The following is a 144,179-nucleotide window of genomic DNA, read 5'->3' as shown; positions in this document are numbered from 1 at the left end:
TCAAGGTACTTTATGTTATCAGTGGCTATTGTGAAGTGTGTTGTTTCCCTAATTTCTTTCTTGTTCCTTTTGTCTTTAGTATACAGGAGGATTTCTGATTTTTTTGTGTTTATTTTTTATCCTGCCACATTGCTGAAGGTGTTTATCAGCTAGAGGAGTTCTCTGGTTGAATTTTTGGGGTCACTTATATATACTATCATATCATCTGCAAATAATGACCCTTTGACCTCTTCCTTTCCAATTTGTATCCCCTTGATCTCTTTTAGTGGTCTTATTGGTCTGGCTAGGACTTAAAGTACTATGTTGAAGAGGTATGGAGAGAGTGGGCAGCCTTGTCTTGTCCCTGATTTCAGTGGGATTGATTAAGTTTCTCTCCACTGAGTTGATGTTGGCTATAGGCTTGCTTTATATTGCCTTTACTATGTTTAGATATGTGCCTTGTATCCCTGATCTCTCCAAGACTTTAAACATGAATGGGTGTTGGACTTTGTCAAATGCTTTTTTCAGCATCTAAGGAAATAATCATGTGGTTTTTCTTCTCCAGTTTGTTTATGTGGTGGATTACATTGATAGATTTCCATAGGTTGAACCACTCTTGCATGCCTGGGATGAAGCCTACTTGGTCATGGTGGATGATATGGTTGATGTGTTCTTGGATTCGGTTTGCAAGTATTTTATTGAGTATTTTTGTGTCAATGTTCATAAGAGAGATCTGTCTGAAGTTCTCTTTTGTTGTTGGGTCTTTGTGTGGTTTAGGTATCAGGGTTAATGTTGCTTCATAGAATGAGTTTGGTAAATTACCTTCTGTTTCTATTTTGTGGAATAATTTGAGGAGAATTGATGTTAGCACTTCTTTGAAGGTTTGGTAGAATTCCATGCTGAAGCCATCTGTCCCAGTGCTTTTTTTTGGATTGGACACTGTTAATGACTGCTTCAATTTCCTTGGGGGATATGGCCTATTCAGTCTTTCTAAATGATCTTGACTTAATGGTGGAAGATGGAATCTATCAAAAAAAGTGTCCATTTCATTTAGATTTCAAAATTTTGTGGCATATAGGCTTTTTTAGTATGACCTAATGATTGTTGTAATTTCCTCAGTGTCTGTAGTTATGTCACCCTTTTCATTTCTGATTTTGCTGATTTGTATAGATTCTCTCTGCTTTTTAGTTAGGGTTTGTCTATCTTGTTGATTTTCTCAAAGAACCAGCTTTTTGTTTCATTGATTCTTTGAATAGTTTTATTTGTTTCTAATTGATTGATTTCAGCCCTAAGTTTGATTTTTTTTCCAGCCAACTGCTCCTTTTGGGTATATCTGCTTTTTTTTTTTTTTTTTCTAGGGTTTTCAGTTGGGCCATTAGGTTGTTTGTATGTGATGTTACAAATTTCTTCTTGCAGGCACTTAGTGCTATAAATTTTCCTCTGAGCACTGCTTTTAACGTGTCCCATAAATTTGGGTATGTTGTGCCTTCATTTTAATTGAATTTTAGAAAGTCTTTACTCTCTTTCTTTATTTCTTTTTTAACGCAGCTGTCATTGAGTAACAAGTTGTACAGTTTCCCTGTGCGTGTGGGCTTTTTGTTATTTCTGTTGTTGTTGAGGTCCAGCTTTAGTCCATGGTGGTCAGATAAAATACAAGGGATTGTTTCAATCTGTTTGTATCTGTTGAGGCTTGCTTTATAACCAAATATATGGTCTATTTTGGAGAAGGTTGCATGAGATGCTGAAAAGAAGGTATACTCTTTTGAGTTTGGATGAAAAGATCTGTAGACATCTATTAGATACATTTGATTTAGGGACTCTGTAAGTGTTTTTATTTCCCTATTTGTTTTCTGTCTAGTTGATCTGTCCCCTGGTGAGAGTGGAGTGTTGAAGTCTTCCACTATTAAGGTATTAGGATCAATGTGTGATTTAAGCTTTAATATTGTTTCATTTATGAATGTAAGGGCTCTTGTATTTGGGGCATAGATATTCAGGTTGTGATGTCCTATGGTGGATCTTTCCTTTGATGAAAATATAGTGGCCCTCCTTATCTTTTTTTATTAACTTGGGTTGAAAGTCTATTTTATTAGATATTAGGATGGCTACTCCAGCTTGTTTTCCGGAACCATTTGCTTGAAAAACATTTTTCTAGCCCTTTACTCTGAGGTAGTGTTTTTCTTTGTTGCATAGGTGTGTTTCTTGGATGCAACAGAATGTTGGATCCTGTTTCCACAACCACTCTGTTAGTCGGTGTCTTTTTATTTGTGAATTGATTCCACTGATGTTGATAGATACTAGTGACTAACAATTGTTTCTTACTTTTGATATGGGGTTGGTGGTGTCACTGAGTTTCATTACTTGTATTCTTTTGTTTTGTTTGTTTGTTTGTTGGTTTTTTGTTGTTGTGGTGGTTATCTATTTCCTCTGTTTCATTAGATGTAGTTGTTTTCTTTGGTTTGGAGTTTCCCTTCTAGTAAGTTCTGTAGAGCTGGGTTACTATGTATATATTGTTTAAATTCGGTTTTTTCATGGAATATTTTGAATTTTCTATGTTGATTGAATGTTTTGCTGGTTATAGTAGTCTGGGTTAGAATATGTGTTCCCTTAAGAACTGTGTGATTTCTGTCCAGGCCCTTCTGTCTTTCATAGTTTCTGTTGAGAAATCTGGTGTGATTCTGATAGGTATATCTTCATATGTTACTTGGCCTTTTTCCCTTGATGCATTTAGAATTTTTTCTTTGTTATGTAGGTTTAATGTTTTGACTATGATGTGACATGAAGAAATTTTTTCTGGTCTAGTCTACTTGGTGTTCTGTAGGCCTCATGTATGTTTATGGAGATATCTTTCTTTAAGTTGGGAAAATTTTCTTCTATAATTTTCTTGAAAATATTCTCCAGACCTTTGCAGACTCCTTCTTCTTCCCCTATGCCAATACTCTAATTCCCTGAGGTGTTGTTTGAAAATTTTTATAGGATACTCCTGGCCCAAAACTCAATTAACTGCCATCCAATCTCCCTAGTGGAAGACTGTTTTGCTCACAATCGATGGCCTATTGGTAATTAATCCCTCCCTATTAGGAGACCTCCTAATAAGACCTCCTAATAAGACCTCCTAATAATATCATTTGTCTTTCTGCATTTTATTTTCTTCACCCAGGATGATATTTCCTGGTTCCATGCATTTTCATGAAAACACCATGATGTCATTTTCTTAGCTAAATAATACTCCATTAGGGTAATATTCCACATTTTCCACAAAGTAGATTGTTATTCCTGTTCTATAGTCTTTGAAATTTGCTGGGACTTTAATCTCTGTATTGAAGGACAAACTTTCAGAATAACAATGATCTTTTAGCCTGGAATTCCTCCATCTTCTTCAACTTACTGGTGATCAGAATTGCAATGTCCCCTGGAAGCCCATATCCTGAAATGAACAGGACTAACAATCTATTTGTGGAAAATGTGGAATATTACCCTAATGAAGTATTGTTTAGCTAAGAAAATGGCATCATGGTATTTTTACGAAAATGGATGGAAACAGGAAATATCATCCTGGGTGAAGAAACTAAAATGCAGAAAGACAAATATGATATATATTCACTTATTAGGAGGTCTCCTAATAGGGAGGATTAATTACCAATAGGCCATCGATTGTGAGCAAAACAGTCTTCCACTAGGGAGATTGGATGGCAGTTAATTGAGTTTTGGGCCAGGAGTAGCCTATAAAAATTTCCAAGCAACACCTCAGGGAATTAGAGTATTGGCATAGGGGAAGAAGAAGGAGTCTGCAAAGGTCTGGAGAATATTCCACATTTTCCACAAATAGATTGTTAGTCCTGTTCAATAGTCTTTGAAATTTGCTGGGACTTTAATCTATATATTGAAGGACAAACTTTCAGGATAACAATGATCTTTTAGCCTTGAATTCCTCCATCTTCTTCAACTTCCGGGCGATCTGAATTGCAATGTCCCCTGGAAGACCATATATTTACATGTGGAGACCCAGTGAGGAAATGTCTGTGAAGTGTTAGGAGGTATGGTCTTGTTAGATAATATAATTCCTTTTGTTTCCCTAATTTCTTTCTCAGCCCTTTTATCTTTTGTATACAGATGGGCTACTGATTTTTGGGGTTAATTTGTATCCAACAACTTCACTGGAGGTGTTTATCATCTGTACGAGTTTCCTGGTAGAATTTTTGGTCACTCAGATATACCAACATGTCGTCTGCAAATATTGATACTTTGACTTCTTCCTTTATGAGTTGTATTATCTTGATCTCCATCATTTGTCTTATTGCTCTAGCAAGGAGATCCAATACTGTTTTGAAGAGAAATGGAGAGAGTGTACAGTCTTGCCTTGTCCCTGATTTCAGTGTGATTTCTATAAGTTTTTCTACATTTAGTTTGATTTTGGCTATTGGCTTGCTTTATATTGCTTTTACTATATTTACTTATGTGTCTTGTTTCCTTGAACTCTAAAAAACTTTAAACAGGAATGTATTTCGGACTTTGTCAAATGCTTTTTCAGAATCTTAAGAGATATCATGTGTTTTTTTTTTCTTTCATTTTTTTAAAATTTGGTTATTCATATTGATGTATTACCTTACATTGAACCACCCCTGCATGCCTGAGATGAAGCCTTCTTGGTCATAATGGATGATATCTTTGATGTATTCTTGTATTCAGTCAAAGACAAAAAGTACCTTGGTATGACCCTACAAAGCAAATTAAAGACTTGTATGTAAAAAATGTCAAGTCTCTGAAGAAAGAATTAGAAGAAGATATCAGAAGATGAAAATATCTCCCATGATCATGGCTTGGCAGGATAAACATTGCAACAATGGCCATCTTACAAAAAGCAATGTACAGATTCAATGCAATTCCTATCAAATTACCAATACAATTCTTTACAGACCTGGAAAGAAAAATTCTCAACTTCATAGGGTAAAATAATAAACTCAAAATTGGTAAAACAACCTCTACCTTAAAAGCTCTTCTGGAGTATTCTCAATTGCTGAGCTCAAGTTGTACTATAGAGCAACCATAATAAAAAATGCATGGTAGGGCATAGAAAGCAAATAGTGGATTGATGCAACTGAAGAGAAGACCCAGAAATAAACCCACACAGTAGTGGACACCTGAGTTTTGAAAAAGATGCCAAAACCACACAATGGAAAAAAGATACCATCTTCAACAAATGGTGCTGGTCTAACTGGATGTCTACAGGTAGAAAAAAGCACAAAACTGAAATCCAAATGGATCAAAGACCTTAACACAAAAACCAGACACATTAAATCGGTTAGAAGAAAAAGTGGGTAAGAGCCTTGAACTAATTGGCATGGAAGACAATTTCCTGAACAGAGCAACAAGAGCACAGGACCTAAGAGCAACAATCAGTAGATAGGACCTCATGGAATTGAGAAGATTCTATAAAATAAAGGACACTGTCATCAAAACAAAACAAACACCTACAGATTGGGAAAGAATCTTCACCAAGCCTCTACATGCCAGTGGAATATTATCCAGATAAAGAACTAAAGAAGTTGAAACACAACAAATAAAGTAATCCAATTAAAAATTGGGGAACAGAGCTAAACAGAGAATTCTCAATAGAAGAATATAAAATGGCAATGGCAGAGAAACACTTAAAGAAATGCTCAACTTCCATAGCTATCAGGGAAATATAAATCAAACTGACACTGAGATTTTACCTTATACCCAGCAGAATGGCCAAGATCAAAATCTGAAGTGACAACATATGCTGGAGGGATTGTGAACAAAGGGGAACCCCCCTCCACTACTGGTATGAATGTAAACTTTTGAAAACACTCTGGCAATCAATCTGGTACTTTCTCAGACAACAAGGAATAGTGCTTCCTCAAGATTCAACCATACCATTCCTAGGCATATATCCAGAAGAGGCTCAAGTCCACAATAAGAACATTTGCTCAACCATGTTTGAAGCAGCTTTATTTGTAATAGCCAGAAACTGGAAATAACACATATGCCACCCCCCCAACTGAAAAAATGGATACCAACATTGTGGTAAATCTACACAATGGAATATTACTCAGCAATAAATAAAAAAAAAATGAAATCATGAAATTTGCAGTTAAATGGTGGGAACTGGAAAGGATCATCTTGAGTGAGCTAATCCCAGAAGCAGAAAGACAGATATGATATAGACTCACTCAAGTAGACATATAATATTGGATAAACCTACTAAAATCTCTATACCTCAAGATAATAATCAAGAAGGAGGACTCTGACTAAAATGCTCAATCACCATCCTGAAAGGCAAAAGGGATAGACATCAGAAGAAGGAGAAAAGAGGGAACAGGTTAGGAGGGCCTCTGAAAGACTCTTTCCTGCAGACTATCAAAGCAGATGCTGGGACTTATGACCAACTGTTGGGTAGAGTGCATGTAATCTAATGAAAGAAGTGGGAAAAAGTAAGATATGGAAAGGCCAGTAGTTCCACAAGGAAAGCAACAGAACCAACCTTTCTGAGCACAGGGGTCTTTTCTGAAACTCATAATTCAATCAAAGTATCATGCATGGAGATAACCTAGAATCCCTGTACAGATGTAGCCCATGGCAGTTCAGTGTCCAAGAGAGTTCCATAGTAATGACAAGAGGGACTGCCTCTGACATGAACTGATTGGCCTGCTCTTTGATCACCTCACCCTGACTAGGGAGTAGCCTTATCAGTCCACAGAGAATGAGGATGACACTACTCCTGATGATATCTGATAGACTAGGATAAGAAGGAAAATCAGAAGGAAGACCTAACCCATCAGTGCACTTGGGGAGAGACATGCATGGAGAAGGCTGAGAGAAGAATTTATTGGGAAAGGACAGGGGGCCATAGGGGGATCCAAAGTGAATAAAGTATAATTAAGAAAAATTAAAATAAAAATATTAAAAATATCTAATTCCTTTTGGAGTTATAAGAGGTGTGCTTTGAGGTTGATATGCCAAACAAAGTAGCCAGAAAGAATGGAGTCTCTGTCTCTCCATCTTTGTCACTTTATGTCTTTGTTTCTGTCAGTCTGGGTCTCTCTATTTCTGAATCTTTCTCTACCTCTTTCTCACTCTGTCTCTTTCTGTCTCTCACTCTCTGCCTGCCACTTGTGATTCAGTATGAAAAGCTTTCATTTCTGCTGAAAGACTACCACAAATGTCTGTTTGCTGACGTGATATTATGGATGGTCTGTAAAAATATAAGCAAGTCCTAATTAAACCTTTTTTTCTCGTGCTTAATGATTTGTCTTGGTCAAAGAGCATTTTTGCAGTAAGTAATTCACTGACTGAGTACATATCTGTGCCTTTAACAAATATGAGTGCAGTCTGTGATAATGGGAAAGTCACTTGTCAAGGACAGGTGAGTTTAATAATGTCCATTTGAAAAAAATATGTGACACTTTTCCTGAACTAAGAGTCTTGGACACAGTAATTGTCATCTCTGGGTTTTCTGTTTTCAGCTGCCCAGATCGAGGCATGTAGGCTCAGCCTTTCTCTCAAGTTTGTTGTCAACTTGGCCCTTTTAACAACTGGCTCCTGAAACTCTCACTGGCTTTTACTGTTTCTTGACATCATACTCCTTCTCAGCTAATAAGCACCTGAGAGAATCTTGAGGTTTCTATGGAGATAAGTATACAAACTTTCCTCAGTGTGCAGTATCTTTGATTTTGTGCACATGTGACTTTTTCTTGTGAAATCCAACAAGCCTTTATCTCATCCCTTTACCCAGATCCCACACCTTTACATCTGTTTACCTCTGTGACAATGTCAGGTGGGCAATGAATCTTTAATGTTTATTTAATTGGATAGCTTCCTAAGAAGAGAAGCATCAAAGTGATGTGGTTAGATTAAGGGGAATATACTGAATAACAAGGTAGTCTCCTACTGTGGTCTTGGATCTCAAATTTCCTAGATTATTACTTTGAACTGAGCAGTTACTTGCATACACACCAAATGTAACTTCACATTCTTTTTTTTTTATTTTTATTTTTTTTATCAGTTACATTTTATTAACTCTGTATCCCAGCCGTGTCCCGATCCCTCATTCCCTCCCAGTCCCTCCCTCCCTCCCTCCCTCATCTCCACCGTGCCCCTTTCCAAGTCCACTGATGGGGGGGACCTCCTCCCCATTCATCTGATCCTGTTTTATCAGGTATCTTCAGGACTGGCTGCAAAGCCCTCCTCTGTGGCCTAACAGGACTGCTCCTCCCTTCGGGGGTGGGGAGGTCAAAGAGCCTGCCATTGAGTTCCTGTTAGAAATAGTCCCTGTTCCCCTCACTTTGGGAAACCAATTGGTTACTGAGCTACCACAGGCTACATCTGAGTGGAGGTTCTAGGGTAACTTCACATTCTTATTGATATAATAGGCTGGCAGGGCCTAGGGTTCCCTGGAGTATTAAGTTTTTAACATCAGGGAAAAGAGAAGGAAACCAGACAATTCGTGGGAATGGTTGAACTGAAACAGAGAAAGATTGTTATATGTAAAAGGAGAGCTGATGGGCAGTAAACTATTTGACAGCTGGTGATGTTCCACATTAGAGTTGTCATCATCTATGTGCTGGCTTGCCTTGGCTGACCTGTCAGGTTAGGCAACTGTGTCCTACTCAGTGGTCAGGGAGAAACCCTCTGGTTCGTGGGGTTTACAGTTAAAACTGGGAATTCAGGACAGAGAAATGGTTCCATGTTATATGCTTAGGACACAGCAGTGGCTGTGTTTCCTGCTGTGGTCCTCAACGCAAACTCTCTAAATGTTGTGTTAGTTTCAGGACTACTTGTTCAGAGGTGCCACCTGAGATCATGGGGTCTTAGGTAGCTGCTTACCACTAGTTCATGGCAAGGATTCTCTGCTCCATAATGAGTTCCTGGAAAGAGTGCCTCACAAAATCTAACACTGCACTTCTTGAGAGGAATCTTTTCTCCATGTTAAAAGTCATTACAAAAGTTAACCTATTATTTTCATTGATTATGTGGGAAATTCATATATACTATTTTTCCATTGCTCCCAGTTTCAAATTCCTTCCCTTGTTTCACAATAAATTTATTTTTCTTTAAAATACATCAATTCAAGTATGTGTTTTTCATCTATTGTATGTGTTTTCATCATGGAAACATGATCAGAGTCTCAGCTCATAGTCTCTTAAAGAAATCTAGTTTCATCCTTACCACACCCTACCACCTCCCAACCCAAGAAGAAGCCTTTAGTGCTGAAGAGCTCTATACTTCATTCCCTTGATGACATGTTTTTATGCATTTATTTATTATGATTTGTTCACATTGTATCCCCTCTGTTCCCCACTCCATCTCCTCCTTCTAGTCCCACCTACCCTCCTTCTTCTACCCCTATGTCCTTTCTCTAGTTCCCTGATGGAGGAGGTCCTCCTTCCCCTTTTATCTGACCCTAGCTTATCATGTCTCATCAAGTCTGACTGTATCATCTTCCTTTGTGGCCTGATTTACAGGGAAATGTTCTCCTTTTGTCTTCAATTGCCTCTACTCATGACATTGTTCCTGCTTCTTCTCCTTCCAGGCCAATTCAGTAGCCTTGTTCTACCCCTATGCCCTTTCTCTTGCTCCCTGATAGTGGAGGTCCTCCTCTTTCTTCTATAGTATCCTAGCTGATCAGTTCTCATCATATCTGGCTATATCTTCTTCTTCCAGTGTGATGCATAGGGTATTGTTCTACTTGTGTCCTCAATTCCCTCTATGTAGGACACTCTTACTGCCTCTTCACCTATAAGCTTCCCAGAGCTCTGAGAGTAGGGAGAATTTCATAGGGAAATCCCATTTAGAGCTGGGTGTTTTAAGGTCTCTCTCTGAAAAATATTGTACTGTGCATCTCTGTATGCAATCCCATTTGATGCAGAAAGCACCATCTCTGTGGAATCAAGAACATGGCACTTATATATCTGTTCAAGGCAGAGAACAACATATTTTAATAAGAAGGGTCTGGGTTGCTTGACAATTTCCATAGGTTGTCCTGGCCCAACAACTCAATTACCTGCCTTCCAATCCCCCTAGTGGAATACTGGTTTTGTAACAATATGTTTTTGTAACAATCTAACACTATTAGGAGACCTCCTAAAAGTGAACACCTACCATATTTTTCTTTCTGCATTTCAGTTGGTTCACCAGGATGATTTTTCGTGGTTCCAATCATTTGTATGAAAATATCAAGATGTCATTTTTTAGTGAAGAATACTCCATTATGGAAATAATCCACATTTTTTCCCAAAGGAGATTGTCAGTCTTGTTGTTTAGACCTTGGAAGTTGCTGGGACTTTAAGCAATGTATTGAATGATGACCTATGAGGATAACTACGATCTTGTAGTCTAGAATCCCTCCATCTTCCTCTACCTCCTGGTGATTTGAAAAGCAATGTCCAGTGGAAGCTCATCTATTTCCAATTTGCCTTGTTAGATAATATGTTTCCTGTTGGAGTTATGTTATAGGATGGTGTGCTTTGAGGTTGATATGCCAATGAAAGTGACGAGACAGAGTAGAATCTGTCTCTTGTTCTCTGTCACTTTATATCTTTTTTCTTTCTGTTCCAGTCTATTTCTGAATATATCTGTCTAGCTCTTTCTCTCTTAATCTCCCTCTCTCTGACTACAGCTTATTTTTCAGTATGAAATGCTCTCAGCTCTGATAAAGGACTACAAGATGTTGACTGCTTTAGGTACATGATATCAGGGATGTTCTCTGTCAAAATATAAGAAAGTTCCCAATTAAATGCTTTTTGTTCAAAGATTTGCCTTGGTCTGGGAGCATTTACCGACAAGCAATTCAGTGACTGAAGACACATCTGTGTATGTAACAAATAATAATGGAATCTGTCATAATGTGAAAGTCACATGTCAAGGATAAGTGACTTTATTAATGAACACTTGAAAACAATATGTGACACTTTTCCTGAACTAAGAGTCTTGGAAACAGGAACTCTCATCTCAGGGTTCTGTGCTTTCAGCTGCCCAGATTGAGGCCTGTGAAGCTGACCACCCTTCTCTCCAGCAGGCTGTCTACTCAGCCCTTTTAATAACTGGCTCTTGAAGCTCTTACTGACTCTTACCTGTTTCATGATATCATTCTCCCTCTCAGCCAATCAACAACTGAGAGAATCTTGAGGTTTCCATAGAGATGAGTAAACAAACTTTCCTCACTGTCCAGTATCTCTGATCATGTGCACATGTGACTTTTTCTTATGAAACCCAACAAGCCTTTATCTATTCCCTTTATCCTGATTCCATACCTTTACTTGTGTTTACCTCTGTGACAATGTTAGGTAGGAAATGAAATTTTAATGTTTAATTTGACTGATTCTTAAATAGGGAACTTCAAAGTGATGTGGGATTAAGAGGAAAGTACCCAATGACAAGGTGGTCTCCTACTGTGTTATTGGATCGAAAACATAATAGATTTTGACTTTGTAACTGAGCAGTTACTCACGTCCATACTAAAAATACCTTCATATTTTATTGATATAATAGGCTGGCAGGGTCTAGGTTTCCTCGTGGTACTCAGTGTTTAAGAGCAGGGAAAATAGGAGGAGACCAGACAATTCCTGGAACTGTTTTGGCTGAAACAGATAAAGATGGTTGAGTGTAAAAGGAGAACTGAGGGCCAATAAACAGATGGTGCTCCCGATAAGTGAATACATCCCATATTTTCCTTCTGCATTTTAGTTACTTCACCCAGGATGATTTTTCCTGATTCCATGCATTTCCTTGAAAATATCATGATGTCATTTTCTTAGCTGAATATTACTCAGTTATGGAAATATTGATATTTTTTCCAAAGGGGATTTTCAGGCATCTTTTTTTTAAGTTTTTGGAAGTTGTTGGGCCTTTAATCATTGCATTGAATGACAAACTTTCAGGATGTCAATGTTCTTTTACTCTAGAAGTCCCTCCATATTCTTCACCTTCTTTGTGGTTTGAATTGCAATGTCCCCTTGAAACCCATCTATTTATAAATGGAGTCCCCAGTGAGGAAATGTCAGGGAAGGGTGAGGAGTTATGGCATTGTTAAATAATATAATTCATTTTGTTTCCCTAATTTCTTTTTCAGCCCTTTTGTCTTTTGTATGAGGGAAGGCTATTGATTTTTTTTAGTTAATTTTGTATCCAGCTACTCTGCTGAGGTTGTTTATCAACTGTGAGATTTCCATGGTAGAATTTTTGGGTTCACTCAGTTAAACTATCATATCATTTGCAAATAGTGATAGTTTGAACTCTTCCTTTCTGATTTCTAGCCACTTGATATCCTTCAATTGTCTTATTGCTCTATCAAGGATTTCCAGAACTATGTTGAAGAGATATGGAGAAAGTGGGCAACCTTGCCTTGTCCCTGATTTCCGAGGGAATGCTTTAAATTTCTGAATTTGGTTTGATGTCATCTATACACTTACTGTTTATTGACTTTAATATATATAAATACGTGCCTTGTATCCCTGATCTCTCCAATACTCTAAACATGAATGAATGTTGGATTTTGTCAAATGATTTTCAGCTTCTAAGGGTTTTATCATTTGTATTTTTCTTTCATTTTTTTTTTAATATTGTGGATCACATTGACGGATTTCTGTATATTGAACCACCCCTGCATATCTGGAATGAAGCCTACTTGGTCATAGTGGATATTTTTGATGTGTTCTCATATTCAGTCAAAGACATAAAGTACCATGGTATGACCCTAACCAAGCAAGTCAAAGATTTGTATGGGAATTTTTTTAAGTCTCTGAAGAAAGAATTAGAAGAAGATATCAGAAGATGGAAAGATCTCCCATTCTCATGACTTGGCAGGCTTGACATTGTAAAAATGGCCATCTTACTAAAAGCAATGTAGAGATTCAATGCAATTCCCAACAAATTACAAACTTAATTCTTGATAGACCTTGAAAAATAATTTCTCATCAATGTATGGAAAAACAAGAAACCCAAAATTGCTAAAATAATCATCCATAATGAAAGATCTTCTGGAGGATTCTCAATCCCTGATCTTAAGCTGTACTATAGAGCAATAGTAATAAAAATTACACGGTACTTGCATAGAAACAGAATGCTGTATCCATAAAACCAAATAGAAGACCCAGAAATAAACCCACACTCTTATGGACATTTGATTTTTGACAAAGATGCAAAAACCATACAATGGAGAAAAGATAGCATCTTCAACAAATTGTGGTTGTCTAAATAGATGTTTACATGTAGAAAAATGCAAATAAAACCATACTTATTAGCATGCACAAAACTAAAATCCAAGTGGATCAAAGACCTCACTGTAAAACCAGACACATTAAATAGGTTAGAAGAAAAAGTGGGGAAGATCCTTGATCTCACTTCCACAGGAGACAACTTCCTGAACAATACACCAACAGCACAGGCTCTAAGAGCAACAATCAGTAAAATGGGACCCAGTGAAACTGAAAAGCTTCTGTAAAGCAAAGGACACTGTCACAAAACAAAAGAAATGCCTACATATTGGGAAAGAATCTCCACTAACCCTCTATGTGACAGAGGGCTATTATCCAGTATATATAAAGAACAAAGAAGTTGAAAAGCAACAAATAAAGTAATCCAATTAAAAAAAATGGGAACAGAGCTAAACAAAGAACTCTCTATAGATGAATACAGAATGGCAGAGAATCTCTTAAAGAAATGCTTAACATAATTAGCCATCAGGGAAATGCAAATCAAAATGACCCTGAGATTTGACCTTACACCCATCAGAATGGCCAAGATCAAAACTCAAGTGACAACACATGCTGGAAAGATTGTGGAAAAATGACAACTCCCCTCCACTGCTGGTTGGAATTTAAACTTGTACAACCACTCTGGAAATCAATCTGGTGCTATCTCAAACAACTAGGAATAGGGCTTCCTCAAGATCCAGCTATACTCCTAGGCACATATCCAAAAGAGTCTCAAGTACACAGTAACGACATTTGCTCAACCATATTTGTAGCATCTTTATTTGTACTAGCCAGAAGCTGGAAAAATCCCAGATGCCCCATGACTGAAGAATGGATACAGAAATTGTGGTACATCTATGAAATAGAATATTACTCAGCAATAATAATAAAAAAATGAACAAACAAGGAAATCATTAAATTTGCAGGTAAATGGTGGGAACTGGAAAAGATCATCCTGAGTGAGCTATCCCAAAAGCAGAAAGACACACACAGTATATACTCACTCATAAAGACATTTTAATTTAGGATAAACCTACTAACATCTGTACAACTAAGGAAACTAATGAACAGAGAGGACTCTGGCTAAAATACTCAATCCCCATCCCGAAAGGCAAGGAGGTTGTACATCAGAAGAAGGAGAAAACAGGAAACAATTTAGGAACCTGCCACAGAGGGCCTCTGAAAGTATCTGCCCTGCAGAGTATCAAAGCAGATGTTGTGACTTAAGGCAAACTGTTGGACAGAGTGCATTGAATAATGAAAGAAGTGGGAAATAGTAAGATCAGGAGAGAACAGGAGCTCAACAATGAGAGCATCAGGACCAAAAAAATCTGAGCACAAGTGTCTTTCCTGAGACTCATACTCCAACCAAGTATTATGGATGGAGATAACCTAGAACCCCTACACTGATGTAGCCCAGGGCAGTTCAGTGCCCAAACGGGTTCCACAGTAATGGGTACAGGGACTGCCTCTGACAAGAACTGATTGGCCTGCTCTTTGATCACCTCATCCTAATGGGGGAGCAGCCTTACAAGGCCATAGAGGAAGACAATTAAGCCATTCCTGATGGGATCTGATCGAATTGGATTAGATATAATTAGAGGAAGTCCTCCCCTATTAGTGGAATTTTGGAGGGGCATGTATGGAGAAGGGGGATGGAAGGTGGGAAAGGGACTAAAGAAATGATGGGTTTATGGAGAGATACAAAGTGAATAAAGTGCAATTGCTAAAAATTAAAATAAAAATACTAAAGAAATATAACTCTTTTTGGAGTTATTTTTGGAGGTTAGGAGGGGGTGCTTGGATATTGGTATGCCAATAAATGAGACCAGAAAGATGGGAGTCTCAGTCTCTTGGTATAGGTCATTTTATATCTTCGTTTCTATTGCTCTTGCTCTCAAAATTTCTGAATCTGTTTCTCTAGCTCTTTTTCTTTGTCTCTCTTCCTCTGTCTGCTTTTTGTGATTCAGTATGAAATGCTTTCAGCTCTGCTGAAGGTCTACAAGAAGTTGACTGCATGGTAATGCAATGTCAGGGATGTTCTCTGTCAAAATATAAGAAAGGTCCCAATTAAATGCTTTTTGTCCATAGAGCTGCCTTGGTCATGGAGCATTTTTCCAGTAAGCAATTCAGTCACTGAAGACATATCTGTGCATTTAACAATTAATAATGGAATCTGTGATAATATAAAAGTCACATGTCAAGGATACATAATTTTATGAAGGAACACTGGAAAGAAATATGTGACACTTTTCATGAACTAAGAGTCTTGGAAATAGGAACTCCCATTCCTGGGTTGTTTGATTTCAGCTTGTCATATTGAGGCATGTAGAGCTGCTCAGCCTTTCTCTCAAGCAGGCTCTCCACTTGGCCCTTTTAATAACTGGCTCTTGAAACTCTTACTGGCTCTTACCTGTTTTATGAAATCATTCTCCCTCTCAGCCAATCAGCAACTAAGAGAATGTAGAGGTTTCCATGGAGATGAGTAAACAAACTTTCCTCAGTGTGCAGTATCTCTGATCCTGTGCACAAGTGACTTTTTCTTATCTTATCCCTTTCTCCATATCCCACCCCTTTACTCCTGTTTCCCTCTGTTAAAATGTCATATAGGAAATGAAACTTTAATGTTTATTTAATTGGTGAGCTTTCTAAGTAGGGAAGCTTCTAAATGATGTGGTATTTAAGGGAATGTATGAAATGACAAGGTGTTCTCCTACTGTGGTCTTGTATCTGAAATTTCCTAGGTTGTGACTTTGAACTGAGCAAATGCTCATGTACTCACTAAATGTACCTTCAGATTCTTATTGATACAATAGGCTGGCAGGGTCGAGGGTTTTTGGTGTATTTAGTCTTTAAGAGCAGAGAATAGAGAAGGAAACCAGACAATTCCCTTGATTTGCTTTCAATGAAACACAGAAAGATCAGTGTATGTAAAATTAGGAACAAGGGGCAATATGCTCTTTGACATCTGGTGGTGTTCAAAACTACTGTTGCCAACTCTTTGTGAGCAGAGGTGCCTTGGCTGATGTGGCTGGAACAGCAGCTGTGTTCTCCTCCATGGTCAATGAGAAATTCTCCTGGTCCTGGGGTTTACAGTTAAAACTGGGACATCAGGGCAGCAAAAAGGGGCAGTGTATTATGCCTACTTTCACAAGAGGAACTGTGTTTCCTGCTGTAGTCCTTAACACAAACACTCTAAATGTAGTGTTAGTGCCGGGACTGCTTGTTCACAGATGCCAACTGAGCTCATAGGGTCTGAGGTGGCTGGGTAACCAGTAGTTCATGGTTTGGATTCTCTACTAAATAATGAGTTTCTGGAAAACATGCCTTCCAAATTCAAACTCTGACATATTTAGCGGAATATTTTCTCCATTTTAAAAGTCATTTAAATTTGAAAATTTGTCAACATATTATTTTTATTGATTATGTGGGTATATAATATAACCTACATTACAATCCTTTTCCATTGCTCCCAGGTGAAAATTCCTAACAATGTGTCACACTAAAAATTTGTTTTTCTGTAAATTACCCCAATTGAAGAATGTGTGGTTCATATACTCATTGTAATTTGATCAGATTCTCAGTGATAAGTCCCTTAAAGAAAAGTGAGTTCATCCTTAGCACACCCTGGCACCACTGCTAAGAATAAGCCATCAGTCCTGAAGTGCTCTATACTTCATCACCTTATTCACAGATTTTCTTATGTATTTATTTATTATGATGTGTTCATTTTGTATGCCCTCTGCTGCCCTTTCCCTCTTTCCCTTCTCGTTCACTTAGCCTTCTCCTTCTTCCCCTATGCCCTTTCTCTAGTTTGCTGATAGAGGAGGTCCTCCTCACCCTTCTGAAATTAGCTTATCAGGTATCCCTATTGCTTTATCATCTTCCTCTGTGGCCTGATTCTCAGGACATTGTTCTCCTTGTGTCCTCAAACACCTCTACTATGACACTCTTTTTGCCTCCTCTCCTGCAGTCTTCCCAGAGATCTGAGGTGAGGGAGAATTTCATAGGGAAATCCCATTCAGTGCTTGGTGTTTTAAGGTCTCTCTCTGCATAGTATCACACTGTCGGTCTATGTATGCAATCCTATTTGATGCATAAGGAATCATCTCTGTGGATCCAAGAACATGGCACTTATCTTGAGGGCACAGAGCAACATTTTTAATAACAATAGTCTGGGTGCTAGAAAATTACTGTAGGATGCACTTGCTCAACAAATCAATTAATTGTCACCCAATAATCCTAGTGGAAGACTAGTTTGGTCATAATACATTTACTATTATTATTATTAATATAATAGGCTGGCAGAGTCTAGGGTCACTGGTGTATATCTTACTTCACTGTTTCCAATTAGCAGTAAATAAGGAGGATTTGCACATGCCAAAAACAGTAGTATACTTGATTGATTTACCAAAGCTACTTGCATTCCCAGAGAGAATGCCTATATATCCCAAGGCAGCCTCTAATTTCCATACAGAGGTTTGCTAAATTTTATTTGAAGTCCTCCAAAATGCAGCACTAACAGCTTTTTTTTTGCAAAAACAAAGGAATTTTGACTGCCTTTATCCGAAGCCAGAACAGTCCAGTCCACAACTCTAAATGCAGGGCTATGTTGCCAGGAGTAAATGGTGGGTGTTTCTCCAATGCATCTTGTCCAAGGAACAATAAGTTGAGGAAAAGCACATTGATCCCAATTCTCACGGAGTGGGTAACTGGTTGGAGATGTAAGACTGTCATTCTTAACCCCATTAGGAAGGGACAATAATGTCACTCCAATGTTCCACTTTCCCTGCTTGCAAGGGGAGGCTTGAGCTGCCAAGTTTAGAGTAGTCAGAATTCCAACCTATTACCTGGAGAGGGGAGACCGGTAAGTTGTCCTGATGAATATTCTTCTCTGGTAAATAAAGAGGATGACCTCTTCCTATTCCTGAAGAGTTACAAGTCTGTATTACTTGTGTTCCTTCGAAAGCAGGAAAACCCAGCAACCAAGTATTGTTGACATTAACAAGGACTTCCGGATAATCCCAGGAAACCTTAGGTAGTAGCATTGAATTAGGAACATACACCCAATAAACTGTCATCTTGACCGAAGTAGTGTTCATTGACATCATTATCATTGCCAGGAGAAAACTCCTCATCCACTTGTGCACTAGATGTTCCTTTAGCCATTGAGATGCATCAGTTTCCTGTGGAAAAACACAGACATAACCTTGTCCCCATATGAGTACAGGGACAGGTCCATGCCATTGATTTGTTAAACGATCCCTCCATTTCACTCTAGCAAAAATTTTCATAGTTTTCTGTATGCCAAAATCTATATGCTTCAGATTTATCATGTTTATCCAAATTTTGAAAATTCAGAATGAAATGTACATGTACATGTTTAAGATGATTCTTAACTGTCCAAGGGAGTAGCTCACTCTTCTTTGTTTTTTTTTTTTTTTTTTTTTTTGCAAATAAACCTTAATTGTTTAGAGGGCATGCTCTGCCTTGTCCCTTGAGGATTATAAGGTAATTTAGGTGTATGAGAAACTTCAAACTGTTGACAAAATCTTTTAAAATATTTGCTAGTATATCATGTTCCATTGTCAGTTTTAAATTGCTTAGGAACTCCTAGAACATTAAAAGCCTGTAGACAATGAGCAATAACATTCTTTATGGCATTTCCTGGTTGAGGAGTGGTAAAATAAATCCAGAATATGTATATATGCAATCATGTTCACATTTTCTGTGTTTAAATTCAGGAACATGAGTAATATCCATTTGCAAAATCTGATTTAGATCAAGTCATTTAGGATTGACTCCCAAATGAGGAAGATGCTGAAATTGAGGACAAGTACTGCAAGCCTTTATACTACAGGCCTGTTCCTTGGTCAATCCATATTTAAGTCTCAAGGTTTGACTAATAAGTTGATGCATATTTTGGGCATCCTGGGCTCTTTTTAACTGTGAACAATAAACTTTGGTGACTTTTTGTGCCAATGCATTTCCTTTAGACAACTCTCCTGGTAAATTAGAATGAGCCATCAAATGTTTTATAAAAAAGGAAAATTTTCTTTTTTTTATAACATATTTTGTAAAAATAAAATTCCAGCAGGAGATGTCTGAAATTGACATGCATTCTCTAACCTAGGCAAAGACTGAGCTACATTTTCACTATCTGTAAAAATGTTCAAAGACTGCTTATTAAAACTATGAAACACAGCAATAGAGCAGATAACTCTGCTATTTGTACAGATGTGTTAGACACTTGTAAAGATATTGTTTATCTTTTATAAGCATAGGCAGCAGCACCAGATAATGAACCATCAGTAAATACCGTTAAAGTATCAACAATTAGGCTAACTTTTGTTTTAAATGGAAAAATATTAGGTTGCACCTATAAAAACTGAATTAATTCTTTTTTTGTCTCAACAGGTTGGACTCTGTAAAAATAAGCATACATGTGTCAAAATGCCACATTTCTCAGATCTCTGACAAGTCTGAAGGCCAGCATATTTGAGTTATTCTTTCTCTACTTTTATCATCTGCTCTAAACTTCATCCTATAAAACAGGATGTTATAATCGCAATTTTGCCATATTTTTCAAATGTATGCTTTAGAATCAAATTTTAAATAGATCTATATAGGCAAACATTATATTTATAACTTTAGATTTAACCTTTAAAAAAAAACCTCTATAAAGAGACTAGGTAAAACTCGATCTGGTACTCATAATATTTAGAGTAACTTTAATTCTGCACTTTTTAAATAAAAATCAAAGCAAAACTTTTAAATAAACATAATTTGTGAAGGGAGTAGCAAATCTATGAACCCTATCATATTGTATTAAAACTTAACAACAGAAACTTAAACAAAAGTTTTAATTAATATTAAACAGAGAACTAAACTTAACCTGTATGCCTCAGCAAAAATGGACTATTCTGGCCATACCAAATGCATAGGCCAGATAGAAACAGCATTAAGTCATTTATTTAGGTGCTGGCAGCCAGGCATATATTTTATATAATGGTTAACAATGATATGAATATAACCCTGCATAACCCTAGGCTAACATGGAAGTATAGTCCTTTTTTTTTCCTGTAAAAGAGCATATTCAAACATTTTGCATTGAAGAATCTCCACCCTTTTTAAATGAAGAACAAAATATTTTATAGTTTTTGTGACAAGATATATTGTAATAACCGCAGTTTTTGTTTAATTGGTTTAAACAGCTTGGCTTGGTTTTACTTTGTAAACCTAATAAAAGAAAGACTAAGGTTTTTTTATTTCCCCCAAAGGGTTGAGAAACTTTTTTCAGTTTTTCTTAGACCACCCAAGGGTTATTATTTTAATATACCTGATAACTTTTAAAATGTTTTATAGAATTTAACTCTGATGGTCCAGGACCAAACTCAGAGGTATTGATTCAAATTATCTCATATCTAAAAATATCCAAGTTTACAGATAAACATACTGAGAGAGAGAGAGAGAGAGAGAGAGAGAGAGAGATACATAAATAACATAGAAATCTGGCATTGTCACCTTAGAGTAATAAGAATACCCAAATACCAGCTCTATATTAGCCCCTACCAGACACAAGTCTCCCAGATTCCAAAAGGATTGGACCCCCTCATGGGTCCTCTCCACACACATTGATTCCAGAAGGAGCAGAGCCCCCACAGACCTCTCCACAGCTTCTAAATGGAGAGTGGGCTCCAGCAGCCCTCTTCTCACACAAAATAGGGTCGCAGCAACCCTTTCTCCTGGTTCCAAAAGGAGCAGAACCTTTATGGGTCTCTTCCATGTGAATTGGAGTATCCTCCAGATTCCCTCCACCAGAATGGAAACTCTCCACATTTCCTAGACCTTGCAAGCCAACCAAAATCAGAAACCAATACAGAATCAGGAAGACAAAACAAACAAACAAACAAAAAACAGAGACCAAGAAAAACAAACAATAAAACAACCAGGGTACCTTCTTCTTAAACATTTAAATATTTTTTTAAATTGTTTTTGTAATATTAAAACAAAGCATCCTCTTTAGGAGTAAAAATCATGAAGCCCATTTATAATTTTAAATTCAAAACCAGACTTTAAAATTTAACAGTGCAAACAATCCAATATTATTATTATTTATTACTATTATTATTATCATTATTATATTATGTAATTTCAATTTCTCTAATTCCCTTAATAACTATACTTGTTCCTTTTCTAATTTCACTTTCTCTCAGAGAGCAGTAATATCCTCCTGCAGTGGTACCATATCTCCTGCACATGTTGCAGTGAATGAAACAGGGTCAGAGGGTGTGGGAGGTCAGTCTGAATTATGAGACTTGGCAGTTTCTTCCTCTGACTCCGTTTCATCCTCACTATCTAGTTCCTAAATTTTTTTCTGCTCTCAAATTACACAAATCTGTTTGATCTCCTTTATGAAAATTTGAAATAACCTTAGAAGTACATATTTTTTTTCTGCCTGTTTCACTGCTCTACTTTCCCCAAGCATCTCTTTAGCTTGTGAGTATCCTTTTCCAAAGTATCCAGATTGATGGCACCTTCAACTAGGATCAGAGGCAAACTTCATTTACAGACTACAGAGAATAAGGGCGTTTCTCCCAATTACTCCCTTTTATTGGCATTGACTTTAAAGTCCTCATTAACATCTCCCTGCTATTTCTCTGCCTCATGATTTGCCTGCCTGCCTACATTGTCTTCCTCCCTGTGATGGGCAGTCTTCAAGAATCACTTTTTTCTTAGGCATCTGGAGCTCCGAAAACCAGTGTTTCTCAAGTTGCCCCTCATTTTAGAGGTCCCTTATGCAGGTGCCACCTGTCCATTCCTGAGGACAGATATGAAGAATGTAGACAAGACATATATCTGATCAAGTTTAAGTTTACTGAATGTGCAAACAACACTTATATAGCAAAGGGTACAAGAAAAAAAAATTCACAGTAGCAACACATCTGTGCCACCTGGCAAGGCATCCAGGAATTCACTCAAGGTTACACAAAATTTGCTCTCTGGTTCTCATGGTTGCAGGGAGCTTGAAATTTACTTCTCAGGGTCACAACACACCACTTGCAGAGGCCACTAAGCACAGTCTCTGAGACATGGATCTTAGATAAGACCCACATCTAGCAAGGCCATGAGGCACAATTACAATTACCAGACTCTTTCATAAACCAGACAATTCCTGGGACTGGTTTGGGTGAAACAGAAAATCTGTGAGTGTAAATGAAGAAATGAGGGGAAATAAACTATTTGCTGCTGGTTCTGTTCCACACTAGTGTTTCCAACCCTCTATGAGCAGGGTTGACTTGCCTGACCTGCCTGGGCACCTATGTCCTTCTCAGTGGTCAGTGAGGAACCATCCTCTTCCCGGTATTTACATTTAAAACTGGGCATTCAGGACAGTGATATGGGTCAGTGTTATATGCCTAGGATACAAAAGCAGCTGTGTTTCCTGCGATGGTCCTCCAGACAAACCATCTAAATGTAGTGATAGTGACAGGACTACTTGTTCAAAGGTGCCACACAAGGTCCTGTGGTCTGAGGTAGCTGGATAACCACTAGTTCCAGTTCCTAGAAAGCATGCCTTACAAAGTCAAACTCTGCCCTCCCTTAGCAGAATCTTTTCTCCATGTTAAAAGTCATTGTGAAAGTTGTCAACATATTATTTTTATTTATTATCTGGGAATTTCACATAATATACAATACACTCCTTTTCCATTGTTCCCATGTTCAAATTTCTACCTATCTGTCACAGTAAATTTATTTTTCTTTAAAAATACATCAGATCAAGTATGTGTTGTTCATATACTCATCAGAACATGATCAGAATCTCAGTGACAACTTCCTTAAAGAAAACTGAATTCATCCTTGTCACACCCTGGTACCATGCCCAAGAAGAAGCCATCAGTACTGCTGAGCTGTATAATTCATGCCCTTGATCACATTTTTTCTTCTGTATTTATTTATTACATTTTGTTCACATTGTATCCTCTCTGCTACTCCCTTCCACTTCTCCTTAAAGTTCTACCCACCCTCTTTCTTCTACTCCTTTGCCCCTTTCTCTAGTTCTCTGATAGGGGAAGGCCTATTTCCCCTTCTATCTGTCCCTGGCTTATCACGTCTCATCAAAAATGGCTGCATTATTTTCTTCTGTTTCCTGATTCTGAGTGCATTGCTCCCCTTGTGTACTCAATTTCCTCTACTTATGATAGTCTTTCTATATCCTATCCTGAATGTTTCCAAGAGCTCTGAGAAGAGGGAGAATTTCATTAGAAATTTCCATTTAAGGCTGGGTGTTTTAAGGTCTCTCTCTGCATAATATGGGAATTTGGGTCTCTGTATGCAATCCTATTTGATTCACAAGGAAGCATCTCTGTGGATCTAAGAACATGTCCCTGATCTATCAGTTAAGGGCAGAGAGCAACATATTATAATAACAACAGTCTGGGTTGCTTTAAAATTTCTGTAGGATGCCCTGGCATGAACACAATTAACTGCCACTCAATCACCCTAGTGAAGACAGTTTTGGTCAAAATAGATGGCCTATTGGAACTTTATCTGCCCATATTAGGAGACCTCAAAATAAGTGAATATACCATATTTGTCTTTCTGCATTTTATTTACTTCACCCATCATGATTTTTCCTGGTTCCATCCATTTGCCTGGAAATATCTTGTCATTTTCTTAGTTCAAGAATACTCTGCTGTGTAAATATTCCACATTATCCCCAAAGAAGATTGTCACTCCTGTTCTTTAGTCCTTGGAAGTTGCTGGAACTTTAATCATTGTATGGAATGACAAACTATCAGGATAACTATGATCGTTTAGCCTAGAAGTCCCTCCATCTTCTTCCACTTCCTGATGATTTGAATTGCAATGTCCATGTGAAACTCACCTGCTTACATTTTGAGTCTAATTTGAGGAAATATCTGGGAAGTTTTAGGAGGTATGGCCTTGTTATATAATATAATTTCTATTGGAGTTATATTATAGGAGTGTGTGCTTCGAGTTTGATATGCCATGAAATTGACCAGACATAATAGAGTCTCAGTCTCTCAGACTCTGTCACTTTATATCTTTGATTCTGTTTGTCGGTCCTTCTGTTTCTTAATCTGTCTCTCTAGATCTTTCTCTTTCTGTCTCTGTCAGTCTCTCTCTATCTTCATTGTTGATTATGATTCAGAACTAAAAGATATCAGTTCTGCTAAAGGACTACAACAAGATGACTGCATGCAGATGTGACATTCGGGATGGTCTCTGTAAAAATATAAGCAAGGTCCCAATTAAATGCTTTTTTTTCTAAGAGTTGTCTTGGTCAGGGAACATTTTCCCAATAAGTAATTCACTGACTGAGGATATATCTATGCATTTAACAAATAATAATGGAATCTTGACAATATGAAAGTCACATGTCAAGGACAGTGACTTTATTAATGACCACTTAAAATAAATATGTGACACTTTTCCAGAATTAAGAGTCTTGGGTTGTGCTTTCAGGTGCCCAGATTGAGGCATGTAGGGCTGCTCAACCTTTCTCTCAAGCACTTTGCCGTTTTAATATCTGGCTCCTGAAAATCTTACTGGCTTCCAATTGTTTCATTACATCATTCTCCCTCTAAGCCAATCAACAATTGAGAGACTCTTGAGGTTTCTATGGAGATGAGTAAACAAACTTTCCTCATTGTACAGTATCTCTGATGATGTTCACATGTGACTTTTTCTTTTGAAACACAACAAGCCTTTATGTCATTCCTTTATCCAGATCCCACACTATTCTTCCTGTTTACCTCTCTGACTATATCAGGTAGGAAATGAAACTTTAATGTTTATTGAATTGAACAACTTCCTAATTAGGGAAGCTTCAAAGTAATGTGGGATAAGGGGATTGTACTGAATGACAAGGTTGTCCACTAATGTGTTCCTGGATTTGATATCTCCTACGTTGTGACTTTGAACTAAGCATTTATTGGCATACTCACTAAATGTACCTTCACATTCTTATTGATTTAATAGGATGTCATGTTCTAGGTTTCCCTGGGACTGGTTTGGCTGAAACAGAGAATTCTTTGAGTTTAAAAGGAGAACTGAGGGGCAATAAAGGATTTGACAGCACTAGGGTTGCCAACCCTCTTTGAGAAGGCTTGCCTTGGCTGACTTGGATGGATGGGCAGCTGTATCATACTAAGTGAACAGTTAGAAAGATTCCTGGTCCTGGGTTTTACAGTTAAAACTGGGCCATCATGAAGGAGAAATGGGTCAGTGTTATATGCCTAGGATACAAGAGGAGCTGTGTTACCTGATGTGGTCCTCCAGACAAACCCTATAAACATAGTGTTAGTGCCAGGACTACTTGTTCAGAGGTGCCACCTGAGCTCTTTGGGTCACAGGTAGCTGGGAAAACACTAGTTCAAGGCTAGATTCTCTGCTACATACTGAGTTCCTGGAAAGCATGCCTTACAAAGTCAAACTCTCCTCTTCTTTAATAGAATCTTTTTTCCATGTTAAAAGTCATTGTAAGAATTGTCAACATATAATTTTTATTGATTACGTGCAAATTTCAAATTACATATATTACACTCCTTTTCCATTTCTCCCAGGTTCAAATTTCTACCTATGTGTCATACTAAAATATTTTTCTATATAATACATTGATGTTGTGATGTTAATATACTCATTGGAATGTGATCAGAGTCTCATTGCTATGTCACTTAAAGAAAACTGAGTTCATCATTGTCGCACTCTAGAACCACCCCCAAGAGAAGCCACCTATCCTGAGGAGCTCTTTACTTCAACACCTTGATCACAGCTTTTCTTATATATTTATTGATTATGTTTTTTTTTTCAGTTTTTATCCCCACTGCTGCCTCCTTCTTCCTCTCACCCACCCTACTTCTTCTATCCCAATGTCATTTTTCTTGTTCCCTGACAGAGTAGGTCCTCCTCACCTTTCTATCTGACCCTAGTTAATCAGTTCTCTTTAAGGTTGGATACATCATCTTCCTCTGTGGCATGACTTTCAGGGCATTGTTCTCCTTGTATCCTAAATTCCCTCTACTTATGACACTCTTCCTGCATCCTCTCCTGCAGACTTCACAGAGAACTGAGGGAAGGTAGGATTTCACAGTAAAATTCCATTCACTGTTGGGTGTTTTAAGGCTTCTCTCTGCATCTGACAGTGGGTCTGTGTTTGCAAGCCCACTTGATGTCAAAGAAAGTATCTGTGTGGATCCAAGAATATAGCATGGATCTATTAGTTGAGGGCAGAAAGCCACATATTTTAATTGGACAGCCTACTAAATAGGAAAGCTTCAAAGTGATGTGGGATTAAGGGTAATGTACCAAATGACAAGGTGATCTCCTACTGTGCTCTTGGATCTAAAATTTCCTAGGTTGTGACTTTGAACTGAGCAGTTACTGGCATACTGACTAAATGCACCTTCAGATTCTTGTTCATGTAATAGGCTGGCAGGGTCTAGGGTTCCCTGGAGTATTGAGTCCTTAAAATCAGAGAAAAGAATTTGTAACCTGATAATCCTGTGGGCTAGTAGAAGAGGGTCCACCTGAAAGAGGGAGTGTAAATGGGAGTACAGAGATGCAAAGAATGGAGACAAGACAGATTCCTGTTCAAGTCTCGGTTTACTGAACATGCAAAGAACACTCAAAAAGCAAAGTGTAGAAGAAAAAAAAATTTCACAGTAGCAACACCTCTATACCACCTGGCAAGGCATCCAGGAATTGACTCAAGGTTACACAAAGTTTACTGTCTGGTTCCCAAGGTTTTAGGGCCCTTGCTATTTACTTCTCAGGCTCAGAACACCCTCCTTGCAGAGACTTCTAAGGACATTCTATGAGACACGGAACTTAGATAAGACCTGCATCAGCCCTAGCCAGGAGGCAGAATTCCAACTACCAGATTCCTTCAGTTCTCCTTTCTTTGTTTTATGGAGAGCCTGTCTTAAGTTGGAAAAATATTCATTTTTCCTTTCTTGTCATCTAGGTCTAGGATGTGAGCCTCTGTCTTAGGTTGGAAAAAAAAAAAAACACAATTTTATTTACAAGTCATTGACTTATCTCCATGTCAAATGGAATTGTTAGGATTTTTTTTTTTTTTTTTTTTTGTAAACTATACATGGAACTTTTTTTTTTTCAATGCAGTTTATTCAGGAACATTGAACAATCCTCGGACCCCGGGGAAAGCCAGCCCACAGCTTAAATAGCCTCTGGGTAGCCAACCCAGGCGTGCCACGGGGGCAATGCAGATAGGTCCACATACATGGAAGCAAGCCAGATCCTCGGCCTTAGCCAAATGTGGAGTTGTTAATTTAAATTTCATGAAACTTTACCTGCATGCATTGAAGTTGTTGAAGAAGAAACTGTAATAGTATTGTGATATTGTTATAGCAATGTGATGTCAAAATTCCATTTTGATGTCATACCAAAATCATGTCATAAGAACATTAACATGCCATACAATTGTGCTGTCATAATAGCCCTGTGATGTCATACCTTTGCTGAACTCCTCCAAGACACAGTAAGTAAGTCCTAAATAGTTCCTCCTTCACTTACATGTCTGCTACATATTCTGAGCCAGAGGGCTAAAGATGATGCTCCAATGTTACTGAGTGACTGTTGAGACTAAAAATTGTTTCTGACATTTTTTTTTGGAAGCTGCTAACATGCACTTCCTATTTACTCTAGAAACTAATTTTATTCCTTCTCAAGTCTCTAATGGAATTGAAGACCAAATAGTTATAGTGTCACAAAAAAAGCTTAAGTTGTTTGGAAGTTAACAAAGGCTTTCATATGGGTAATACCAATGAGGATAAAAGTTAATTTAGGTATAGAACTCTAAACTTGTCAAGATAGAGAGGATAATTGCATACTTTCTCCTAAGTTGCTAAATACACATGGACTAGACATTGCACATGTAGATTTTACTTATTAATTTTAATAATTTCATAATCATTATTGTATTGAAATAAAAGGAGCCTTTTACTGGACTTAAAGGGGAAAATGTTGGTATAATGTTCTTTTGAACAACCTTACCCTTGTTCATTCAAATGTTGATTTATCCCACCCCCAATCTCAGGTTTCAATGCAGATATTGCATTGTGATACTTATTCTATGCATCTTGTCTCAACTTTGTGTAAACAGGTCAAAAAAAAGCAACTAGCCACAATGATTGAGCAAGGAGAGGACAGGAGGCAGAGGACAGGAAAGAGGGTGGAGCCAGAGCACAGGAAATGAGAGGGAGGAATAAAGGGGAAGGGCAGAGAGCTAGGAGAGCTGAGCTGAGGGGGGGAACTAGGAACTATGTGGAGAATGAACCAGACCTAAGATTTCACAAAAAAGGAAGTTAAACGGGTAAAATCTAAATGTTAAGAAAATATGAGGGATTAGAAGTTTAGGCAGGAGTAACTATTCACCACCATTGTGTTCTAGATTAGCTAAATATAACCAAAATCTGTGTGGTGATTGGGTTATACACCTCTATAGGATTAATAGGAGCTTTACCAGAAAATATATCAAATCTAAATATTGACACAACAGAGATGTCATACCATTGTGATGTCAAAATAGCATTATTATGTCATAATAGCAATGTGATATCATAAGACCATTGTGAAGTCATAATGACATTGTGATGTCATAATAACTGTGTGATGTCATAAAAGCATTGTAATGTCATAATAGCATTGTGAAGTCATAATAACACTGAAATGTTATTACATCATTGTGAAATCATATAATACCATAGGGATGTGATATCTCTATGATATCATCATAGCATTCTGATGTCATGATACCATTGTGATGTCAAATCATTGTTAAGGCATAATAGTATTGTGATGTCATAATAGCATTGTGATGTCATAATACCACTGTTATGACATTATAGATTTGGGATGTCATATCATTGTAATGTCGAAATATAATGGAGATGTCGTAATGCCATTGTGATGTCTAATACCATTGTGATGTCATATCATTGTGATGTCCTAATACCATTGTGATGTCATACCATTATGAAGTCATAATAGCGTTGTGACATCATAATGTCAGTGTGAAATCAAAATACCATTTTTATGTCATAATACCGTTATGAAGTTATAATAGTGTTGTGACATCATAATATCAGTGTGAAATCAAAATACCATTCTTATGTCATAATACCATTGTCATCATAGCATTGTGATTACATAATACCTCTATGATGTCATAATACCATTGTGATTTTATAATATTATTGTGAATTCATAATACCATTGTGATGTCATAATAGCGCCATACCATTGTCATATCATTTAAAGATTGTGAGGTCATATGAGCATTGTGAAATCATAATATTGCGAAATAATAATATCTTTGTATGTCATACCACTGTGATGTCATTATATCATTGTGATGTCTTAATAGCATGGAGATGTCATATGAACAATGTGATGTCATGTTAGCTATTGTGATGTCAAAGTTCCATTGTGATGTCAAACTGCAATCATAATAGCATTGTGATTTCATAATAAAATTGTGATGTCATAATAGCTTTGTAATATCATCATATCATTGTGATGTCCTCATGCATTGGAAAGCAATACCATTGTGAAGTCATAATAGAATTGTGACATATTGATAACATTGTGATATCATATCATTGTTTTCTTGATAACATTGAGATGTCATATCATTGTGATGTTATAATAGCCTTGTGATATTATAATAGCATTGTGAAGTCAATACAGTTGTGATATCATCATTGCATTGTGATGCTGGCATAGCATTGGGTATCATAATATAAATTTGATGTCATTGCATTGTAATGTCATGACAGATGTAATAACAGAATAGTTAGGGCATAATACCCTCTTGAGGTCATAATAGCATTGTGAGGTAATAAAAACATTATGATGTCATAATATCTTTGTGATGTCATAATATCATTGTGATGTCAAAATTTTAGTGTGATACATACACTAATCATGTCATAATAGCATTTTGATGTCATCATAACATTGTGATATCATATTAACATTATGAAATCATAATACCATTAAGATGACAGAACACCATTAAGATGTTATAAAGAAATTGTGATGTCAAAAAATTATGATATCATAATATAATTGAGATGTCATAAAAGTATTATAACATCATATCATTTGGTTTCCATGATACTGGTGGTATGTCAAACACACTCCTGTTTATCTCTGTGACAATATCAGGTAGGAAAATAATACTTTCATGTTTATTTAATTGAAAAACTTCCTACGTAGGGAAGCTTCAAAGTGAGGTGGGTTTAAGTGAATGTACAAAATGACAAGGTGGTCTCCAACTTTGGTCTTGGATCTGAAATATCCTTGGTTGTGACATTGAACTGAGCAGTACTCACATACTCACTAAATGTACCTTCATATTCTTATTGATATAATAAGCTGGCAGGGTTTAGGTTTCCCTGACTAGGGTATTGAGTCTTTAAGAGCAGGAAAAAGAGAAGCAAGCCAGAAAATTACTGAGAATTCTTAGCTGAAACAGATAGAGATCAGTGTATACAAATGCAGAATTAAGGGGCAATAAACTCTTTGACAGCTTGTGATATTCCACACTATTTTTGCCAAACCTTTATGAGCATGGTTGCCTTGGCTGACCTGACTGGATCAGCAGCTATGTCCTATTCAGTGGTCAGTGAGGAACCATCTTTGTCTTGAGGTTTACAATTAAAACTGTTCTTTCAGGACAAAGAAAAGGGTCCCTGTTAATATGCCTAGAACACAAAAGCAACTCTGTTTCTTGTTGTGGTCTTCCAGACAAACCCTCTAAATGTAGTATTAAGTGCCATGACTGCTTGTTCAGAGGTGTCACCTGAGCTGGTGAACCTGAGGTAGCTGGGTAAGCACTTGTTCATGGCTATATATGAAATTCTGGAAAGCATGCCTTACAAAGGCAAACTCTGCACCATGAGAGGAATCTGTTCTCCATGTTAAAAGTCCTTATAAAAGTTGTTAATCTATTGTTTTTATTGTTTATATGGGAAGATTCAAATAATATACTAGTTTTCCAGGCTCCCAGGTTCAGTTCCCTTCCCATGTGTCAGAGTATAAAAAAAAAGAAAAAATCATTAAAATACATTAATTCAAGTATGCGTTTTTCATCTACTCATTGGAACATGATCAGAGTATCAGAGCAAACTCCCTTAAAGAAACCTGAGTTCATCCTTGCCACATGCTGAGACCACCCCCAAGGAGAAGACATTAGTCCTGAAGTGCTTTATACTTCATCCCCTTGATCACAGTTTTTCTTATGTATTTATTACAATTTGTTCACTTTGTATCCCCTTTCCTACCTCTGGATGGTGTGCTTTTAGCTGCTCAGATTGCAGCATGTAGGGTTGCTCAGCCTTTCTCTCAAGCACACTGTCCACTGGCCCTTTTAATAACGGGCTCCTGAAACTCTCATTGGCTTTCACCCATTTCATGACATCATTCTCCCTCTAATCCATTCATTACCTGAGATAATATTGAGGTTTCCATGGAAAAGAGTAAACAAACTTTCCTTATTGTACAGTATCTCTGATCCTGTGCCCAAATGACTTGTTCTTGCAAAACTCAACAAGACTTTATCTCATCTATTTATTCAGATCCCACAGTTTTACTCTTGTATACCTCTGTGAAAATGTTAGGTAGGAAATGAAACTTTAATGTTTATTTAATTTTATAGCTTCCTAAGTAGGGAAGCTCCAAAGTTATGTGGAATTAAGTGGAATGTACCGAATGAAGAGGTGGTCTCCTACTGTGGTCTTGGATCTGAAATATCCTTGGTTGTGACTTTGAACAGTGCACTTACATACTCACTAAATGTACCTTCACATTTTTATTGATATAATAGGCTGACAGGGACCAGGGTTGCCTGGAGTACTGAGTCTTTAAGGGAAAGAAAATGAGAAGGAAACCAGATAATTCCTGGGATGGCTTTGATTGAAACAGTGAGTGATCTGTGAATGTAAAAGGAGAACTAAGAGGCAATAAACTCTTTGATAGTTGGTACTGTTCCACACAAGTTTTGTCATCCCTCTATGAGCAGGCTTTCCTTAGCAGACTGGGCTGGATTGATAGCTGTTTCCTAATGTGTGGTCAGTCAGGAACCCTCCTTGTCTTGGGGTTTACAGTTAGAACTTGGCCTTCAGGACAGAGAAAATGGTCCATGTTAACGCCTAGGATACAAGAGCATCTGTGTCCTCCAGACAAACTCTCTAAAAGCACTGTTAGTACAAGGACTGCTGATTCATAGGTCCTACCTGAGCTCATGATGTCTGAGGTAGCTGGGTAATGACTAGTTCATGGCCAGGATTCTCTGCTACATAATGAGTTCCTGGAAAGCATACCTTAGTAAGAAAAATACTGCCCTGCATTACCAGAATCTTATTGCCATGTTCAAAGTAGTAAAAGTTGTCAACATATTATTTTTATTGATTATGTAATTTCATATAATATGCATTACACTCTTTTTCTATTGTTCCCATGTTCAAATTCCTATCCATGTGTCACACTAAAAATTTAGTATCTTTAAAATCATCAATTTTAGTATGTGTTGTTCATTTACTCATTGGAACATGATCAGTGTATCAGTGCCAAGTCCCTTAAAGAAAACTAAGTTCATCCTTGCTCTTCCCTGTCACCACCCACAAGAAGACATCAATCCTGTATATATCATCTCCTTGATCACAGTTTTTCTTATGTATTTAAGTATTACAATTTGTTCACTTTGTATCCCCTCTGCTGCCCACTTTTCACCTTCCAATACCATCCACCCTCTTTCTTCTACCACTATGCCCTTTCTCTAGTTCCCAGATGGGGAGGTCCTCTTTCCATTTCTAATTGACCCTAGCTTATCAAGTCTCATCAAGTCTGAATGCATCATCTTTCTCTGTGGCCTGATTTTCAGGGAATTGTCCTCCTTTTATCATCAATTCCACTACTCTTCCCAGAGCTCCGAGGGGAGGGAGATTTTCATAGGAAAATCCCATTTAGAGCTGAGTGTTGTAAGGTCTCTTTTGATTTGGAAGGAACCATCTTTGTGGATGCAAGAACATGGCACTGATCTATCAGTTGAGGGCAGAGAACAACATATTTTAATAACAACACCATGGATTGCTTAAAAGTTTCAATAGGATGCCCTGACCCCACAACTCAATTAACTGTCACCCAATCTCCTTAGTGGTAGACTGATTTTGAAAAGCAACAAATCAAGTAATCCAATTAAAAAAATGAGAAACAGAGTTAAACAAAATTCTTAATATAGGAATATTGAATGGCAGAGAAATATTGAAAGAAATGTTCTACATCTTTAGCCATCAGAGAAATGCAAATCAAAACGATCCTGAGATTTCAACTTACATCCATCAGAAAGGCCAAGATCAAAAACTCAAGTGACACCATATGCTGGAGAGATTGTGGAGGAAAGGGAACAATCCTTCACTGCTGGTAGGAAAGTAAACTTGTACAATGACTCTGGAAATCAATCAGGTGCATTGTCATACAACTTGGAATAGTGTTTCCTCAAGATTCACCTATCCACTTCTAGGCAAATGCTGATTTCTACCCCCCACTCTCTGGTTTCAATCCAGATAATGCATTATGATACTCATTCTAAGCATCCTGTCTCAACTTCTTTTAAACTTCCAAATAAAGCAACTAGACACAATGTTGTGCTGGGAGGAGCCAAAGGACAGGATAGAGGGGAGGAACTAGAGTGAAGGAAATGAGTGGGAGGAGCTAGAGGGCAGGAAATAAGTGGGTGGAAAAGGGGCTAGAGGAGAGCTGGGAGATGGACCTGGAAGAGAGATCTTGGAGGACGAGAAGTATGAACCAGACCCAAGATTTCACAAAAAACAAGTATAATGTGGGAAATCTAAATGTTAGGAAATTATTAGGGCTTGGAGGTTTAGGATGAAGTAACTATTGCCCAGTATTGTGTTCTAGCTTAACTAAATAAGCCCAGTCTTTGTGTGGTGATTTGGGTACACAGCTGTATAGGACTAACAACAGCATTACTAAAAGATAATGATTAGTAAATATTAATAACCACTTACAACAAATGGCACCCAACTAATCTAAGTATCCATATCCTTTAATTCATACTTAAGCATAATTTGGAGGGAGAAATAAGCTTTCAGTGATACAACCCAAACTTAAAACCTAAAAACCCCCAGGTCAATTAGGGTCTTTTTAAGAGAGATTCTTAAACATGCCTTGGAGTAAAGGGCATTCTACTGTGGGCTCCCCTCAGACTTAACATATCAAAACTAACTGCCACTACAGAATAACAGGATGGAAGAAACAATAAAACAGACTTCTTGGAGCTTGACTGATAATTGATTCTATGGTTTAAAGAGTGAAAAAAGGAAAGCCTAAAAGTTGTGACTATGCTTACATTGATAGTCCTTAATTTCACTTTAATCATTGCATTAGCTTTTTATGTCTTCTGGAAGGCAAAGGCTTTAGAAAACATACTAGAAATATATAAAAGGAAAAAAAAATGAGGGTTGGAAACAGGACATAAAACAGGAGATACAAAAACTTAAAGAATGGAATAAACAACAGGAAATAGGGCAGAGGTTTTTGAAAAGATATTGGAACAGCACAAAGAACAACTAGAACAATATAAAGAAAAAATTAAAAGTTGGAAGAGAGGCATAAAACAAGATATTCAAGAAATTATTTAACAAAACAAACAGGGAGATAGGCATGAAATATGGGTGCAGACCTTAAGAGAAGAGTTTAGAATACTAAGTAAAGAAAATAGTCAGGTAGAGGCAAAAGACAAAAATAAAGCCAACAAAAGGTGGTTAAAAAACAAATGTTGGCTTATGCAGTCAGTATAGAGCAGAGACCAGCAGAAGATGATCATCCACTGTATTATCAAGAAGCTGAATGGCGTCCTGTGGAAGTGCTAGATCTGAGGAAATTTAAGGAAAGAGTCACTAATTTTGGAATGCATTCACCATTTGGAAAAAAAATGCTGACTTTCTGGTCAATCAAAAGTAGAGTAATCCCCAAGGACTGGTAGGATATGGCAAAGGCAATATTAGAACCTAGGCCATATTTACAATGGCTTTCATGGTGGAGAGAAGAAGCTAGAGACATAGCACACAAAAAATAGAGCCAGAGGTGTTGGTGTTTCTAAGGAACAGCTGCTTGGTGATGGGCAGTATGCTGACACAAAGATGCAAGCTGTATATAATGAAGAAACCTTAGCATTATGTTGCCTAGCAGCCATAAATGCCTGGGACAAGGTTGAAATATTAGGAAAAAGGCTTGAGTCATTTTTCCAGGTCATACAAGGTCCAAATGAAACATTTATTTACTTTTTGCATAGATTGACTTGTGCTGTGGATAGAAGTATATCAGATCCACTAGCTAGAAAAGCACTAATATAATCTTTAGCTTTTGAAAATGCTAATACTGAATGCAAAGAGGCAATAAGGCCATTAAGAGCAAGATCTGCTCAAATAGACAAATGGATTAGAGATACAATTGACATCAGACCTCATTAGCCCAATTTGACCTTGATAGGAGAAGCTACCCCAAAAGAGCATGGGAAATGTTGTAATTGTGATGGGCGAGATTACTACAAAAGAAATTACCAGGAAAACCAAAATAATTCAAGAAGGGAGCCTATGCTTCCTAGAATATGCAGAAGATGTGGCTAGGGTTGCCATTGGCCTAATGAATGTAGAGCAGTCACAGATAAATGGGGTAATCCTTTATCAAAAATAAATGCCTGAGGGAACGTCTTGCAGACCCCCAGACAGGACAGGGATACTCCTCCACAAAAAATTAAACACCACTGCTCTGGGAATAAACATTAAAATCTTGGACAGCAAGGCCAAAGCAGATTCTATGGATAAATTAAAAAAAAAAAAAAAAAAAAAAAAAAAAAAAAAAAACAGGAAGAGAACAATAAACAAATATATTGGCAAACCTCCATAAATGATCAAAGGCCAAAATTAAGATAATTTTAATAGTAATGAAATTGAAGGCATGGTAGATACTGGGGCTGATGTCACAATTATTACTCCTAAATTCTGGCCCCCAAATTGGCCACTTCAAGAGATGGATATGCAATTCCAAGGGATTGGAACTTTATCTAAAGTGAAACAATGTGTTAGATGGCTTAAATGTATAGGACCAGAAGGTCAAATAGGAAAACTAAGACCATACATGGCAGAAATAGCCATAACCTTATGGGGAAGAGATGTGTTACAACAGTGGAAGATCCAGATTAACATCCCCCCAACTTCTGAGACAAGCCACAAGCCAAAAAAATCAGGTAGTACTCCTGATAAAGAAGCTAAAATTATTTAAGAAAAAATCATCAAAAACAGTTACAGACTGTCCAGACTGACCATAAATAAAACACAGCAGAAGCATCTTTTCAACTTCCTGTTGGGAAGCTAGTGCTAATAAAATTCCCATAACATTAACACTAAGGTGGTTTGCAAACCAACATAATTGGATTGAACAATGGTCTATGAGTAAAGAAAAATTACTGGTACTAGAACAGCTAGTCCTGGAACAGCTAGAGGCTCAACATATAGAAGAGTCCAATAGCCCTTGGAATTCTGCAGTATTTGTCATCAAAAAGAAATCTGGCAAATGGAGGATGTTAACAGATCTAAGAGAAATGAACAAATTTATTCAACCAATGGGATCGTTACAATCTGGAATCCCATTGCCTTCCTTGTTACCTAAAGAACGGCCTATTATAGTGATTGTTTTAAAGGATTGCTTTTTCACAATTCCTTTACATGAACATGATAGGGAAAATTTGCTTTCTCAGAACCCACTTTGAATAGAAGCTGTCCTATAAAGACATACCACTAGAGGGTCTTACCACAGGGGATGTTAAACAGTCCTACTTTGTGCCAATATTTTGTACAACAACCTTTGGAGGTAAATCGTAAGCAGATTCCTCAATCCATAATTTACCAGTATATGGATGATATCTTATTAGCAGATTCAGATACAAAAACATTAGAAAATATTTTTGAAGAAATAAATACAACTTTGCCTTATTGGGGATCACTGATTGCTCCTGAAACAAATACAAAGAGGAGATTCTATTAGCTACCTAGGATACAAAATAGGTCTACAGAAAATTTGACCACAAAAAGTTCAAATTAGAAAAAAACAGTTAAGAACTCTTAATGATTTTCAAACATTGCTGGGAGATATTAACTGGCTATGGCCTACCCTTGGTTTAGCTACTCAAGAGCTAAGTAAGCCAAGTCTTACAGGGTGATAAGGTCTTAAATAGTCCAAGAACATTATCAACTGAAGCTGAAAAAGAATTGGCTCTGGTAGAAATAAAATTACAAGATGCGTGTATAGACGGTGTTGATACAAAGGGGGCCTGTATTTTGGTTATTTTGCCCTCTACTCTCTTGGTCATTCTCCTACTTTGGTTATTCTCCCTCAGGAATTCTTATGCAGAGGGAGGACTGTACTTTAGAATGAATATTTTTGGCACACAAACAAAATTAAAAAAAAAAAACTAAAATACTAAAATAATATATAGAAAAGGTTTCTGAATTGATACTGAAAGGAAAAGTGAGACTTGGTCAACTGGCTGGAATAGATCCAGCTGAAATTGTGGTGCCCTTTACCAATGCTGAGATTGTGTCATTATGGGCAGACAACGAATATTGGCAAAGAGCTTATTGTGAATTTTTGTGAGAAATCAAGAACAGATACCCAAAAAGCAAGCGACTTCAGTTTATAAAAAGAACCAATTGGATTCTCCCACATATAGTAAAAGGAACTCAAATGGCTGGTGCTCCCACATTTTATATGGATGCCAATAAATCAAAAAGGGAAGGTTATAATTCAGAATATCTGAGTAAAGTCATGGAGAGTCTATGATTCAATTAAAAATCAGAATTATATGCAATTCTCTTCGTGTTAACAGATTTTCCCAAATTTCTTAATGTATTCACTGACTCTCAATATGCAGAAAGAGTTGTTCTGCATGTAGAAACTGCTGATCTAATTCAGGATTATTGAGACTTAACTGCTGTTCCTTCAATTACAACAAGTAATCAGAAATAGAAACAATCTGTTGTATATAACACATGTCAGATCTCATACAGGCTTACCAGTATGAGATACAGCACAAGGCAAGGATGAAATTTATCAACTATTGATAGGAAGCATGATAGATGCCTCAGAATTTCATTAAAAAAAAGAGAGAGTTTTCTAGCACTGGGCAATAAGCCAAAGAACTTGTAAAAAAATGCCCCACTTGTTCTTTACATAATCAAACTCCACTACCTGAAGGAAGTAACCCTAAAGGTAACTGAAGAAATGAAATTTGGACATGCTTTATTTTACAGAGTTTGGTAAACTGAAATATGTGCACCATACTATAGACACATATTTAGGGTTTCAATGGGCAGCAGCATTAAGCTCTGAAAAGGCTGATTCAGTTATTATGCATTTATTAGAAGTGATGGTAATTATGGGCATACCTAAACAAATTAAGACTGATAATGCTACAACATATGTGTCTAATAAAATGGAAGGATATTTTACATATTATGAGGTAAAGCATGTAACAGGTATAACTCACAATCCTACTGGTCAAGCAGTCATTGAAAGTTCCAATCATACTTTAAGGCACACACTTAACAAACAAAGAGGGGTATTAAAAGCCCCCAGAGATAGATTACATAATGCTTTATTGGCCTTAAATTTCTTAAATGTTAATGGACAACAAACCACAGTTGCAGAGAGACACTGGGATATAGGAAATACGGCTGAGTTATTTCAGCATATATATTTCAAAGATACCCTAACTTCAAAATGGAGAGTGGGTAATGTGTTATGCTGGGCAAAATATTTGCTTATGGTCATGCAGGAGAAGAGAAATTATGGGTTCCTTCAAAACTAATACAAATCAGAAGTGACAGAGAAAGACCACCAGAAGACCTTAGCCAGTAAAAAGAAGAGAGAAATTAAGATCAAACAGAACAGGTAACATAAGTTGATAATCCCTTTACCTGGAAATACCTCTGAAACTGACTGAGACATAAAAAAATTTCTCCAGCCTGAACTCTATCAATACTTAGCCAATAAACCCTTGGCCATAATATCCTCAAAATGTATTATGCTAATCTTTTAATTGCATAGATAACATTGGCTTACAGTTTAGTTTTATCCTGCACATCTCATACATTTATAATTTTAGAACTCTATAATGCTTGTGTGAAATTATTTGTTTGCAGAACAAGAGCAGGACACCAGAGATGCTGGATCAAACCTAACATAATAATTATTCAGCATGCTGAGACATTGACACATCTGTTCCAGCATTTTACATGTTCCTGCATTCGGCTTGTTCCTGCCTCAACTGCTTCAATTGCTGTTTTCTCATTAATGCCTGCTCCCAAAAGAACTTTGAAGAAAGCACTAATTTTAATTGGTCCAGCATTTTAGAATGTTCCAAAGAAGAGTTTTATTAAGGCTGAAATTTTCCAACACTCTAAGACTGGGCTATAAATGTTATTGCTTGCTTAATTATCCATTTTTATTTGGACTCCCTACAGGATTTTTACATGTCCAAACTGTCAGCTAGAAGAAATCCAAAAGAATGGTGTCCAATTTTCCTTAAAGGGGGTTGGGTATGTTTTTGGTTGTTTGCTATGGCTATGAAATTTTATTATCATTGATAGATGTTTATTATTAGTGGTATTATTCAAAGTGAAGCAAGGATAATACAGGGATAATTTATAGAAATACAAAAAAGATAGATTATTGAATCTACTCAACTTAACATTTTATTTGTTATTCCCAAATAAGGTTAATTTTAACTCTGGTATAGGATTTTGCATATTGTTGCAAAAATAAGTATTTTTGATACATTGGTATAATCTTTACCATATTGATAGAAAGTCAAGGTTACTTTCAATACTTTTAAACTACTATTAAAAGGTGGTTAGGATATCAGATATGTAAGTTAATTGCTAGTTATTGAACTTATAGTCATGTCAGACACTAGTCTAATTTATCACATTAGTATACATCCTAAGTTTAACAGATAGATATGATTTTGTATATAAATTGATTACATGAAGATAGGAAGTCTTCAAAAACTTCAGAGACCTACAGAATATGGCATTTAAAATCTTATTATTATTTTAAGATTTTTTTTTGACAATGAGACAAGTCATTTTCTGGCATCACCGTGCCTACAGAAAAGAAGATAATGAGCATTGAAGGACCTCCATATGGAGATGGCTTCAAATGCAGCAAACAATCCACTCAGGTAAAAAAAAAAAAAAAAAAAAAAACATATATGCCCCCACTTCAAAACAGACAAATTCTGCCAAAAGTGGGCAAAGTTAAATGCAGGATGAGTAGACTGCCAAACTCTTCCAAGACATGGTAAGCAAGTGTGAAATATATGTCTGTCAAATATTCTGAGCCAGAAGGCTGAAGATGATGCTCCAACATTATAAAGAGTTATGGATGATTGTTCAGGCATTAATCTGTTTCTGTCACTTTTTTTTTGGAAGCTGCTAACATGCACTTCCTATTTACTCAAGTAATTTTCTTCCTTCTCAATTCTCTGATGGAATTGAAGACCAAAGAGTTACAGTGCCACTTTTAAACTTAAGTTGTTTAAAAGTTAATAAATCTTTTCATATAGGTAATACCAAAAAGGATAAAAATTAATTTAAGTATAGACCTTTTAACTTATCAAGATATATAGGATGATCAGATACTTTCTCCGAAGTTGCTAAATACACATGCACTATACATTGCACATGTAGATTTTATCATACATTTCTCATAATTTCATAGTTATTATTGTATTGAAAGAAAAGGAGCCTTTTTTAAAGGGGAAAATGTTGGTATAATGTTCTTTTAAAACATATACACCTTTCCCTCGTTTTTTTCAAATGCTGATTTCTACCCCCCACCTCTCTGGATATTACATTTTGATACTTACTCTAAGTATCCTCTCTCAACTTGGTGTAAACTTCCAAATAAAGCAACTATTCACAATGTTGTGCTGGGAGGAGCCAAAAGATAGGAAAGAGGGGAGGAGCTAGAGGGCAGGATATCAGTGGGAGGAGCTAGAGGGCAGGAAATGAATGGGTGGAGAAAGGGGAAGAGGAGAGATTGGGAGAGAGATCTTGGAGGAAGAGGAGCATGAACCAGACCTAAGATTTCACAAAAAGCAGGTATAATGTGGGAAATCTAAATGTTAGGAAACTATTAGGGATTGGATGTTCAGGAGGGAGTAATTATTGCCCAGCATTGTGTTCTAGGTTAACTAAAAAAACGCAGTCACTGAGTAGTGATTTGGGTATACACATATATAGCATTACTAAAAGATAAAATATTAGTAAATATTAATTATCACTTACAAAACACAGGGTTGAAATCAATTAGAAACAAATAAAACAATTCAAAGAATTAATGAAACCTAGAGCTGTTTCTTTGAGAAAATCAACAAGATAGACAAACACTTAGCCAAACTAACTAAAAGGCAAAGAGACACTATCAACATCATCAAAATCAGAAATGAATAGAGGGACATAAGTATAGAGACTGAGGAAATCCAAATAATTATTAGGATTTACTTCAAAAGTCTACATGCCACAAAATTTGAAAATCTAAATGAAATGGATAATTTTCTTGATTGATTCCACTTATGAAAGCTGAATCAAGACCAGGTAAATCAATTAAGTTGTCCTATAACCCCTAAAGTAATACAAGCAGTCATCAAAAGTCTCCCATTGAAAAAAAGCCCAAGACCAAATGGTGTCAATACCTTCAGGCATTCAAAGTAGAGCTAACTCCATTTCTCTTCAAACTATTTCACAAAATAGAAACAGAAGGAACACTACCAAGCTCATTCTATGAAGCCACAGTCACATTGTTACGCAAACTTCACAAAGATCCAACAATGAAAGAGAATTTCAGGCCAATCTCTCTCATGAACATTGATGCAAAATACTCAACAAAATAACCAGTAAACCGAATACAAGAACACATCAAAGATATCATCCACTATGACCAAGTAGGCTTCATCCCAGGCATGCAGGGGTGGTGCAGTATACAGAAATTCATCAATGTCATCTACCATATTAACAAACTGAAAGAAAAAATATCCACATGATAATCTCCTTATATGCTGAAAAATCATTTGACAAAATCCAACATCCATTTATGTTTAAAGTATTGGAGAGATCAGGGATACAAGGCACATATCTAAACATAGTAAAGGCAATATACAGCAAGCCTATAGCCAACATCAAACTAAATGGAGAGAAACTTAAAGCATTCCCACTGAAATCAGGGACAAGGCAAGGCTGCCAACTCTCCATATCTCTTCAACATAGGTCTAGAAGTCCATGGTAAAGCAATAAGACAATTGAAGGAGATCAAGGGGATACAAATCAGAAAGGAAGAAGTCAAAGTAACACTATTTGCATATAATACGATAGTATACATGAGTGACACCAAAAATTCTACCAGGGAACTTCTACAGCTGATAAACACCTTCAGCAAAGAGGCCAGATACAAAATTAACAAAAAAAAAGTACCTTTTTGTATACAAAAAACAAAAGCACTGAGAAAGAAATTAGGGAAACAACACACATCACAAAAGCCACAAAAGAAATATAGTACCATAGTGTAACCCTAACCAAGCAAGTCAAAGATGGAAAGATCTCCCATGCTCATGGTAAGGCAGGAGTAACATAGTAAAAATCGTCATCTTACCAAAAGCAATCTACAGATTCAATGCAATTCCCATCAAATTACCAACAAAATTCTTTACAGACCTTGGAAGAAAAATTCTCAACTTCATATGGAAAAACAAGAGATCCAGAATTGCTAAATCCATCCTCTACAATAAAGGATCTTCTGGAGGTATCTCCATCCCTGATCTCAACTGTATTATTGAGCAACAGTAATGAAAGCTGCATGGTACTGGCAGAGAAACAGAATGGTAGATCAATGGAAACAAATAGATGACCCAGACAGTCACCTGTATTTTGACAAAGATGCCAAAACCAAACAATGGAAAAAAAGATAGCACCTTCAACAAATGGTACTGGTCTAACTGGATGTCTACCTGTAGAAAAATGCAAATAGATTCATCCTTATCACCCTGCACAAATCTAAAGTCCAAGTGGATCAAAGACCTTAACATAAAACCAGATACATGAAAATAAGTTAGAAAAAAAAGTGGAGAAGAGACTTGAACATTTTGGCAAAGAAGAAAACTTCATGAATATGGGACCTCATGAAATTGAAATGTTTTTGTAAAGCAAAGGGCACTGTCATCAAAATCAAACGAATTCCTACAGATTGGGAAAGACTTCACCAACTCTCTATGTGACAGAGGGCTATTATCTCAAATATTTAAAGAACTAACAAAGTTGAAAAGCAACAAATCAAATAATCCCATTAAAAAATTGGGAACACAGCTAAACAGAGAATTCTTGAAAGAGGAATATCAAATGGCAGAGAAGCATTTAAAGAAATGCTCAAGTTTTTTTAGGGAAATGCCAATCAAAACGACCTTAAGATTTCACGTTACCCCCATTAGAATGGCCAAGATCAATACCTGAAGTGACAATACATGCTCCATAGGTTGTGGAAAAGGGGAACCCTCCTCCATTGCTGTTGTGAATGTAACCTTGTACAGCTGCTGGTGGGAATGTAAACTTGTATAACCACTCTGGAAATCAATCTGGTGCTTTAATAGACAACTAGGAGTAGTGCTTCCTCAAGATCCAGTTCTACCACTCCCAGGCATATATCCAAACAAGAATCAAGTAAATATTAGGAAATTTGCTCAACCATATTTGTAGCAGCTCTAATTGTAATAGCCTGAACCTGGAAACAGATGGCCCCCAACTGAAGACAGGATACAGAAATTGTGGTACATCTACACAATGGAATTACTCAGCAATAAAGAACAAGGAAATAATGAAATTTGCTTGTCAATGGTGGGACATGGAAGTGTGCTATTCCAGAAGCAGAAGGACTCAATGTATATATTCACTCATATAGACATATAATATAGGATAAACCTACTAAAATCTGTACATCTAAAGAAACTAATCAAGAGGGAGGATTCTGGATAAAATGCTCAGTCCCCATCCTGAAAGCCAAAGGGGATGGGCATGAGAAGAAGTGGAAAACAGGAAACATGTTAGGAGCCTGCCATAGAGGGCCTCTGAAATGCTCTGCCCTGCAGAGTTTCAAAGCAGATGCTGAGACTTATGGCCAACTGTTGGGCAGAATGCATGGAATCTAATGAAGTGGGAAAAAGTAAGGTATCGAGAGGCCAGGAGCTCCACAATAAGATCAACAGTAACAAAAATATCTGAGCACAAGTGTCTTTCCTGAGACTCATACTCCAACCAGTATGGAGATAAATAGAACCCCTGAACAGATGTAGCCCATGGCAGTTCAGTGTCCAAGAGGGTTCCACAGTAATGGGTACAGGACCTCCCTCTTCCATGAACTATTTGGCTTGCTCTTTGAAAACCACACCCTGATGGGGGATCAGCCTTAAGAGGGCAGAGAGAAAGACAGTGCAGGCATACCTGATGAGATCTGATAGACTAGGATTTGAAGGAAGGAGAGGAAGCCCTGCCCTATCAGTGGATTTGGGGAAGGACATGAGTGGTGGAATGGTCAGATTGGAGGTGAAGATAGAGGGGTTTATGGTTGGATAAAAAGCTAATAATGTGTAATTAATAAGAATTAAAATGAAAAAAGTTAAAAAATATAATTCATTTAGGTGTTATATTATAGGAGGGGTATGTTTGGAGGCTGATATGGCAATAAAAATGACCAGACAGAATGGAGTCTCTGTCTCTATGTTTAGGTTAGTTTTATATCTTTGTTCCTGTTGGTCTCAGTCTCTCTATTTCTGAATCTATTTCTATAGTTCTTTCTCTCTGTGTGTGCCCCTTTGTAACCATCTCTTTGCCTGCCACTTGTGTTTCAGTATGAGAAGCTCTCAGTTGTGCTGAAGAACTACAAAAAGATGACTGCTTGCCAACATGACATCCTGGATTGTCTCTGTAAAAATATAAACCCTTTTCAAAGATTTGCCTTGGTCAGGGAGTGTTTTCCCAGTAAGTAATTCACTGACTGAGGACATATCTGTCAAATTAAAAAATAATAATGGAATCTGTGATAATGTGAAACTATCATGTCAAGGACATGTAACATTATTAATGACCACTTGAAAGAAAGACATGACACTTTTCTTGAACTAAGAGTCTTGGACACAGGAATTTACATCTCTGGTTTGTGTGCTTTCAGCTGCCCAGATTGAGGCATGTAGGGCTACTCAGCCTTTCTTGCTAGCACGCTATCCACTTGGACCTTTCAATAACTGGCTTTTGAAACTTTTGCTGTCTTTAATATGTTTCATAAAATCATTCTCCTTCCCAGCTAATCAGCACCTGTGAGAATCTTGAAGCTTTCATGGAGATGAGTAAACAAACTTTTCGCACTGTCCAGTACCACTGATCCTATGGGCATGTGACATTTTCTTGTGAAAGCCAACAAGCCTTTATCTCATCCCTTTATCCAGATCTCACACCTTTACTCCTGTTTACCTGTGTAACAATGTCAGGTAGGAAATGAAACTTTACTGCTTATTAAATTGGACACCTTCCTAAGTAGGTAAGCTCCACAGTGATGTGGGATTAACAAGAATGTATCAAATGACAATGTGCTCACCTACTGTGTTCTTAGATCTGAAATTTCCTAGGTTGTGACTTTGAACTGAGCATTTACTGGCATACTCACTAAATGTACCTTCACATTCTTATTGATAAAATGGACAGGCTGGGCGTAGGGCTCCCTGGGGTATTGAGTCTTTAGAGAAGGGAAAAGAGAAGCAAACCAGAAAATTCCTGGGACTGGTTTGGCTGAAATAGAGAAAGGTCTATGAAAAAAGAAGAACTAAAGGGCAATAAAGGATTTGACAACTAGTGCTGTTCCACTCTAGGGTTGCCAAACCTCTATGAGCAGTGTGGCCTTGTCTGACCTAGCTGGATAGGCAGCTGTGTTGGACTCACGGTCCATGAGCAATTCTCCTTGTCTTTGGTTACAGTTCAATCTAGTACTTCAAGACAGAGAAATATGCCCATGTTATATGCCTAGTACATAAGAGCAGCTGCATTTCCTCCTGTTTTACTCCAGACAATCCCTCTAAACATATTGTTAGTGCCAGTACTGCTTTTTCAGAGTAACCACTAGTTCATGGCTAGGATGCTCTACTACATAATGAGTTCCTGCAAAGCATGCTTTACAATGTCAAACTCTGCTCTCCTTTAGCTGAATCTTTTTTCCACATTAAAAGTCAGTGTAAAAGTTATCAACATAGTATTTTTATTGATTATGTGGAAATTTCATGTATTATACATTACACTCCTTTTCTACTGCTCCCAGGTTCAAATTCATAACCATGTGTCACACTGATATTTTTTCTTTAAAATACATCAATTGAAGTATGTGTTGTTCATATACTCATTGAAACATGATCAGAGTCTCAGTGCAAATCCCTTAAAGAAAACTGAGTTCATCCTAGCTGCACATTGTAACCACCATCAAGAAAAAGCCATGAGTCCTAAAGAGCTCTATACTTTATCCCCTTGATCACAGCTTTTCTTATATATTTATTTATAACATATTGCACAAGTTGTATCCCCTCATCTCCCCCCTCACCTTCTCCTTGCAGTCTCACTCACCCTCCTTTTTCTACCTCTATGAACTTTTTTTTTTTTTACTTTTATGCTCTCTAGTTCCCTGAGAGAGCATGTCCCCTTGTCCTTCCATCTGAACCTAGCTTACAAGTCTCATGAAGGCTGGCTGAATCAGCTTCCTCTGCAGTCTGATTCTCAGGACATTTTTTTACATGTGTCCACAATTCCCTCTACTTATGCCACTTTTCCCTGCCTCCTCTCCTTCAGGCTTCCCTGAGCTCTGAGAGGAGTGAGAATTTCATAGGGAAATTCCATTTAGAGCTTGGTGTTTTAAGGTATTTCTGTGCATAATATCAGATTGTGGGTCTCTATATGCAATCACTTTTGATGTAGAAAGAAGAATCTCTGTGGATCTAAGAAAATGGCACTGATCTATCAGTTAAAATCTGAGAGCAACATATTCTAATAACAACATCCTGGGTTGCTTGAAAATTTCTGTAAGATGCCCTGGCCCAACAGTTCAATTCACTGCCACCCAATCCCCCTAGTAGAAGACTGGTTTGGTCACAATTAGATGGCCTATTGAAGCTTTATCCCCCACTATTAGGAGACCTCCTAATAAGTGAATACAAACCATATTTTTCTTTCTGAATTTTAATTACTTGACCCAGGATGATTTTTCCTGGTTTCATCTATTAGCCTTAGAATTTCATGATATCATTTTCTTAGATAAATAATACTCCATTATGGAAATATTCCACATTTTCCCAAATGGAGATTGTCAGTCCTGTTCTTTAAAATTTGGAATTTGCTAGGACTTTAATCATTGTATTGAATGACAAACTATCAGGATAACTAGTCTTTTAGCCTAGTAACCCCTCCATCTTCTTCCAATTCCTGTTGATTTGAATTGTTATATCCCCTTGAAGCTCATCCTACATGTTGCATCCCCAGAGAGGAAATGTCTGTGAAGTGTTAGGAGGTATGGATTTATTAGATAATATAATTATTATTGGAGTTATATTATAGGAGGGTGGGCTTTGAGGTTGATATGCCAATGAATGTGAGCAGACAGAATGGGTTTCTTTCTTTCAGTCTCTGTCAGTTCATATATTTGTTTCTATTTCTGAATCTGTCTCTCTAACTCTTTCTCATTCTGTCTCTCTCATTTTCCCTTTCTCTGCCTGCTGCTTGTGGATCAAAGCTCTCAGTTCTACTGAAGGACTATAACAAGTTGTCTGCTTGCTGATGTGACATCCTGAATAGTCTCTGTAGAAATATAAGCAAGGTCTCACTTAATTGCTTTTTGTTAAAGAATTGCCTTGTTCAGGGAGCATTTTCCCAGTAAGTAATTCGCTGAGTAAGGATATATCTGTGAATTTAAGAAATAATATTGGAATCTGTGATAATATGAAAGTCAAATGTCAAGGACACGTGAGTTTATTAGTGACCATTTGAAAGATATGTGTGACACTTTTCCTGAACTAAGATTTTGGACACAGAAACTGTCATCTCTTGGTTGTGTGCTTACAGCTGCCCAGATTGAAGCATGTAGGGGTGCTCAGCCTTTCCCTCAAGCAGGCTGTTTACTTGGCCCTTTTAATAACTGGCTCTGGAGACTCTTACTGGCTTTCAACTGTTTCATGGCATCATCCTCCCTCTCATCCAATCATCACCTAATCATTGTAATATCAAAATAGCATTCAGATGTCATGATGAATTTTCATGATCTCATTTGATGTCATAATACAACTGTCGTCATAGCATTGAAATATAATAATATTATTGGGAAGTCAGAATACTATTTTGATGTCATAACAATTGATGTCATAATAAATTAGAGATGTAATAATACCTTTGGGATGTCATACCACTGTGTTGTCATAATTATATCATTGGAATGTAATGACAGCACTGTTAAGTCATAATACTATTGTGATAGCAAAAAAGCATTGCAATGTTATAATACCATTTGGAGGTCATAAAGGATTATGATGATAAAATAACATTGTGATGTCATTATACCATTGTGATGTCATAAGTCCATTGTGAAATTATACAATATATCATCATTGCATTTTGATTTCATAAGAATGGTGATATCATAAAAGCATTGTGATGTGAAAATACCATTGTGATGTCATAACAGCATAGTATTGTAATGTCATACTATTGTAATGTCATAATACCATTGTGATATAAGGATATCATTGGGATGTTTAAATCATTATGATGATATAATAGTATTGTGATGTCATAATGCCACTATGAAGTCAAAATTCCTTTGTGATGTCACACCATAATGATGTCATAATAGAATTGTGATGTCAATACAAAAGTGATATAATAACAATAATTTGATGTCATAATTACATTGTTCTGCAATGTTATTATTGTGATATTATAATATCATTGTGATATACCATATGAGGTCATAATAAAATTGTAATATCATAATAACATATTGAGGGAATTAGCCCAGTGTGGTGTCATAATGGCATTGTAATGTCAAAATTCCATTGTGATGTCATGATATCAATATGATGTATTAATAGCTTCTTCAGGTCATAGCTGCATTGTGATGACATCCTAGCATTGTGATGTCATCCTAGCTTTGTGATGTCATAGACCATTGTGATGTCATAACACACATAGTGTGAGGACTGCTTGTTCAGAGGTGCCACCTGAGTTTATGGAGTCTCAGATAGCTGGGTAACTACTAGTTCGTGACTAGGATTGTCTGCTACATAATGAGTCCCAGAAAGCATGCCTTACTAAAAAGTCAAACTCTGCCCTCCTTTAGCAGAATCTTTTCTCCATGTTAAAAGTCATTGTGAAAATTTTCAACTTATTATTTTTATTGCTTATGTGGGAATTTCATATAATATACATTACACTCCTTTTCCATTACTCCCAGGTTCAAATTTCTACCCATGAGTCACACTATTTTTTCTTTAAAATACATCAATTGAAGTATGTGTTGTTCATATACTCATTGAAACCTGATCAGAGTCCCTTATAGAAAATTGAGTACATCCTTGCTGAACCCTGACACCATCCCCAGAATAAGCATCAGTCTTGAAGAACTCTCTACTATATCCACTTGATCACAGTTTTCTAATATGTTTATTTATTACAGTTTGTTCACTTTATATCCCCTCTGTAATCCCCTCCCTCTTCTCCTTCCAGTCCCACCCATCCAACTTCTTCTAACCATATTCCCTTCTCTAGTTCCCTTATAGGGGAGTTCATCCTCCTCCTTCTATCTAAACCTAGTTTAACAGGTCTCATCAAATCTGTCTCCATCATCTTCCTCTAAGGCCTGATTCTCAGGGCATTTTTCTCCTTGTGTCATCAGTTACCTCTAATTGTGGCATTCTTCCTGCCGCCTCTCCTGCAGCCTTCTCAGAGCTCTGGGAGGAGGGAAAATTTCATAGGAAAATCTCATTTAGAGCTGGGTATTCAAGGTCACTCTCTGCATATATCAGATGTGGGTCTTTGTATGCAATACCATTTGATGGAGAAGGAAGCATCTCTGTGGATCTAAGAACATGGCACTCATCTCTCAGTTGAGGGCAGAGATCAACATGTTTTAATAACAACAGCCTGGTTTCCTTGAAAATTTTCAATAGGATGACCTGGCCCAACAACTCAATTACCTGCTACTTAATACTCCTAGTGGAAGACTGTTTTTTTCACAATAAATGGCCTATTGGAACTTTATCCCCCACTATTAGGAGATCTCCTAATAAGTGAATACATACCATATTTGTCCTTCAGCATTTTAATTACTTAACCCAGGATGATTTTTCCTGGTTCCATCCATTTGCCTAAAAATATCATGATGACATTTTCTTAGTTGAATAATAATCCATTATGGAAATATTCTGCATTATTCCCAAGGATATTGTCAGTCCTGTTCTCTAGAGCTAGGAAGTTGATGGTATATTAATCATTGTATTGAATGACAAACTATTAGGATAACTATGTTCTTTTAGCCTAGATTTCCTTCCATCTTTTTCCACTTCCTGGTGATTTGAATTGCAATGTCCCCTAGAACCACTTTATTTACATGTGGAGTCCCAGTGAGAAAATATATTGTATTGGTTAGAAGTTATGGCCCTGTCAGACAATATAATTCTTAATGGATTCATATTACAGGAGCCTGTGCTTTAAGGTTGATATGACCAGACATAACTTAGTCTGTCACATGGTCTCTGTCACTTTTTATCTAAGTTTTTGTCAGTCTAGTTCTCTCTATTTCTGAATCTGACGCTCTAGCTTTTCCTCTCTCTAGCTCCCTCTCTCTGCCTGCCACATGTGGTTCCATATGAAAAGCTCTCAGTTGTGCAAGAGGAGTACAGCGTGTTGACTGCTTGCTGATGTGACAACCTGGATGGTCTTTGTAAAAATATAAGCATTGTCTTAATTAAACACTGTTTGTTCAAATTGTTGCCTTGGTCAGGAAGCATTTTAACAGTAAGTAATTCACTGACTTTGGACATATCTGTGCATTTAACAAATAATAATGGAATCTGTCATAAAGTTATACTCATATGTCAAGTACACATGACTTTATTAATGAATACTTGAAAGAAATATGTGACACTTTTCCTGAACTAATAGTCTTGCATACAGGAACTGTCATCTCTGGGTTGTGTGCTTTCAGCTGTCCAGATTGAGGCATGTAGGGATGTCCAGCCTTTCCTCCTGAAACTCTTACTGGCTTTCACTTCTCTCATAACATCATTTTGCCTCTCAGTCAATCAGCACCTTAGAGAATCTTGAGATTTCCATGGACATGAGTATACAAACTTATCCTGTGCACACATGACTTTTCTTGTGAAACCCAACAAGCTTTTATCTCATCCCTATATCCACACCCAACACATTTAATCCTGTTTATTTCTGTGACAATGTCACAAGAAATGACATTCCAAGGAATGTGGGATTAAGGATAATGTTCTGAAAGACAAGTTGGTCTCCTATTGTGGTAGTCGATCTGAAATTTCCTAGGTTGTTACTTTGAACTAGGCAGTTACTCACATATTCAATAAATGTACATTCACATTATAATTGATATAATAGGCTGGCAAGGTGTAGGGTTCCCTGGATTATTGAGCCTTTAAGAGCAGGGAAATGAGAAGAAACAAGACAATTCCTGGGACTGGTTTGGCTGAAACAGATTAGTGAGTGTAAAAGGAGAACTGTGGGGCAATAAACTATTTGACAGCTGGTGCTATTCTACACTAGTGTTGGCAACCCTTGATGAGCAGGGTTGCCTTGGCTGACTAGGCTGTATCAGTAGCTGTGTCCTACTCAGTGGACATTGAGGAACCACTTCTGATCCTGGGGTTTAAATTTCAAAATGGGCCTTCAGGACAGAGAAATGGGACAATTTTATATGTCTAGTACACAAGAGCTGCTGTGTTCCTCCAGACAAACCTTCTAAAGGTAGTGTTAGTGCCAGAACTGCTTGTTCAGAGATCATGGGGTCTGAGGTAATTGGGTAACCACTAGTTCAAGTCTGTGAGTCTCTGCTATCCAGTGATTTCCTGGAAAGCATATCTTACAAAATCATACTCTGCCCTCCATTAGCAGAATCTTTTTTCCAGGTTAAAAGCCATTGTAAAAGTTGTCAACGTCATATTTTTTGATTATGTGTTAATTTCATAAAACATACATTACACTACTTTTCCATTGCTCCCTGGTTCAAATTCCTACTCATGTTTCACACTAATTTTTTTTTCTTTAAAACACATGTATTAAAGTATGTGTTGTTCATGTACTCATTAGACCAAGATCTGTGTCCCAGGCCAAGTCACTTAAATAAAACTGAGGTCATCCTTGCCACCCCCTGGCTCTACCCCCAAGAATTAGCCATCCATCCTGAAGACCTCTATACTTCATCATCGTGATCACAGTTTTTTTATGTATTTTTTTATTATGATGTGTTCAATTTGTATCTCCTCTGCTACCCCTGTCCTTTTTCTTCCAGTCCCAACCACCCTCCTTCTTCTTCCCCTATACCCTTTCTCTAGGGCATATGGGAAGAAGAAGAAGAAAAAGAAGGAGGAGAAAAAGAAAGAGAAGAAGAAAAAAGAAGAAGAAGGAGAAGACCTGATAGATGAGGTTCTCCTTCCCCTTCTATCTGACCCTATCTTATCAAGTCTCATCATGGCTGGCTGCATCAGCTTGTTTTGTGGCCTGATTCTCAAGGCATTGTTCTCCTTCTGTCCTCAATTCCCTCTACTTATGACATTCTTCCTGCTTCCCCTCTGCAGGCTTCCCAGAGCTCTGAGGGGAGAAATAATTTCATAGGGAAATCCCATTTAAAGCTGGGTGTTTCAAGTTCTCTCTTTGCATAATAACAGATTGTGGGTGTCTGTATGCAATCCCACTAGATGCACAAAGAAGCATCTCTGTAGATATAAGAACATGGCACTGATCTATCAGTTGAGGGCAGAGAGAAGCATATTTTAATAAAAATAGCCTGAGCTGCATGAAAATTTCTACAGGATTCCCTGGCCCAACAGTACAATTCACTGCCATCCTATACCACTAGTAGAAGACTGGTTTGGTTGCAATAGATGGTCTATTGGAACTTTATCCCCCACAATTAGGAGAACTCAAAATAAGTGGAAACATACCATATTTGTCTTTCCGCATTTTAGTTACTTCACCAGGATGATTTTTCGTGGTTCCACATATTTGCCTAAAAATATCATGATTTCATTTTCTTAGATGAATCATATTCCTTCATGGAAATATTCCACATTTTCTCCAAAGAATATTGTCAGTCCTGTTCTTTAGTACTCGCAAGTTGCTGGGATGTTAATCATTGTATTGAATGACAAGCTATCATGATAACTATGTTCTTTTAGCCTAGAAATCCCTCCATGTTTTTCCACATCCTGGTGATTTGTATTGCAATGTCCCTTTGAAGCTCTTTTATTTACATGTTGAGTCACCAGTGAGGAAATGTCTGGTAAGTGTTAGGAGGTATGGCCTTTTTAGATAATATAATTCCTATTTGAGTTATATAAGGGTGTGCTTTGAGGTTTTTATGCCAATTAAAGTGACCAGATTGAATGGAGTCTGTGTTTCTCTCTCTCTGTCACTTTATTTCTTTGTTTCTGTAGATCTTGGTATCTCTATTTCTGAATGTGTACCTCTAGTTCTTTCTCTTTCTGTCTCTTTCAGTCTCCCTCTTTTTGCCTTCCACTTGTGGTTCAGTTTGAAAATCTCTCAGTTCTGCTGAAAGGACTACAACAAGCTGATTGCTTGCTGATGTGACATCATGGATAGTCTCTGTAAAAACATAAGTAAGGTCCCAGTTTACCTCTTTTTTCAAAGAGTTGCCTTGTCAGGGAGTGTTTTCCGAGTAAGTAATTCACTGACTGAGGACGTATCTGTGCTTCTAACAAATAGTAAAGGAATCTATGATAATATGAGACTCACATGTCAAGGATAAGTAACTTTATTAATGACCACTTGAAAGAAATATGTGACAATTTAACTGAATGATGAGTTTTGGACACAGGAAATGTCATCTCTGGGTTGTATGCTTTCAGCTGCCTAGATTGAGGCATGTAGGACTGCTCAACCTTTCCATCAAGCAGGCTCTCCACTTGACCCTTTTATTAACTGGCTCCAGAGACTCTTTCTGGCTTTCACATGTTTCATGACAACATTCTTCCTTTAGCCAAACAACACCTAACCATTGTTATGTCATATTATCATTGTGATGTCATACCACAATCATATCATAAAAGAATTGTGCTGTCGTAATAGCATTGTGATGTAATGAAGAATTTTGATGTCACATTGCCATTGTGATATCAATATATAATTGTCATCATAGCATTTTGATGTGATAATAGCATTGTGATATAAGAGCCTTGTAATGTCATAATAGCATTGTGAAGTTATAACACCATTGTGATATCATATTAGCATTCTGATGTCATCATAGCATTGATATATTCTGAAATGATTTTAAAGCCATAACTTTGTGAAGTTGTAATAACATTGTACTGTCATAATTCCATTGTGATGTTATAACACAATCCTGTTTTTAGAGCATTGTGATGTCATCATAAGATTTTGTTGTCACAATAACATTATAATATCATAACAGCATTTTGATGACAAAATTCCATTGTTATGTCATACCACAACCATGTCATAATACCACTGAGATGTCATAATAGCATGGTAATGTCATAATACTATTGTGTAATAATAATACCATAATAGCATTATAAAGTCATAATAGCTTTGTTATGTCATAATAGCATTGTGAAGTCATAACAAAATTGTGATGTGGTAAGAGCATTGTGACCATTTTAATGTCATCATCATATTGTGATGTCATTATACCATTGTGATGTTATAACAGTCATTGTGATGTCATATCATTGTGAAGTCATCAGAGCATTATGATGTCATAACACTAGCATTGCATTGACATAGTATATTGTGAATTAATAACTCCAGTGTGATAGCATAATCACATTGTGGTGTCTACATACCATTTTGATGTCATAATAGCATTGTGAAATCATAGTATGATTGAGATGTCATAACATTGTGATGTCATTACAAAATTGTGATATCCTAATTCTAGTTTGCTCTCATAATAACATTGTGATGTCATAATAGAATTGTGTCATTATAACAACATTTTTATATCATAATAACATTTTATGTTCATAATAACATTATTATGTCATATTAGCATTGTGATGTCATAAAAGCCTTTTCATTTCATAATAGCAATGTTATATCATAATAGCATTATTATGTCAAAAATGCCTATGTGATGTCATAATAGCATTCTGTATTCAGGTCATTGTGATGTCACAATGGCATTAATATATTATAATAGCATTGTGAAGCCAAAATAGCATTGTGATGTCATAATAGCATTTTTATGTCATAATAGCCTTGTGATATCATAATGAATTTTTATGTCATAACACCATTTTGATGACATAATACAATTTTTGTGGCACATCACTGATATGTCACACGATGGCTTTGTTATAATAGCTTCGTGCAGTCATAGTAGTATTTAGATGTCATACCATTGTGATGTCATAATACCATATTGAGGTCATAATTACTTTGTGATGTCATAATAGTACTGTGATAGCATAATACTATTATGATGTCATAATGCCATTTTGCGGGCATAATAGCATTTTGATGTTATAATAGTCTTGTGATACCAAAGTCCTTTATGAAGGCGAAATAGCATTGTGATTTCATATCATTGTTATGTCTTGTGATTTCATATCATTGTTATGTCATGAATAGCATTGAGATATCATCATAGAATTGTGATGTCATAATAGCCTTGCTATGTCTTAAACCATTGTGATATTATAATACACTTTTGAGGTCATAATGCCATTGTGATGTCATAATATCATTTTGTCAAAATAGCATTGTGATATCTAATAGAATTTTGAAGTCATAAGAACATTTTGATGTCATATCACTGTGATGTCATTATTCCTTTGTGATTTCATACCAAAATCATGTCATGATAGCAGTGTAATCTCATAGTAGCATTGGGATGTCATGATGAATTTTGATGTCATGATGTCATTGTGACATCATAATAGCATTGTGAAATCTTAATATTGTGAATTCATACCGTTGTGAAGTCATAATAGCATTTTGATGTCAAACTTGTATTATGATGTCATACTACAAATATCCTGTAATACTAGTGTGATGTTATAATAGCATTGTGATGTGAAAAGAGCAGTGTAAAGACATAATAGCATTGTGAGGCCATAAAAGCATTGAGATGTCATACCATTGAGATGTCATAAAAGCATTGTAATGATAAAATAACATGAGATGTCATAATAGCTTTATGATGACATTATAACATTGTGATGTCATAGTACCATTGTATTGTCATATCATCATGATGTCATAATAGCATTTAGATGTCATACCATTGTGATGTCATAATACCCTTTTGAAGTCATAATACCATGTGGTGTCACATAATACTATCGTGATATCATAATAACATTTTGAGGTCATAATAACATTTTGATGTCATCATAAAATTGAGATATAATATCTTTGTAAAGTCATATGTTGGTGAAGTCATAACAGTCAAAATATCATTGTAACGTCATAATTCCATTGCAATTTTATGACACACTCATTTCATAATAGCATTGTGAATTTATAAAACAATAAAACAATTGTGATATCATAATAGCATTGTGGTAAAGTAATAGCATTGTGATGTCAGACCGCAATCTTGTAATAGCTTTGTGAAGTTGTACTAGTTTTGGGATGTATTGATGAATTTGAGGTCATGATGCCATTGTGGTGTCATCATAATATTATGAACTCATAACACCATTGTGATGTCATACTACCATTGTGTTGTCATAATAACATTTTGCAGTCATAATAGCATTTTGATATAATAGCATTGTGATGTCAAAATACCTTTGTGATGTCACACTACAATCATGCCATAATAGCATTGTGATGTCATAATTGAATTTGGATGTCATTATGATTTTGATGTCATGATGCCATTATGATGTCATAATAGCAATGTGATATACTAATATCATTGTGAAGTCATACCTTTGTGAATTCGTACTAGCATTTTAATGTCAAACTTACATTGTGAAATCATAACAAAATCATATCCTAATAGCACTGTGATGTCATTATAACATTGTTATGTCATAATAGTTTGTGATGTCATCATATCATTGTTATGTGAAAATTCCATTGTGATGTGATAATACAATCATGGTATAATTGCATGTGATGTAAAAGCATTGGGATTTCATGATGACTTTTGATGTCAAAATGCTTTTGTGATGTCTTAATAGTATTGTGATGTCATAATAGCATTGTGATGTCATCATAACATTGAGATGTCCTAATATTTTAAAATCATACTTCATAGCGTTGTGAAGTAATAAAAGCATTATTATTATTTTATATTCCTTATTAATTACACTTTATTCACTTTGTATAGCACCTGTGGTTCCCACTCTCCTCCCATCACACTCCTTCCCTTCCTCACCTCTCACTTCTTTTGTAATATTCCTTGCACTCTGCCCAAAGGTTGGCCGTAAGTTTCAGCATTCTGCTTTGATAGTCTGCAGGGCAGAGTCTTTCAGAGGTCTTCTGTGTCAGGCCAGTGACTTGTTCTCTCTTCCCTCCTTCTTCTGATGTCCACCCCATAATAGCATTATAATGTCATAAATCCAAGATACTCTAGGGAGTCCTAAATAGTTTCTCCTTCACATATATGTCTGTAACATATTCTGAACCAGAAGGCTGAAGATGGTGCTCCAATGTTACAAAGAGTTATGGGTGACTGTTCCAGCATGTTCCAGCAACAAATTGTTTCTGTCAGTTTTTTTTTTTTTTTTGGAAGCTGCTAACATGCACTTTCTATTTACTCTAGTAACTAATTTTATTCTTTCTCAAGTCTCTGATGCCACAATTAAGTGTGAGTTGTTTAAAAGTTAAAAAATGCTTTCATATAGATAATACCAATAAGAATAATAGTTAATTTAGGTATAGGAATCTAAACTTCTCAAGATAGATAAGATAATCAGATACTTTCTCCTAAGTTGCTAAATACACATGGACTGGACATTACACATGATTTTACGTAAGAGTTTTCATAATTTCATAATTATTATTTTATTGAAATAAAAAGAACCTTTTATTGGACTTAAAGGGGGACAATTGGTAAAATATTCTCTTGAAATGTATACACCTTATAAGCCCTTATTCATTCAAATGCTGATTTCTATCCCCCTCTCTGATTTCAATCTGGATATTGCATTGTAATATTTATTCTATGCACCCTGTCTCAACTTTGTGTAAACAGGCCAAGATAAAGCAACTAGACACAATGTTGAGCAAGGAGAGGGGAGGAGCCAGAGTGCAGAAAATGAGTGGGAGGAAAAACGGGCAAGGGCAGAGCTAGGAAAGCAGGGCTGGGAGGGGAACTACGAACTATGTGGAGAATGAACCAGACTCAAGATTTCATATAAAAAAAGCAAGTAAAATGGGTAAAATCTAAATGTTAAGAAAATATGAGGGCTGGGAGGTCATAACTATTGGCCAGCATTGTGTTCTAGGTATACTAAATAAAACCAGAATCTCTGTGGTGATTTGGTTATACAGCTCTATAGGATTAACAGTACCTTTACCAGAAGATATATCAATAGTAAATATTAATTGACACATACAACAGTGATGTCATACCATTGTGATGAAATAATAGCATTGTTATGTCATAATATTGTGATGTCATAATACTATGTGAAGTCATAAAACCATTGTATATCAGAAAATTTTGTGAGGTCATAAAAGCTTTATGATGTCATAATAGCAATGAGATGTCATGACACCATTGTGAAATCATAATACCATTGGTATGAGATACCACTGTGATGTCATAATAGCATAGTGATATCATAATACCATTGCAAAGTCATCAGGTTATGAAGTCATAATAGCATTGTGATGTTATAACAGCATTAGTATAATATAATAATACCATTGGGATGTCATGACACTATTTTGATGTCATCGTAGCATTGTAATATCTTAACTCTTATGATGTCATAATACATTTGTGATGTCATAATAGCATTATGCTATCATCATAGCATTGTGATGTCACATCATTGTGATGTCCTAAAAATATTGTGAAGTCATACCATTGTGAAGTCATAATTTTAACATCATAATAACACTGTAAAGTCATATCATTGTGTTTTCATAATAGCATTGAGATGTCATACAATTGTGATATCATCATAGCATTGTGATCTTATAATCATCATTGCATTGTGATATGGACATTGTGATGTCATACACAATCATGCTGACAAAACACCATCGTGATGTCATATCACTGAGATATCATAAGAGCGTTTAGATGTCATAAATGTGTGATGTCATAATAGCATAGAGATGTCATACCATTGTGATGTAATAATACCATTGTCATATAATAACAGCATTGTGACATCATAATAACTCTGTGAAGTCAAAATTCCATTGTGATGTCAAATGACAAACATATAGTAATAATATTGTGATATCAGAATAGCAATGCGATGTCATGATAAATTTTGATGTCAAGATACCTTTGTGTTGTCATAATACAATTTTCTGATCACAAGTTCATTTTAATGTGATGTCTTAGCAGCATTATGATGTTATAATACCATTGTGATAAGAACATTGTAATGTCATAGTACCAATGTGATGTCATATTATGGTGATGACATAATAGCATTTAGATGTCATACAATTGTGATTTCTTAACACTTCTAATTTTTTTCTTTTATTTAAATTCTTTATTAATTACACATTATTCACTTTGTTTCCCCCTGTGGTTCCCTCCCTCCTCCCATCCCAATCCCTCCCTTCCTCCACCCTCTGCATGAATGTCCCTCACCAAGTGCACTGATAGGTGAGGTCTTCTGTTCTTCCATCTAACTCTAGTCAATTAAGTCTCATCAGGAGTAGCAGAATTGTCTTCTTCTGTGGCCTGGTAATGTTGCTTCCCCTTTAGGTGGAGGTAATTATACATCAAGCCAATCAGTTCATCTCAGAGACAGTCCCTGTTGCTATTACAATGGAACCCAACTTGGATACGGAATTGCCATGGGCAGGGGTCTTAGATTATTTCCATGCATAATCCTTGCTTGGAGTATCAGTCTCAGGAAAGACCCCTGTGCTCAGGATTTTTGGTTCTGCTGCTTTCCTTGCGCAGTTCCTGTCCTCTCCAGATCTTACTGTGTCTCACTTCTTTCCTAAGATTCCATGAACTCTGCCGAAAGTTTGGCCATAAGTCTCATCATCTGCATTGATATTCTGCAGGGGTCCTTTGTGTCAGGCTCCTGACTTATTTGATGTTTTCTCCTTGTTCTGATGTCTATCATCTTTGCCTTTCTGGATAGAAGAGATATAATGTGTCTGGTTTTATGTTGAGGTCTTTGATCCATTTGGATTTTAGGTTTGTGCGGGATGATAAGTATGGATCTATTTGCATTTTTCTACATGTAGACATTCAGTTAGACCAGTACCATGTGTTGAAGATGCTGTCTTTTTTCCATTGAATGGTGGTGGCATCTTTGTCAAAAATCAGGTGTGAATAAGTGTGTGGATTAATGTCAGGGTGTTTTCTTCAATTCCATTGATCCATCAAGTCTATTTCTATGGCAGTACCATACAGTTTTTAGTATTGTTGCTCTATAGTACAGCCTAAGATCAGGGATGGAAATACCTCCTGAAAATCTTTTACTGTAGAGAATTGTTTTAGCAATTCTGTATTTCTTGTTTTTTTTACGAAGTTGTGAATTTTTCTTTCAAGGTCTGTAAAAAATTGTGTTGGTAATTTGATGGGAATTACATTACGAAGTTGTGAATTTTTCTTTCAAGGTCTGTAAAAAATTGTGTTGGTAATTTGATGGGAATTACATTGAATCTGTAGATTGTTTTTGGTAAGGTGGCCATTTTTACTATGTTAATCCAGCCAAGCCATGAGAATGGGAGATTTTTTTTTTCATACAAGTCTTTGACTGGCTTGGTTAAGTTCACACCAAGTTCTTTATATTCTTTATATTCTTCAGGTTCTTTATGTCCTTTTTGGCTATTGTGAAGGGTGTTTTCCTTATTTCCTTCTCAGTCCTTTTGTCTTTTTTATACAGGAGGGTACTGATTTATTTGAGTTAATTTTTTATCCAGCCTCTTTGCTGAAAGAGTTCCCTGCTTGATTTTTTTGGGTCACTAATCTATACTGTCATATCATCTGAAAATAGTGATAATTTGAATTCTTCCTTCTCAATTTGTATATACTTGATCTCCTTCAATTGTCTTATTGCTATAGCAAGGACTTCCAGCACTATGTTGAAGAGACATAGAGAGAGTGGGCAGCCTTGCCTTGTCCCTGATTTTAGTGGGAATGATTTAAGTTTCTCTCCTTTGAGTTTGATATTGGCCATAGGCTTGCTGTATGTTGCCATTCCTATGTTCTCGTATGTGCCATGTATCCCTGATATCTCCAAGATTTTAAACATGAATGGATGTTGGATTTTGTCAAATGCCTTTTCAGCATCTAAGGAGATGATCATGTGCTTTTTCTCCTTCAGTTTCTTTATATGGTAGATCACATTGATGGATTTCCATATATTGAACCACCCCTGAATGCCTGGGATAAAGCCTACTCGGTCATAGTGGATGATATCTTTGATGTGTTCTTGGATTCAGTTTGCAAGTATTTTATTGAGTATTTTTGCATTGATGATCGTGAGGGAGATTGGCTTGAAATTCTGTTTCTTTTTTGGGTCTTTGTGAGGTTTAGCTACCAAGGAGACTGTGGTTTCATAGAATAAGTTTGGTAGTGTTCCTTCCATTTCTATTTTGTGGAATTGTTTGAAGAGTATTCGTGTTAGCTCTTCTTTGGAAGTGTGGTAGAATTCTGTCCTATAACCATCTGGTCCTAGGCCTTTTTTGCATGGGAGACTTGATGACCAGTTCTATTTCCCAATGAGATATAGGACTATTTATTTTGTTTACATGTTCTTGATTCAGCTTTGGCATGTATAATCAGTCAAGAAAATTGTCCATTTTGTTTAGATTTTCAAATTTTGTGGCATATAGACTTTGGAAATAAGACCTAATTATTGATTGGATTTCTTCAGTGTCTGTGGTTATGTCCCCCTTTTTCTTTCTGTTTTTGTTGATTTGGATAGTTTATCTCTGCCTTTTAGTTAGTTTGGCTAAGGATTTGTCTATCTGTTGATTTTCTCAAAGAACCAGCTCTTCTTTTACTTGTTTCTAATTGATTGATTTCAGCCCTGAGTTTGATTATTTCCAGCTGTCTACTGCTCTTTGGTGTGTCTGCTTGGTTTTTTGTTGTTGTTGTTGTTTGTTTTGTTTTGTTTTTTTTGGGGGGGGGCTTTTATGCGAGCCATTAAGTTGCTTGCATGAGTTGTTTCAAATTTTTTTTTGAAGGCACTTAGTGCTATGAACTTTTCTCTTAGTACTGCTTTCATTGTGTACCATAAGTTTGGGTATGTTGTGCCTTCATTTTCATTGAATTAAAAAACTCTTTAATTTCTTTCTTTCTTTATGCTCTGACCTACCTGTCATTTAGTAGCAAGTTGTTCAGTTTCCATGTGTGTGTAGGACTTTTGCTATTTTTGTCATTGGGGTCCAGCTTTAGTCATGGTGATCAGATAGGATACAAGGGATTATTTCAATCTTCTTGTATCTGTTGAGTCTTACCTTGTGTCCAACTATATGGTCTATTTTATAGAAGGTTGCATGAGGTCCTGAGAAGAATGTGAATTCTTTTGTGTTTGGGGAAAGGTTCTGTAGATGTCTGTGAGGTCCATTTGGTTCATGACCTCTGTCAAATTTATTGTTTCTTTGTTTAATTTCTGTTTTGTTGACTGGTCCTTTGTTGAGAGTGGTGTGTGAAGTCTCTCAGTATTAATGTGTGTGGGTCTATGTGTGGTTTAAATTTTATTAATTTTTTTTTAAAATATGGGTACCCTTGAATTTGGGGCATCGATCTTCAGGATTGTGATATCTTCCTGGTGGATTTTTCCCTTGATGAGTATGAAGTGTCCTTCTCTATCTCTTTTTATTAATTTTCATTGAAAATCTATTTTATTAGAAATTATAATGGCTACTTGTGCTTGCTTCTTGGGTCCATTTGCTTGGAAAACCCTCTTGAAGCCCATCTTAGGTAATGTCTATATTTTTATTTAGTTGTCTTTCTTGTAGGTTGAGTCTTGTTTATGTATCCATTCTGTTAGTCTGTGTCTTTTTATTGGAGAATTGAGTCCATTGATGTTGAGGGAGATTAATGTTCAGTGGTTGATAGATTCTTTGATGTTGATGTTGGCTATGGTAGTGTGCTTGTGTGTTTGGCTACTTTTTGTTTTGAGGTAGTGAGGTTATTTATTTCCTTTGTTTTCTTGAAAGTAGTTAGTTTTCTTATGTTCTATTTTTCCTTCTAGTGTCTTCTGTAATGCTGGATTTGTGTGTAGGTATTGTTGAAATTTGTCATTGAATATCTTGTTTTCTCCGTCTATGAGGACTGAGAGTTTTGCTGGGTACAGTAGCCTAGGCTGACATCTCTCTTCTTTTAGGGTCTGCATGATATCCATCAAGGCTCTTCAGGTTTTTGTAGTTTCTGTTGTGTATTCAGATGTGATTCTGATGGGTTTGTCATTATATATTACTTGCCTTTTTCCCCTTGCAGCTTTTAGTATTTTTTCTTTGTTCTGTTTACTTACTTTTTTGATTATTATGTGATGGGAGGATTTTCATTTCTGGTCTAATTTATTAGGTGTTCTGTAGGCCTCTTGGATTTTTATAGGCCTCCCTTTAAGTTGGGGAAATTTTCATCAATGATTTTTTTGAAAATATTTTCTGGGCCTTGGAGGAGGGAATCTTCTTTTTCCTCTATTACTATTATTCTTAGGTGTTTGTCTTTTTATGTTTTCTTGGATTTCTTGGATGGTTTGTGTCAGGAATTTTTTTTAGATTTATTATTTTCTTTGATGGATATATCGATTTCTTCCATTGTATCTTCCATACCTGAGATACTTTCTTCCATCTCTTGTATTCTTTTAGTTATGCTTACCTCTGTAGTTCATGTTTTCTTTCCTTGTTCTCTCTCTCCATGATTTCCTGCACTTGTGTTTTCTTTAATTTTTCCCATTCTATCTTCTCATTTTGAACTCTTTTTTTGACTTCCTTCACATCTCAGAGTATATTTTCCTTCACTTTCTTCAGCAGTTTTTTGGAACATTCCTCTGTTTCTTTTATTTCTTACAGTGATTTAATCATTTCCTCTCTGAATGCCACAAACTATTTGGCTGCATCTTCCTGTGTTTCTTTACGGATGACCATAATCTGTTTTATCATATCTTCCCCTAATTTTTCACACATTTTATTTGCTTCCTTTATTAACCTCTTCATAAGCATAGATGAAAGGTCATCTTCTTGAATTTCACTCCTGTTAGGTTTTCCAGGGCTATTTGCTCCTGGATAACTGGGTTCTGGGGATACCATATTATTTTGCCTTTTGTTTATTTGTGTTTTTTCACTGGCCTCTACCCATCTCTCTTTCTCAAGTATTTTCTGTAATTTCTGTTGGTGCCTGATGTGTCTTGGGTTGGGGAGAATCCACTTGGCAGGGTTCTGATGTTCTCCTTTGATTTTTGGGTATGGTCAACTGAATGGTTGTTCTCAGGAATTGTCACAGTTCACTTCAGGTGTATGGACATGTGTGGTAACTGTGGTGTTCATAGAGAGAGAAGGCTCTCCTCTCATCAGGAGAGGTCCTGGTGTTTGCTGCCCTACTGCTGGGTTTTTTGTTTAGAATTTAGTGAACAGCTCTTGCTGCTCTTAAGTTGTAATCTTTGCCTTCAGCCCTCTTGAAGATTCAGGGATTCCTACAGTTTTGTCAATTTAGCTAGAGATAACTGGTTGATCCTTGGAGCAGTATCTGAGTGCTGTTGTAATGGCTCTCTGGCTTTTGTAGGTTTGAGGATTAATCACATAATACAATTGTGATGTCACAATAGCTTTGTGAAGTTATGAGTGACCTAGGGCTACTCAATAATGGTGGGTGAGCATGAGGTCATGTCTGCTGTAGAAGGCTAGAGCCTCGAATCTGCACGAATGCAGAAAGTCTTTTGGAGCTGGATGTCCTTACTGTTGGACACCCAACCCAATATAATTCTGATGTCAAAATGCCATTGTGATGTCATAATAGCATTTTCAGGTCATAATGCCATTGATATTGCCTCAACCAGAAGAACTTCAATGGGTTCCTAAAGAGGGGGATGGAAGGAATGAAGGGTAGGGAGAACAAGAAATGCAAGAAATGGAGACTAAGTCTGTTTTTCTGACCAAAGCCTCATTTATTAGAAATTTTTACCCAACTTATATAGGGAGAAGGTAGGAAAGAGGAAAGACTAAATAACTGCTGCAGGAGATAGGAAGAATGCATTCATGGGTTGAATATTGCACCTGCAAGGTACCACAAGGATGTTTTCTTAAGATATCTCACAGATGCTCAAAAACTAACAGATGGATATCCTCACAAATCTATCACCCATGATTTAGGGTCCTAGGTACTGTTTCACTAAATAGCTTTAGGTCTTCACTAAATGACCTTTGCTCACTCTTTGGCTTTGATTTCAGTAAATAGCTTTGTCTCCACTAAATAGCTTTGGCTCACTAATTGACTTTGTTTTAGTAAATAGCCTTGGCTCCTGGCATGATATGTTAAAAACACCATTGTGATGTCATATCACAATCATCTTGTAATAGCATTATAATGTCATAATAGAATTATGATATCATAATAGCATTGTGATGTCATCATCATGATATAATTATAACATTATGATGTCATAGTATTATTGTGATGTCATAATGAAATTTTGATGTCACAATAGCTTTGTGAAGTCATAAAAATTTGGTGAGGCCACATTTTCCAAGTGAGGACCTATCTGTGCATTTAAAAATAAAAATAGAATCTGTGATAATATAAAACTCACATGTCAAGGATACTTGACTTTATAATGACCACTTGAAAGAAATATGTGACACATTTCCTGAACTTGGACACAGTAACTATCATCTCTCTGTTGAGTGCTTTCATCTCTCCAGATTGACTCCTGTAGGGCTGCTAAGCCTTTCTCTCAAGAGTCGTTCCACTTTGCCTCATTAATGACTGGCTTTTGAAATTCTTATTAGCTTTCACCTGTTTCTTGACATCATTCTCACTCTCAGCCAATCAGCACCTGAGAGAATTTTTGAGGATTCCATGGAGATGAGTAAACAAACTTTCCTCAGTGTCCTGTATCTTTGATACTGTGTACATGTGACGTTTTCTTGTGAAAACCAAAAAGCCTTTATCTCATTCCTTTATCCAGATCCCACACCTTTATTCCTGTTAACTTCTGTGACAAGGTCTGGTAGGAAATAAAACTTTAATGTTTATTGAATTGGACAGCTTCATGACATCATTCTCCCTCTCAGTCAATCAGTACCTAAGCATTGTGATATCAGAATAGCATTGCAATATCATGATGAATTTTGATATCATGATGTCTTTGTTATGTCATAATAGCATTGTAATTACATAATAGTATTGTGATGTCATAATACCATTTGAGGTCATAATTGCATTGTGATGTCATAATACCACCGTGATGTCATAATAGCATTGGGATGTAATCATAACACACACGTTGCAGTCATAATAGCATTGTGATGGCATAATACCATTGTCATGTCCCCAAACTATTGTGATATCACCATAGCATTGTGAACTCATAACACCATTGTTATGTCAACACCATTGATATGTCATATCATTGTGATGTCATAATAAATTTAGATATCATACCATTGTGATGTAACAATAGCTTTGTCATGTTATAAAAGAATTGTGGTGCCATAATACCTTGTAATGTCAAAATTCCACTGTGATGTTGTACCACAATCATTTTGTAATAGCATTTTGATGTCATAGTATCATTGTGATGTTTTAATAACTGTGTGAAATCATAATATTTGTGAAATTATAATTCAGATGCCATAACCTTGTGATGTCATATCAAAATACCTTTGTGATATCCTAATAGCCTTGTGGATTCATATCATTGAGATATCATAAAAGTATTGAGATATCATAATAACATTGTAAACTTATAATAGCATTGTGATGTCATAATACAATTGTGATGTTATAATATCATTGTGAATTAATAACATCAATGTGATATCATAACACCATTGTGATTTCATATCATTGTGCTGTCATAATGACATTTTGATTTTATAATAGCACTATGATGTTACAATTCCATTGTGCTGTCACATCAGAATCATGTCATAATATATTGTGATGTCATAGTAGCATTGTGATGTCATGATGAATTTTGGTGTCATCATGGAATTTGGATTTCATGATGCATTTTTGATGTTATAATAGCATTGTGAAGTCATAATAGTATATTTAAATCAAAATTTTATTATACTACAATCATGTTGTAATAGCACTCTGATTTAGCATGTTGATGTCATAATGCCATTGTGAAGTCATAATGCCATGGTTAGGTCATAATAACATTGTGATGTCATAACATTTTGATGTCATGATAGCATTGTGTTATCATAACAGAATTGTGATGTTCTAATAGCATTTTGATGTCATGATATCATTGTGTTGTCAAAATTCTATTGTGATTTCATACCACAGTCATGTCATAATACCATTGTAATTTCATAATAGAAAAGTAATTCTTAACAGCTTTGTGATGTCTTAATGGCAGTGTGTTGTCACAATAGCATTGTGGTTTTATAGCATTGTAATGTCCTAATACCATTGTGAACTCATACCTATATGAAGTCATATTAACATTGTGATGTCTTAGTATCTTTATGATATCATTGCAGACTGTGAAAGCAGATACTGAGCCTGATAGCCAACTGACAGGCAGAGTGAATGGAATTTTTTGTAAGAAGTGGGAAATAGTAAGAGCTGGAGCAGACAGGAACTCCACAAGGAGAGCAACAGAACAAGAAAATTTGAACACAGGGAACTTCCCAGAGACTCATACTCCAACCAAGGACTATTCATGGAGATAATCTAGAACCCTGACAATGCAGCCACTTCTGATGAGAACTGATAGACTATGATCAGAAAGAAGGAGAGGAGGACCTCTGCAATCAGTGGACATGGGGAGGGGCATGCATGCAGAAAGGGAGGGAGGGTGAGACTGGGAGGGGAGAAGGGAGGGGCATATGGGGGATACAAAATGAATAAAGTGTAATTAATAAAAGTTAAAAAATAGTTAAAGTAAAAAAAATACCATTGTGATGACATAACAGCATTTTCAGGTCATAATGCCATTAATATGACAAAATGCCATTGTGATGTCATACCACAATCATATTTAATAGCATTATAATGTTATAATAGAATTGTGAAATCATAATAGCATTGTGATGTCATAGTACCGTTTTGATATCGTAATACCAATGTGATGTCACAATAACATTGTTATGTCCTATCATTGTGATGTCATAAAATCATTGTGATGTCATAACATTTTGATGTCAAAATAATATTGATGTGACATACTACGGTGATGCCATTATAGCATTTTGATATCAGAACACCACTGTGATATTATACCATTATGATGTCAAAACAGCATTGTGATGTCATAATACCATTGTGATAAGATAATAATCATGTTATCTCAGGATACCATTTTGATGTCATAATTGCATTGTTATTTTATATAATTATTATGATATTATAATTCCACTGTGATATCATAATATGTGATGTCATAAAAGCATATATCCTACTAGCATTGTGAAGTCATAATACAGCTGAGATGTCATGACACCATTGAGATGACATATCACAATTAAGATTCCATAAAAGATTGTGAAGTCTTAATTCAATGGTGATATCTTAATTTAACTGAGATGGCATAATAGCATTGTGATGTAATATCATTTGTGATGCCATACCATTGTGATGTCGTTATATCATTGTGATGTCATAATAGTGTTTTTTCAGGTCATAATGCCATTATGATATCAAAATTCCATTGTGATGTCACTCCAAAATCATATTGTATTAGCATTGTCATGTAATAATACAATTGTGATGTCATAGCATCATTGTGATTTCAAAATTTCATTGTGATAAAATAATAGCATTTTTATGTTACATTGAAATTGTGATACAATCTAAGGTCATAATAAAATTGCGATTTCATAATACCATTGGGATATCATGACACTACTGATATGTCATGACATCATTTTGATGGCATGATACCATTGAGATGTCATAATAAAATTGTAATACAATACAATTGTGATGTCACAATAACATTGTGATGTTATAGCTATGTGATGTCATAATAGCATATTGAGGTCATAAACCCATTGTGATGCAATAATAGCTTTGTGATGTCATCATAGAATTGTTATTTGTCATTACATTGTTGATATAATATTGTTTTTAATTGTATACACCTTACCCTTGTATATTCAAATGCTGATTTCTACCCCCCAATCTCTGGTTTCAATCTGGATATTGTATTGTGATTCTTATTCTAATCAAAGGGCTCAACTATATGTAAACAGAACAGAATAAAGCAACTAGCTATAATTTTGAGTACTAGGAGGGGACAGAGGGAAGGAAATGAGTAGGAGGAGCTAGAGTGCAGAAAGTGAGTGGGAGGAGAGAGGGCAAGGGAGCAGAACTTGGAGAGCAGAGCTGGAGGAGAGATCTTGGAATAGTGTGGAGAGAATATACCAGACCTAGGACTTTACACAAAGCAGTATAATGGGTAAAATCTAAATGATAGGAAACTATGAGGGCTTGAAAGTTTAGGAGGGCATAACTATTGATCAGCATTGTGTTCTAAGTTAACTAAATAAACCCAGTCTCTGTGTGGTGATTTGATTATACAGCTTTTAAGGTTTAACAGCAAGCATTTATAAAAGAAAAACCAATAGTAAATAGTAATCATCAACAACAACTTACCATTGTGAAGCATTATACCATTGTGATGTCATAACATCATTGCGATGTGATATCATTGTGAAGATAAAATAGCATTGTGTTGTCATGATAGCACTGTGATGTCATCAAAGCATTATGATGTTATAATAGCATTGTTATGTCATCATACCATTGGAATGTCATAATACCATTGCTATGTAATGATACCATTGTTATGTCAAAATACCATGGTGATGTCATAATACCATTGGAAAGTCATCATAGAATTGTGATGTAATACTATTGTGACATCATTATACCATTGTGATATATCATTGTGATGGCATAAAAGCATCATAATGATATAATTGTATTTTGAGGACATAATGACACTGTGAAGTAAAAATTCCATGTGATATCATACCACAATGATGTCATAAAAGGATTGTGATGTAATATTATTATATAATAACAATAACATGATGTCATGATAGCATTGTGATGTCAAAATTCCATTGTTGTGTTATATTATTGTGATGTTATAATTCCAATGTGATATACAATATGAGATCATAATAGCATTGTGAGATCATCATAGCATTGTGATATCATTGTGCTATCATAATGATATAATTGTGATGTCAAAATTTTATTCTTCTGTCACACAAGGTGATTTTATTAATGACTTCTTGAAATAAATGTGTGACACTTTTCCTGAAATAAGAGTCTTGGACAGGAACTGTCATCTCTGTGTTGTGTGCTATCAATTGCCCAGATGGTGGTATGTAGGTCTGTTCAGGCTTTCTCTCAAGCAAGCTGTGTCCTACAAAGTGGTCAGTGAGGAATCCTCCTTGTCCTGGGGATTAAAGTAATACCTGGACCTTCAGGACAGAGAAATGGGTACCTGCTATATGCCTAAGACACAAAAAAACAGCTCTGTTTCCTTCAGTGGAGCTCCAGACAATCCCTCTACATTTAGTGTTAGTGCCAGGACTGCTTCTTCAGCAGAAACTTTTCTCCACTTTCACAGTCATTGTATAAGTTGAAGATTGCTCCTCTTCCTGGGGTTTAACAGTTAAAACCCATAATTCTGGACAGAGAAATGGACCTTTGTTATACACCTAGGACACAAAATTAGCTTTGTTTCATGTTATAATTCTCCAGACAAAACTTCTAAATGTAGTGTTAGTGCCAGGACTGCTTGTTCAGAGGTGCCACCTGAGCTCATATGGTCTGAGATAGCTGGTAACCACTAGGTCATGGCAAGTATTCTGTGCTACATAATGAGTTCCTGGAAAGCATGCCTTACAAAGTCAAAATCTGCCCTCTTTTTCTCCATGTTAAAAGTCATTCTAAAATTGGTCAACATATCAGTTTTATTGATTATGTGGGAATATCATATAATATACATTACACTCCTTTTCCGTTGTCCCCAGGTTCAAATTCCTACCCATATGTCACACTAAATTCTTTTTTTTCATTAATACATCAATTGAAGTATGTGTTGTTCACATATTCAAAGAAAACTGAGTCCATCATTGTCGCACACTGGCACCACAGCCAAGAAGAAGCCATCAGTCCTGAAGAACTCTATACTTCATCATCTTCTTCACTGATTTTCTTATGCATTTACTATGATTTGGTCACTTTGTATCTCCTCTATTGCCCCCTCCCTCTTCTTCTTCCAGTCCCACCCACCCTCCTCTTTCCACCCTTATACCCTTTTTCTAGTTACCTAATAGGGGAGATCCTCCCCCCTCTCCTATCTGACCCTAGCTTATCAAATTCTCATCAAGGAGGGCTGCATACTCTTCATCTGTGGTGTGATTCTCTATTTGTGTCCTCAATTCCCTCTATTTATGAAACTCTTTGTTCCTGCTCTTCTGCAGTCTTCTCAGAGCTCGGATGGGGAGGGAGAATTTCATAAGGAAATCCCATTTAGAGATGGGTGTATTAAGGTCTCTAACTGCATATTATCAGACTGTGGGTCTCTATTTGCAATCCCATTTGATGCACAAGGAAGCATGTCTTCGGGTAAAAGGAAATGGAACTGATCTACAGGTTAAGGCACTGAGCAATATATTTTAATAACAAGATCCTGTGTTGTTTGAAAATTTTCATAGGATGCCCTGGCCCAACAACTCAATTAACTGCCACCCGGTCCCCCTAGTGAAAAACTGGTTTGTTCACAATAGACATCCTAGTGGACCCTTATCTCCCACTATTAGGAGACCCCTTAAAACGTGAATACATACCATACTTGTCTTTCTGCATTTTAGTAACTTCACCCAGGATGATTTTTCCTAGTTCTTCCATTTACCTGAATATATCATGATGTCATTTTCTTAGCTGAATAATACTCCCTACCTTAGGGAAATATTCCACATTTTCCCTGGAGGATATTGTCAATCCTGTTCTTTAGTTCGTGGAAGTTGAAGGGAATTTAATAATTGTATTGAATGCCAAACTTTCAGGATTATTTTAGTCTAGAAGTTTCTCCATCTTTTCTACTTCCGGTGATTTGAATTGCAGTGTCCCCTCAAAGCCCATCTATTTACATGTAGAGTCCATTGTGAGGAAATGTCTGGTCAGGTTTAGGAGGTATGGCCTTGTTAGATAATATAATTCCTTTTGTACCTCTAATTTCTTTCTCAACCCTTTAATCCTTTGTATACAAGATAACTACTGATTTTTTTTTAATTAATTTTGTACCCAGACATCTTGCTGAAGGGGTTTATCAGCTGTAGGAGTTCCCTGGTAGAATATTTGGAGTCACACAGGTATCATATCAGCTGCAAACAGTGATACTTTGACTTCTTCTTTTCTAATTTGTATCCCCTTGATCTCCATCAATTGTCTTCTTGCTCTAGCAAGGACTTTCAGAACTATGTTGAAGATATATGGAGAGAGTGTGCAGCCTTGCCTTGTCCATGATTTCTGTTGGATCATTTTAAGTTTCTCTCTTGTTTAGTTTGATGTTGGCTATAGGATTTCTTTATATTGGCCTTATTATGTTTAGATATGTACCTTGTATCCCTGATCTCTCCAATACTTTAAACATGAGTTGAATTTTCTCAAATTCTTGTTCATCATTTATGATGATTATCATGTGTTTTCTTTTTCTTTTATTTTTTAAATATGGTGGATCACATTGTTAGATTTCTGTATATTGAACTATCCCTGCATACCTGGGATGAAGCCTACTTGGTCATAGTGGATGATATCTTTGATGTGTTGTTGTATTCATTCAAAGATATAAAGTACCTTGGTATGGTCCTAACCAAGCAAGTAAAAGAATTGTATGAAAAAAATTTAAAAACTATGGAGAAAGAAATAGAAGAAGAAATCAGAAATTGGAAAGAGCTCCCATTCTCATGGCTTGGCACTATTAACATTGTAAAAATGGCCATCTTACCAAAAGCAATGCACAGATTCAATGCAATTCCCATCAAATTACCAACACAATTCTTTACAGGTGTTTAAAGAAAAATTCTCAACTTCATATGGAATAACAAGGAACCCAGAATTGCTAAAACAATCCTATGCAATAAAAGATATTCTGGAGGTATCTCTATCCCTGATCTCAAGCTGTACTATAGAGCAACAGTAATAAAAACTGCATAGTACTGGCATAGAAACAGAAGGGTGGATCAATGGAACTGAATAGAGACCCAGAAACAAACCCACAAACATTTAGACACCTCAGTTTAGGCAAAAAAGTTAAAACCATTCATTGAAAAAAAAGATAGCATTCAACAAATGGTGCTGTTCTAACTGAATGTCTAAATGTAGAAAAATGCAAATAGATCCATACTTATCACCCTGCACAAAACTAAACTCCAAGTGGATCAAAGACTTCAACATGAAACCAGACACATTAAATCAGTTAGAAGAAAAATTGGGGAAGAGCCTTGAACTTGTTGGCACAGGAGACAACTTCCTGAATAAAACACCAACTGCACAGGCTTTAAGAACAACATTTAGTAAACTGAAACTCATGAACGTGAAGAGCTTCTGTAAAGCAAAGAATACTGTCATCAAAACAAAACGAATAACCACAGTTTGGGAAAAAATCATTACCAACCCTCGATGCAATAGAAGGCTGATATCCAGTATATATAAAGAATGAAAGTAGTTGAAAAGAAGCAAATCAAGTAATCCACTTAAAATTGGGGAACAGAGCTAAACATGGAATTCCTCAAACAGGAATATCAAATGGCAGAGAAACACTTAAAGAAATGCTCAATGTCATTAGCAATCAGAAAATGCAAATCAGACTCTGAGATTTTACCTTACACCCATCAGAGAGGCCAAGATCAAAACCTGAAGTGACAACACATGCTAGAGAGCTTGTGGAGAAAGGAGAACCCCCCTCTGATGCTAGTTTGAATGTAAATTTGTACTACTAATTGTGGGAATATAAACTTGTACAACCGCTCTGGAAATCAATCTAGTGCTTTCTCAGAAAACTCTGAATAGCATTAACTAAAGATACAGCTATTCCACTCCTAGGCATATATCCAAAAGTGGCTCAAATACACAATAAGGACCTTTGCTCAACCATGTTTGTTGCTCCTTTATTCTTAATAGAGAGAACCTGGGAACAACCCAATTGCCCCACCCCCAACTAAAAAATGTATACAGAATTTGTGCTACATATACAAAATGGAATATTACTCAGCAATAAGAAAAGAAAATCATGATATTTGCAGGTCAATGGTGGGAACTGGAAAAGATCATGCTGAGTGAGCTCTTCCAGAAGCAGAAAGACACTCATGGTATATACTCACTTACAGATATATAATATAAGATAAACCTGCTAAAATCTGTACACCAAAAGAAACTCTTCAAGAAGGAGGACTCTGGCTAAAATTCTCAATTTCAAAAGAGAAAGAGGATGGTCTTCCAAAAAAGGAAAAACCAGGGAACAAGTTAGAAACCTGCCTCAGAAGGCCTCTTAAAGGCTGTGTGCCCTGCAGACTATGAAAGCAGATGCTGAGACTTATGGCCAACTGTTGAGAAGAGTACATTGAATCTTATGAAAGAAGTATAAAATAGTAAGATCTAGACAGGACAGGAGCTCCCCAAGGAGAGTAGAAAATTTGAAGACAGGGGTCTTTCCAGAGACTCACATTCCAACCAAGTATCATGCATGGAGATAACCTAGAACCCCTGCACAGATGTAGCTCCTTGAAATTCAGTGTCCAAGTGGGTTGCATAGTAATAGGAACAGGGACTGCCTCTGACATAAACTGTTTGGCCTACTCTTTGATCACCTTACCCTAATGGGTGAGAAGCCTTACCAGGCCAGAGAGGAAAACAATGTAGCTATACCTAATGAGATCTGATAGACTAGCATCAGAAGGAAGGAGAAGAAGTACTCTCCTTTCAGTGGACTTGTGAAGGGCATATGCGGAGAAGGGGAGAGAAGGTGAATAGGGAGAGGAGGAGGGGAATTTTAATGGGGGAAACAAAGTGATAAAAGAATAATTAAAAATTAAAATTAAAAATACTAAAAAAAATATAATTCCTTTTGTAGTTATATTATAGGAGGTGTGCTTTGAGGTTGAGATACCAATGAATGTGACCAGACAGAATAGAGTCTCTTAATCTGTCACTTTATATATTTGTTTCTGTTGCTCTCTGTCTCTCTATTTCTGAATCTGTCTCTCTAACTCTCTCTCTCTGCCTGCCTCTTATGATTCAGTATGAAAAGCTCTTAGTTCTGCTGAAGGACTATAAGATAACTGCTTGCTGACATGGCATCCTAGATGGTCTCTGTAAAAATATAAGCTATGGCCCAATTGAACACTTTATGTTCAAAGATTTGCCTTTGTCAAGGAGCATTTTCACAGTAAGTAATTCACTAACTGAGGACTTATCTGTGCATTTAACAAATAATAATGGAATCTGTGATAACGTGAAAGTCACCTGACTTTATTAATTACCACTGAAAGACATATGTGACAGTTTCACTGAACTATAACGTGTGGGACACAGGAACTGTCATCTCTGGGTTATGTGCTTTGAGCTGCCAGAATGAGTGAGGCATGAGAGCTGCTGAGCCTTTCTTTCAAGCATGCTGTCCACTTGGCCCTTTTAATAACTGGCTTCTGAAACTTACTGTCAACTGTTTCGGGACATCATTCTCCCAATCAGCACCTGAGAAAATTTTGAGTTTTCCATGGAGATGAGTAAACAAACTTTCCTCAGTTTCCAGTATCTCTGATCCTGTGCTCATGTAAATTTTTCTTGTGAAACCCAACAAGCCTTTATCTCATCCCTTTATCCAGATCCCACAACTTTACTCCTGTTTAACTATGAGAAAATGGAAGTAGGTAATGAAACTTTAATCTTACTTTATTTAATTGGACAGCTTCTTAAGTAGGGAAGCTTCAAAGTGATGTGGTATTAAGGGGGAATGCACTGAATGACAAGGTATTGAATCTAATTTCCTTGGTAGTGACTTTGAACTGAGCATTTACTGTTGTAGTCACTAAATGGACCTTCATGTTCTTATTGTTATAATAGGCTGGCAGGGTTTAGGGTTTCCTAGGGTAACAATTCTTTAAGAGCAGGGAAAAGAGAAAGAAACCAAATAATTCCTAGGACTGGTTTGGCTGAAACAGAGAAAGATCATTGTCCATAAATGAACTGAAGGACAAAATATTAATGACAGCACATACTATTCCACAATAGTGTTGGCAAATTTCTATGAGCAGGGTTGCCTTGGCTGTGCTGGCTGGATGGGCAGCACTGGCATACTCAGTGATCATTGAATAAGTTTCCTGATTCTGAGAGTTACAGTTAAAACTGGGCCATCAGGACAGAGAAATGGGTTGGTGTTATGCTTAGAATACAAGTGCAGCTAAGTCACCAGCTGTGGTTCTCCAGACAAACCCTCTAAATAGAGTCTTCATGCCTGGACTGCTTGTTCACAGGTGCCACCTGAGCTCCTGAGATCTGAGGTAGCTGGATAACCACTAGTTCATGGCTAGTATTTTCTGCTACATAATGAGTTCCTGGACACATTCCTTAGAAAGACAAACACTGCCCTCCTTTAGCGAAATATTTTCTCCATGTTAAAATTTGTTGTAAAATTTATCAATGTATAATTTTTTTATTATTATTTTTAATATTAGTTACATTTTGTTAACTTTGTATCCTTCCTGTATCCATTTTTCTCCCAAACCCACCCTCCCTCCATCATCTCCTCCCTGCCCCTTTCCAAGTCCACTGTTAGGGGAGAACCTTCCCCTCTTCATCTGATACTGGTTTATCAGATATCTTCAGGACTAGCTGCAAAGTCCTCCTCTGTGGCCTAGCACGGCTGCTTCTACCTCAAGCATAGGGGGAGGTCAAACTGTCTGCCATTGAGTTCATGTCAGAAACAGTCCCTCTTCCCCTTATTACGGTACCCACTTGAAAACTGAGCTACCAAGGGCTACATCTGAGCAGAGGTTCTAGGTTATATCCATACATGGTCCTTGGTTGGAGAAACAGCCTCTTATAATAACCCTGTGCTCAGATATATTTGGTCCTTGTTGAGCTCCTGTCCTATCCAGTTCATATTAACTCCCCCTGCACTCTGCCAAAGATTTAGTTGTGTGTCTTAATATCTGCTTTGATACACTGCCATATAGAGTCATTCAGAGACCCTCTGTGGTAGGCTCCTGTCCAATATCCATGTTTTCTGCTACATCCAATAGCCATTCACTTTGTCTTTCTAAGTGAGGATCGATCATCTTACCCTGGGTCCCCTTTCTTGTTTATCTTCTTTGGGTGTATAGATTTCAGTATGTTTATCCTATCTTATAGGTCTATATAAGTGAATATATACCATGTGTGTCTTTCTGCTTTTGGAATACCTCACTCAGGATGATTGTATGTGGGTTGTTTGTATCTTCTGCCTGTTACAAATAAAGCTGCTGCAAACATGGTTGAGCAAATGTCCTTGTTTTGTCCTTGAGTATATTTTGGATATGCCTAGGAGTGGTTAGCTGGATCTTGAGGAAGCATTATTCCTAATTGTCTGAGAATCTCCAGATTGATTTACAAAGTAGTTGAACAAGTTTGCATTCAAACCAGCAATAGAAGAGGGTTCCCCTTTCTCCACAACTTTTCCAGCATGTGTTGTCACTTGAGTTTTTTATCTTAGCCATTCTGGTGGGTGTTAGGTGAAACTCAGGGTTATTTTCATTTTCATTTCCCTGATGGCTTATGATATTAAGCATTTTTAAAGTATTTCTCTGCGGTTCTGTATTTTCTACTGTGAATTCTCTGTTTATTTCTGTACCTCATTTTAAATCAGAATGCTTGTTTTGCTGCTACTTTTTAACTTCTTTAGTTCTTTATATGTTCTGGATATCATCTTATGTCTCATATAAGGTTCGTGAAGATCCTTTCCCAGTCTGTAGGCTGTCATTTTGTTTTGATGACTATGAACTATGCTTTACAGAAGCTTTTCTCTTTCATCATGTCCCCTTTACTGATTGTTGCTTTTAGACCCTGTGCTGTTGTTGTTCTATTCAGGAAGTTGTTTCCTTTGCCAATGAGTTCCAACATCATACCCAGTTTTGTTTTGTTTTGTTTTGTTTTTCCTAATCAATTCAGTGTATCTCTTTTTATGTTGAGTTCTTTGATCCACTTGGACTTTAGTTTTGTGTAGGCTGATAAGTATGGATCTATTTTCGTTTTTCTACATGTAGACATCCAGTTGTCCAGCACCATTTGTTGAAGATGCTGTCTTTTTTCCCCTGAATGGTTTTGGCTTCTTTGTAAAAAATCAAGTATCCACAGTTATGTGGGTTTATTTATGGGTCTTCTATTCAGTCCTGTTCCATTTCTATGTGAGTACCATGCACTTTTTATTACTATTACTCAATAGTACACCTTGAGATCAGGGATAGAGATGCCTCCAGATGATATGTTATTGTACAGGATCATTTTGGAAAATCTGGGTTTTTTTTTTTTTTTTGTTTCTCCATATGACATTGATAATTGTTCTCTCAAGGTCTATGAAGAATTGTGTTGGTATTTTGATGGGAATTGCACTAAATCTGTAGATTGCTTTTGGCAGAATAGCCATTTTCACTATTTTAGTACTACCGATCCATGAGCATGGGAGATCTTTCCATCTTCTTATATATTCTTCAATTTCTTTCTTCAGAGACTTGAACAATATCTACACAGTAATCTAGCTCTACAGAAGTTACTAGAAGGGAAACTCTGATCCAAAGGAAACAACTACATCTAAGGAAACAGAGGATAACTGTTTTTTGTAAAAATAAAATAAAAGGATAACTACAGAACAACAACAACAAAAATCCTGCAAAAGAATACAAGCAATGAAATACCACAACACCACCAACCCCACATCAAACAAAGTAACATTTGTTGGTCACTAGTATCTATAAACATGAATGGATTCAACTCCCCAATAAAAAGAAACAGACTAACAGAATGGTTTCAGAAGCAAGAACCAGCATTCTGTTGCATCCAAGAAACACACCTATGCAACAAAGATAAACACTACCTCAGAGTAAATGGTTGGAAAAATGTTTCTCAAGCAAATGGATCCAGAAAACAATCTGGATTAGCTATCCTACTATCTGATTAAATAGACTTTCAACCAAAATTAATCACAGAAGATAAGGAGGGGCACTACATTCTCATCAAAGGTAAACTCCACCAAGAGGACATCACAATGTTGAATGTCTATGCCCCAAATACAGGAGCACATACATTCATAAATAAAACATTATTAAAGCTTAAATCACACATTGACCCTAATACCTTAATAGTGGGAGACTTCAGCACCCCACTCTCAACAAGGGACAGATCAACTAGAGAGAAACCAAATGGGGAAATAAAGAAACATTCAGAGTCCCTAAATCATATGGACCTAATAGACATCTATATATCTATTCGCCCAAACTCAAAAGACTATGCCTTCTTTTCAGCATCTCATGGAAACTTCTCCAAAATAGACCATGTATTTGGTTACAAAGCAGGCCTCAACAGATAAAAGAAGATTGAAATAATCCCTTGTATTCTATCTGACCACCATGGACTAAACTGGAACTCAACATCAATGTAAATGACAATAAGCCTACACAAACATGTCAGCTGAACAACTTGCTACTCAATGACAGCTGAGTTAAGGAAGAAATAAAAAAGAAATTAAAGACTTTCTAGAATTCAATGAAAATGAAGTCATAACATATGCAGATTAATGGGATACATTGAAAACTGTGCTCAGAGAAAAATTCATAGCACTAAGTGCCTTCAAGAAGAAATTTGTAACATCATATACAAGCAATTTAAAGGACCAACTGAAAACCCTAGTAAAGAAGGAGCAGATACACCCAAGAGGAGGAGGTGGCTGGAAATAATCAAACTCAGAGCTGAAATTAATCAATTAGAAACAAATGAAATGATTCAAAGAATCAATGAAACAAAAAGCTACTTCTTTGAGAAAATCAACAAAATAGACAAATCCTTAGCCAAAGTAATTAAAAAGCAGAGAGAATCTATCCTAATCCGCAAAATCAGAAATGAAAAGGGTGACATAACTACAGACACTGACAAATCTCAAACAATCAAGGTCATACTACAAAAATCTATATGATACAAAATTTGAAAATGAAAAATGAAAAATTTTCTTGATATATTCCATCTACCAACATTAAGTCAAGATCAGGTTGAAACAGAATAGCTCTATCTCCCCCAAGAAAATTGAAGCACTCATTAACAGTCTCCCCTCCCAAAACAACAAAAACAAAAACAAAACATAGCAACAAACAAACAAACAAAAACAAAAACAAACAAACAAAAAACATGGGCCAGATGATTTTAGCACAGAATTCTAGCAGGCCTTCAAACAAATGCTAACACCAATAATCCTAAAAACTTTTCCACAAAATAGAAACAGAAGGAACATTACCAAACTCATTCTATGAAGCCACAATCACCTTGGTAACTCAACCACACAAAGCCCAAACAAAAAAAGAGATCTTCAGACCTATCTCTTTTATGAACATTAGTACAAAATTACTCAATAAAATACTGGCAAATGAAATCCAAGAACATATAAAAGATATCATCCAACTTGACCAAGTAGGCTTCATCCCAGGGATGCAAGGGTGGTTCAATATATGGAAATCCATCAAAATAATCCACCACAAAAACTGAAGGAGAAAAACCTCATGATCATCTTAGATGCCTAAAAAGCATTTGACAAAGTCCAACACCCACTCATGTTTAAAGTCTTGGAGAGATCAGGAATACAAGGCAAACACCTAAACATAGTAAAGGCAATATACAGCAAGCCTATAGCCAACATCAAACACAATGGAGAGAAACTAAAACCAATCCCACTGACATCAGGGACAAGGCAAGGCTGCCCACTCTCTCCATATCTCTTCAAAATAGTACTTGAAATCCTAGCTAGAGCATTAAGAAAACTAAAGGAGTTCAATGGAATAAGAATTGGAATGGAGGTGGTCAAGTTTTCACTATTTGCAGATGATATCATAGTCTACATGAGCGACCCCAAAAATTCAACCAGCTAACACCTTCAGCTGATAATCACCTTCGTCAAAGTGGCTGGATACAAAATCAACTCTAAAAAATCAGAAGCCCTCCTGTATACCAAAGACAAAAAGGCTGAGAAAGAAATTAGTGAAACAACACCTTTCACAATATCCACTTATAAAATAAAGTACGTTGGAGTGACTCGCACCAAAAAGTGAAAGACCTGTATGAAAAAGAAACTATTATTTCTATTGATTATGTTGGAATTTCATATGACATATATTATATTCTTTTAACATTGCTTCCAGATCCAAGTTCCTATGTGTCACACTAATATTTTTTTCTTTGAAATACATCAATAGAAGTAAGTGTTGTTTATATACTCATTGAAACATTATCAGAATATCAGTGCCAAGTTCCTTAAAGAAAAGTGAGTTCATCCTTGTCCCACACTGGCACTTCCCACAAGAAGAAGCCATCAGTTCTGAAGAACTCTATACTTCATCACCTTCTTCACAGATTTTCTCATGTATTTATTTATTACGAATTGTTCACTTTGTAACCTACTGGTGCCCTTTCCCTCTTCTTCCAGTCTGACCCACCCTACTCCTCTGATCCGTTTTTCTAGTTCCCTGATAGGGGAGGTCGTCCTCAGCTTCTATGTGAACCTATCATTAAGGCTGGCTGAATCATCTTCTGTGTCCTGATTCTCAGGGCATTGTTCTCCTTGTGTCATCAATTCCCTCTACCTTTGATATTTTTCCTTCCTTCCTTCTTTCCTGAAGGCTTCTTAGCACTCTGAAGGGAGGTAAAATTTCATGGAGAAATACCATTTAGAGCCGGGTGTTTTATAGTCTCCCTGTGCATAATATCAGACTGTGGGTATGAAATCCCACTTGATGCAGGAGGATGCATTTCTGTGGATTGAAGAACATGGCGCTGATTTATTAGTTGAGGGCAGAGAGCAACATATCTTAATTACAACAGCCTGGGTTGCTTCACAATTTCCATAGGATGCCCTGGCCCAAGAACTCAATTAATAGCCATCCAATCCCCCTAGTAGAAGACTGGTTTGGTGACAATACATGGCTTTTTGGAACTTAATTCCCAACTATTAGGAGACCTTCTAATGAAAAGATACCATATTTGTCTTTGTCATTTTAGTTACTACACTCAGGAGGATTTTTCCTGGTTCCATCCATTTGCCAAAAATATGTTTTCTTAGCTGAATAATACTGTTAAGGAAACATTGCGATGTCAAAATTCGAATGTGATATGATAACAATAATGTGATGTCATGATAGTATTGTAATGTCAAAATTGCATTGTTATTTTATATTATTATTGTGATGTTATAATTCCATTGTGATATTTTACCATATGATGTCATAATAGCATTGTGATGTCCTCATCACAATATAATATTGATGTGATATCAAAATTCCATTCTGCTGTTATATCAGGCGATTTTATTAATGAACTCTTGAAAGAAATGTGTGACACTATTCCTGAAATAAAGTGTCTTAAACAGGAACTGTCATCTCTAAGTTGTGTGCTGTCAACTGCCTAGATGGAGGCATGTAGGGTTACTGAGCTTTTCTCTCAAACAAGCTATGTCCTACACAGTGGTAAGTGAGGAACCCTCCTGGTCCTGGGGTTTACAGTTATACCTGGGCCTTCAAGACAGAGAAATGAGTACCTGCTTTATGTCTATGGCACAAGAGCATCCAGTTTTCTTCAGTGGTGCTCCAGACAAACCCTCTAAACTTAATGTTAGTGCCAGGACTGCATGTTCAGTGGAATCTTTTCTACATTTTCACAGTCATTGCATAAGTGGTCAACATATTATTTTTACTGATTATGTGGGAATTTCATATAATATACAATATACTCCTTTTCCATTGCTCCAAGGTTAAAATTCCTACACATGTGTCACACTAAAAATATATGTATATATATGTCTTTAAAATGCACCTATTGAAGTATGTGTCATTCATCTACTCATTGGAACATGATCAGAGTCTCAGGCCAAGTCCCTTAAAGAAAACTGAGTTCATCCTTGCCCCACACCCAGAAGAAGAAGCCATCAGTCCTGAGAAGGTCTATACTTCATCAATTTGTTCACAGTTTTCTTATGTATTTATTTATTATGATGAGTTAACTTTGTATACCATCTATAGTACCCTACATCTTCTCTTTCTAGTCCTACCCACCATCCTTCTTCTACCCATTTGCCATTCTCCAATTAGTAAGATATGTGTAGTCTCCTCCCCTTTCTATCTGACCCTAGCTTATAACGTCTAATCAAGGCTAGCTTCAAAAATTTGTCCTGTGGCCTGATTTTCAGAGCATTTTTTCCTTGTGTCCTCAATTCACTCTACTTATGACAGTCTTCCTGCCTCCTTTCCTACAGGCTTCCCAGAATTCTGAGTGAAGGGAGAATTTCATAGGAAAATCTCATTTCAAGCTGGGTATTTTGAGGTCTCTCTGTGCATATTGGACTGTGGGTCTCTGTATGCAATCCAAATTGAAGCAGAAGTAAGCATCTCTGTGGATGCAAGAGCATGAAATTGATCTATCAGTTGTGGGCAGAGAGCAACATATCTTAATAACAATAGCTGGGTTAGCTTGAAATTTTCCATAGGATGCCCTTCCCCCACAACTCAACTAATTGTCAATCAATTTCCCTAGTTTAAGATTGGTTTGTTCACAATATTGGAACTTTATCCACCACTATTGGAGATCTCTTAATAAATGAATACATACCATATTTGTCTTTCTGCATTTTAGTTACTTCAACCACAACGATTTTTCCTGGTTTCATTCATTTGCTTGAAAATAACATGATCTCATTTCCTTAGCTGAATAATACTCTGTTAGGAAAATATTCCATATTTTCACCAAAGGAGATTGTCAGTCCTGTTCTTTATAACTTGGAAGTTACTGGGATTTTTATCATTGTAAAGAAAGACAAACTATGTTCTTTTAGCCTACAAGTCCCTCCATCTACTTCCACTTCCTGGTGATTTGAATTGCAATGTCCCCTTGAAGCTTATCTATTTACCTGTTTAATCCCCACTGAGGAAAATCTGGGAAGGTTTAAAAGATATGGACATGTTAGATAATATAATTCATATTGGAGTTATATTATGGGAGGGTGTGCTTTGAGGTTGATATACCAACGAAAGTGAGGAGACCTGTCTCTTGGTCTCTGTCAATATTTATATTTGTTTCTTTTGCTCTTGTTCTCTATATTTCTGAATATGTCTCTCTAGCTCTTTCTCTCTGTCTCTCTCAGTCTTCCTCTCTCTGCTTGCTGCTTGTTGCTCAGTATGAAAAGCTCTCAGTTTTGTTCAAGGCTACAACAAGATGACTGCTTTCTGATGGGACATCAGAGATGGTTTTTGTAAAAATATAAACAAGGACCCAATTAAACACTATTTGATCAAAGAATTGCCTTGGTAATGCAGCATTTTCACAGTAAGTAATTCAATTACTGAGGACACATCTGTGCATTTAACAATGAATAATGGAATCTGTGATAATGTGAAACTCACATGTCAAGGAAGCTTGACTTTACTATTGACCAGTTGAAAGAAATATGTGAAACTTTTCCCCAACTAGGAATCTTGGACAAAGGAACTCTCATTTCTAAGTTGTGTGCTTTCAGCTCCCCAGATTGAGGCATGTAGGGCTGCTCAACCTTTCTCTCAGTCATGATTTCCACTTAAACATTTTAATAACTGGCTCCTGAAATTCTTATTGGCTTTCACCTGTTTCATGACATTATTCTGCTTCTCAGCCAGTCAGCACCTGAGAGAATCTTGAGGTTTCCATAAAGATTAGTAAACAAACTTTCCTCATTGTCCACTATCTCAATTCTGTGCACAAGTAAATTTTTTCTTGCAAAACCCAACAAGCCTTTATCTCATCCCTTTATCTTAATCTCACACGTTTGCTCCTGTTTACCTCTGTAACAATGTCAGTTAGAAAATAAAACTTTATTTATTTATTTATTTATTTATTTACTTATTTCAATGCAGTTTATTCAGGAACCTTGAACAATCATCTGACCCTGGGGAAAGCCAGCCCACAGCTTAAATAGCCTCTGGGTAGCCAACCCCAGCATGCCACGTGGGCAATGCAGATAGGTCCACATACATGGAAGCAAGCCAGATCCTCAGCCTTAGCCAAATGTGGAATTGTTCGTGACAGAGAGCACTCACCATTGGGAAGGTAGAAGGCGGAAACCAGCTCCATCTTTAAGGCACAGCATTCCGCAGCTCTCTAGAGTTCCCCTTTTTGTTTTAGACGCCTCAGGCAAGAGTAGAGGTCTGATCTCTGATATTAGAAATAAATTGGGACTTTGTACTGATGTTCATTTAGGTGTCATCCACCCAAAGAGCATCAGACCCATATGATACTTTTTTCTCAGAGGCAGGACCTGGGGCATCAACCCGCATGCAATCAGACATGCTCTTCTCTGGGTCCAAAGCAGCTGACCCTGAGTGCAGTGCTTAGCCTCTCATTCTGAGCATAACATTTTAGCTCTTTATGGTAGCCAACCATGCTTGGGGAGACTGTCCTGCTTCAATGGCTGTAAAGGCCTGAATGGTCATGGCTGCATTACACTGTTGTGAGACTCTAATCTTGCAAATATACCACAGGCAAACCAAGGAGACCAACACCAGAAACTTTAAGGTTTATTGAATTGGACATCTTCCTAAGTAGGGAAGTTTCAAACTGATGTGGGATTAAGGTTTATGTACTGAATGACAAGGTGATCTTCTACTGTGGTCTTGGATCAGAAAGTTCCTAAGTTGTGACTTTGAACTGATCAGTTACTTGCATATTCACTAACTGTACCTTCACATTCTTATGATAAATAAGAACAGTGGAAAGAGACTGAAACCAGAAAATTTCTGGGACTTCTTTGGCTGAAACAGTAAAAAATCAATGTGTATGTAAAAGGAGAACTGAGGGTCAATTCACTATTTTACAGCTGGTTCTTTTTCACACTTTTATTGCCAACCTTCTTTCACCTGGGTTGCCTTGGCTCATCTGGCTGGATTGGCAGCTGTGTCCTACTCACTGGTCAGTGAGGAACCCTCCTTAATTTGGGTTTACAGTTAAAACTAAGCCTTCACGACAGTAAAATGGGTCCATGATCTATGCCTAGTACATAGAAGCAGCTGTGTTTCCTACAGTGGTACTCCAGAGAAACCCTCTGCGTGTAATATTAGTGCCAGGACTGCTTGTTCAGAGGTGCCACCTGAGTTCAAGTGGTCTGAAGTAGCTAGTTAAACGCTAGTTCATTTCTAGGATACTCTGCTCCATAATGAGTTCCTGAAAAGCATACCTTACAAAGGCAAACTCTGCCCTCCTTAGTGGGATCTTTTCTACATGTGAAAAATCATTGTAAAAGTTATCAACATATTACTTTTATTGAATATATTGGAATGCTCTTCCATTGCACCCATGTGTCAAACTAAATTCTTTTTTTCTTTAAAGCCATCAATTGAAGTATGAGTTGTTCATATACTTGTTAGAACAGGATCAGATTCTCAGTGCCAAGTTCCTTAAAGAAACCTGAGTTCATCCTTGACACATCCTGGCAACACCCCCAAGAAGAAGCCTATCCTAAAGACCTCTATACTTCATCACCTTGATCACAGTTTTTCTTCTGTATTTATTTATTACAATTTGTTCACTTGGTATCTTCTCTTCTGCCCCCTCCCTTTTCACCTTCCAGTTCCATCCACTCTCTTTCTTCTATGCCTATGGCTTTTCCCTACTTCACTGGAGGTGCAGTCCTCCTCCTCCTTCTGTCTGAGCGTAGCTTATCTTGTCTCATCAAGGCTGACTATATCATGTTCCCCTCAGCCTGATTCTCAGGGCTTTGTTCTCCTTGTGTCCTGAATTCCCTCTACTTATGGCACTCTTCCTGCCTCCTCTCCTGTTGGCTTCCCAGAGCTCTCAGGGAAGGGAGAATTTCATAGGAAAATCCTATTTAGAGCTGGGTGTTTTAAGGTCTCTCTCTGCATAATATCAGACTATGGTTATCTGTATACAATCCCATGTGATGCAGAAGGAAGCAGCTTTTTGGATCCAAGAACATGGCACTAATATATCAGCTGTGGGCAGAAAACAATATATTTTAATAACAAGAGCCTGACACAAAAACTCAATTAACACAATTTCCTTGTGGAAAACTATCTGGGTCAGAATAGATGGCCTATTGGAACATTATCCCACACTATTAGGAGACTTCCTAATAAGTGATCACATACTATATTTGTCTTTCTGCATTTTAGTTACTTCACCCAGGATGATTTTTTCTGGTTCCATCGATTTGCCTGAAAATATCATGATGTCTTTTTCTCAGCTGAACAATAATCCATTATGGAAATATTCCAAAGTTTTTTCCCAAAGGAGATTGTCAATCTTGTTCTTTAGTCGTTGGAAGGTGCTGGGACTTTATTCATTGTATTGATGACAAAATATGATGATAAATCTGTTCTTATTGCCTTAAGTTCTCTCCATTTTTTTCTACTTTCTGGTGATTTGAATGGCAATGTCTCTAGTGATATAAATTGAAATGTGCACTTGAAGCTCATCTATTTACATGTTGAGTCTCCAGTGAGGAAATGTCTGGAAAGGGGTAGGAGGTATGGCCTTGTTAGATAATGTGATTCCTATTGGAGTTATATTATAGGAGGGTGTGCTTTGAGGTTGATATGCCAATGATAGTAACAAGACATAATTGAGTCTCTGTCTCTCTGTCTCTGTCCCTTTATATCTTTGTTTCTGTCTGTCAATATTCTCTGTATTTCTGAATCTGTCTCTCTAGCTCTTACTCACTCTATCATTCTCTGTTCCCCTCTCTCTTCCTGGGACATGTGATTGAATATGAAAACCTCTCAGTTATGCTGAAGGACAACAACTTGATGACTGCTTGCTGACATGGCCTTGGATGGTCTCTGTAAAAATATAATTAAGGCCCTAATTAAATAAATGCTTTTTGTTCAAAGATTTGCCTTGGTCAAGGAGCGTTTTCACAACAAGGAATTCAATGACTGAGGATATATCTGTACATTTAACAAATAATAGTGGACTCTGTGATGATGTGAAAGTCATATGAATTTATTAATGACCACTTGTGTCCTGTCCAGTGAGAGTACAATGGTTCCTAATGGGGAGGGGTTGTTGAAAAGAATGATATGGGACAGAGACGTGAAGAAGGAGGCCGATTCTGTTTGTCTGATCAAAACCTCATTTATTAGAAAATTTTACCCAACTTATATAGGGAGAAGGCAGGAAAGGAGGAATGCTAAATTACTACTGCAGCAGATAGCAAGAGTGCTATCATGGCTTGAATATTGCATAAGATACCATAAAGATGTTTTTTTAAGATATCTCATGGATGTTTTAAGACTAACAAATGGATGTCCTCACAAATCTATCACCCATGACCTAGGCTCCTTGATAACTCCTTTACTAATTGGCTTTAGGTTTCTATCAAATGACTTTTGCTTACTATTAGGCTTTAGCTTCCATAAACAGCTTTGTCTTCACTAAATAGCTTTGGCTCACTATGTGGCCTTGGCTTCAGTATACAGCTTTGGCTCCCAGGATCTCCTCCATTCTTAAACAATTTAAGAGGCTAGCAAGTAGGTTTTGAACATGAGGTCTTTTGAAAACGGTGGGCATTAACCAGAGGGGGTAAGTAGTGACCTTATCCTCCCAAGGCATTTTTCAGACTTTTTGGGTACCTTTTGGGGAAGAAAGGAAGACCCCATCAATTCTTGAGGGCATCCCCAGCAGTTTGTGGTTAGGGTATCTATGCAATCTATGCATAGATCTACGAAAATTTATGCAATCAAGCTTGCTTCTCAGGGAATGCAGAAGCGGGCAATTGGGTCCTCTACCTGTGGTACCTCATCCTGCACCCCAGTGGAGCTCATTATACATCAGGCAAGCATTCATCTGAGTTTCACTCTGTTCCCATGAAAGCCAAATGCAAGCAGTCAAGACCCATGTCATGGACATTTAGCAGTCTTCCTTGGGTTCAGCTAAGCCTCTGTCAGCCAAATCAAGTCTGTGATAATGAACTTGCATGTGTTTAGATGCCAGGGAGTCATTTTGCTGTTTTACAAAGTTAGTAAGTCTTTTAATGGCCCATGGGCAGAAAGATATGAAGAGAAGAAAACCCACCATGGGTCCCACAATTGAATGAAGGAGGGTGGTGAGCCAGGGAGAGGTTGAAAACCAATTATGAAACAACTCTACTCTTGTTCTCTCTGTCTCTTTCTTTCTTCTAGGCCTTCCTTTACCTTAGCCATGGTGCCCCTAACAATCCCAGTATAATCTGTGTAAAAGTAGCACAAAGTCCCCCTTGCTGGAGGAAAAGCAAGTCTAGCTCTCCTCAATTTTGTAGGACAACTTCAGACAGTGAGACAAGCGATTTCTCCAAGTTGGTGATGCCAATCTCCAATCTCTCAACATCCTTGCCAATTGTCCAGCAAAGGTCAGAGTAATGCTTATTGGAGAGAACTAGAAAGGTTATGCCTGCCCAGCACCCACATCTCAGAGGGCAAGGAGAACAGTTAGTGTAACTGCTGTTAGGGCCTTTCTTTTTGTTCTAAGCAATTCATGGTCATTAACAGGTTCCCAAAACTGGGAAAAATCTTCCCCAGAATAATAAATCAAGCATGTAATTAATTGAACAAGGACACAGAATGTGGTAAAATTGCTTTTGAGGTTAGGGGAGTATATATAGGAGATAAGACCATCACTTCATATCCACCAGCTATTATTGACTCTGAGGATATAATTGGGAAGGTAGCTTGATGGTGTCATGTTTTCATTACAAAGATGTCTGTATTTCTGAGGAATACTATTGACTATGCATAACCCAAGTTGAGAAACAGAAGTCAGAGTCAATCTAGCCTCAGCTTATTGTGACCATCTGCATTTAGAATGGTCAGAGGAGTAGACTATTTCCTCAGTGACAACAATACCTTCATAAAAAGGAGGGGCAGAATCATAACAAAGCCAGCAGGACTCAGTAATCTCAGGGCATGTATGATTCAAGGCTAAGTAGGTATCATTAACAAGGTCCAAAATAATATGGTGTGTATTAATCCCATCTTCAATTAAAGAGGTGATAGGCTTATCAGCAAAGGAAGGAGTTGGGGAGGCACGGACATTTTTCTTAGGCTCTGTCTGTGTAGGAAAATCATTTTTCCTGGATTCTATCTGTGTTGGTGGGGCAAGGACAGGATTGGGTCCAATAGCTCTGGGTGGAATAGCTGATTCTTTCCTTAGCGTGAGGTAAATGATAACTCCTGGACCATTCTTGGCCCACTGCAGTATATGGATAGGCCCCAAGTGAGGCCTGAATGTGAGGGAACTGGTTTTTGTTTTCCTTTAGAAGTAAAAGATAGCTTTAAGATGGGGAGCTGGAGCTGTTGCCAGCTTGAGGACATCTTAGCCCATAACAAGTATTTGTCAAATAATAATGTGATTTCCAGGAGTAATTATCAATCTTAGATGTAACAGTTATCACAATGTAATCATCACTATTAAGGTGTCCCCAGCTTCCTGTGGCAATTACAGCTGAGGTTTCACATTCCCAGGAGGTGCAGTAAAAGTCTCCAGCACCTCCATATCCCTTTATCCTCTTATAACCTGGGCAGGCATAAAGTCCAATTGCCAGTTCCCATTGTTCACAGGTGAAGAGTGTCTCAGGGGTATGGGGCAAGAAAGGACATGTCTGGGTACCACTCAGTATCAGAAGTGACTTGTGATTGTATATAATATACCTCACCATATTCTCTGGATCTTACCATGTATATTTATAGGGTTGGTGGACATTGTTCTTCTGGTCTGTAATCACCTTCTGGCATTGCATCATCACTTAAAGGAATATTATCCAAAGTGATATTATTTGTAAAGAAAAGAGAAGGATCTCAGGGGTTCTCACCAGCCCGGATGTCAGGAGTACATGGTTTGTCTCTTGGTGGTTCTTTTTTTTTTCTGATGAGGGGCCATCTATTTGTTGTACCAGCCTTTCTGGCAGCCATCTGCCTGCCCCCCCCCTTGGTGTCAAACAGGAAAACTGTTCCTCAACTCTAGATAATGACTGGGTCTGGGCCATTCCATTTGGGTGTGAGTCACCTGTCACTCAGAATTTCAATTAAGGGCAGTGTGAAGGGAACAAACAGGCCATATTGTGCTACTAGATTTTTCATTTCTTTTATATATCTAAATCCAAGGGGGTAATGCTGCTGTTCATATATTCCAAATCCGTGCCCATCTGAGATGGCAGAAATTTCCTTTTTGGTCTGGTTAATTCAAAATTCAGCTCCCACAGTTTTTTAAGAAGTTTTAAATGCTTTCTTTTCTTTTGGAGCAGTTCTCTGAGGGATTTGACCTTCTGACAGAGTTTAGTTTTAACGTGCTGAACATCATTATCGAAGTCAGAATCAAAAGTGTAAAGCTGGCAAGAAGAAAGGAGGAGCTTTAATACATGGAACAGCAGCTGAAGCTGTGAAAGATGCTAAGGGTTGTCAGTCTCGATTACAGGAATTGGCTTTCTCCACAAGGGAAATGGCCTTTTCAGGGAAAGGTGTGTCATTAGGACCATCCCATGTCTGAGAGTACAGGGCTTTGTAAGGAAGGATTAAAGGAAGTGGGTGTCAGGGTGAACTAGGACTGGAGCCTCCAGTTCCAGCATAGGTATGGAGATAGAGTCACAGACAGAAGTAGCTCAGGAGAGTTGGGGAATTGCAGCCTTGTCCTCACCTATTTCAAGGGATTTGGGACCTCATTTATTAGAAATTTTTACCCAACTTATATAGTGAGAAGGCAGGGAAGGGAAAAGGGTGAATTGCTGCTGCAGGAGATAGCAAGAGTGCTTTCATGGCTTGAATATTGCACCTGCAATATATTGTAAGGATGTTTTCTTAAGATATCTCACGGATGTTCTAAAACTAACAGACAGATGTCCTCACAAATCTATCACTCATGACCTAGAGTCCTAGATAACTCTTTCACTAATTGGCTTTGGTTTTCTACCAAATGACATTTGCTCACTATTTACTTTGGCTTCAGTAAATAGCTTTGGTTCTCAGCACACTTGAAAGAAATATGTGACACTTTTCCTGAACTAAGACTATTGGACACAGAAACTGTCACATTTGGATTGTGTGCTTTCAGCTACCCAGTTTGAGACATGTAGGGCTGCTCAGCCTTTCTCTCAGGCAGGCTGTCAACTTTGCACTTTTAATACCTGGTTCCTGAAACACTTACAGACTTTAACCTGTTTCATGACATTGTTTTCCCTCTCAGCCAATTAGCACCTGAGAGAATCCTGACGTTTCCATGGAGATGAATAAGCAAACTTTCCTCAGCATTTTGTTTCTCTGATGCTGTGCACATGTGACTTTTTCTTGTGAAACCCAACAAGCCTTTATCTCATTCCTTTATCCAGATACCACATCTTTACTACTGTGTACCTCTGTGACAATCTCAGGTAGTCCGTGAGACTTTAATCTTACTTTATTTAATTGGACAGCTTCCTAGTAGGGAATGATGTAGAATTAAGGAGAATTACTGAATGACAAGGTGGTCTCCTACTGTGGTACTGAATCAGAAATTTCCAACATTGTGACTTTGAACTGAGCTGTCACCCGTGTACTCACAAAATGTACCTTCACATTTTTATTGTTTTATATAGGCTGGCAAGGTCTAGGTTTCCTTGGGTATTGAGCTTTAAAAGCAGGGAAAAGAAAAGGAAACCAGATAATTCCTTGGACTGGTTTGGCTGAAACAGAGGAAGACAAGTGTCTGTAAACAGATAACTGAAGGACAAGATATTATATGACAGCTGATGTTATTCCACACTACTGTTGTCCACCCTCTATGAGCAGGGTTGCCTTGGCTGACCTGGCTGGATCGGCAGCTGTATCCTACTCAGTGATCATTGAACAAGTGCCCTGGTCATAAAGTTTACAGTGAAAATGGGGCCATCAGGACAGAGAAATGGGTTGGTGTTATATATCTAGTATGCAAGAGCAGCTGTAGTCCTCTAGAGCAAAATTCTAAGTGTAGTGTTAATGTTCAGAGGTTCCACCTAAGCTCACAGGGTCTGACATAGATGGGTATCCACTTGTTCATGGCAAGGATTCTCTGTTACATAATGAGTTTCTGGAAAGCATGCCTTACAAAGTCAAACTCTGATCTCCTTAATGGGATCTTTTTTTTCATGTTAAAAGTCATTGTAAATGTTGTCAACATACTGTGATAGACCAAAAGATTAAAAGTTAGCAGCTATTATTATGGCCTGTACTAGGTAGGGTGGAGAAGTCTTGTAATGCCCAATGGGAAGAACCACCTTACTGAATTCTTTCCCCACCCACTAGAGATACAGTTGACAGGAAACTGGCCCATTCCTTTAGGGAGGGACGGCAGGTCATTAATGGTCTGGGAATCTTCCTATAGCCAAACAATTCAAAATGTAGCATTTTGACCAATAGATGTTTGCCAGGCAGGAAGCGCCCCTACCTTGGGCATGCTGGGATGGACCAGAATATCAAATCACCCAACTCACCTGAGCACAGGGCTCTTGGCTCCCACCTCTTCGATGATGGGGGTGTGGGCCCAAGCTTCAGCTTGTAATTTGTAATAAAAGAACCTTGTGTATTTACAGCAAAGTCTGTTTATTCCTGGTCTCTTGGGGTTCTTAAATTGGACAGAACATTTTGGGGGGCCGTAAAGGTCTAAATGTCTCTATGCAATGTCTGTGTGTGCAGTACTTTCTGTTCTCTATTCTGAAAATTCCTAGGAGAGTGGGTATTATTATCTGGGTAGCAAGACATGATCAATGTGGATACACTGGTGGGCACAGCTGCCGAAGTTTAGAGGGATACCTCTGGCTTCATCAATATTTTGGTGGGTAATCTGTCTAGTCTGTTTTGGTTCTTTTGTGTGTGTGTGTGTGTGTGTGTGTGTGTGTGTGTGTGTGTGTCTGTTTGTAAGTGAAATTGTTAGATCTTTGCCAGACACCCTTCCAATATGGTGTTGCACAGTAACCTTGTCCAACATGGTGGAGCATAGTGACCTTGTACTCCTGGCTATGGAAAGTCTGGGGCAGGGCATAGTCACCCAGACACACTGTAAGCTCCAGAAAGTCTGCTCTCACAGGCCTAGCCTGCTTGGTCCAAGTAAATACCACTTGATATCTCCCGGGGCAACAGCCCACTCTTCCTGTCTCCTGAGGCAGCAGGCCCCATGCCTCCTGCACTCACTGGGGTATAGCAGCAGGAGGAATCAGTATGTTTGGCTAGCCTCAGAAGAGTCAGTTTTGGTCCCAGGAAATTTGGCCAGCTGGTGAGTGTTTTTTGTCTCAATGACTCTGTGCAGTATTTGCTTGTGTCTACTTTCTGTTTTCTGTTCTGAAGGCCTCGTGGTGTTTGTAGGAGTGGTGGGATATGATTGAGTAGACACACTTGAGAGTTACAACTGTGGGACTCAAGAGGAAATGTACTTGTGTCTGGGGTGGATGACTAATCCCACCATCAGTTTTAGTTGGAGTAAGAACAGTTTTGTCTGTTTAAATCTATGTATGGCCATCATGTCTGTCTTTGACTAATTTTATGCTCTGTGGGTCATCATTAATCTGATCAAAAATAATTTGGGTATGTTTAAATATTAAATTCAAATTTGTTTAAAATATATATGTGTGCCTATGTGTTTATGGCAACAATGATGGATAACTCTTCCATCTTGAAATCGCCTAGTAGAATATAATGTTACCTGTGACCATCATCTTGGTAGTCACATGATATTGGTTTAAAATAAAAGGGGAGAACCTTAGTCAAATAATTTTCATTTCCTTCTAGACTAAAAGAATGAGTTATTTTAAATTAGTATGGGTTTTAAAAATTAAAATGTTTGCACTGCTTTTAAAATCTGGTTTTGATCTTTAAAACTATGGTTATGCTTTGTGAATTCTCTCCTACAAAAGGGGTAGTTTATTTTAATATTGCAAAAACAGGTTTTGAAAAAAAATTTAAGACTATAAAAAATTTAAAGTTTATCAGGGATTTTAGACAAAGTTTGAAACAGATTCTCCATACTTTTGGGGGGAAACAAAAAACTTTGGTGTTTATTTTATTACTTTTACTAAATGAAACCAAGCCATATGATTTGAGCTAATTGAAAAAAAAATATTGCAGTTTTTTAGAATGTATCTTGTGGAGAGCTGTTTGTTTGTTAAGCTGCTTTGTTTATCAAAAAAAAAAAAAAAAAAAAAAAAAACATGTTTCTGCCATGGTCTTCACCTTGAGACAGAAAAGAGTAAGTTTCACCAAGTTCCTTAAAACTTGTTCTAAGTCCTTAGAGTTTGTTTACGAAAAATTGGACCACCTTGTCTGCTACAGGGAAGTAATTAAAAAGAAAAAAAAAAGGATTTGGCATTTTCAGACCTTTTTTGTATTAATATAACTTGTTTTTGCTTTGTGTATTAAAAATCATAGGCTCCAGCAGGATCATGTCAAGATGGAAAGGATTTTGATGACTTTTTATGTTGACTGAAAAGCAAGGATGAGCGCAAGAGATATTTAAAAAGAAAAATAGCTTGTTGCCTGATCGGGATATGGCAGTGGCTAGGGTGCAGCTTAGCTGAAGGGGAGAGGACCTGCAATGTGGAAATTGCTGAGTGAAGGGGCTGATCAACCCAGAACAGAGTTATCTAGACTTCCAAGAAGAGAGAGACTAACCATGATCTGAGTCCATCTACAATCAGGTCATGGCAGACTCCTCTGGGAGGAGACCCCCTGAGAGGTGATCCCCAGGCACTTCCCCCGCATCCAATACCCTACTCCCTCTTTGGAGGAAGCAGGAGTCGTCCAGCAGAATCTGCCACAGACCACACTGTCTATACCCCAGCCCCAGCAAGAGCTGTAGCTCCCAACAACAACAACAACAATAAAAAACAAACCTGAGATCAGGGCTGAGAAAACCTAATCCTTTTGGGCACTCCCCCAAGAATGAGAACACTACCCTGTCCAGGCAGAGCTGAAGGATAGAGAAGTGCACAGCAGCTCCAAAGTGCCCAAACCCCAGTGCTGCTGATTGCTCCTAGCAAACAAACTTCAGCTCGGGATCTGGGACTGTGGTCATTCAACACATCCTGAGCCTCTCCCAGGTCCAGCACAATAAGGTCTAGCGCCAAGTCCTAGTACCGGCGGCCCCCGGCCCCTGTCAAAGAAACCCCAGCTCAGGATAGGGGACTGAGAAGTCCCAAGTCCTCCTGCCACTCCCCTGAGAGTGCCACCATAAGCTTGCACTAGCAGAGGGGAAGGACAGAGAGGCAGCCTGCCAAAGGACACAGCACCCCCTCTCCAACTCACCCAGTGGCCCCTGGCAGAGAAACCTGAGTTCTGGATCTGAGGACACTCAAACCTACCTGGTACTCTCCAGGAATTGGCAGACATAGGTTCTAGCTCCAGGCTGCTTCTGGCAGAGAGATCTGGGCTCAGGAACTGGGGTTGAGGATACTCAATCCAACTCGTTCCCATGCTACCCTGGGACCAGCCAACATAACCCTTCCCTGGTGGGAGGGAAGGACAGAGAGGCCACACACAGGGAAGGTGGACAATGAGTCCTGCTGCCACAGTGCCACAGAGCTGTTAGCCTACCTGTGTATTTTCCACAGCAGGACCAAATCTGAGAGTACAGAGCAAGGGGCACTCCTGTGCTTTTCAACTGGTATGCAAGGGAGGGAGTGAGCCTTCTAGGGAGAGTTTGCCCCAGACCAAGGGACTCTCTACACAAACAAACAGATGAAATTCATGCCACCCACACCCCTAGTGTGGGCATTATAGGGATTCTAGGAATAGTGACTGCAATGCTGAAGCCTCTGCCTTGTGGGTCCACCAGTGTAATACAGGAAAACAATCCCTGGATCCCAGACAGAACTGCATACTAGTTTGGCCTGGAGGCCACTGCAATAGTCAGAGAATCTGCACATGCACACTGTGCCCGCTAAAAAATAGTGCCAGAGTCACATTCCTTACTTAGGTAAAACTGAAACCACAACACACGCCCCCAAACCAGTGAACTTCTCTCATCTTCCTGAAAAAAACAGTCCAGAAAACAGGAAGAGATAATCATAGCCTGATCTACAAACTAGAGGAGTAAACAGTGAGTGTTATAAACAACAACATGGCTAGAGTCCATAAAAACACACCCAACAAAAATCAGGAAAAATGACCTCACCAGCAGCCCCACAATACAATGGACACTTCAAATCAATAGATACACAAGAAAACAACTTCAAAAGTATGTTTTTCCAGTTATTAGAGGCCCATAAAGATGAAATGAACAAAGGCCTCAGAGAAATATCCAAAGAAATCTAGATGAACAAAGAAGAAATAAATAAAGCTCTCAGAGAAACGACCAAGAAAATTGAGGCAAACAAAGAGGAACTGAACAAAGCTCTCAAAGGAATGTCCACAAAAATGAAGGCAAATAAAGAAGAAATAAACAAATCTCATAGAAATAGAGGCAAATACAGCCAAAGAAGTAGAGGCACAATTAGTGATATATAGAGAGGAAACAGACAAACATATATATATATATATATATATATATATATATATATATATATATATAGAATCTGGCATTGAAAATCAGGTCCCCACATTCAAAGAGATGAAGGAAATGGTGCAAGACATAAAAACAGAATTAGAATCAATAGAGAAAACAGAAATATAGAAAAACCTGGAGATGGAGAACATAGAGAAAAGATCAGGAACTACAAAGGTAAGCATCACCAACAGAATACAAGAGAAGGAAGAAAGAACCTCAGGAGCTGAAATTACACTTGCAAAAATTGACACAGCTCTCAAAGAAAAAATAAAATCAGAAAAGTTCCAAACACAAAACATCCAAGAAATCAAGGACATCATGAAAAGACAAAATCTAAGATTAATAGGAGTAGAAGAAAAATAAGACATCAGGCTCAAAGGTCCGGTAAATATTTTTAAGAAAATTATAGAGAAAAATTTTCCCAACTTAAAGAAAGAGATGTCCATATACATACAAGACGCCTACAGAACACCAAGTAGACTAGACCAGAAAAGAAATTCTTCATGTCAAATCATAGTCAAAACAATGAACCTACAGATCAACAACAACAAAAAATTCTAAAAGCATCAAGGGAAAAACGCCAAGTATTATGTGAAGGTAGACCTATCAGAATCATTCCAGATTTCTCAACAGAAACTATGACAGCCAGAAGAATCTGGACACAAACTTTCATGCAGTCCTGAAGGAAGCACAGATTCCAACCCAGACTACTATACCCAGCAAAACTTTCAATAGAGATAAACGGAAAATTCAAAATATTCCATGACAAAACCAAATTTAAACAATATCTACACACTAACCCAGCTCTACAGAAGTTACTAAAACAAAAACTCCAAACCAAAGAAAACAACTACATCTAAACAAACAAGGAAATAGATAAATACACAACAAAAAAACAAAAGAATACAAGCAATGAAACTCAGTGACACCACCAATGCCACATCAAAAGTATGTAACAATTTTTGGTCACTAGTGTCTATCAACATCAACGGAATCAACTCCACAATAAACAGATACAGCATAACAGAATGATAGTGGAAACAGGATCTAACATTTTGTTGCATCCAAGAAACACACTTATGCAACAAAGATAAACACTACCTCAGAGTAAAGGGTTGGAAAAAAGTTTTTCAAGCAAATGGTTCCAGAAAACAAGCTGGAGTAGCCATCCTAATATCTAATAAAATAGACTTTCAACCCAAGTTAATAAAAAAAGATACGGAGGGACACTATTTTCTCATCAAAGGAAAAATCCATCAAGGAGACATCACAATTCTGAATATCTACCCCCAAATACAAGAGCACCCACATTTGTAAATGAAACAATATTAAAGCTTAAATCACAGAATGATCCTAATACCTTAATAGTGGGAGACTTCAACACTCCACTCTCACCAAGGGACAGATGAACTAGACAGAAAAAAATTAGGGAAATAAAAGCACTTACAGAATCACTAAATCAAATGGACCTAACAGACATCTATAGATCTTTTCATGCAAACCCAAAGAGTATACCTTCTTTTCAGCACCACATGGAACCTTCTCCAAAATAGACCATATAGCTGGTTATAAAGCAAACCTCAACAGATACAAAAAAATTGAAATAATCTCTTATATTCTATCTGACTAACATGGACTAAAGCTGGACCTCAACAAAAATAACAAAAAGCCGAAACACACATGGAAACTGAACAATTTGCTACTCAATGATAGCTGGGTTAAGAAAGAAATAAAGAAAGAAATTAAAGACTTCCTAGAATTCAATGAAAAGGAAGGCACAACATACCAAAATTTATGGGACACATTAAAAGCAGTGCTCAGAGGAAAATTTGTAAAACTAAGTGCCTTCAAGAAGAAATTTGTAACATCACATACAAGCATCTTAATGGCCAACTGAAATCCTTAGGGAAAAAAAATCAGATACACCCTAGAGGAGCAGATGGCTGGAAATAATCAAACTCAGGGCTGAAATCAATTAGAAACAAATAAATCTATTCAAAGAATCAATGAAACAAAAAGCTGGTTCTTCAAGAAAATCAACAAGATAGAGAAAGCCTTAGCCAAACTAACTAAAAAGCAAAGAGAATATATCCAAAACAGCAAAATCAGAAATTAAAAGGGTGGCATAACTGAAAACACTGAAGAAATTCAAGCAATCATTATGTCATATGCCTATATTCCACAAAATTTGAAAATCTAAATGAAATGGACACTTTTCTTGATTGATTCGATCTTCCAGTATTAAGTCAAGATCAGGTAGAAAGACTGAATAGCCCTATATACCCCAAGGAAATTGAAGCAGTCATTAGCAGTCTCCCATCAAAAAAAAAAAAAAAAAAAAAAAAAAAAACAAACAAAGAAACAAACCCTTGGGCCAGATAGTTTCAGCGCATAATTCTACCAGACCTTCAAAGAAGTGCTAACACCAATTCTCCTCATACTATTCCACAAAATAGAAACAGAAAGAACATTACCAAACTCATTCTATGAATTGACAGTCACCATGATACCTAAAACACAAGACCCAACCAAAAAAAAGAACTCAGACCTATCTCTCTTATGAACATTGACACAAAAACACTCAATAAAATACTTGCAAACTGAATCCAAGACCACATCAAAGATATCATCCACCATGACCAAGTAGGCTTTATCCCAGGCATGCAAGGGTGGTTCAACATATGAAAATCCATCAATGTAATCCACCACATAAACAAACTGAATGAGAAAAAACACATGATCCTTAGATGCTGAAAAAGCATTTGAAAAAGTCCAACACCCATTCTTGTTTAAAGTCTTGGAGAGATCAGAAATACAAGGCACATACTTAAACATAGCAAAGGCAATATACAGCAAGCCTATAGCCAACATCAAACTCAACAGAGAGAAACTTTAATCAATCCCACTGAAATCAGGGACAAGACAAGGCTGCCCTCTCTCTCCATATCTTTTAACATAGTACTTGAAGTTCTAGTCAGAGCAATAAGACAACTAAAGGAGATCAAGGGGATGCAATGGGAAAGGGAGAGGTCAAAGTGTCAGTATTTGCAGATGATAAGATAGTATACATGAGAGACCCCAAAAATTCAAACAGTGAACTCCTTCAGCTGATAAACACTTTCAGTAAAGTGGCAGGATATAAAATCAACTAAAAAAAAATCAGAAACCCTCCTCTATATCAAAGACAAAGGGCCGAGAAAGAAATTAGGGAAACAACACCCTTCACAATAGCCACTAATAACATAAACATAAAGTACCTTGGGGTGACACTAACCAAGCAAGTGAAAGACCTGTTTGAGAAAAACTTCAAGTCTCTGAAGAAAGAAATTGAAGAAGATATCAGAAGAGGGAAAGATTTCCCATGCTCATGGATTGGTAGGATTAACTTTGTGAAAATGTCTATCCTGCAAAAAGCAATCTACAGATTCAACAAAATTCCCATCAAAATACCAACTCAATTGTTTACAGACCTTGAAAAAAAAGATTCTCAGCTTTATATGGAAAAACAAAAAAAATGCAGAATCTCCAAAACAATACTGTACAACAACAGATCATCTCGAGGTATCTCCATACCTGATCTCAAGCTGTAGTACAGAGCAATAGTAAAAAAAAAATAATAATAATAAAAAAATAAAAAAATGGAGGATCAATTGAACCGAATAGAAGACCCAAAAATAGACCCACAAGCCTATGAATACTCGATTTTTTTACAAAGAAGCCAAAACCATTCATTGGAAAAAAGACAGCATCTTCAATAAATGGCTCTTGTCCAAGTGGATGTCTACATGTAGAAAAATGAAAATGTATCCATATTTATCACCCTACACAAAACTAAAGTCCACGTGGATCAAAGACCTCAATGTAAAACCAGATACTCTAAATCTGTTAGAAGAAAAAGTGGGGAACATCCTAGAACTCATTGGCAAAGGAGACAATTTCCTGAACAGAACACCAACAGCACAGGCTCTAAGAGCAACAATCATTAAATGAGACCTTACAAAACTGAAAAGCTTCTGCTGGGGACTGGAGAATATCATCCTGAGTGAACTATTCCAGAAGCAGAATGACACACATGGTATATACTCACTAACAGACAAAATTTGAAATCTGTACACCTAAAGAAACTAATCAAGAGGGAGGACTCTGGCTAAAATGCTCAATCCCCATATATTGCTTGGCATTTTTTCCTTGATGCTTTTAGAATTTTTTTCTTTGTTCTGTAGGTTCATTGTTTTGACTATGATTTGACATGAAGAATTTCTTTTCTGATTTTTCTGAGTTGATTTTGTATCCTGCGACTTTACTGAAAGTGTTTATCAGCTAAAGGAGTTCTCTGGTTGAATTTTTGGCAAAGAGAATGGACATCAAAAGAAGGAGAAAACAGGGATAAGTTAGGAGCCTGCCACATTTGGCCTCTGAAAGGCTCTGCCCTGCTGACTATCAAAAAAAAAACAACAACAACAACAACAACCAAAAACAAAAAAACAAAAACAAAAACAAAAAGAAACAAACATACAAAACAAAACAGACAGCTCCTTGACTCCATATGATTACAGGGTCTGGCCCATGCCATTGATTTGTTAAAGGATTTCTCCATCTTACTTTAGCAAAAGATTTTTGGCTTTCGCATACCAGAAAAATATCTGTTGCAGATTTACCCTGCTTATCCAAAATTAAAAAAAAAAGTAGGTATCCAGGGGAGTGACTCCCCCTTCTTTGTTTTTTGCAAGTAAATCTTAATTGTTTGGTAGCACACTCTAGCATGCCTTGTGTTTGAGGATTGCAAGTTTTTTAAGTTATATGAGAAACTTGAAACTGTTGACTAATCTTTTAAAAGATTTGTTAGTATATCCTGCTCCATTGTCAGTTTTAAATTATTTAGGAACTCGTAGAATATTAAAAACCTGTAGACAATGAGCAATAACATTTTTTGCAGTTTCTCCTGGTTGAGAAGTACAAAAATAAATCAAGAATGGGTATCAATACAAATATGTACATATTTTAATTTTTCAATTTAGGAATATGAGTAATATTTGCCAAATATTTGCCAAATCTGATTGGGAACCTTTTAGGACTGACTCCCAAATGACAAACAGGCTGAAATTAAAACAAGTGCTGCAAGCCTCGACTATAGTATGTGCCTGTTTCTTAGTCAACCCATATTTAAGTCTCAAGGTTTGACTATTAAGATGATGCATGTAATGGGCATCCTGGGCTCTTTAACTGTGAACAAAACACTTTGGTGGTTTTATCTCCCAATGCATTTTATTTAGACAGGGGTCCTGGCAAAGTAGAATGAGCCCTCAAATGTCCTATCAAGATTTTGTATCAAGTTTTCAATTCATAAAAATAAAACTCCAGCAGGGAAAATATCTGGATTTGACCAGCAGTCTCTAACCAAGGCAAAGACAGAGCTACATATGCACTCTCTGTAAAAATGTTCAAAGACTACTTATTAAAACTTTGAAACACAGCCAATATTGTAGATAACTCTGCTATTTGTGCAGATGTGCTAGACACTTGAAAATACATTGTTTTTCTTTTATAAGCATAGGCAGAAACACCAGATCACACTATAGATGGTTGTGAGTCACCATGTGGTTGCTGGGGGTTGAACTCAGGACTTTTAGAAAAAGAGCCAGTGCTCTTAATTTGTGAGCCATCTCTTCATCGTCTCTTGGGCTCTCTTCACAGCTTCTAGATGGACAGCAGACTCCAGCAGCTCTCTTTTCACACACTATAGGATCCCAGCGACTCTCCTGTTCCCAAATTCGGGGAGCTTTTAAGGACCCTTTCCCCAGGAAATGGAGCATCTTTCCAAATTTCCTTGACCAGATTGGAAGCTCTCCAAGTTTTCTAGACCTCGTGAGCTAACCAAAACCAGAAACCAAAACAGACAACTGGCACAAAAAAAAAAAAAAAAAAAAAAAGACAAAGACAAAAACAACTGTGGTCTGTGGTACCTGCTTTTTAAACATTTAAATATATATGTAGTGCATAACCATGATTTAAAAAGTCAGAACTATACTTAAAACTCAGAATTTATTATCAGTGACACAATTTAATCTTTAAAACTAGATGTGGCTCCATCCCTCTGGTTTCTGTCCCAGAGCTGACTGAAGCTGACACTGACTGAAGCCAGTGGGAGGGCCAGGGAAAACTGCCAATCCACTCAGCAGCCCTGCTCAGCTCTGCAGCTGGCAGAGGCAGGTCTTAGGCTGATTCTGAGGGTGTGAGCATTTTCAACTGCCCAGTTCTCCCCAAGGCATCCAAACCTGGCTTGGGAGTGTGAAGGACTGTAGTGTCCCTGTTCCTCCTGCTTACCAAGCTACGGCTCTGCTCCATGCCTTCTGCCTGGGCCCACCTGGGGCCTTTTTGTTTCTCTTGGGCAGGAGGGTCCTCTATGCCAGAATCAAAGTGTAAGGCTGGTGCACAAAAAGGAGGAGCTTTAATACAAGGAGGCAGTAAACAAGGGGCAACTGCTGAAGCCTGGAAAGATGGGAGGGTTTGCCATTTTAGGTTACTGTACCTGGCTTTCTCCTCAAGAGAAGTGGCCTTTTCAGTGAAAGGCTACTCATTAGGACCATCCTGTGTCTGCAAGTGGAGGGCTGTAAGGGAGGGGTATAGAGAATGGGCTGCAGGCTGAACTAGAACTAGAGTCTCTGGTTCAGGCATAGGTGTGGAGATAGAATCAACAGAGGCATCTCAGAGAGTTGGGGAAGTGCAGTCTCATCCCTACCTAATTCAAGGGCTTTGAGTCTGCCTCCAGAATTGTTTTTGAGGAACTTTTTTGAGTTTTAAAAACTACCTCAACCAAGTCAGTTTGGGAATGTCTGACCTGAAGAATATCATTAATCAATTTCTAATAGGAAAATGCCTGGACAGTCACCTTTTGTGGACCACAAGATTCATAAAATTCTGTAAGACAATTTCCAACTCTCTGCCAGCATCTTATATCAATGGTGCCTTCTTGTGGAAACCAGGGGCAAATATTAGTAGTAAAAACAAAGAAGCTAACTAAATCCTTTTTCTTAACCCTTATTCCTCGAATCTTGAATGACTCCTTGAGCCCTGTAAGAATAAGTCATGCTTACGCAATTCTTGTCCCATAATTTGTTGTTCTGACTTACCCCTCAGATCAAACACACAGACAGGCAGCTCTGTGGAGATCTCTTATGCTCTAGTTTTTTAGTTTCCTGGTGGAAATGCTGAATCCTATGTATTTTTGTGGGCCACTGACGAACGATGTTCCATCCAGTCTTCTGTACCTACAGGCCCTGTTGGATGCCAGAAATGTTCCAACCCAAGGGACTTCAATGGGTCCCTAAAAAGGGGGTGGAAAGAATGAGGTAGAACAAGAGACACAAGAAATGAAGGCCAACTCTGTTTGTGGGATCAACACCTCATTTATTAGAAATTTTAACCCAACATATATAGGAAGAAGGCAGGAAAAGGGGGAAGGTTAATTACTGTTGCAGGGGATAGGAAGAGTACTTTCATGGGTTGAATATTGCACCTGGAAGATCCCATAAGGATGTTTTCTTAAAATATCTCACGGATGCTCTAAAACTAACAGATGGTTGTCCTCACAAATCTATTAACCATGATTTAGGTAACTCTTTCACTAAATACCTTAGGTCTCCACTAAATGAGCTTTGCTCACAATTTGACTTTGTCTCTAGTAAATAGTTTTGTCTCCCAGCACACAATCCCATTTAAACACTGTGTTCAAAGATTTGCCTTTGACAGGGAGCATTTTCCCACTAAGTAATTCACTGACTGAGGACATATCTATGCATTTAACAAATACTAATGGAATTTGTGATAATGTGAAACTCATATGTCAAGTGCACGTGACTTTATTAAATATTACATTAAAGAAATATGTGATAGCCATCCTCAACTAAGAGTCTTGGACAAAAGAACTGAGATCTCTGGGTTGTGTGCTTTCAGCAGCCCAGACTGAGGCATGTAGGGCTGCTCAGGCTTTATCTTAAGCAGGCTGTCCACTTGGTTCTTTTAATAACTGGCTTTGAGATGTCCTAATATCATTTTAAAGTCAAACTGTTGTGAAGTCATAATTCCATTGTAATGTTATAAAAGAATTATGTCATAACAGCATTGTGATGTTATCATAATATTGTGAAGTCATAATAGAACTGTGATGTCATAAGAGCACTGTAACTTGATAAAAGCATTGTAAGTCATAACACCACTGTGATACATGATAGCATTATAATAACATTATATCAATGTGATGTTATAATACCCTTGTTATGTAATAATACCATTGTGATGTCATCATAGCATTGTGAACTAATAACACCATTATGATGTCATATCATTAGGATGCCATAATAGCATTCAGATGTCAAACCGTTGTGATGTCATCATAGCATTGTGATGTCATAATGCCATTTGTTTTCATAATAGCTTTGTGATGTCATTATACCATTATGACGGTATAACAGCATGGTGATTTTACAATAGCATTGTAATGTCAGAAAAGCATTGTGAAGTCATAACACTATGGTAATAGCACAAAAGCCGAGGAGGGGCAAGATGGCGGCGCCGGGAGGACTCTCATTCTGAGCAACAGCAGCAGGATCAGCACAGTGACCAGTAATCAGAACTCATGACCATAAAACACAGTCATTGTGTTCCCCAGGTGAGAGGATACCCCACGGTGGGGGATTCAATCAGCTTTTAACTCACCAGGCTAAACAGCAGAAGAGATCCCAGTTCCGCCAGATTCTTGGCTGCAGGCCGACAGCCCCAGCCCCAGCCCAGAGCCACAAGCCAGTGTCTCTGGTCATGGTCCCAGACTGAACAGTGCACACCACACTATCAGAGACTGGAATTTTCAGTTGAGAGATAACCCCAGGGTACAGGAAAAGATTGGGACCATCCTTAGGTCACCCAGACATCTCCTGGAAAAGACTCAGTTTCCACGGGCACCCCAGGACCCAGCCCGGAGCCAGAGCCGGGGACCCAGGCTCCACACAGAGCCCTGCCTGCCTGCGCACCTGATTCACCGCCTGAGATAGAACTGTGGGCACCAGGGCACCAGCGAATGAGTTTCACTGTCCTGTGCAAACACACAGGGAGGGAAACACCTGGTCTGATCTCAGAGCACTGAGCCTACACCCCCAGCCTGAAAAGGTCTCCGGAAAATTACCCAGCTTAGGGCTCCCGAAGGCCGCAAAGGCAGACGCAGGCAGTCTCTGCGTACCAGACAGCTGGCTGAGACTGAGCCGCCATCACTAAGCTATGCTCCACGCACAGGCAGTTTCTGCAGCCAGCCAGCTGGCTGACACTGAACAGTGTGCACCAGGGCAAAAATGACACTGGGAGTCCCTGTCTCCAGAGAATCCACAGGGAAGGAAGGAAACTGTACTGACTTAAATCACCCAATCCTTCCCTAGAAAAAGTCTAGCAGACCAGTGGGGCCAAGGCGCGATCACTCAGCTGTGCTCCAGACACAGGCACAAACAGTTGCTGCGCACCTGATGTCCAACTGGGTCAAAACAGCTGATCATTAAATTTACAACAAGAAACCCAGAAACAGGGCAGCTGCCCTCAGGACTTCCCTGGGTGAGAAGAGAACCCTCTCGACTAACAAAGACCACAGTTACCACTCAGGTCTATATCCCTGAGGTGAGCAACTCCTGAAAAAACACCAGCCATCTAGGGACTATACACAAAAAGCTGAGAAGACATTCTTCAGGAAAAACCAGCTTTCTGCAAAGGGGATTCTCTCCACCACAGGATCCCCAGGAACCACCAGAAAATAACCCCAAACACCTAAGACAGCACAATGGGTAGAGGCCAGCGTAAAAGCTCAAGCAACAGAAGACAGAGCAATATGGCATCTCCAGAACCCAGTTACCCAGGGGCAAGTAGCCCTGGACACCCCAGCATAACTGAAATCCAAGAAGATGACCTAACAACTATGCTCATGAAGATGATAACAGAGGAAACAAATAAGATACGTAAAGACATAGAGGAAGATAAACTCAAACAGAATATTGCCATCTGTAAAGAAATAGAGGAAGCTGCAGCCAAACAGTTTATGGCCTTTAGAAAGGAAATGCTTAAAGCACTGAATGAAATAAAAGAAACAGAGTTGAAGGAACTAAAAGAAAAACAGGAAAGTACAATCAGACAGGTGAAGGAAGTAAACAAAACAACTCAAGACTTGAAGATAGAATTGGAAAAATTAAAGAAAGCACAAATGGAAGAAATAATGGAAAGGAAGAATCTAGGGAAGAAAACAGGGTCTACAGAGGTAAACATAGCCAACAGACCACAAGAGATGGAAGAAAGAATCTCAGGTGTAGAAGATACAATGGAAGAAATAGATGCATCTGTCAAAGAAAATGTTAAATCCGAAAAATTCCTGACACAGACCATCCAAGAAATGCAAGACAATATGAAAAGACAAAACCTAAGAATACTAGGTATAGAGGAAAATGAAGACTCCCTTCTCCAAGGCCCAGAAAATATTTTCAACAAAATCACTGAAGAAAATTTCCCCAAGCTAAAGGAGAGGCCAATTAGAATACATGAGGCCTACAGAATACCCAACAAATTTGACCAGAAAAGAAAATCCTCCCGCCACATAATAATCAAAACAGTAAGTATAGAGAACAAAGAAAAAATACTAAAAGCTGCAAGGGAAAAAGGCCAAGTAACATATAATGGCAAACCCATTAGAATCACACCTGACTTTTCAACAGAGACTATGAAAGCCAGAAGGGCCTGGACGATATCATGCAGACCCTAAGAGAAAACAGATGTCAGCCCAGGTTACTATATCCCGCAAAACTTTCAGTCCTCATAGATGGAGAAAACAAGATATTCAAAGACATATACAAATTTCAACAATACCTACAAACAAATCCAGCATTACAGAAGACACTAGAAGGGAAAATACAACCCAGGAAACCTAGCTACATTCAAGGAAACACAGGAAATAAAAAACCTCACTTCAGTAAAACAAAAAGCAACCAAGCACACATCCTGATGACCACAGCCAATATCAAAATTAAGGGATCTAACAGCCACTGGTCATTAATCTCTCTCAACATCAATGGACTCAACTCTCCAATAAAAAGACACAGATTAACAGAATGGATACATAAACTAAACCCAGCAATCTGTTGCATACAAGAAACACACCTAAGACACAAAGACAGACATTACCTGAGGGTAAAGGGTTGGAAGAAAACTTTCAAAGCAAATGGACCCAAGAAGCAAGCAGGAGTAGCCATTCTAATATCTGATAAAATAGACTTTCCACCAAAATTAATCAAAAGAGATGGGGAAGGACACTTCATACTCATCAAGGGAAAATTCCACCAGGAAGACATCACAACCCATCTATGCCCCAAATACAAGGGCACACACATTTGTGAAAGAAACATTGATAAAATTTAAAGCACATATAGATCCCCACACATTAATAGTGGGAGACTTCAACACCCAACTCTCAACAAAGGACAGGTCAACAAAACAGAAATTAAACAAAGAAACAATGTCTCTGACAGAGGTCATGAATCAAATGGACCTAACAGACATTTATAGAACTTTACAACCAAACACAAAAGAATTTACATTCTTCTTGGCTTCTCATGGAAACTTTTCCAAAATTGACCATATAGTGGGTCACAAAGCAAGCCTCAACAGATACAAGAAGATTAAAATAATCCCTTGTATCTTGTCTGATCACCATGGAATAAAGCTGGACCTCAACAATAACAGAAATAGCAAAAAGCCGACACACACTTGGAAACTGAACAACTTGTTACTAAGTGACAGCTGGGTCAGGGAAGAAATAAAGAAAGAAATTAAAGTCTTTCTAGAAATCAATGAAAATGAAGACACAACACACCAAGAAGGAGTAGACGGTTGGAAATAATCAAACTCAGGGCTAAAATCAATCAATTGAAAATAAATAAAACAATTCAAAGAATCAATGAAACCAAGAGCTGGTTCGTTGAGAAAATCAACAAGATCGACAAACCCTTAGCCAAGCTAACTAAAAGGCAGAGAGACACCACCCAAATCAGCAAAATCAGAAATGAAAAGAGGGATATAACTACAGACACTGAGGAAATCTAAACAATCATTAGGACTTCTTTCAAAAGTCTATATGCCACAAAATTTGAAAATCTAAATGAAATGGACAATTTTCTTGATCGATTTGACTTACCAAAGCTTAATCAGGACCAGGTAAATCAACTAAGTAGACCTATATCCCCCAAAGAGATAGAAGTGGTCATCAAAAGTCTCCCATCCAAAAAAAGCCCAGGACCAGATGGCTTCAGCACAGAATTCTACCAGACCTTCAAAGAAGAGCTAAAACCAAGTCTCTTCAAACTATTCCACAAAGTAGAAACAGAAGGAATATTACCAAACTCATTCTATGAAGCCACAGTCACCTTGGTACCTAAACCTCACAAAGACTCAACAAAGAAAGAGAATTTCAGGCCAATCTCCCTTATGAACACTGATGCAAAAATACTTAATAAAATACTTGCAAACCGAATCCAAGAACACATCAAAGATATCATTCACTATGACCAAGTAGGCTTCATCCCAGGTAAGCAGGGGTGCTTCAATATACAGAAATCCATCAATGTCATCCAACATATTAACAAACTGAAAGAAAAAAAACCACATGATAATCTCCCTAGATGCTGAAAAACCATTTGTCAAAATCCAACATCCATTCATGTTTAAAGTATTGGAGAGATCAGGGATACAGGCACATATCTAAACATAGTGAAGGCAATATACAGCAAGCCTATAGCCAACATCAAACAGAATGGAGAGAAACTTAAAGCAATCCCACTAAAATCAGGGACAACACAAGGCTGCCCACTCACTCCATATCTCTTCAACATAGTGCTGGAAGTCCTTGCTAGAGCAATAAGACAGTTGAAGGAGATCAAGGGGATACAAATTGGAAAGGAAGAAGTCAAATTATCACTATTTGCAGATGATATGATAGTACACGTGAGTGAATCCAAAAACTTTACCAGGGAACTCCTACAGCTGATAAACACCTTCAGCAAAGTGGCCGGATACAAAATTAACTCAAAAAAATCAGTAGCCCTCCTGTATATAAAAGACAAAAGTGCTGAGAAAGAAATTAGGGAAACAACACCCTTCACAATAGCCACAAATGACATAAGGTACCTCGGAGTAACCCTAACCAAGGAAGTCAAAGACTTGTATGAAAAAAAAAATCAAATCTCTGAAGAAAGAATTAGAAGAAGATATGAGAAGATGGAAAGATCTCCCATGCTCATGGCTTGGCAAGATTAACATAGTAAAAATGGCCATCTTACCAAAAGTAATCTACAGATTCAACGCAATGCCCATCAAATTACTAACACAATTCTTTACAGACCTGGAAAGAAAAATTCTCAATTTCATATGGAATAACAAGAAACCCAGAATTGCTAAAACAATCCTCTACAATAAAAGATCTTCTGAAGGTATCTCCATCCCTGATCTTAAGCTGTACTATAGAGCAACAGTTTTAAAAACTGCATGGTACTGGCATAGAAACAGAATGGTGGATCAATGGAACCGAACAGAGGACCCAGAAATAAACCCACATGTGAACAGACACCTGATCTTTGACAAAGATGCCAAAACCATTCAATGGAAAAAAGATAGCATCTTCAACAAATGGTGCTGGTCCAACTGGATGTCTACATGTAGAAAAATGAAAATAGATCCATACTTATCACCCTGCACAAAACTGAAGTTCAAGTGGATCAAAGACCTCAACATAAAACCAGACACATTAAATCGGCTTGAAAAAAAGTGGAAAATGCCCTAGAACTCATTGGTACAGGAGAAAACTTCCTGAACAGAACACCTACAGCACAGGCTCTAAGAGCAACAATCAATAAATGGGACCTCATGAAACTGAAGAGCTTCTGCAAAGCAAAGGACACCATCATCAAAACAAAGCGACTGCCTACAGATTGGGAAAGAATCTTCACCAAACCTTTATCTGACAGAGGACTCATATCCAGTATATATAAAGAACCTAGGAAGCGGAAAATCAGCAAACCAAGTAATCCACTTAAAAAATGGGGAACAGAGCTAAACAGAGAATTCTCTATAGAGGAATACCGAATGGCAGAGAAGCACTTAAAGAAATGCTCAACCTCATTAGCCATTAGAGAAATGCAAATCAAAACACCCCTGAGATTTCACCTTACACCCATGAGAATAGCCAAGATTAAAAACTCAAGTGACAACACATGCTGGAGAGGTTGTGGAGAAAGGGGAACTCTTCTCCACTGCTGATGGGAATGTAAACTTGTACAACCACTTTGGAAATCAATCTGGCACTTTTCTCAGACAATTAGGAATAGCACTTCCTCAAAATCCAGCCATACCACTCCTGGGCATATATCCAAAAGAGGCTCAAGTACACAAAAAGGACATTTGCTCAACCATGTTTGTAGCTGCTTTATTTGTAATAGCCAGAAGCTGGAAACAACCCAGATGCCCCTCAACTGAAGAATGGATGCATAAATTGTGGTACATCTACACAATGGAATATTACTGAACAATGAAAAATAAGGAAATCATGAAATTTGCAGCAAAATGGTGGGATCTGGAAAGGATCATCCTTAGTGATTTGTCCCAGAAGCAAAAAGACACACATGGTATATACTCACTTATATAGACATACAACATAGGACAAACCTACTAAAACCTGTGCATCTAAAGAAACTAAGCAAGAGAGAGGACCCTAACTAAAATGTCCAATCCCCATCTGGAAAGGCAAAGAGGATGGACATCAGAAGAAGAAGAAAACAGGAAACAACCTAGGAACCTACCACCGAGGGCCTCTGAAACCTCTGCCCTGCAGACTATCAATGCAGATGCTGAGCCTGATGGGCAACTGTTGGGCAGAGTGAATGGAATTTTATGTAAGAACTGGGAAATAGGAAGAGCTGGAGAGGACAGGGTCTCCACAAGGAGAGCAACAGAACAAGAAAATTTGAACACAGGGAACTTCCCAGAGACTCATACTCCAACCAAGGACTATTCATAGAGATAACCCAGAACCCCTGCACAGATGTAGCCCAGGGCAGTTCAGAGTCCAATTGGGCTACATAGTAATGTGAAGAGGGACTGCCTCTGACATAATCTGATTGGCCTGCTCTTTGATCACCTCCCCCTGGGGGGAGCAGCCTTACCAGGCCATAATTGAGGACAATGCAGCCACTTTTGATGTGAACTGATAGACTAAGATCAGAAAGAAGAAGAGAACCTCCCGTATCAGTGGACTTGGGGAGTGACATGCATGAAGAGGGAGGAGAGAGGGTGGGATTTAGAGGGGATGAGGGAAGGCCTTATGGGGGGATGCAGAATGAATAAAGTGTAATTAATGAAAAATAAAAAAAAATTAAAAAAAGAAAACAAAAAAAGAAACATCAAACCAGAAAAAAAAAAAAAGAGCACAAAAGTACTGTAATGTCATCATAGCATTGGGATGTCCTAATATAAAATAATAGCCATACTAGCCATACATTTGTGAAGTCAAAAAAGCATTGTAATTTCATGATTCAATTATGTTGTTATAACATAGTCATGTTATAAAAGCATAGTGATATCATTATAACATTCTGTTGTCATAATAGAATTATGATGACATTGTCCAGTCATAAAACCATTGTGATATATAATAGCCTTGCATTATCAACATAGCACTGTAATGTCATAATACCAATGTGTTGAAATAATTGCATTTTGATGTCTTCATAGAATTTAGATATCATAATAGCATTGTAATGTCCTAATAGCATATTGATCTCATAAAACCATTGTGGTGTCTTAGTAACTTTGTGATGATATAATAGCCTAATTAATAATGTGATTGTGATGTCATAATGCCTTTGTGATGTCATTATAACAGGGGAAGTCATACTGAATTTTGATTTCATGATGCAATTTTGATATTATAATTGCATTGAAAAGTCATAGCACTGTGATGTCATCATACCATTGTAATATAATAATCTCATTGTAATTACATAATAATAGCATTGTGATGTCATAATACCATTGTGAAGTCATACCACCATTCAGTAGTCATAATAGCACTCTGCACTCAATAACATTGAAATGTCATACCATTGCCATGTCATAATAGCATTGTGAGGTCATAATAACAATGTGATGTGCTAATTTCTTTGTGAAGTCATACCACTGTGAAGTCAAAATAGCATTTCAATGTCAAAATTCCATTGTGATGGCATACCACAATCATGGCATAATAACATTTTGGTATCATAAAAATATTGGGATGTCATGATGAATTTTGATGTCATGATGCCTTTGTGATATCATAAGAGCATAATATGATGTGATCACAATATTGTTATGTCGTATTATCATGTAAAGTCATACTGTTTTCAAGTTATAATAGCATTTTGATGTCAAAATTCCATTATGATTTCATACCTCAATCATGTCATAATAGAATTGTGAAGTCAGAGAAGCATTGGAATATTGTGATGAATTTTGATTTCTTGATGACATTTTGATGTCAAAATAGTATAATAGGTATAATAGCATTGTGATGTCATAATAGGTTTGTGATGTCATAATTGCACTCTAATGTCATAATACCATTTTGCTGTCATAATGCCATTTTTGAGGTTGTCATATCATATCATAATAGCATTGTGATGTAATAATAGCATTGTGGTGTCATTATAGCATTGTAATTTCATACCACTATGATATAATACATTTTTGAAGTCATAATAGAATTTTGTTGTCATAATATCACTTTGAGGTCATGGGAGCATTGTAATGTCAACATAGCATTGAGATATACTAAAATCATTGTGTAGACATATCGGTGTGAAAAGGTAATAGCATTTTAATGTTATAATTCCATTTTGAGGTCCTAATGCCACATTACATAATAGCATTCTGTTGTCATCATGATATTGTGAGGTCATAATAGCATTGTTTAGTCATAATATATTTGTGATGTTGTAATAGCATTCAGATGTCATAATAGCATTGTAATGCCATAATAACATCTTGATGTCATAATAGCATTGTGATGTCATAATATCATTTGCGGTCAAAGTAGCATTGTGATATCAAAATTGTAAGTGATGTCATAACAACATTGTGATGTCATAATATCATTGGAGTATCATGATGAATTATAATATCCTGATGCCATTGTGCTGTAATAACAGCATTGTGATGTCATCATAGCATTGTGAAGTCATAATAGCATTTTGATGTCAAAATTCCATTGTGTTGTCATACCACAATCCTTTCTTAATCCATTGTGATGTCATAATATCATGGTGATGTCATAATTCCATTGTGAAGTCATAATACTACTGTTTTTTTTTTTGTTATATTTTTGGAGTCACTTTATTTATTTATTTTTTTTCTTTTCCCTAATTTTATTTTTCTCATTAGTTACATTTTGTAATTCTGTATCCCAGCTGTAGCCCTCATTCCCTCCCCAATCCCACCCTCCCTCCCTCATCTCCTCCCTGCCCCTTTCCAAGTCCACTAGTAGGGGAGGACCTCCTCCCCTTTCATATGACTCCCTTTTGTCAGGTATTTTCAAGACTGGCTGCAAAGTCCTCCTCTGTGGCCTAACAGTACTGTTCCTCCCTTGGGAGGTGGGGAGGTCAAAGAGCCAGTCATTGAGTTCCTCTTAGTAATAGTCCTTGTTCCCCTTACTATGGGAAACCAATTGATTACTGAGCTATCACGGGTAACATCTGAGCAGAGGTTCTAGGTTTTATCCTCTCATGGACTTTGGTTGAGTGTCCATCTCAAAAAGACCCTGTGCCCAGATACGTTTGGTCCTTGTGTTGCTCCTACCCTTTCCACAACAAACTTCCCTTCTTTCATATGATTCCCTGCACTCTGCCGAAGGTTTGGTTGTGAGTCTTAGTATCTATTTTGGAGCACTGGTAGGTAGAGTCTTTCAGATGCTTTCTGTGGTAGACTCCTGTCATGCATTCAATGCATATCCCATTTGTCTTTCTAAATGAGGATAGATCATCATACCCCGTGTCCTCTTTCTTGATTATCTTCTTTAGGTATATAGATTTCATTATGTTTATCCTATCTTTTAGGTCTATATAAGCGAGTATATTCCATGTTTGTCTTTCTCCTTCTGGGATACTTCACTCAGAATGATCTTTCCTAGATCCCACCATTTACCTGCAAATTTCATGATTTCCTCCTTTTTGATTGCTGAGTAGTATTCCATTGTGTAAAAATACCACAGTTTCTGTATCCATTCCTCCGTTGATGGACATCTGGGTTGTTTCCAGGTTCTGGCTATTACAAATAAAGATGCTACAAAACATGGTTGAGCAAATGTCCTTATTGTGTACTTGAGCAAATTTTGGGTATATGCCTAGCAGTGGTATAGCTGGGTCTTGAGGAAGCGCTATTCCTAATTGTCTGAGAAAGCGCCAGATTGACTTCCAAAGTGGTTGTACCAGTTTACATTCCCACCAGCAATGGAGGAGGGTTCCCATTTCTCCACAACCTCTCCAACATGTGTTGTCATTTGTGTTTTTCATCTTGGCCATTCTGATGGGTGTAAGGTGAAATCTTAGGGTCGTTTTGATTTGCCTAATGGCTAATGACGTTGAGCATTTCTTTAAGTGTTTCTCTGCCATTCTATATTCCTCTAGAGAATTTCCCCATTTTTTAATTGGATTACTTGTTTTACTGCTTTTCAGCTTCTTTAGTTCTTTATATATACTGGATATTAGCCCTCTGTCAGATAGAGGGTTGGTGAAGATTCTTTCCCAATCTGTAGGCAGTCGTTTTGTTTTGATGATCGTGTCCTTTGCTTTACAGAAGCTTTTCAGTTTCATGAGGTCCCATTTGTTGATTGTTGCTCTTAAAGCCTGTGTGTTGGAGTTCTGTTCAGGAAGTTGTCTCCTGTGCCAATGAGTTCTAGGCTGTTTCCTACTTTTTCTTCTAACAGATTTAGCGTGTCTGGTTTTATGTTGAGGTCTTTGATCCATTTGGACTTTAGTTTTGTGCAGGGTGATGAATGTTGATCTATTTTCATTTTTCTGCATGTAGACATCCAATTAGACCAGCACCATCTGTTGAAGGTGCTATCTTTTTTCCATTGAATGGTTTTGGCTGCTTTGTCAAAAATTGAGTATTCATAGGTACATGGGTTTATTTCTGGGTCTTCAATTTGGTTCCATTGATCCTCCTTTCTGTTTCTATGCCAATACCATGCAGTTTTTATTACTATTGCTCTGTAGTACAGCTTGAGATCGGGAATGGAGATACCTCCAGATGATCTGTTGTTGTATAGGGCTGTTTTGGAGATTCTAGGTTTTTTGTTTCTCCATATGAAGCTGAGAATCTTTTTTTCAAGGTCTGAAAAGAATTGAGTTGGTATTTTGATGGGAATTGCATTGAATCTGTAGATTTCTTTTGGCAGGATGGCCATTTTCACAATGTTAATCCTACCAATCCATGAGCACGGGAGATCTTTCCATCTTCTGAGAGCTTCTTCAATTTCTTTCTTCAGAGACTTGAAGTTTTTCTCAAACAGGTCTTTCACTTGCTTGGTTAGTGTCACCCCAAGGTACTTTATGTTATTAGTGGCTATTGTGAAGGGTGTTGTTTCCCTAATTTCTTTCTCGGCCCTTTTGTCTTTGGTATACAGGAGGGCTTCTGATTTTTTTGAGTTGATTTTGTATCCAGCCACTTTGCTGAAGGTCTTTATCAGCTGAAGGATTTCTCTGGTTGAATTTTTGGGGTCACTCATGTAGATTATCATATCATCTGCGAATAGTGACACATTGACCTCTTCCTTTCTGATTTGTATCCCCTTGGTCTCCTTTAGTTGTCTTATTGCTCTGGCTAGGACTTCAAGTACTATGTTGAAGGGATATGGAGACAATGGGCAGCCTTGTCTTGTCCCTGATTTCAGTGGGATTGATTTAAGTTTCTCTCCATTGAGTTTGATGTTGGCTGTAGGCTTGCTGTATATTGCCTTTACTATGTTTAAGTATGTGCCTTGTATCCCTGATCTCTCCAATACTTTAAACATGAATGGGTGTTGGACTTTGTCAAATGCTTTTTCGGCATCTAAGGAGATGATCATGTGGTTTTTCTCCTTCAGTTTGTTTATGTGGTGGATTACATTGATGGATTTCCATATGTTGAACCACCCTTGCATGCCTGGGATGAAGCCTACTTGGTCATGGTGGATGATATCTTTGATGTGTTCTTGGATTCGGTTTGCAAGTATTTTATTGAGTATTTTTGCATCAATATTCATAAGAGAGATAGTTCTGAAGTTCTCTTTTTTTGTTGGGTCTTTGTGTGGTTTGGGTATCAAGGTAACTGTTGCTTCATATTGTGAAGTCACAATACTATTGTGATTGCCTAATAGCATTCTGATGTCATCTTGGCATTGAGATGTCCTAATATCATTTTAAACACATACTATTATGAAATCATGATAATATTGTAATGTCATAATTCCATTCTGATATCATAATACCATTGTAATGTCATAATAGCACTGTAATGTCAAAAAAGTATTTTTAGGTCAAAATAACCTCATAAAATCATAATAACATTGATGTCATCATATTGTGAAATCATTGTGATTTCAAACTACCTTTCTGATGTAATAATAGCATTTCATACCAATATGATATCATAACATTGAGTTAAAATAACATTATGAAGAAATAATATTATTATATCATAATGCCATTGTGATGTTATAAAGCCATTTTGAAGTCATAGAGGCAATGTGAGTTCATGAGATAATTGTGGTGTCATAATAACATTATGATATCATAATGTCATTGTGATGTCAAAATTCAATTGTGATATCATGTCGTAATAGCATTCTGTTGTCATAAAAGCATTGGGATGTCATTAAATTTAATGTCATGATGCCATTGTGATGTCATGATGCCATTAGTATATTAAAAAAGCAGTGTGATTTCATCATATCATTGTGAAGCTGTATCATTCTGAGGTCATAAGAACATTGTGATATTATAACAGCATTGTGGAGTCATAATACTATTGTGATGTCATAATAGCACAGTGATGTCATAATATCATTGTGATGGCATAATAGCATTGTAAAAATCATAATATTATTGTGGCAGCATAATAGCATTGTGATGTCATCACATAGAGATGTCCTAATATCATTGTAAAGTCATACCGTTGTGAAGTCATAATAGCATAGTAATGTCATAATGGAGTATTGACATAGTAAAGTGATTGTGAATTCATAATAGCATTGTGATGTCACAATACCATTTTGAGGTCATAATACCTTTGTGATGTCATAATATCATTGTGATGTCCAAATAGCATTTTAATGTCATAATACGATTGTGAAGTCATAAAACCTTTGTAATATAATCATAGCATTATGATGTCCTAATAGCATTGTAATGTCCTAATAGAATTGTGAAGTCATAACACCATTATAATAGCACAAGAGCATTGTAATGTCATCAAAACATTGAGATGTCCTAATATCATTTTAACACCATACTCGTGTGAAGTCATCATAGCATTGTACTGTCATAATTCCATTGTGATGTCATGACACATTCATATCATTATAGCATTGTGATGTCATAATGCCATTTAAATGTCATATCATTATGATTTCATAATACTATTTAGATGTCATATCATTGTGATATCATAATAGCATTGTGATGTCATAATACCCATTTTTTGGTCATAATAGCATTATGATGTCATTATACCTTTATAATGTCAAAACAACATTGGGATGTCATAAAAGTATTGTGATGTCAAATTATATTTGTGATGTCATAATAGAATTGTAATGTCATATTGTGATGGTGTAATAGCATTGAGATATCATAATAGCATTGTAAGGTCATAATTCTATTGTCATGTCAAAATTACATTGTGCTATCATACCATAATAGCATTTTGACATCACAATAGCATTGGGATGTTATGATGAATTTTAAAGTCATGATGCCATTGTGATCTCATTATGCCATTGTGATCTCATGATGCCATTGTGAAGTAATAAAAGCATTGTGAAGTCATCATAGCATTGTGAAGTCATACTATTTTGATGCCATAATAGAATTTGATGTTAAAATTCCATTGTGATGTCATGCCACAATAATTTCACAATATCACTGCAATATAATACCATTGTGATGTCATATCATTGTGATGGCATAATAGCATTTAGAAGTCATATATTATAATGTCATAATATCTTTTTACAATCATAAGATCACTGTGATATAATGCCATTCCAATGTCATCATATCATTTTGCAGACATAAAATTATTGGAATGGAATAATAGCACTGTGATGTCATAACAGTATTGTAATTTCATCATAGCACTGTGCTGTTCAAATTCCATTCCAATGTTATATCACAATCATGTCCTAATATGATTGTAAAGTCATCACAGCATTGTGAAGTCATACTGTGGTGAAATCTTAATAGCATTTTAATGTCAAAATTATATTGTAATGTCATATCACAATCATGTTGTAATACTACTGTGATGTCATAAGAGCATGGTGATGTCATCTACCAGTGTGATGTCATAATACAATTATGATAACATAATATCATTGCGATTTTGTCATAGCATTAAATTGTCCTAATATTGTAGTCATACCATTGTGAAGTCATAATAAAATTTTGATGTCCAAATTCCATTGCGATGTCATATGTCAATCATGTTGTAATACAATTGTAATGTCAAAATAGCATGTTGATGTCATAATATCATTGTGAAATCATAATACCATTGTGATGTCAAAATAGCATGCTGATGTCATCATAATATTGTGATGCCATAATACCACTGTGATGTCATAATAGCATTGTAAATTTACAATTGCATTGTGATGTCACAATTAAATTTTGAGGTAATATTGCATTGTGATATCTTAATAGCATTTTGATATCATAGTAAAATTAGAATGTCATAATAGCTTTGTAAGGTCAATAGCATTGTGATGTCATCATACCATCATGATGTAATAATACCATTGTAATGGCATAATAGCATTGTGATGTCATAATAAGTGCATGATGTCATAATACCATTTTGATGTTATAATACAGTTTTGTGGTCATATTATTATTGTGATGTCATAAAATCATTGTGATGTCAAAATTTCAATTGTTATGCCATACCACAATCATGTCATTATAACGCTGTGATATCATATGGAATAGACATTGCAATTGTAGATTTTACCTAACAGTTTTTATAATTTCACAATTATTATTGTATTGAAATAAAAGGAGCCTTTTATTGGACTTAAAGGGAGAAATGTTGGTAAAGTGTTCATTTGAAGTGTATACACCTTATCCTTGTTCATTCAAATACTGATTTCTACCCCTCCCCACTCTCTGGTTTCAATCCAGATATTGCATTGTGATAATTATTCTATGCATCCTGTCTCAACTTTTTGTAAAAAGGCCAAAATAAAGCAACTAGCTACAATGTTGAGCAATGGGAGGAGTCAGAGGGCAGGAAATGAGTGGGAGGAGTCAGAGGGCAGGAAATGAGTGGGAGGAGCCAGAGGGCAGCAAATGAGTGGGGGGAGACCAGAGTTTGGAGAGCAGAGTGGGAGGACAGATCTTGGAACAGCTTAGAGAGAATGAACCAGAACTAATATTTCACAAAAGCAAGTGTAATGGGTAAAATCTAAATGTTAGGAAACTATGAGGGCTTAGAGGTTTAGGGGGAAGTAACTATCAGCCAAAATTGTGTTCTAGGTTAACTAAATAAATCCAGAATTTGTGTGGTGATTTTGTTATACAGCTCTATTATAGGATTAACAGCATCTTTAACAGAAGATATATCAAATGTAAATATTAATATAGATTGTAACAGAGATGTCATACCATTGTGATGAAATAATAGCTTTGTTATGTCATAATAGTATTCTTATGTAATAGTAGCATTGAGAAGTCATAATACCATTTTGATTTCATAATACCATTGGGATGTGATTCCTCTTTGATGTTATCATAGCATTGTGATGTCATAATACCACTGTGATGTCATAATATCATTTTAAGTCAGAATACCATTGTGAAGTTCTAATTCCATAATGATGTCATACCATTGTGATGTCATAAAAGCATTGAGGTGACATACCATTATGATACCATTATAGCATTTTGATGTCATAATACCACTGTGATGTTATAACACCATTGTGATATCAAAAGAGCATTGTAGTCTCATACCACCGTTTTGATACGATAATATGCATGTGATGTCAGGATGGCCTTGTGATGTCATAATTGCATCATTAGGTTATATTATTATTGTGATGTTATAATTCCATTGTGATATTATACCATATGATGTCCTAATAGCATTGTGAAGTCATAACACTGAGATGTCATGAAACCACTGAGATTTCATTAAAAAAATTGTGAAGTCATACTACAATTGTGAAATCATTATATAATTGATATGTCATAAAAGTAATGTGATGTCATATCATGTATTGTCATGATACCATTGATATATCATACCATTGTAATGTCATAATAACATTGAGATGTTATAATAGTATTGTGATGTCACAATATCATTGGGATGTCATAATACATCGGGATGTCATACCTTTGTGATGACATAATACCATTGTGATGCACTTTAGCATTGTGATATCATAATACCATTGTGATGTCATATCATTGTGTTGTCATAATAGCTTTAATATGTCACACAATTGTGATATCATAATACCATCGTGATGTCATATCATTGTGTTGTCATAATAATAGCTTTGATATGTCACACAATTGTGATAGCATAATACCATTGTGATGTCATATCATTGTGTTGTCATAATAGCTTTGATATGTCACACAATTGTGATATCATAATAACACTGTCATGCCATAATAGCATTGGCGTGTTATATCATGGTGATGTCATAATAGCATTTTTTAATGTCTTTTATTTTTTATTATCATTTACATTTTATTAACTCTGTGCCTGTAGAACTTAAGAGAAATGATCAAGAATCACAAAGGTAAGCCTCACCAACAGAATACAAGAGATGGAAGAGAGAATCTCTGGTGCTGAAAATTCACTCACAGAAATTTGATACTTCTCTTAAAGAAAAAGTAAAATCAGAAAAGTCACAAACACAAACTATCCAAGAAATCAAGGATGCCATGAAAAGAAGAAACCTAAGAATAATAGAAATCAATGAAAAAAGAATCCGGACTCCAAGGTCTAGAAAACATTTTCAAAAAAATCATAGAAGAAATTTTTCCCAACTTAAAGATATGTCCATAACTATACAAGGATGTTATGTCACATTATATGTTATGTCATGTCACATTATAGTAAAAAATTAAATCTACAGAAGAAAAGATATTAAAGGCAGAAAGGGAAAAATGCCAAGTAACAGATGGAGGTAGACTTATCAGAATCACAAAAAAACATCTTATCACAAACTGTGAAAGCCAGAAGGGCCTGGGCAGGAGTTATGCAGACTCTAAGAGACCACACATGCCAATACAGACTACTATGCCCTGCAAAGCTTTCAGTCAACATAGATGGAGAATAATAGCATTTTTTTTCAATGCAGTTTATTCAGGAACCTTGAACAATCATCGGACCCTGGGGAAAGCCAGCCCACAGCTTATATAACCTCCGGGTAGCCAACCCCAGCATGCCAAGTGGGCAATGCAGATAGATCCACAGACATGGAAGGAATAATAGCATTTTTATATCATAATGTTATTATGAGGTCATTATAGCATTGTGATGTCATAATACCATTGTGAAGTCATAATAGCACTGTGATGTCATCTACAACATACCTTTGTGAAGCCATTATACTATTGTGATATCATAACATCTTGCAATGTCATATCATTGTGAAGATATAATAGCATTGTGATATCATACTATCATGGTTATATCTTAATACTCTTGTGGTGTCATAATACCATTCTGATGGCATAAGCACATTGTGATATCATAATATTGTGATGTTGTAATACGATTTTGATGTCATGATAACACTGTGATGTCATCACAGCTTTGTGATGAAATAATAGTAATGCGATGTCATCATAGAATTGAGATGTAATAAAACAATTGTAAAGTCAGAATACCATTATGAAGTCATAAAATAATTGTGATGTCATAATTTAATTGGGATGTAAAAATACCATTGGGATGTCATATCACTGAGATAATGTCATAATACCATTGGAATGTCATAATTGCATTGTGAAGACATGATACCATAGTGATAGCATAAAACATTGTTATGTCATAATACCATTGTGAGGTCATAAAAGCATTGTGATGATAAAATAACATTGTGATGTCATTATACCATTGTGATATCCTAATTCCATTGTGAAATTATGCCATATGATATCATCATTGCATTGTGAGATCATCATAACATTGTGATGACATAAAAGCATTGTGATGTCATAATAGCATTGTTATGTCATGATGAATATTGATGGCATAATACCTCTTTGAGGTAATAGCATTGTGCATTCAAAATATCAAAATTTCATTGGGATGTCCTACCACAATCATGTTGAAATAGAATTGTGATGTCATAATAATATTTTGAAGTGATCATGACTTTGATATTATAATAGCATTGTGATGTCACAGTAGCATTGTGAAGTCATACCACCACTGTGATAGAATAATAGCATTTTGTCTTCATCATAGTATTGTGATGTCATAATAGCATTGGGATGTCAAAATATCGTTGTGATGTCCTAATGCATTGTGATATCATATCATTGTGAAGTCATAATAGCATTTAGATGTCATACCATTGTGATGTTAAAATAGCTTTTTTATGTCATAATAGCATTGTGATGTCATAACACCATTTTTAGGTCAGAATACCATTGTGATGTCATATCATTTGATAACAAAATAGCATCTAGATGTCATACCATTGTGTTGTCATAATACCATTTTAAGGACATAATAGCATTGTGAGGTCATTATACCATTGAGATGTCCTAATATCATTGTAGATTCATACAGTTGTGAAGTCATAATAGCATTTTAATTTCAAAATTCCATTGTGAGGTCATTAAAACAATCATGTCATAATAACATTGTTATGTCATCATAACTTTGTGATGTCATAATAGTATTATGATATCAAATTTCATTTTGATGTCACAACAAAAATCATCTCTTAATAGCATTGTGATGTCTTAATAGCTTTGTGATATAATACCATTGTGAAGTCATAATACTATTGTGATGTCATAATAGCAATGGGAGACCCTGATGTATTTTGATATCATGATGCCTTTGTGATATCATAATAGCATTTTGATGTCATTATACATAGTGATGTCCTAATATCATTGTGAAGTCATACCGTTGTGAAGGCATAATAGCATTTTTATATAAAAAATCCATGTGATGGCATACCCTAATCATGTCCTAATACCATTATGAAGTCATGATACCATTTTTACTCATAATAGCATTATGATGTCATAATACAATTGTGATATCTTATATAATTGAGATGTCATAAAAGTATTTTGATATCATAATTGCATTTGAGATCATAATGAAATTGTGATGTCAAAATTCACTATATTGTCATAATGAAAAAGTGAAATAATAAGATGATTGTGATGTCATAATACCATTTGACTATCCTGACACCATTGTTATGTCATATTACCATAGTGATGCCACAATAGCATTGAGATGTCATGACACAATTTTGATGACATATTTGAGATGTCATAATAAACTGTGATGTCATGATATAATTGTGATGTCATAGTATCAATGTGATGTCATAATAGTATTGTGATGTTATATCATTAAGTCATAATAGCATTGTGAATTAATAATACAATTGTGATATCATAAAATCATTTTTAATGTCATATGAGCATTGTGAGGTAATAATATCAATGTGATGTCATAATAGCATTGTAATGTCATAATAGAATGTTGATGTCATGATATCCATGTGATGTCATATTAGCATATTGAGGTCATAACCCCATTGTGATATCACAATAGCATTGTGATGTTATCATACCACTGTAATGTTGTCATACCATTATTGGTATAATGTTCTTTTGAAATTTATATACCTTACCCTTGTTCATTCAAATGCTTAATTTTACCCCTCACTTCTCTTTTCAATCTAGATATTGCATTGTGATATGTATTCTAAGCATCTTGTCTTAACTTTGAGTAAACAGGCCAGAATAAAGCAATTAGCACAATTTTGAGCAATTAGAGAAGCCAGAAGGCAGGAAATGAGTGGGAAGTGAGAGGGAGAAGAGGTTGGAGAGCAGAGTGGGAGGAGAAATCTTGGAACAGTGTGGAGAAAATGAATCAGACCTAAGACTTCACAAACAGCAAGGATAATGGGTAAAATCTAAATGTTAGGAAACTATGAGGACTATGAAGGTGTAGGAGGTAGTAACTATTGACCAGCACTGTGTTCTAAGTTAACTAATTAAACCCAGTCTGTGTGGTGAATTGGTTATACAGCTAATAGCAAGCATTAATAAAAGATAAGCCATTAGTAAATTTTAATCATCACCTACTACATACCATTGTGAAGCCATTATAATATTGTGATTTCTTTACACCAATGTGATGTCATATCATTGTGAAGATATAATACCATTGTGATGTCATAATAGTATTGTGATATCAAAATTCCATTGTGCTGTCATATCAATGTGATATCATAATAGACTATTGATTTGAGGTCATAACCCCATTATGATGTCATAATATCATTGTGATGTCAAAAAGCATTGTGATATCAAAATTCCATTCTACTGTCATACTAGGCAATTTAATTAATTAACTCTTGAAAGAAATATGTGACAATATTCCTAGACTAAGTGTCTTGGACACAGGAACTGTCATCTCTGGGTTGTGTGCTTTCAGCTGTGAGGAATGTAGGGCTGCTCAGATTTTCTCTCAAATAAGTTGTGTCCTACTCAGTATTCAGTGAGGAACCCTTCTGGTTCTGAGGTTTACTCTTATACCTTGGCCTTCAGGATAGAGTGATGAATCCCTGCTATATGCCTAGGATATAAGAGCAGCTTTGTTTCCTTCAGTGGTGCTCCAGACAAATACTCTAAGCATAGTGTTTGTGCCAGAACTGCTTGTTGAGCAGAATCTTTTCTCCATTTTCATAGCCATTGCATAAGTTGTCAGCATATTATTCGTACTGATTATGTGGGAATTTCATATAAATTACATTACACTATTTTTCCATTGCTCCCACATTCAAATTCCTACACGAGTCACAGTAAATTTTTATTCTTTAAAACACAACAATTGAAGTATGTGTTGTTCATCTACTCATTGGAACATGATCAGCTTCTCAGTGCCAAGTCCCTTAAAGAAAACTGTTTTCATCCTTGCCAAACCCTGGCACCACCAAGAAGAAGAAGCCATCAGTCATAAAGAGTTTTATGCTTCATCGCTTTGATCACAGTTTTTCTTCTGTACTTATTGTGATTTGTTCACTTTGTATCCCCTCTGCTGCCCCATCAGTCTTCTCCTTTCAGTCCCACCCAGGGTCCTTCTTCTACACCTATGCTTTTCTGTAATTCCCCGGTAGGGGTGGTCCTCCTCCCCCTTCTGTTGACCCTAGATCATCAGGGATCATCAAGTCTGGCTTCATCATCATCTTCTGCAGCCTGATTCTCAGGGCACTGTTCTCCTTGTGTCCTCAATTACCTCTATTTATGACACCCTATATGCCTCCTTTCCTGCAGGCTTCCCAGAGCTCTGAGGGGAGAGAGAGTATAATAGAGAAATCCCATTTCAAGCTGGGTGTTTTAAGGTCTCTCTTTCTTCATTATATGAGACTGTGGGTCTCTGTATTTAATCTCATTTGATTCAGAAAGAAGCATCTCTGTGGATCCAAGGACATGCCACTGCTCTATTAGTTGAGGGCAGACAGCAGCACATTTTAATAACAAGAGTTGGGTGTGCTTGAAATTTTCTGTATGATGCTCTGGCCCAACAATTCAATTAACTGCCACCCAATCCCCATAGTGGAACATTGGTATGGTCACAATAGATGGCCTATTGAAACTTTATCCACTACTATTAGGAGACCTGCTAATAAATGAATACAAACCATATTTGTCTTTGTGTATTTTAGTTACTTCACCCAGAATGTTTTTTTTCTGGTTCCATCCATTTGCCTGAAAATATTGTGATGTCATTTTCTTAGCTGAATAATTCTCCATTATGGAAATATTCCACATCTTCCAAAGGAGATTGTCAGGCCTGTTATTTAGTCCTTGTAAGTTGCTGGAACTTTTATCATTTTAACAACAAAATTATTTATAGAACTTGAAAGAAAAATTCTCAACTTCAAATGGAATAACAAGAAACCCAGAATTGTTAAAAAAATATACACAATAAAAGATCTTCTGGAGCTATTTCCATCGCTGATCATGGTGTTCTATAGAGCAACATTAATAATAACTTCATGGTACTGGTATAGAAACAGAGGGGTGGATCAATGGAACCAAACAGAAGACCCAGAAATATACCCCCACAATTACGGACACCTGAGGTTTGACACAAATGCCAAAACCATTAAAAAGACAGCATCTTCAGATATGGAGCTGTAAGTGGATGTCTACATGTAGAAAAATGCAAATAGATCCATACTTATCACCATGCATAAATCTAAAGTCCAAATGGATCAAAGACCTCAACATAAAACCAGACACATTAAATTAGTTAGAGGAAAAAGAGGGGAAGACCCTAGAACTCATTGGTACAGGAGACAACTTGCTGAACAGAACACCAATAGCACAGGCTATGAAAGGAAGTATCAATAAATGGGACATTATGAAACTGAAAAGCTTCTGTAAAGCAAAAGACACCATCATCAACACAAAAGAAATGAGACAGATTGGAAAGTACCTTGAACAAGCCACTCTGTCATAGAGGGCTAATATCCAGTATATATAAAGAACTAAAGAATCTGAAAAGTAAGAAAGCAAGTAATCTAATTAAAAACTGGGAACAGAGCTTAACAGAGAATTCTCCATAGAGGAATATCAAATGGCAGAGAAACACTTAAAGAAATGCTCAACGTCATTAGCCATTAAGGAAATAGAAATCAAAACAACCCTGAGATTTCAACTTACACCCATCAGAATGGCCAATATCAAAACCTCAACTGACAACATATGCTGTAGAGGTTGTGAAGAAAGGGGAACCCTCCTCCACTGCTGGTGGGATTGTGAACTTGTACAACCACTCTGGAAATCAATCTGGCTTTTACTCAGACATTTAGGAAGAGTGCTTCCTCAATATGCATCTATACCACTCCTAGGCATATATCCAAAAGATGCTCAAGTACACAATAAGGACATTTCTACAACCATGTTTGTAGCAGTTCTATTTGTAATAGCCTAAAGATGGAAACAACCCAGATATCCCTCAACTGATGAATGAATACAGGAATTGTGGTACATCTACACAATGGAATATTACTCAGCAATGAAAAGTATGGAAATCATGAAATTTGCAGGCAATGATGGGAACTGGAAAGGATCATCGAGAGTGAGCTCTCTCAGAAGCAGAAAAACACACACAGTATATAGTCACTCATATACACATATAATATAAGGTACGCCTACTAAAATCTCTACACCTAAAGAAACTAATCAAGAGGGAGGACCCTGACTAAAATTCTCAATCCCTGTCCCAAAAGGCAAAGAGGATAACATCAGAAGAAGTAGAAATCAGGGATCAAGTTAGGAACCCACCATAGAAGGCCTCTGAAAGGCTCTGCCCTGCACAGTATCAAAGCAGATGCTGAGACTTATACCTAACTGTGGGCAATATGCATGGAATCTTGTGTAAGAAGTGGTAAATAGTAAGATCTGGAAAGAACAGGAACTCCACAACGAGAGCAACAGAAACAGAAAATTTTAACACAGTGGTCTTTCCAGAGACTCATACTCCAACTAAATACCATGCAAAGAGATTACCTATGACCCCTGCACAGATGTTGCTCATGGCAGTTCAGTGTCCAAGTGGGTTCCATAGTAATGTAAAGAGGGACTGCTTCTGACATAATCTGATTGGCCTGCTCTTTGATCACCTTCCCCTGGGGGGGGGGAGCAGGCTTACAAGGCCACAGAAGAAAACAATTCAGGCACTCTTGATGAATTCTGATAAAATAAATTCAGAAGGAAGGAGATGAATCACTCCACTATTAGTGAACTTGGAGAGGGGCAACTGTGGAGAAGGGGATTGGAAGGTAGGATTGGGAGGGAACAGGTGGTTATGGGGGATACAAAGTGAATAAATGTAATTAATAAAATTTAAAAAATAAAAAAAAAATATTAAAAAAAGAAGAAATTCAAGAAAGCTCATTCAAGCAACTTGATGGCTCACCTAAAAACCCTAGAAAAAAGAAGAAGCAACACACCAAAAAGGAGTAGACACCTGGAAATAATCAAAGTCAGGGCTTAAACCAGTCAATTAGAAACAAAACCATTGAAGAATCAATGAAACCAAGACCTGATTCTTTGAGAAAATTAACAAGATAGACAAGCCCTTAGCCGAACTAACTAAAAGTCAGAGAGATACCATCCAAGTCAACAAACTCATAAATGAAAAGGGGAACAAAATTACAGACACTGAAGAAATCCAATCACTAGTACTTACTTCAAAAGTCTATATGCCACAAAATTTGAAACTTTAAAAGAAATGGACAATTTTCTTGATCTATTCTACATACCAAAGCTGAATCAAGACCAGCTAAGCTAATTAAATAGTACTATATCCCCAAAGGAAATAGAAGCAGTTATCAAAATTCTTAAATCCAAAATTAGACTAGGACCAGATGATTTCACTGCAGAATTTTACCAGACCTTCAAAGAACTCCATTAACTCCATTTCTCTTCATAATATTCCACAAAACAGAAACAATCGGAACACTACTAAACTCATTCTATGAAGCCACAGTCACCTTGGTACTTAAACCTCACAAAAACGCAAAAAGGTAGATAATTTCAGGCCAATCTCCCTTATAAACATTGATGCAAAAATACTCAACAAAATACTTGCAAACAGAATCCAAGAACACATCAAAGATATCATCCACGATGACCGAGTAGGCTTCATCCCAAATATGGAGGGGAGGTCCAATAGATGGAAATCCATCAATGTGATCCACCATATTAACCAACTGAAAGAAAATAAACTATAAATGATAATATCCTTAGATACTGAAGAAAGTATTTGATAAATCCAAAACTCTATTCATGTTTCAAGTGGCTATATCCTGGAAACAAGTCACTTATATGTATACAGTAAAGGCAATATCGAAAAAGCCGATAGCCAACATCAAACTAAACTGAGAGACATTTAAAGCAACCCTATTCAAATCAGGGACAAGGCAAGACTCCCCTCTTTCTCCTTATCTCCTCAGCATAGTTCTGTAAGTCCTTGTTAGAACAATAAGACAATTGAAGGGATCAAGGTGATACAAATTGGAAAGGAAGAAGTCAAAGTATTACTATTAACAGATGGTATGTTTTTATACCTGAGTGACTACAAAAATTTTGCCAGGGAAAATTTTACCTACAGCAGATAAACATTTTCAGCAAAGTGGCAGGATACAAAATTAACTCAAAAAAAAATCAGTAGCCTTTTTGCATACAAAAACCAAAAGGACTGAGAAAGAAATAAGGGAAACAACACACTTATCAAAAGCCACGAAAGACATAACATACATTGGTGAAATCCTAACCAATGAAGTCAAAGTCTTGTATGTAAAAAAATTCAAATCTCTGAAGAAAGAATGAGAAGAAGATATAGAAGATGTAAAGATCTCCATGGTCATGGCTTGGAAGGATTAACATTTTAAAAATGGTCATCTTACCAAAAGCAATCTACAGACTCAATGCAATTCCCATCAAATTACCAACACATTATTTTACAGACCTTGAAATAAAAATGATCAACTTCATATGGAAAAACAAGAAACCCAGAATTGCTAAAACAATGCTCCATAATAAAAAATCTTCTGGAGGTATCTCCATCCCTGATCTCAAGGTGTACTATAGAGCAAGAGTAATAAAAACTGCATGGTACTGGCAGAGAAACAGAATGGTGGATCAATGGAACTGAAGAGAAGACCCAGAAATAAATCCTCACACTTATGGATTTTGACAAAGATGCCAAAACCATATAATGGAAAAAAGATAGCATCTTCAACAAATGTTGCTTTTCTAACTGGATGTCTACATGTAGAAAAATGTAAATAGATCCATACTTATCACCCTGAACAAACATAAGTCCAAGTGGATCAAAGATCTCAGCATAAAACAGACACATTAAATCAGTTAGAACAAAAAGTGGGGAAGAGCCTTGAACTTTTTGGCACAGGAGACAACTTCCTGAACAGAACACCACCAGCAAAAACTCTAAGAGCAACAATAATTAAATGGGAACTCATGATACTGAAATGTTTCTGTAAATCAAAGGACACTGTCATCAAAACAAAACTAATGCCTACAGATTGGGAAAAAATTTTCTCCAAGCTTCTATGTGACAGAGAAGTGATATCCAGTATATATAAGGCTAAAGAATTTTAACTAAAGAATTCAAACTAAAGAATTTGAAAAGCAACAAATCAAGTAATCCAATTAAAAAGTAGGGATTAAAAAATAGATATTTTTCCATAGAGTAATATTGAATGGCAGAGAAACACTTAAAGAAATGCTCCACATCATTAGCCATCAGGGAAATGCTAGTCAAAACAACCTTGAGATTTCATTTTACATCCATTGATATTGTTGATCACACTGATGAATTTCTGTATATTGAACCATCCCTGCATACCAAGGATCGAGCCTACTTGGTCATAGTGAATGATATCTTTGATGTGTTCTTGTATTAGGTCAAAGACACAAAGTAGCTTAGTATGACCATAACCAAGTAAGTCAAAGAATTGTATGAAAAAAAAAATTACGTCTCTGAAGAAAAAATTAGAAAAATATATCAGGAGATAGAAAGATCTCCCATGCTTATGGCTTGGCAGGATTAACATAGTAAAAATGGTCATCTTACCAAAAGCAATCTACAGATTCAATGCAATTCCCCATCAAATTACAAACACAATTTTTTTTTATAAAACTTGAAAGAAAAATTCTCAACTTCATATGGAAAAACAAGAAACCCCGAATTGCAAACATAATCCTTTACAATAAAACATTTTCTGGAGGTATCTCTATCCCAGATCTCAAGCTGTACTATAGGGCAACATTAATAACAACTGCATGGTACTGGCTTAGAAATAGAGGGGTGGATCAATGGAACTGAATAGGAAACCCAGGAATAAAACCACATACTTATGGACAACTGAGTTTTGACAAAGATGCCAAAACCATACATTGGAAAAATGATAGCATCTTCAACAAATGTTGCTTTTCTAACTGGATGTTTACATGTAGAAAAATGTAAATAGATCCATACTTATCACCCTGCACAAAACTACACTCCAAGTGGATCACAGACCTCAACATAAAACCAGACACATTAAATCAGTTAGAAGAAAAATTGGGCAAGAGCCTTGAACTTTTTGCCACAGGAGACAACTTCCTGAACAGAACACCATTAGCACAGACTCTAAGAGCAAGAATCAGTAAATGTAACCTCACAAAACTGAAAAGGTTTTGCAATGCAAAGGACATTGTTATCAAAACAAAACGACTGCCTACAGATTGGAAAGAATCTTTTTGAAGCCTATTTGTGACAGAGGGCTAATATCCTTTATATATAAAGAACTAAAGAAGCTGAAAAGTAACAAATCAAGTAATCCAATTTAAAAAAGTGGAACAGAGCTAAACAGAGAGTTCTTGATAGAAGAATATTAAATTGCAGTGAAACACTCAACGAAATGCTCAACATCACTAATGATCAAGAAAATGCAAATCAAAACATCCTTGAGATCACACCTTACTACCATCAGAATGGCCAAGGTAAAAAACTTAAGTGACAGCACATGCTGGACAGGTTGTGGAGAAAGGGGAACTCTCCTCCACTGCTGGTGGGAGTGTAAACTTGTAACACTGCTGGTGGGAATGTAAACTTCTACAACCACTCTGGAAATCAACCTGGTGCTTTAACAGACAACTAGGAAAAGAGTTTCATCAAGATTCAGCTATCTACCTGTAGGCATATATCCGAAAGAAGCTCAAGTACACACTAAGGACATTTGTTCAACCATGTTTGTAGCAGCATTATTTGTAATAGCCAGAACCTGGAAAACCTGGAAACAACCCAATTGGCCTCCAACTGAAGAATGGGTACAGAAATTGTTTAACCTCTAAACAATGGAATATTACTCATCAATAAAAAACAAGGAAATTACGAAATTTTCAGGTAAATTGTGGGAACTGGAAGTGAGGTATCCCATAATCAGAAAGACACACACAGCATATACTCTCTCATATAGACATATAATATAGGATAAACCTACTAAAATCTGTACACCTAAAGAAACTAATCAAGTGGGAGGACTCTGGCAAAATGCTCAATATCCATCCCTAAAGAAAAAGAGGAAGGACATCAGAAGAAAGAGAAAACAGGCACCATCTTAGGAGCTTGCCAGAGAGGGCCTCTGAAACCCTCTATCCTGAAGACTATCAAAGCAGATGCTGAGACTTATGGCCAACTGTTGTGAGAAATGCATGGATTCTAATGAAAGGAGAGGGAAGTAGTAAAATTTGGAGAGGACAGGAGCTACACAAGGAGAGCAACAGAACCAAAAAATTTGACCACAAGATTCTTTCCTGAGACTCATACTCAAACCAAGTCACATGCCTGGAGATAAACTAGAACCCCTGCACAAACGTAGTTCATGGCATTTCAAAGTCCAAGGTGGTTCCATAGTAATTGGAACATGGACTACCCCTGACATGAAATAATTGGCCTGATGTTTGAAAATCACACAATGATAGGGGAGCAGCTTTACCAGGCCACAGACAAAGACAATGTGGCCACTCCTATGAGATCTGATAAACTAGAATAAGAAGGAGAAAGAGGAAGTCCTCCCATATCAGTGAACTTAGGGAAGGGCATGACTGGACAAGGAAGATGGATAGTAGAATTGGGAGGGGAGGAGAGAGGGTTTTATGTGGGTAAACAACTTGAATAAAGTATAATTAATAAAAATTAAAATAAAAAAATATTAAAAAATATAATTTCTTTTAGAGTTATATTATAGGAGGGTGTGATTGGAGGTTGATGTGAAAATAAAAGTGACCAGACAGAATGGAGTCTCCATCTCTCAGCCTAGGTCAATTTATCTCTTTGTTTCTGTTGGTCTCTGTATATTTCTGAATCAGTTTCTCTAGCTCTTTCTCTCTCTCTGTCTCTGCTACCCACTCTCTGCCTGCCACTTGTGGTTCAGTATGAAAAGCTCTCAGTTCTGCTGAATGACTACAACAAGATGACTGCTTGCTGACATGTCATTCTGGATGGTCTCTGTAAAACTATGAGCAAGGTCCCAATTAGACGATTTTTATTCAAAGATTTTCCTTGGTAAAGGAGGATTTTCACAGTAAGTAATTCACTGACTGAGGACATATCTGTGTATTTAACAAATAATAATGGAATCTGTGATAATGTGAAACTCACATGTCAAGGACTGCTGACTTTCTTAAACACCACTTGAAGAAATATGTGACACTTTTCCTTAACTAAGAGTCTTGGACACAGGAACTGTCATCTCTGTGATCTCTGTTTTCAGCTACCCAAATTGAAGCATGTAGGGCTGCTCAGACTTTTTCTCAAGGAAGCTCTTCACTTGGTCCTGTTAATAAGTGGCTTCTGAAACTTTTACTGCCTTTAACATGTTTCACGACATTATTCTTTGTCTCAGCCAATCAGTTCCTGAGAGAATCTTGAGGTTTCTATGGAGATGAGTGAACAAACATTCCTCAGGGTACGGTATCTCTGATCCTGTGCAGACTTGACTCTTTCTTGTGAAACCTAACAAACCTTTATCTCATCCCTTTATCCAGATACCACACCTTTACTCCTGTTTGTCTCTTTGACAGTAGGGAATGAAACTTTAATGTTCATTGAATTGGACATCTTCCTATGTACAGAAGCTTCACAGTGATGTGGGATTAAGGAAAAAGTACCAAATGACAACGTGCTCTCCTACTGTGTTATTGGATTTGAAACTTTCTAGATTGTGACTTTGAACTGAGCATTTACTGGCTTACTCATTAAATGTACCTTCATATTCTTATAGATATAATAGGAAATCCTGCCCTAGGGTTCCCTGGGGAATTGAGTCTTTATATCAGGGAAAAGAGAAGGAAACCAGATAATTCTTGGGACTGGTTTGACTGAAGCAGAGAAAGATCTGTGAGTTTAAAAGGAGACATGAGGGGCAATAAAGGATTTAACAGCTGGTACTGTTCCACACTAGTGTTGCTTACCCTCTATGAGCAGGGTTGCCTTGTCTGAACTGGTTGGATTGGCAGCTATGTCCTATTGAGTGGTGACTGAGCAATTCTCTTTCTCTTGGTTTACAGTTCAAACTAGTCCTTCAGGACAGAGAAATATGCCCCTGTTATATGCCTAGGACGCACAAGCAGAAGTATTTCCTGCAGTGGTCCTTCAAGCAAACACTCCAAATGTGATGTTATTGGCAGGACTGTTCATTCAGATATGCCACCTGATCTCATAATGTCTGAAGTAGCTGTATAACCCCTAGTTCATGGTAGGATTTTCTGTTACATAATGAGTTCCTCGAAAGAATGCCTTACAAAGTCAAACTCTGTCCTCCATTAGTGGAATTTTTCTCCATATTAAAAGTCATTGTAAAAGTGGTCAACATTTCATTTTTATTGTTTGTTTGGGAAATTCATATACTATGTATTAGACTCCTGTTCCATTGCTTCCAGGTTCAAATTCCTACCCATGTGTCACACTAAATATTTTTTTTTATTGAAAATACATTAATTTTAGTATGTGATGTTCATATACTAATTGAAACTTGATCAAAGTCTCGGTGCCAACTCCCTTAAAGCAAAGTGAATTCATCCTTGCTTCACACTGGTACAAACCCCAAGAAAAAGCCATCATCTTGAACAGCTGCATAATTCATCACCTTGATCAGTTTTTCTTATATATTTATTTATTACATATTGTTCAATTTGTATCCCCTCTCCTTTCCCCTCCCTCTTCTATTTGTCAAATGCACCCTCCTTTTTCTAGTTCCATGCTCTTTCTCTAGTTCCTTCATAAGGGAGATTCTCCTCCCACTTCCCTCTGACCCTAGCTTCTCAGGATTTCATCAAGGCTGGCTGCATTAGCTTCCTCTGAAGTCTGATTCTCAGGTCATTGTTCTCCTTGTGTTCTCAATTGTCCTACTTATGACACTCTTCCTGCCTCCTCTCCTGCAGGCTTCTCAGAGCTCTGAGTGGAGAGAGAATTTCAAAATGAAATCCCATTTAGAGCTGGGTATTTTAAGTTCTCTCTCTGCATATCAGAACTTGGCTCATTGTTGGCAATCCAATTTGATGCAGAAGGAAGCATCTCTTTGGATCCAAAAATATGGCAAAGATAAATCAGTTGAGGGCAGAGAACAGCATATTTTAATAACAACAGCCTCAGTTTCTTGAAAATTTCCATAGAATGCCCTGGCTCAAGAGCTCAATTCACTGCCACCCAATCCACCTAGTAGAAGACTGTTTTTTTTACAATTAGATGGCCTATTGGAACTTTATCCCCCACTATTAGGAGACCTTCTATTAAGTGAACACATGTCATTTTTTTTTTCTTTCTGCATTTTAGTTACTTTACCCAGGATGATTTTTCCTGGTTTCATCTATTTGCCTGAAAATATCATGATGTCATTTTCTTAGCTATTTGAATAGTACTTCATTATGGATATATTCCACATTGTCTTCAAAGGAGATTTTCCATCCTGTTCTTTAGAACTTGGAATTTATTTGGACTTTAATCATTGTATTGAATGAGAAACTGTCAGGATAACTATGTTCTTTTAGCCTAGATGTCCCTCCATCTTCTTCTACTTCCAGGTGATTTGAATTGCAATGTCCCTATGAATCTTAGTCAAAAGTGAGGAAATGCTTGGGAAGGTTTAAAAGGTTTGGCCTATTTATATAATATAATTACTATTTGAATTACATTGTAGAAGGTTGTGCTTTGAGGTTGATATCTAATGAAAGTGACCAGAGAGAATTGATCTCATTCTCTATGTCTCTGTCAATATATATTTTTGTTTCTCTAGGTCTTCATCTCTCTATTTCTGAATCTATGTCTCTGGCTCTTTCTCTTCCTGTCTTTCAATCTCCCTCTCTCTACCTACTGCTTGTGGTTCAGTGGGAAAAGCTCTCATTTCTGCTGAAGGACTACAACAAGTTGTCTGCTTGCTGATGTGACATCATAGATAGTCTCTGTAAAAATATAAGCAAGGACCAAATTAAACACTTTTTGTTCAAAAAGTTGCTTTGGTTAGTGTGCGTTTTCCCAGTAAGTAATTCACTGACTGAATACATATCTGTGCATTTTATGAATAATATTGGAATCTGTGATGATATAAAAGTCACATGTCAGGAACAAGGACTTTATTAATGACCATTTGAAAGAAATATGTGACAGATTAACTGAACTAAGAATCTTGGTCACTGAACCATCATCTCTAGGTTGTGTGCTTACAGCTACCCAGATTGAAGCATGTCTGGCTGCTCAGCCTTTCTCTCAAGCAGGCTGTCCACTTGGCTTTTTTAATAACTTGCTATGGAGACTCTTACTGGCTTTCAACTGTTTCATGATATCATTCTCCCTCCCAGCCAATCAACACCTAAACATTGTTATTTCATTGGGAAATCATGATGAATCTTGAATTCATGATGCAGTTGTGATGTCATAATAGCATTGTGATGTCATCATAGCATTTGATATCCTAATATCATTGTGAAGTTCTTACTGTTGTGAAGTCATAATAGCTTTTTTTCAAAATTCCATTTGATGTCATAACACAATCATGTTGAAATACCATTGTGAAGTCATAATAGCATTGTGATGTCTTAATAACATTGTGAAATCATAATACCATTGGGATGTCATAATATTATAATTTCATAATAGTATTATGATGTCATAATATCTTTGTGATATTGGAATAGAATTGAGATATCATAATAGCATTTTGATATGATAAGAGCATTGTAATGTCATAATAGCATTGAGATGTCTTAATATCATTGGAAAATCATATTTTTGTGAACTCATTATAGCATTGTAATATCATAATTCCATTGTGATCTCATAACCCAATCCCATGGTAAGAGCATTTTGATGTCATAATAGAATTGTGATGTCTTAATAGCATTATGATATCGTAATAACATTGTGAAATCTAAATACCATTGGGATGCCATAACATTGTGATATCACAAAGGTATTATGATGTCATAATACCTTTGTGATGTTGTAACAGCATTGTGATTTCATGTCATTGTAATGTCATAATAGCATTGAGATATCACAATAGAATTTTGAAGCCATAAGAGCATTGTGATGTCATAATACCATTGTGATGTCAAAAGCATTTGAATGATAAAATAACATTGTGATGTCATTATACAATTGTGATATAATAATTGAATTGTTAATATGATATAATGCCATCATTGCATTGTGGTGTCATAAAAGCATAGTGATATCAAAATAGCATTGTGATGTCATCATAGCATCGAGATGTTCTAATATAATTGTAAAATCATACAGTTGTGAAGTCATAATAGTATTGTGAAATTGTAATAACATTGTGATGTCATTATATCATTGGGATGTCAAAATTCCATTGTGATATCATACCACAATCATATCATAACAGTATTGTGATATCATCATAGCATTGTGATGTTACTTACATTGTGATGTCATAATTCCCATTCTGAGGTCATCATAATATTGTGATGTCAGAATACGATTGTGAAGTTGTAATACCATTGTGATGTCAAAAAGCATTTTAAAGATAAAATAACCGTGATAACATTATACCATTGTGATGTTATAATTCCATTGTAATATTATAAGATATGATGTAATCATTGCATTGTGATGTCATATTAGCATGGTGACATCAAAATAGCATTGTGATATCAAGTAAATGTGATGTCCTAATATCATTGTGAAGTCATACTGTTGTGAAGTCATAATACCATTGTGATGTCATATTTCCATTGTGATAGCATACCACAATCGTATTGTTATGTTATAATTCTATGGTGATGTCATAATACAATTGTGAAGTCCTACTAGCATTGTTATGTCATTTTAGCATTGTAAAGTCATAATAGCATTGTGAAATCCTAACACATAATAGCATAATAGCCTTCTAATATCATCAGAGCATTGAGATGTCCTAATGTAATTTTAAGTTATACTGTTGTGAAGTCAGAAAAGCAATGTAATATTATTATATCATAATTCCATTGTGATGTCATTATACAATCATGTTGTAAAAGCATTGTAATGTCATTACAACATTGTGATGTCATAATACTATTGGGAGATCTTGACACAATTTTGATGTCATTGTAGCAATGTGATGTCCTAATGTCATTGTGATGTGATAAAAGCTTTGAGATATCATCATATCATTGTGATGACATCATACCATTGTGATCTCATAATAGCATTGTGATTCCTAAATTAATTATGAAGTCATACCTTTGGGAAGTTATAATATCATCGAGATGTCATAATGGCATTATGATGTCATAATTCCATTCTGATATCATAAAACTATCATGTTTCAATAGCATTCTGATGTCATCATAACTTTGTGAGGTCATCATAAAGCATTGTGATTTCATAAAACATTGTGTTATGTCACAATACTATTGTGATGTCTTAAATCATTGTGAAGTCATAACACATTTGTGATAGCATAAAAGCATTGTGATGTCATAATATCATTGTCATGTCATCATAGCATGGTGATATTATAAAAGCATTGTGTGATAAGACCATTGGGATGTTACAATATTGTGATGTCTTAGTAGCATTGAGATATCATCATAGCATTGTGAAGTCAAAATAGCATTGTGATGTCATAATACTATTTTTGAAGTCATAATAGCATCATGATAACATGATAGCATTGTGATGTCCCAATACCATTGTGAAGCCATCTTGTTGTGAAGTAATAAAGCATTGTGATTTTATAATAGCATTACTTTGTTATAATACCATTGGGATGCCATGACACCATTTGACATCATGAAAGCATTGTGATATCCTTATACTATTGTGATGTTTAATACCATTGTAAGAGCCTTTCAATATCAAAATTCCTTTGTGATATCATGCCACAATCATTTCATAACAGCATTGTGATGTCATAATAGCATTGGATGACATGATGAATTTTGATGTCAAAATGACAATGTGTTATCATAATAGCATTGTGATGTCATTATAGAATTGTGATGTTGTAATAGCATTGTGACATCATTGCACAATTGTGGTGTCATAATACCATTGTGATATTAAAATTCCATGTGATATCATAATTCCATTGTGATGTCATAGCACAATCATGTCTTAATAGCATTATGATGTCATAATAGCATTGGGATGTCATGATGAATTTTTGTGTTATAATGCCATTGTGATATCATAACACCATTTTTAAAGTCATTATAGAATTGTGAGGTCATAGCACAATTGTGATTTTATAATACCATTGTAATGTTTTAGTATTATGTAATAACAGCATTGTAATATCATAATGCCGTTGTGATGTCATAAGAGCATTAAGTCATAATTGCATTGTGATATCATGTTAGAATTGTTATGTCATGATACCATTGTGATGTCATATTACCACTGTGATGTTACAATACTATGTTTAAGTCATAATAACATTGTGATGTATAATACTATTGTGATGTCATAATTGCATTGTTAGTTCATAATAGCATTGTGAAATCATAACAATATTATGATGTCATAATAGCATTGTGATGTCATCATGAGATTGTGATGACATAATAGCATGGTGATAGCATAATACCACGGTGATTTCTTGAAAGAATTGAGATTCATACTTTTGTGATGTCATAATAGCATTGTTGTTGCATAATTTCATAATTCCCTTGCGATGAATTAAAACTATCTTATTGTAATAGTATTGTGATGTTGTTATAGCATTGTGATGTCAAAATTCCATTTTGATGTCATCTAAAATTATGTCATAATATCATTGATTATATCATACAATTATGATGTCATAATATCATGTGATGTCATGACATTGGAATGTCATCATAGCATTGAGATCTCATACCTTTGCTGAACTCCACCATGACACAGTAAGCAAGTCCTAAAGAGTTCTTCCTTCACATATATGTCTGTCAAATATTCTTAGCCAGAAGGCTGAAAATGATGCTCCAACATTATAGAGAGTTATGGGTGACTGTTCAGGCAGCTAACAGTTTCTGTCAATTTTTTTTTTTAATTTTTTGAAGCTGCTAACATGCATTTCCTATTTACTCTAATAACTAATTTTATTCCTTCTTAAGTCTCTGATGTGGTTGAAGACCAAATAGTTATAGTGCCAAAATTAACCTTGAGTTGTTTAGAGGTTAAGAATACTTTTCATATAAAATCTAAATGTTAGGAAACGATAAGGGCTTGGAGATTTAGGATGGAGTAACTATCGGCCAGAATTGTGTTCTAGGTTAACTAAATATAACCACATTCTGTGTGTTCATTTGCTTATACAGCTCTGTAAGATTAACAGCAGCTTTACCAGAAGATATACCAAATGTAAATATTAATCAAAACATGCAACAGAGATGTCATACAATTGTGATGTTATAATAGCATTGTTAAATCACAATAGAATTGTAATGTCTTATTACCATTGTGAAGTCATAATACCATTATGATGTCATAATAACTGTGATGTCATAAAAGCATTAAGATGTCATAATGGCATTGTGAAGTCATAAGAGCACTGAGATATAATGACCTCATTGTGATAATCATGATACCTTTGGGTTGTGAAAACACTGTGATGTTATAATAACATTGTGATGTCATCATAGCATTGTGATGTCATCATAGCATTGTGATGTCATATTTTATGCACATTAGTATTGTGATGTCATTATAGAAATATGATGTCATAATACCACTGTTATGGCATAATAAAATTGGGTTGTCATACCATTTTGATATCATCATAGCATTGTGAGGTTATGGTAGCATTGTGACATCATAATAGCATATGATGTCATAATAAAATTGTGATGTTATGATAGCATTTTAATTTCATTATATCTGTGA

Source organism: Meriones unguiculatus (genome assembly GCF_030254825.1).
Source record: "Meriones unguiculatus strain TT.TT164.6M chromosome Y unlocalized genomic scaffold, Bangor_MerUng_6.1 ChrY_unordered_Scaffold_23, whole genome shotgun sequence".
Classification (NCBI taxonomy): Eukaryota; Metazoa; Chordata; class Mammalia; order Rodentia; family Muridae; genus Meriones; species Meriones unguiculatus.
Note: the sequence above shows the minus strand (reverse complement) of the source record.